The following is a 144,179-nucleotide window of genomic DNA, read 5'->3' as shown; positions in this document are numbered from 1 at the left end:
AGTAGCTTTGGGTAACTTTTAAGTAGTAATCTTGGGTGTCTACCTTCCACCACCAAACTTCTTCCCACATGTAGACTATTGTATACATGAATGTTTTATTTTATTAGGGCTGCAACCATGGATTAATTTAATAATATTTTAAGTATATTTGAAAAGCAGGTTATCATTCCCAGTGTTCAAATTGAACGTGGTGTGATCATCTGTGATTCTATTGTAGCACATCCATGCTACCTCAGCTAAAGGTAAGGTGCGCTGTCACTGTTTTCCTGGTGCTCATGTTCTCGATGTTGCTGCGCAGGTATCCACGATCCTGAATGGTGACAAGAGCATCAGAGCTTTAGTGCTCGGGGGTGAACGACATCAGTCTGTGGCAGACGGAGGTTCTGAAGAGGGTCTTCAAGAGCCTGATCGCAACAGTATGCAGCACATCGCCTGCAACAAGGATCATCGTGTCCGGAAAGCTTCTGACATACTGACGAGAACATGAAAGGTTCAGTAGATTGTTTGCTTTAAATTAATGTTAATGTCTTGGTGTAATGAACAGAAGCTGCTCTTTGTAAATAATTAGAATCTTTTCTGGGAGCGACCTAGGCTCTTCCGTGCTGATGGGCCTTTATGGATGAGGAGAGGCTGATTAATTGTAGACATTTTAGAATAGCATTTTTATGACAGTCTTAGTTACTCAAGGAAGATCATTTAAAATCAAGCTAAAACATCACTCAGTAAGTCACAAAAATATTAAACAAAAATGAATAAAACAAGGTATGTGTTTTTGGTTTTAACGGGATAGTTCACCCAAAAATGAAAATTCTGTCACTCACTTACCTTCAACAACAACAACAACAACAAGGTAAGTAAATGACAGAATTTTCATGTTTGGGTGAACTATGCTCTTCTTCTGCGTCAGCGCTTTGTGAGTTTGAAAGAGCGCACAAACGGAGATCAGGGACACGTTCAAGTTCAAACCGCTGCGCAACATTTTGCTATGGTTTTCATGTTGAACAACATGTTTCTTGGAAACGGTGTGCAACGGGGTTTGATTTTTCCTCTTGATTGGTGGGTGTGTCAAATGTCAGCCCAATCAGCAGCAACATGTAAACCACGCGGTATTAAAGAGACAGCTCGCACAATGGGTCCAAGTAAAGTCTTTACAAATGTGTCCGCTGCAGCTCGGTATTCACAACAATTGAAGATATTAGAAGACATGTTTGTCATAGGATTTTTATAGTAAAAATATAGCATATCAGTCCTTCAAAAGGAACACAAAGAATGAAAGAAAAAAATTAAGATTTTTAGAAAAAGAAAACAAAGAATCCTGAAAGTATCACAGGTTATAAAATATTAAGCAGCTCAACTGTTTCCAACATTGATAATAAATTGGCATATCAGACTGATTTCTTAAGGATCATGTGACACTGAAGACTGGAGTAATGATGCTGAAAATTCAGCTTTGATCACAGGAATAAATTAAGTATATTAAAATAGAGAACCATAATTTTAATTTGTAATATTTCACAATATTTGTTTTTTTTCTGTATTTATTATGAAATGAATGCAGCCTTAATGAGCATAAGAAACTCTACCTAAAAGTTTGGAAACATTACCATTTTTAATTTTGAGTTTGTGTAGGTTAATCCTGAAAAAAAGTTATGAAAATACATTTTAAAATGTACATATATAATTTTTCTTTCTTTTTTTAAATCACTTTCCACAATTTAAGTGGAACACAATGCAGTTGAGTTGGGTTTTGATAGCCCTTTCTTTTGCTTTGTTGCGAGGCCATTCATTTTTTTGTAGGTCATGGTGAAACCATGCATCACTACACAGGAAAAAAAAGTTTACAGTTTCATGGAAGTTACACCTGTAGTTTGTGCAAAGCGCTGTGGGGTGTAGGAAAAATGTAGACAAACCTATGGAAATTATGAAAGATGGTAGCTTAAAAACACATTTAATATAAATATAAATTCAAAGCAAACTGCCATAGCTTCATAACAAAAAGTAATAATGCTGTCATTTTATTCTTTTACTTATCTAACACAGTTAATACAGTGGATCTCTAATGGCACGTTGGTTTGATTTATAGAATACTCACAGACTCCATGGTTTGTTGCTTCTCCACTAAAAGAACTTGATTCTACAGTTTTGTTTTTTGTTTTCCTTTTAGCGTGTGTGTGTGTGTGTGTGTGTGTGTGTGTGTTATATCTATTCCTTTCATACATGAGTGATGTGTCTGGGACTTTTTTATTTTCTTCTCCCCCTTCTAGTCTCTTTGATTCTGCCGCCTTGGGTGCACCAGCTGTGGAAACCTGACCTGGTGAGGACCCTCTTATCACACTTGCACAAGGTAATGAATTAAAGATACTGTTAGTCAGTGCATGGTTTTTGTTGGTGCTGTTGTTTTGTTTTGTTTTGTTAAAAAGATTATGAAAAATAAAGTTGATACATTTAATTTATGGAAGCATTAAGCCATGGGAGGTCATGTACTAGTGACTTAACCATTTGTTTTATTAATGTTTATTTACAGTGCATTTTATTCTGCTTGCCTGACTCATGCAGAATTCTGTCCTGTTGGCAAAATAGGCCATGGTAAAATCTAAATACTCGAAACACATTGAATCTCAGAGCTCGCTTAACATCCCGACGTGACCCGCTGCTGAGAGTGGCGTTTCGATAGAATATGTACTGCACACTTACAAAAAAAAAACAAAGTCATCGAATAGACTGACTTCCTGTTGTTAAATACTTTAGAAATTAAAAACTGCTATACTGTGAACCTTTAAAACATATACACCTAAAGAATCCTGCAGTCACTTTACTGTTTTCCCTGTATTTAGATTGCACAAAATAGTGATTGTGATATAAATGCAAATGATTTTTTATTTTTTTTTTTGTCAGGTTTTATGCATATGGTTGTTCTTTATGACCGTTTTTTTTCTAAAATTAGATTCTCTTTCTAAAGATTCTCTTTCCCCTCTCCCCAGAAATATTGCAATATATCGCCTTTCTTACAGTATCGCAATGTATCACAATATATTGGATCGTGGCGCGTATTGCCAGATTCTTGGCAATACACAGCCCTACTGTCATTCATGCCCTCACAGCTCTGTTCTCCTTCACAGATACGTGCTGCACTCTTTATTGCCTTTCATGGGATTGCTCTCACGCTCCGTCCGGATGAGTTTTGATGAGAGCCCACGTTTGAGCTTTCTTCAGGACAGCCACTTCTATTCACATGAGCAGATGACAGCTCTCTACTGAGACAGAATTTTGAACTATCCGTTTCCCCAACCACTGTGTTCAAATTCCAAAAAAAAAGTAAAAAAATAAATGCTACAAATAAGAATATATCACGCCGTTGGGCCGAAACCTTGTATCTCTATATTTCGTCATTGTAACAGTTATGAGCTAATAAAATTAATGCTATTGGTCATCTGTTAAAGTTTGGAGTCAGAGATCTCTGCTTGTTTGCAGTGCAAGGGTAAAATAAAGAACTGAGGTTTGCGTAAGTGCAGGCTTTTCCTTACTCAAGAAAAACTGTCCATTTATAGCTAGTGTTTTTTTGTATTTGAAGAGCCGAGAATAATCTTTGTCTTTGCCATCTAGTTGAAGCATACGGTTTTAAATATCCTTTGTTGTAGCGCTTGATCATATCATGAGGTTTTGATCATGAGATTTCAACAATGAAACCGAGTGCCCATAAGCTACAATAAACTTTATCATCTATGTTGATGAAAACGTAATGGGATGTCTCAGATGCTGTTCCCGTGACGGATTACATACCTGGCTCATGGTAGCTAACAAAAACAGGGAGGCCACACTCAACTCAAGTTGACTCAAAAATATTTATTTAAAGAAGAAACACATAATAAACTAACAAACAAAAATAACAATTCAATATTAAAATGCTCACCAGCTTCACGCAATTGATCTTTCGTGAGACCTTCCAATTTTTTTCCTCCATCGGCGCCGCTAAAAAACTCGTAACTTATCCATTATAAACTATTTGATTTCAACAAGTAGAGTTAGAAATTAATGAAAACGATCGAATCACCCCATTTTCTTTTTGGTTTTTGGTTCATAGGATAGTGGCAGAGGTTGAAGTGCAAGATGAAACTTTTTTATTATTATTATTATCATTATCATTATTATTAGAAAAAGAGTAGGTTTACATAGATTTGCCTCGTAAAATTAACAAAACAAACTCAAACCCTAACCTCTTTAATGTGCCCACATGCAGCTCAGCTGCCACCACCAGCAGTCTACCCGCGTCCGACAAACACAAACTGGTGCTGGAGAGAGATCAAGTCCAAATGAAGCAGGAACCCAAGCGCAGATCCAACGATCTCTAGAAAGACAGATCCTTTTATCAGTCCACTCATTATAGGCAACCTGTTACACCTGTTACTTGACTCCACCCTGCAAAACAAAGACAAACACAGACACAACAGAATCTAGAACGCCACCTAAAGGCGACCAGGTTCCGTTTCGGGAACAGATGTTACCCTTATCCGTAACAGATAATATACCTTTCATTCACTGGTCAAAACCTTGTAACTCCATTTGAGCTTGATTTTCATAAAATGATAATATTGTGGCACATGCAAGTGTTTGACCATAGCTATATAAAGCCACAACAGTGTTAAATTAAATATGAGGTATCTGTCTGACAGCGACAATATGTAAATTCACTTTTAAGCCGGGCACACATTTAACAACTAGCTATAACATTCTAAGACTGTGCTCAACACACAGCGATTGTTTCCTGCTCCTGAAGCAGATTTATATACTTTCACATGGAATTTGAACACCGACTGTAATCACAGACTGAACGCAACTGGCTCTGACTGGACGCGTTTGAGCGCGATCAGTCATATCAATTTACGTTCATAATCGGCCTTACAATCATTAGGTGTGTCCCCGGCTTTATTAGGGCTGCACGATTTGGAGAAAAAATGTAATTGCAAATTTTTTTTTTTTTTTCCCCCTCTTTTCCCTCTCCTGGTTAAAATTTAGATTTTTATAAAACAAATTGAAAAAAGTTAACATTACCAGGCTTGTTTTGCTTGTTTGTAGGGCTGCACAATTTGGCCTGAAATTTTGTGCTAATATATTAACTTTTTTATTTATTATCATTATTGCTAAATAAAAATATTAAACCTTATAAGAAATATTACTGTTGTAATAACTTTCATTATTAAAGTATTTAGCATTAGTATTTAATTATAAATATAACTATAATAATTAGAAAATATTTAAAATTATTGTATGTTGTGCATGTTGCTGCCTTGTACATGGTGTTCAATGCCCAATATTGTTTGTGAGAAATAAGTATTTTAACCCACAGTAAACTTGTCCATTTCCTTATAAAATGCTCTAACATCTTTTTCTATTTCTTTTCTCCACCAAACAGCTTTGGAGATGGTTCAGCCTAGATGCACAGATCTACCACTGGTCCGGCTTCATTCCCACATCTGGCACCAAAGATTCATTAAGTGCAGTCCATAACCAGTGTCTGCACCTTGTCCATTGCAAATGTTATGGATTGTTCTTTTAGAGCTCATTATAATCTTTATTTGCATAGATGCAAACTCCTCACCTTTCAGTGAGAACTCACCTTTTTGAGATCAAAATAGGTCACCAATGGGATTTGTATAGATCCAATGATCTTACAATGGTACTTGTGAACTTATTAGGGTAAATAAAGAACTGGTTGTTTCAGTAAGTACTGTACAGTGTTTTCTTTACTCTTTACTTTAAAATTACTATGTCTATAATGGGTAATGTTTTATGTATTTGAGGTCTGAGATGTGGCAAACAGCATTGCCATCTAATCAGCCAATATTGTCTTTAAATATCCTGCATAGCACTTTGTCTTTTATAACATGAGATTTGAACCAAATGTTGATTTTGGTAAAATGCTGCAACAATTAAATTTTTTTTTTTCATGAAAAATTATAGTTTTGGACATATAGGGTAATAAAGAATAACTACAAATGAGCATGTAAAGCAAATAAAAAAAACTTTTTTCCCCCCCTTACCTGTTTGCATCCCTGTTATTTGAGACTGGTATTATGTAGAGGCTGTTGTGAGTAAAGTTCACCCCCTTGTGAAACAGTTTCCCTTATTTGTGAGAATATTTTACCTTAATGCTCTCAGGAGTTCCTACATTAAAGTGTCTTTTTATTATTACTATTTTTTTTTATTATTGAAATATTGCTTTAGTGTTCATTCAACTTTGGGACATAATCAACTCTGGGAAGTTAGTATCATTAATTCTGTAAAGTGCTTGGAATCAAATGAATATTTGTATAGCGTGTTTCCTCCAAAGGCTGCTTTCTCATTCCTCAAACATCAAAAAGGGTCACCTTTGGCTTGCTCATTGGAGTTTGTAAGCATCATTATTTGGAACAAAATATGAAAATGGCTCGGTGTTACACTATTTCAGTGCATGGCAGAGAGTCGAAGAACCACCTGACACAAAGCCATGGATCACCCCCTTATACAGAGCATGGTAGGCTATGAGGGGTCAAATTCATGCTTTCTGCATAACGAAATTATGTGAACCACAATAAGCAGGCAGAATTACAGTTAGCTTGAAACGAGCTTTACGCTGGCAATTTTTTTTGCATGTATTTTTTTTATTATTATTATGAGGGATCAAACAAAGGGATAGATGAACAAACTGTTGTACATTATGGGTTAGAGCTTGTATTTTTATTAGTATTTTAATTTATATATTCTGATTTGTAACCAGAAGCACCCTTTGCAAATCATTTAAAGCATTTTAAAAATTAAATCCATGAATGCAGTGTTTATGAGTGCCTTTTTGATAATTCTGAGCCAAAAGCAAAAAAGCTTTTTAAATGTAAACTTGCAAAATGTAAAACTAAATGTATCAGTGAGACTGCATTTATCAATGCAGAATCTTCAGGCTTACTGTACATTGTTTACAAGTTACGTAGGCTGCTCGTTGGGGAAAATGCAACGCAAATATGAATTCGATGCTTGTCAAATTGTATGTAGATATAATTATTTCCGTGACTACACTGGACGCGTGCGGCGCGATGCGATTAAAGAATAGACACCGCTTTGTCACGTCCATGCAGACATCTGCTGATCTGTTGATCCGGCGCTGCATGGCAGCACGTAATTTCAAATATTGAAGATTCATCGTATAGACGTCGTATAGAGGTAAGGACGACGGCTCATTATCCACTAAAAATGGAAGATGGAAGACGGATTTCAAATATTGAAGATTCATCGTATAGACGTCTTATAGAGGTAAGGACGACGGCTCATTATCCACTAAAAACGGAAGATGGAAGACGGATTTCAAATATTGAAGATTCATCGTATAGACGTCTTATAGAGGTAAGGACGACGGCTCATTATCCACTAAAAACGGAAGATGGAAGACGGATTTCAAATATTGAAGATTCATCGTATAGACGTCGTATAGAGGTAAGGACGACGGCTCATTAACCACTAAAAACGGTCGATCGAACGCGATGTTTACGATCTTTCACAGACGTCTCCGCGACGTACCTGTGCTATCTGGGTAGTTTTCCGTAACGAGACAAGGCTTGCGTTAAAACAACATCGCTAATAAATGGCGGGACGTTCGAGAGAGTAACTCTTTTAGACGGTAATGAAAGTGGAAGAACGGGGATAAGAACACCTTCTAAAATAATTCCCCTCTGAACTACTTCGTTTGCTTTTTCTACTGTACTCAAAAAAATTACAATAGCGCTATTCATCTTTGAGGCAGACAAAACATTCTCATGTCCCACAATTTCCCCTACAGCTAAACAGCAACTCTCCACACTCGCTGTCGCTGCCACTTTTACACCGTGACGACGCGTGAGTGAACCCAAACCATGAGCACCTGGAACCGCCATGTTCCCCCCACCCCCAAAAAACACTCACCCCCCTCCAAAAACAAAACAAAAAAAAAAAAACTCAAAAAACGTGCCTAAAACACCAAAAACAACAACAACAAAAAAGATAGAAAAGTAAGAGAAAAAACAACTCAAGCACGAGTCACCGCTCACACTCACTCCCAGCATGCACTCCGAAGAGAGAGAGAGAGGATTTCTTCAACTTACGCATTAACGCTATCAGCAATCTTTCTCCAACAGTCCTCTCTTGCTTTGGCAGCAGAGACAGTGTTGCTTCGCGCTTGAAAAACATTTTTATGTTCTTCATATTTCTGCAGTATTATCTCCTGCTCCTCCGCTGTAAAATACAACGCTCTCGCTCTTTCCATATTGAACGCGATTGGTTGTTCGGTGCCGACGTCACTCTTTTATGTGCACGCGCGCGTGGAGTAATCATAGCTTAAGGATCAAAGCCTGAGTTGACAGAGAAAGTTGATGAGCTGCATCATGGTACCAATAAAGCCTGATTGCATCGGTTTGGTTTTGTCAACTCAAAACTAATCCTATAACCCTGAGTTTGTTCAACTACCATCATGGTACAGGCCCCGGATACAATTAATTTCATCAACATGATCAATCACACCTGTTACAAATCATCATACTCATCACCCAATAATTGTATCAACACTAGTAACAAATTCTATTCATTTGATTGTATGATGCATGCTCATAGTTTCTTTTGCGCTTTATTTAAGCTATATAATAAAGTAATTATGCAGCACGCGCCGGCGCATTTCCGCATGCAATTCTTGAGTGCGCGCCACAAGCACAGTATAACGGCTGATTGGACAGTCATGTTAATTTTTCTGTGTTTTACCAACATAGCCTGACAACATTACATCAGATGTTCAAAAGAAGTTCCCTCGTTGTCGCCTGCACCTTTTCCGCTCGTCTGACTTGCAACTGGCGCTGAGCCCTAATGCGCGTCTGAAAAGTGAAAAGTTCTATATAAACGCAGCATTTTACTTGGTGATGTTTTAACAAAAGATTTTTATTTTTGGTAGTTTCTATGCTCTGTTGGTGGTTTGTGGAGTACCATCACCCTGGGGGGATATTTTTTTATCCCCAGATTCCCCACCGCCGGGGATAAAAATAATTCAGCAGAGGCAGGGATGCATAGACCAGAAGGGGGGAAATCCCCCCCCCCACCCCTACAAATCTCACCCTGTATATATATATATATATATATATATATATATATATATATATATATATATATATATATATACACTAGGGGTGCAACGGTTCTCGGTAAAAAAATCTAACCGTATGGTTCTCCAATTACGGTTCGGTACGCACTTGCACCGCGGTCCATCTCGAATGACGAAGCATCTATTGGTTAATATGGTTTGTTTAAAATAGCAACGTGGAAAACAGACAGACAGAGTTCAGATGTTAACTGCGAGTGCCGCATGCTCTAATGTCCAGTCATTTACGCCGTCATCACCCGGGTGTTGATAGCGCGTCAGCACAGGTGAGACCTGAACAGCACACGTTGCTGTCTGTGTTTAAATTAAACTAATTTAAGCCTTGCTGATTTAAACCTTCAAGAACAAGACACGAAAGAGAACTCGCACGCACTGTGAGAAGATTTGTGTGCGTTCATCCGAAGCGCGCTTACGCTTATTTCAGTCAGCGCTGAAACACTGAGTTCTCTTTCAAGTCTTGCGCTTCAGCGGACAAATTCATACAAAAATTATGTCAACATGCCCGTCTTGGCGAGTATCCTAGCAAACATAGTCGGTTGTCTTAAGTGAACGTATATTAGTCGAGAAAGACAGCGCATGTGTAACAGTATATGTACTGGATCGTGCATGTCTTAAAGGGAAAACAACTATTCCTGCTGCCTGTATTTAATGTTAAATCAAACAACAAATAACAAAGAAATCACTCACTGCTCTTGACTGAATAGTTTTTGTAACTTCAATAATGATTAATCTTTATTTATTTTATACAGTAAAGATAATATGCAGTGTTATTTTATATTTGATTACTTTATCCATTTTCTGTACCTGAAAACTACTGTTTATTTTATGTGAATATTTGCTTTATTGTACGTATTTGTGATGTTGCTTGAAGTTTGATTGTTTGTTCTTATTTTCTTTATTTTTATTTGACAGTAGTCCTATTTTCCCTAAACTTAGCACATACCGAACCGTACCGAAACCGTGACACGAACCAAACGGTGCGCAATTTGAACCGTTGCACCCCTAATATACACACACACACAAACACACACACACACACAGAGCGGGTACGGAAAGTATTCAGACCCCCTTAAATTTTTCACTCTTTGTTCAACTAAAAAATTCTTTTTTTCCTCATTAATGTACACACAGCACCCCATATTGACAGAAAAACACAGAATTGTTGACATTTTTGCAGATTTATTAAAAAAGAAAAACTGAAATATTACATGGTCCTAAGTATTCAGACCCTTTGTTAACTCAGGTGCTGTCCATTTCTTCTGATCATCCTTGAGATGGTTCTACACCTTCATTTGAGTCCACCTGTGTTTGATTATACTGATTGGACTTGATTAGGAAAGCCGAGAAGAGAGAGGTAAAGAAGAACCCAAAGATCACTGTGGCTGAGCTCCAGAGATGCAGTCGGGAGATGGGAGAAAGTTGTAGAAAGTCAACCATCACTGCAGCCCTCCACCAGTCGGGGCTTTATGGCAGAGTGGCCCGACGGAAGCCTCTCCTCAGTGCAAGACACATGAAAGCCCGCATGGAGTTTGCCAAGATGGTGAGAAATAAGATTCTCTGGTCTGATGAGACCAAGATAGAACTTTTTGGCCTTAATTCTAAGCGGTATGTGTGGAGAAAACCAGGCACTGCTCATCACCTGTCCAATACAGTCCCAACAGTGAAGCATGGTGGTGGCAGCATCATGCTGTGGAGGTGTTTTTCAGCTGCAGGGACAGGATGACTGGTTGCAATTAAGGGAAAGATGAATGCGGCCAAGTACAGGGATATCCTGGACGAAAACCTTCTCCAGAGCGCTCAGGACCTCAGACTGGGCCGAAGGTTTACCTTCCAACAAGACAATGACCCTAAGCACACAGCTAAAATAATGGAGTGGCTTCACAACAACTTTGTGACTGTTCTTGAATGGCCCAGCCAGAGCCCTGACTTAAACCCAATTGAGCATCTCTGGAGAGACCTAAAAATGGCTGTCCACCAATGTTTACCATCCAACCTGACAGAACTGGAGAGGATCTGCAAGGAGGAATGGCAGAGGATCCCCAAATCCAGGTGTGAAAAACTTGTTGCATCTTTCCCAAAAAGACACATGGCTGTATTAGATCAAAAGGGTGGTTCTACTAAAAACTGAGCAAAGGGTCTGAAAACTTAGGACCATGTGATATTTCAGTTTTTCTTTTTTAATAAATCTGCAAAAATGTCAACAATTCTGTGTTTTTCTGTCAATATGGGGTGCTGTGTGTACATTAATGAGGGAAAAAAATTAACTTAAATGATTTTAGCAAATGGCTGCAATATAACAAAGAGTGAAAAATTTATGGGGGTCTGAATACTTTCCGTACCCGCTATATTAAACTTTGACACAGAGTAGCTTTTATTGTTATAATTGTGATTTCATAATATTTAGATATAAATCCAACTGAACAATACTTGTGAAAATGTATTTCAGTCAGTCAAATAGCAAATAGTGGAGAATTTACTGGTAAAAGTGATTTTTTTTTTTACATTTAAAACTGCATTTTCCAAAAGATGGGCAAAAATCCTACACTAAACCATGTCAAATTATCTATATATACCATTAATTATCTTATATACCATTACTATTTTTCTGTAATTTTAATTACATTTACTTCTGATGTAATTGAACTAAATACTGTGTTTAAAACAATACAATACAATAGTGGATTTTCCATCAAAATTAGGGCTGTCAATAGATTCAATTTTAATCGCAATTAATCACAGTTAATCTCACACTTATCAGGAAATTAAGCATACATCAGATTCAAGTGTGATTCTCACAAAACTGTATTTTTCAGCTTTTTTCAAGGTAAATTTAGGTCTGCAAGAGGACACTTGCAGACTCCAAAAGGACAACAAATAACTAAATGCTATAGTCCAAATAATTCATACATTTATGTACACTAAAGCATCCACAAAAAAATAAAAATAAAAAAATAACGTTTGAGAATTCACAGTGTATAGCATGCAACGTCAACTGGCGGCCCGTGGGCCAAATCCGGCCCGCTAGAAATTTCCATCCGGCCCCCAGAATAATACTGAATTCAGGAATAGCCTTGTAAGAGCTTCACATATTTTTTGAGCTTCGAAGCTTCGGTATAAATGAACATCTTTTTCTCTCTAATAAAGGCAGAATCTGTGTCTGTATGTCCGTTTGCATTTTTATTATTTCGAGAACCGTTCATCCAATCGACTTCACAAGGGAGTGCAGTGTCGCATTTGGTGTAATATAGATGGACACGCAAGACGTGACCCATTCAGAATTAATAAACTTTTAGTAAACTACAGTCAGAACAGCGCAAGCAGGAAGCGGCGCACCTCACGCGGGCAGGGCTCAAGCCTCGTTTACACTGCACGCGTGTGCGGCGCGTTACGACTGCGACGCGGCTACCGGAGCTGATACGCGGCCACTCTAGTCAATGCTTGTGTTTACACCAGCCGCGCCGCGGTGCGTTAGAGAAGCGTCCCAGAAGCGGCTCGCCGCGCCGCTTCGCTAAAGATATGCGCCTCGCCTATTTCTGACGGACGCCGCGTCCAAGACGCGCAGCTCAAATACAAAATATAAAGTCAAAATAATCACCCTGAGTAAACTCCTGCTCATATTTCACATCATTACGATGCCAGAAACTGACGACAAGAGATTTGAAGTTGAAAAACTTGAAATTTCTTTGTTTTTGTTGTCCATAACTGGAATTTTAAGTGTATTAACTTCATCTGTATGGCTACCAGGGGCGGTTTCTTCATTAGGGCAATAGGGCGACGCACCACCAAAGTGAGAAAGGGGCGGATTTTTCCAATCACATTCAACCACAGAGTTACGCTAGCTGTCACTGCTAGGCTGTTTGTTCTGCCTCTGGATATAGTCCAATCAGCGTCGAGTCACGCTCTGTGGAGTACCGCCTCTTTTTGGGCGATTTCAGTCTGGCCGAGATTTGCCCCGAGTGCTCCCATAGACTTCCATTCAAAGAACTTTTTTTTGAACAGCAGACACTGCCATGCATTCTCTATGGGTTCCGGGAGGGCTCGCACTAATGTGCCTTCGTCATCATACGTAACCTGAACTTTTCATACGATTGGTGGAAACAAACATACTTCTATTAATTTTTTTATGCTGAAGTGACATCCAATAATTTCCTCAGTGCATTATTTACATTTAACAGATATATTCTCCATCTGCAAATGTTAGAAAGTCAAGAAAATATTTCAATTTTGCAGTCAGGCGTGGACGAGCCTTCAGCAAGCACAAACTTCCATGAACGAGCGCCGCCGTGCGCATGCGCGCCAAACACACGGAGTTCAATCTGAGTAAAATACATTTTGCTAAAAATATTTGTTGTTGAAAATTTGTTTTTGTTGGCGAACATAATTATGCCATATGTAGAATTTCGAAAACACAACTAAGTGTATTCGTACGATAGCAGTAACTGTGTAAAGTGACTGTTGTAGGGTAATCAAAATAATAATATTAGTCTGTTCTTTTGTTTTTATTTATTTAAATTTTTAGTTTAGTGTATTTAACTTCTGCTTTAAAAAACATTTTGTTTTTAGATTGTAAAGTTACAATTTTAGAATATAGCCTAGGCCTAATGTAATTTGACCCCTTTTTTGCACATAATATAGCATATACTATACAGTTACATTCATATTTGTTTTTATAGCCTTCAATATCAACATTGTTTCTAAGACAATATTGGGCAGGATGTAATTTTTTTTTAAAAATTAAATAAAGATTTTTTTTTTTTTAGATCTATCTATTTAGATCTACCTATTGCATGCTTTAAATACTGAATTTTCCATGTTTTAGATAAGCAGTAATGATACATTATTATATCACTTGTTAAATGATTATTTAAAGGTCCCCTAGAACATGTTTTTAAAAGATGTAATATAAGTCTAAGGTGTCTCCTGAATGTGTCTGTGAAGTTTCAGCTCAAAATACCCCATAGTTTTTTTTTTTATCTGCCAATTTTGGGGCATCATTAACAATGCACTGATTTACACTCGACCCCGCCCCCTGCCAATCGCGTCTTCCCTGCCACACGAGCTCTGGACTATATTACAGTCCATTTACAAAGTTCACACAGCTAATATAACCCTCAAATGGAACTTTACAAGATGTTCGTCATGCACGCTGTATGCATGCTTCCAATTATGTGAGTAAATGATTTATTTTGGATGTTAACGGTTGTTTCTCTATGAGTTTGAGGCTGTGCTCCATGGCTAACGGCTAATGCTACACTGTTGGAGAGATTTATAAAGAATGAAGTTGTGTTTATGAATTATACAGACTGCAAGTGTTTAATAATGAAAATAGCGACGGCTCTTGTCTCCGTGAATACAGTAAGAAACGATGGTAACTTTAACCACATTTAACAGTACATTAGCAACATGCTAACGAAACATTTAGAAAGACAATTTACAAATATCACTAAAAATATCATGCTATCATGGATCATGTCAGTTATTTTTGCTCCATCTGCCCTTTTTCGCTGTTGTCCTTGCTTGCTTACCTAGTCTGATGATTCAGCTGTGCACATCCAGACGTTACTGGCTGCCCTTGTGTAATGCATTGAACACTGGCAATATGCAAATATTGGGGGCGGAGCCCCCGACTGTTACGTAACAGTCAGTGTTATGTTGAGATCCGCGTGTTTTCTGGAAGTCTTTTAAACAAATGAGATTTATACAAGAAGGCGGAAACAATGGAGTTTGAGACTCACTGTATGTCTTTTCCATGTACTGAACTCTTGTTATTTAACTATGCCGAGGTAAATTCAATTTTTTTAATTTTCAATTTTTAATATTGCATAATTTTGACCCAAAACATGTATTGTTGGCTATTATATAAATATACCTGTGCGACTTACGGTTTTGTGGTCTGGGGTCACAATTAATGGAAACACTGAATTTTAAAGTGATGTTACGGGTGTGGAACGGCATGAGGGTAAGTAATAAATGACAGAATTTAGATTTTTGGGTGAACTAACCCTTTAATTACAAGTAACCAGCCCTAATCCAAACCCTAACTCTTGCTCTACAGTAAGTCCACTTGAATGAAACGAATTCAGACACTGAGTGCGCCAGAAGAGCTGCTGATTTCACAGAGTTTGTGCTGCTGTTTAACAATCATTTGAAACTGGAAATTCATTCAGCATGAGCAAACCTTAATTAAACAATTTCATGATCAATTAAACAGGAATTTATATCTGAATGATATTATGCTGGAGTGAATGGATTCTGTAATATTATCTGTAAAATTATACTTCTGTATATTCTCTATTTCTGTAGAGCTGGACATTTTAATAATGATCAAATTTAGCTGTGAGAATAAAACCAACCTGTTTGTTCCTCAGTATCTTCATGTTTCACTCTGCATGTTTCTTCAATCTTTATTTCTTCAAACTCCTCTTTATTAAACTCAATCTTCATGTCTTCAGTTTCCTCTTTAATAAACTCAATCTTCATGTCTTCAGTCTCCTCTTTAATAAACTCAATCTTCATGTCTTCAGTCTCCTCTTTAATAAACTCAATCTTCATGTCTTCAGTTTCCTCTTTAATAAACTCCATCTGTAAGAAGAGAATAATTAACAGAGTTAAAAGTCTTCAATGACCTGTTGGACTAAAAAAAACACTCAAAACTAACGCTGCAAATTAATAAACTTCATATTTCAGGCATTTATGATCTACATTTGGTATTTAATGAATTATAGATTATATTTAAATGATTACACTTGGATGAAAACATGATTAGTTTGTGTTTGTTGTTCTCGTTCATGTTGACTGTTTGAGCAGCACGAGTCGTGATTCACTGAATCATTTCTCAGTATTTGATTCAATTGACTCGGAGTTGAAAAGTTCAGTTTCTCCATCATGACTCTCCAGAGACTGAACTCGTGTTCATGATAAACTGATTTATGATATATATAGAGAGAAATGAGACGCAAGTTTACTGTGTCTCATCAGTGGATATGAGCTTTACTCACACAAATATCATTCATTACAGTTAGATAAACAATAACAATGTTACATTAAATAGTAAATAAACTCATTTAACATCGCTGAAAAAAACAATTGAAACTACAAAACTGTTTCTGTCGATTAAAACAACTTAAATTCTTAAAACAAACCTTTATTCAGCAGAATCACAGATGCAGGAGCGCTGCGCAGTCTTATGACATCATGTCGTCACTCCAAAATAAAAGTCATGCATCGTCTACAATCAGAAAAAACAGTGACAAATATGGTACAAACGATTTTTAAAAAAATATTTGTGAAAAAACAGAAGAAGGGATGTTTTGAAAAGTTTTTTTTATTATTATTTTGTTAAAAACCAAAGAGGAGCTATATACTATTTTTTGGCAGCTGTTACAGAAACATTTTTACAAAAAAATCTTCTGATTTAACCTTGAGATTTGAAGTATTAGATAGCTTAGATTTTTTGCAACACTATCTACGATGACACTAATAATTCTTAATTTCTGATAGAAATACAAAATCAATCGGTAGTTATTAATAGAATAATGAGACACAAACCTTTATATTCTATTGCGTTTGGCCCCATTTATTTAATAGATACAGATTTTACACATTAACTTTAAAGTGTAAAAAAGGCAACAGTTATTTTTCATTATATGATAAACATACTTTTTTCTAGATCATTTAAAACTTCTTCTGATTCATTCTTTAAAGTGTAAAAAAGGCAACAGTTATTTTTCATTATATGATAAACATACTTTTTTCTAGATCATTTAAAACTTCTTCATGAAAAATTCATTCTGATGTTGTTTTTTTGTTTGTTTGTTTTTTAGAGATCTGTGATTCGTGATGATTCGGATGATCTGTTTGAAAATTCCAGTGTAAACAGTAAAGATGACCATACAGACATTCAAGATGACGTCAGACGGAATCATGCACCATTTGCAATGAGTGAACAACATTCTGCTTGTACCACAGCATCAAAAAGAGCAAAAAACACCAGAGTAAGTGTTAATTACTTTAATAGAATAGAATAGAGAATAGCCCATGATAGAGGATTAAATGAACTGAATGGTCATTGTCTGTCAAGGCTAGAGCGAAGATTGCTGAGTACTCAGATGGTTCGAGTGAAGATGAGTTATCTGTCAGTGAGGAAGAGTACATTCCTGACACATCAGAGAGTTACACATCAGATAGTAGCCTTACTGCTTCACCAAAAGGTAAAGAAAAAGTTACAGACTTTGCCAGTCCTGAGCAGCTCAGCTGTGAACAGAATCAAAAAGTTCAGTACTCAAAGCAGTGGTGACTTAGGGAGCTCCCAGAACCACGACATAGCCAAAGTTCCTGACACATCTTCCATTCTTGACAGCGCAACATCAGTAGTTATCCCAACTATAATTAAAAAGAAAGGTGGATTGAGAATGTACAGCAAAAAACAGCAGTGCTTTTTTTGTGACGGTGCTTTTACAAAAATTTCTAGACATCTGGAACGAAAGCATAGAAATGAGGTAGAGGTAGCGAAAGCATTAAGTCATCCAAAGGGCTCAAAAGAAAGGAGGATGCAACTGGAGTATCTACGCAACAAAGGGAACTTTGCTTACAACAGTACTGTTATTAATACAGGTGCAGGACTGATGATTTCACGGAAACTGCCCAAAAAGAACCTGGATGGGGAAAGTTTTATGCACTGTATTTACTGCAAAGGACTCTTCTTAAAGAAAACTCTGTGGCGACATTTCAAGGTTTGCAAATTCAGGCCTGGTGATGAGAAGCCGAAACCTGGAAAAACCCGTGTCCAGGTTCTTTGTGGCTTTGCAGAACCTCCCCCACCAGGAGTAACTCATGGTGTTTGGAAGCTGTTAAATTCCATGAACCAGGACCAAGTGGCACTTGAAACTAGAAATGACTGGTGCATTTTAGAGTTAGGAAAGCATCTTTACAACAAGTATGGATCAAGAGTTAAAATGCATGAACACATCCGCCAAAAGATGAGGGAGTTTGGAAGACTCCTAATATGTGCAAGAGAGGTATCCCCCTTACATCTATTAAAGAGCTCATTCATCCATCAAACTTCATGCATACCATCAATGCAGTTAAAAGGGCTGCTGGCTACAATGAAGATACCAATGTATTTGAAAAGTCTAGTGTGGCTGTGAAACTTGGACAGAGTCTAGACAAAAAAGCAATGCTCATTGAGAGCCACTCTACTATTAGTGGAGATGAAGAGACAAAAGCTTGGCGAACACTGGAGGAAGCAAAATGGAATTCCCCACAATTACTTCCATTCACCGAAGATGTTAAGCTCCTTCATATATATCTTGATGAGCAAGAGAAGACCCCTCGCAAACTCTTGTTATCGCAGCCGTCGTCTCAGCAATGGGCAAGACTGGCCAAGATTACGTTAACTCAGGTTATGCTTTTCAATCGTAGACGAGAAGGGGAAGTGTCCCAGATGCCGTTGTCTGCATACATCTCCAGCAACCAAACGGACGCTCATCCAGATATTACCATGGCCCTCACATATTTAGAAAACAAACTGTGTCCGTACTTCAGGCGTGTAGAAATCCGAGGCAAAAGAGGCAGAAAGGTTCCCGTGCTTCTCACACCTTCCATGCAAGAATCAATCAGCCTGCTTATTGAAAATCAGAGTAGGTGTGGAATACCAAATGAAAACCCTTTCCTTTTTGCACGTCCATAAGCAATGACGTTTTTCAGAGGCTCTGATTGCATTCGAGAATTTGCTGTTGCATGCGGCGCAAAAAATCCTCAGACTCTTACTTCAACAAAGTTGAGGAAACAGATCGGGACACTTTCTGAAGTTCTTAATCTTAGCAACACCGAACTAAATCAGTTGGCAGACTTTCTAGGCCATGACATTAGAGTTCATTGTCAATTTTACAGGTTACCCGAAGGCACCCTCCAACTGGCTAAAATCAGTAAAATTTTACTGGCTCTTGAAAAAGGACGCTTGGCAGACTTTAAAGGGCAAAATCTCAATGAAATCAACATTGATCCAGAAGGTAGTATACTATACAGTATACACCATACACAACATGGGTTCAGATTTTGCTTAAAATAACATTTACCTTGTGTTTATATATTTCTGTATTTTCTACCTTTTTAGAGGAAGTTACAGTGGACAGTGATTTGGAGGAGTCCACTTCTAGCCTGAAAGGTAATGATTACATATTGTCAGTTTGTTCCATTTATGTTTGCCTAATTAATGGAACATCGGATACCCATGTTTCATGAGTTGGACTGATTCTTTAGGGTCTTCGTGGAATGTCTGCAAAATACCCATCTGCCGACTCTGAAACCCGGAAGCAGTTCAAGCGGATATGTGTACGTGTGTATAAAATATATACAGGTCCTTCTCAAAAAATTAGCATATTGTGATAAAGTTCATTATTTTCCATAATGTAATGATAAAAATTAAACTTTCATATATTTTAGATTCATTGCACACCAACTGAAATATTTCAGGTCTTTTATTGTTTTAATACTGATGATTTTGGCATACAGCTCATGAAAACCCAAAATTCCTATCTCAAAAAATTAGCATATTTCATCCGACCAATAAAAGAAAAGTGTTTTTAATACAAAAAAAGTCAACCTTCAAATAATTATGTTCAGTTATGCACTCAATACTTGGTCGGGAATCCTTTTGCAGAAATGACTGCTTCAATGCGGCGTGGCATGGAGGCAATCAGCCTGTGGCACTGCTGAGGTGTTATGGAGGCCCAGGATGCTTCGATAGCGGCCTTAAGCTCATCCAGAGTGTTGGGTCTTGCGTCTCTCAACTTTCTCTTCACAATATCCCACAGATTCTCTATGGGGTTCAGGTCAGGAGAGTTGGCAGGCCAATTGAGCACAGTAATACCATGGTCAGTAAACCATTTACCAGTGGTTTTGGCACTGTGAGCAGGTGCCAGGTCGTGCTGAAAAAACGAAATCTTCATCTCCATAAAGCTTTTCAGCAGATGGAAGCATGAAGTGCTCCAAAATCTCCTGATAGCTAGCTGCATTGACCCTGCCCTTGATAAAACACAGTGGACCAACACCAGCAGCTGACATGGCAACCCAGACCATCACTGACTGTGGGTACTTGACACTGGACTTCAGGCATTTTGGCATTTCCTTCTCCCCAGTCTTCCTCCAGACTCTGGCACCTTGATTTCCGAATGACATGCAAAATTTGCTTTTATCCGAAAAAAGTACTTTGGACCACTGAGCAACAGTCCAGTGCTGCTTCTCTGTAGCCCAGGTCAGGTGCTTCTGCCGCTGTTTCTGGTTCAAAAGTGGCTTGACCTGGGGAATGCGGCACCTGTCCACCTGTCTGACTCAGTCCACTGCTTCCGCAGGTCCCCCAAGGTCTGGAATCGGTCCTTCTCCACAATCTTCCTCAGGGTCCGGTCACCTCTTCTCGTTGTGCAGCGTTTTTTGCCACACTTTTTCCTTCCCACAGACTTCCCACTGAGGTGCCTTGATACAGCACTCTGGGAACAGCCTATTCGTTCAGAAATTTCTTTCTGTGTCTTACCCTCTCGCTTGAGGGTGTCAATGATGGCCTTCTGGTCGGCAGTCTTACCCATGATTGCGGTTTTGAGTAATGAACCAGGCTGGGAGTTTTTAAAAGCCTCAGGAATCTTTTGCAGGTGTTTAGAGTTAATTAGTTGATTCAGATGATTAGGTTAATAGCTCGTTTAGAGAACCTTTTCATGATATGCTAATTTTTTGAGATAGGAATTTTGGGTTTTCATGAGCTGTATGCCAAAATCATCAGTATTAAAACAATAAAAGACCTGAAATATTTCACAGTTGGTGTGCAATGAATCTAAAATATATGAAAGTTTAATTTTTATCATTACATTATGGAAAATAATGAACTTTATCACAATATGCTAATTTTTTGAGAAGGACCTGTATATAATCAGAGGTCGCGTTAGACTTTCTCATTGTCCACGTCCACTATATGCCAAAATTGTCACAGATTGGCCTGTTTCTTCCTCTTATTATCACAGCACTCTCTTTCACCTGGCTCCTGATCATGAGCCATGAGCACTCCAATCAACTCATTCATCAAGCCCCACATAAAAGCACACACCTCCAGAATCATTCACCATCCGGCCTCGTAAAATCTACGTGGACTCTACCCTTGGTATCTTTACCCTAAGCAAGCCATTACCTACCTGTGATACTTACCACCTTTCTCCTTCCTCAGTGATCCTTACGGTCTCCAGCTCCATTCTCCAGTTGAGGTGTGCCCGTGCAGCTCCCCTGAGCCTCAGCTGGTCCCGTCCAGCTCTGCTCCTCCAGAGGACCCTCACGTGCCAGTGGCAATGGCTGAGTTAAGGGTGGGTGGGCTATGGGCCAAGATTATTGTCCTCGCCATGGCCCCTCGAGGTACCTGATCTGCCCTGGAGGTCGTGGCAGCCCCTCCACTATCAGTTCCACCTGCTGTTCCCCATCTGAGTTCGGATTTGCCAACCGCCGGTGCCTCAAGTCCTGAATCACTGTCCGCGGCTCCGCTGTTCAGCCCACACTCGTGCCACTCAGGCTGCTATATAGCCATGGCTGAGTTAAGGGTGGGTGGGCTATGGGCCAAGATTATCGTCCTCAAGCTGCCTGATCTCCCATGGCCTCCTGGATCTCCTACTCCGCCATGGCTCTTCGAGTTCCTGTTCCTTTCTCTTCTCATCACAGCGCTCACCTGGCTCCTGATCATGCACACCTGGACTCCATGAGTACTTTGCTGAACACAAAAGCACAAACCTCAGAATCGTTCACTGTCCGGTCTCGTAAACTCTATGTGGACTCTACCCTTTGTATCTTTATCCTAAGCAAGCTTTTACCTACCTGTGATACTTATCACCTGTCTCCTTCCTCTGTGATCCCTCCCCTCTCCAGCTCCATTTTCCAGTCGAGGTGTATGTTTCCCGTCAGTCCTGGACTCCACTCTCCATCCGCATGAGTCTCCTGTAAGGCAAGAAAGATCTGATTATTTCCTGGATCATCCTCTAGACGAATCTCAGTGCTGGCATACTCACCTGAACAATCTCCACTCAGCTCCTTTGCTCTCCTGTTGTTTAATAAACGTCACTGTTGTTTACTTAACTCTGCGACCGACCAGTGACTGTTACAGAAATATTTCCATCAAAAACCTAAATTTCCTTTCGACTGAAGACAGAAATACATACACATCTTGGATGACATGGGGATGAGTAAATTGTCATGAAATTTTATCTTTGAAAGTGGTCCTAGAATAAGTTTTACATTTTTCCTTTCTCTTTGGAGTATTACAACCCAGCCAGCAATGACACGTGGGGCCCAGATGGGTTAACTACGGGTTCCATGGGTACTGTGTGGGCATGGGCTTTGGCTGGGTGAAATCAGCGGGTCCCATGTAGGTTTTGTAGTACGAGTCCCACATAGGAAGCCCATATGAGGTGATTACATGGGCCCCATAAGGGACAGCCATGGGCCAAGTGGGCATGGGTTTGATCTGGGAACACATATATGGGTCTTGAATGACATATTTATGGGCCAAGTGGGCATGGGTTTGAACTGGGAACACATATATGGGTCTTGCATGACATATTTATGGGCCAAGTGGGCATGGGTTTGATCTGGGAACACATATATGGGTCTTGAATGGCATATTTATGGGCCAAGTGGACATGGGTTTGAACTGGGAATGCACATATGGGTCCTGCATAGAAATTTTATGGGCCACGTGGGCATGGGTTTGAACTGGGAATACATATATGGGTCTTGCATGACAAATTTATGGCCCAAGTGGGCATGGGTTTGATCTGGGAACACATATATGGGTCTTGAATGGCATATTTATGGGCCAAGTAGACATGGGTTTGAACTGGGAATGCACATATGGGTCCTGCATAGAAATTGTATGGGCCAAGTGGGCATGGGTTTGAACTGGGAATACATATATGGGTCTTGAATGGCATATTTATGGGTCAAGTGGGCATGGGTTTGAACTGGGAATGCACATATGGGTCCTGCATAGAAATTTTATGGGCCAAGTGGGCATGGGTTTGAACTGGGAATACATATATGGGTCTTGAATGGCATATTTATGGGCCAAGTAGACATGGGTTTGAACTGGGAATGCACATATGGGTCCTGCATAGAAATTTTATGGGCCACGTGGGCATGGGTTTGAACTGGGAACACATATATGGGTCTTGCATGACATATTTATGGGCCAAGTGGGCATGGGTTTGATCTGGGAACACATATATGGGTCTTGAATGGCATATTTATGGGTCAAGTGGGCATGGGTTTGAACTGGGAATGCACATATGGGTCCTGCATAGAATTTTTATGGGTCAAGTGGGCATGGGTTTGAACTGGGAAAACATATATGGGTCTTGCATGATATATTTATGGGCCAAGTTGGCATGGGTTTGAACTGGGAACACATATATGGGTCTTGCATGACATATTTATGGGCCAAGTGGGCATGGGTTTGATCTGGGAACACATATATGGGTCTTGAATGGCATATTTATGGGCCAAGTGGCCATGGGTTTGAACTGCGTACATATAAACCGGTCTTGCATGGCATATTTATGGGCCGAATGGGCATGGCTTTGATCTGGGAACACATATATGGGTCCTGCATGGCATATTTATTGGCCAAGTGGCCATGGGTTTGGGTGATTGGTTCAGGTCCAGCAATATTATGTAATGCTCATCTACAAACAAGCATCAAAAATAAAATAAAATAAAATAAGCTTAACTTAGGATATCAAGGGGAGCCTTATCATTCAAGCTCCTCTTGGCAAAGCAAAATCTGCTCGTCACAACATGGCAGACAGAGCATCATTCTGCTTGCTTCGATGCTGGACAGGACAAGAGGAAAAAAGAAAAAAAAGAAAAAAAAAGGACTTGCAGGAGGCCTCATCATCAATCTGTCTGCCACTTCTGTGTTGTTAGATGTCCTTGGACCAAGGAGTAGCATGTGTTTCTATCAAGGTGTAGCTCATACACCAACAATGACTGATGTGTTGGCTGTAAAAGGTACAGTAGATCTGTTTGGTTAGGCTATCTGAAGATCTTCAGGATGCATTGACATATACATGGTTTATGGTTTAAGACGGTAAAGGGAGGGGCTGAGGTAGTTAAAGAAGTAGGCCTGTAAGGACAGAGGCCCTTTCAATTTAAGTAAAAGAATAAAGCTGCAGAAAGCCTTCCGACAGTGCATGGAGCATTCACATAAACACTTTCATTGGTGCAGTGACCCAGATTGGGACAGATTTATGGGGATAAGTGTAAAGGAGACAGCATTGCAACTGCTGGCATTTGAATATTTACAATATTTATATTGTTTGAATATTTTGCTAACTTAACATAAGTTGCTTATAACATATATTTGCCTGTAGAATGTTGGGTAAATCCCTCCCTGATGCCTCATAGGACCCATTTTGCTACCCAATTGACTTTTGGTCAGTTTGCACATCCATCTACCACGCCGGATACCCAGATTCAAGACCCGCTTGGGGAGTGGTTTCTGGTATCAGAGGTGGAAGTCATTAATTACAAATACTCAGATTACTGTAATTAAGTAGTTTTTTGGGGTACTTGTACTTTTACAGGGTACCCCCAGGATCCTCCAAATGAAATTCAAGGCTTTTTAAGACCTTTTTAATACCATTTTAAATGAAATTCAATGCCAACTTCGTACACATTCTGACAGAAGTATGAGGGGAAAATGTCAAATCTGTATAAATTTTGAACCCTAGAAAATAATTAATTCGGCATATATTTTTATACCTACTATAAATATTTTATTTACCATAGGCCTACTAAATGTAAACAGCAGTGTCTCTCTCATTGTTACAGAGTGTAATATAATTATATAGGCTAATGATGTAATTGATGTAATACTACTAATGTAATTGATGTAATACTACTAATATACTAATATAATACTACTAATATAATACTATTAATTGCAATAGTCTGGTGCAACTTCTCACATCCAACAAGGTGCATGGAATAAAAAAAAATAAGTAATTAGGAACAAAACCAGCAACACTCATAGATGCCATGGAGGGGTCAGAAATAAACAAAAAACTGAAGCTATATATATCTACTTTATTTTGCCAAAAAATAAAAATCTCTCATTGTTATTAGTTTTTAACATTTAGTGGAAGTAGGCTGTTTTCCTTTACTTCATGCTAGCTTAAATAAAATTAAAATCTTGCAATAAACAACACTGTACAGAACAAATACAACCCTTGAATACATTTGTACACTCTTCTGTTTCTTGACATGGTAGCATCGGACGCGTTTCGGTGATTTAAAACGACGCTCGTGACTTAAAGTCGAGTGCTTTTACTGTAATTTAGGCAAGCGCGCTCATAATAGAAGCGACGCGGTTGAGAGCGCGGCTCATGGTTGCATAGCAACGACAGACACCACGGGAGCGAAAGCGCATTGAAAAGAAGGACGATGCCGGCGCGGCCGCGTATGTGACGCGTACTAGAGAATAATAATTACAATAATAATAATAATAATTTAGCGGGCCGGATTATGTTTTATTTTTGAGATCAGTTGCGGGCCGTAAATGGCCTGCGGGCCGGCAGTTTGAGACCACTGGACTAGACTATCACAGAACGCTGACACAATCAGCTACCCGATGATGATTTTCATTCAATCCGAGCACAGATATTGACTCGTATTACTCGTATAATACTCGTACTCGGCAGAAGTGCTTTATCCGTACCGGATACTCGTTTCAGCCGAGTATCCGGTTCATCTCTAGTAATTTACCTCACTTGCCTAGTAACCATAGTAACGGGTGCGCGAGCTTTCGCGCTTACTGCTATGACGTGGAGCGCGAGGTGCACTCAACATTACGCTGCATGAATTTTTAATTAGCCTACACTAGTAACAGTTCATTTTGTTACGGTATGAACTTAATCCTAGGAAAAGTTAAAAAATAAAAAAAATAAAAATAAGACCTTTGTAACGAAATCCAAGACTTTGTATACCAAATTCAAGGCTATTAAGGCCTTAATTTTAGATTATCAAATTTAAGACTTTTTCAATGCTTTTAAGACCCCGCGGGTACCCTGTTTTATGAGTAGATTTTCAAGCCTGTACTTTTACTTGTAATATTCATTAATCCATGTAATCTACTAAGTTACTTTTAAAATCATAGTTGAGTACTGAGTACAATTTTAATTCATATCCAAACCTTTTATCTGCATTTTTGTAGCCAGTAAGGTGATTTGATAGCAAACAAGCCGATGAAAACCGGGTCATGAGGACGGAAAACAAAACAAAACAAAAAAAGGACGTTAATGATTGATCTTTCATTGATTCTGAATGAAGATTTTAACCAGTTAAAAATGTATTCATGGATATTTAATCAATAGTCGTGGCTCCTCATGTAATTTAGTTTTTTGTCTGCTGGAGACATTTGCTTAATAAGGAAATACAAACTTAAATGAGAAAAAAATGAGGGAAAAACACTTATTAATTATAAATGATTAATAGATTGTTGGCATGTTAACTTCTGGTAGAGGAAAAATTGGCGACAGGTGGAATAATTCTTTGACATGGTTAAAAATAATGAATGGTTTGTTTTTGTTGGTTTGTTTAGCATATGTTGTCGCCGATTACGTTCCCCTCCAGTGTATTTCGTATAGTAATATGATCCGTTGTGCTCTCTCTTACTGCCTGTATCCACTTTTGTGTCCTTAAACATTCGTTTTTTTGGGGTCGACAGCTTATAAAAACTTATTTCTGGGTTTTTTAGCCTGTTAGCTGTACACCTTGTCACACAGCAGCTTTTAGGCAATGTTCTATTTTTGTAATAAGTCAGAAAAGACAAGGAGGCAGCCTCACGCAATACAAAGTCTATGGAGACGGTTGGATTGTTCCTCCCCCCCCGGTGGGCGTGGTCTTCAGATTATAATAAATGCGCTCTGTCTCTATGCAAAGGCCGTGTTTCACGCTCAAAACGTTAACAGTCCATTCGGAATCGGAAAGCAAGCTGGCTGTGACTTGGAGGTGAAATGCATATTTCTTCCGACCAACGCCGAATTTCCATAAAATTAAGGTAAGTTGAAATATTATGTTGCCATACAAACACTGCAGATTGTACAGTAGTCTGTATTTTTGGTTTGTGCTGTTTAATCTCATGTAGAATCTAACCAAAAGGAAAAACAGCGGGTTTGGTTTAGCTATAGGGCTGGACAATAATTCAGTATCAATATATCACAATATACTTTTATTCAATAACGGTGATATGATATAAAATATATTCATCATTATTTCACTTCAAATTCATCTGAGTCAATATCAGATTCAGAGTTTGGTTCCGTCCCAAACCCTTCCTCATGCTTTAAACATAAAAACATATTGCACATATTGCATAACACATACTTCAACATATTGCACTGTCCCCACCTTTTGCTCTAAGAATAAATTGGAACAAATCAAATCAAACTAAATGTGTAAGCAAACAGTCTCAAATGTTTTGGGCTTGTAAACATCATAATGTCGGTCTCCCCGGTCTCCCTGTGCATCTTGCTGGCTTCTATCGTTAGTTGTAGTGTTGCAGTTACAACTGCACTAGCAGCTAATACAAAATGAAGGATAAATATTGACTAAGGTTGAATTTTGTTTGCTTGCATAACCCAAAGAGCAAATATAGCTGCAGATATCTTATTATAAAAATATAAGAATTATTAAAACTCGTAAAATATTCTGACAAAGGAGCTAAATAAATGATAATTGTATAATAATAATATAATTACCTACATTTTAAGTATATGAAAGTAAAACAAGCACAGCCAATTTGATGGAGCTGAATTAATATCAGCCTTATGACTCCCAGGAACATCTGAGTGGTTTGGCATCATGAGCATCAACCGTGATGTTCCTGGGATAAGGCTGATATTAATTTTAATCACTTAATTATCTCATTACCTCCAACACTGATTAAGTGTTACATTAAACAGCCTGTAGTGTGCACACTAAGCAGTGTTCATTTCATCTGGGCAAATCCATGTGGGGCCTACATGGAAACTGGGTGCAAAACTGGCTGGGTCCCAGTTAGATAGCCCAGGTCAAACCCATTTGGGCTCTGCTGGCTGGGCCATATTCAGCCTAAATATATCGGGATATGACTTTTGGTCCACATCGCAGTAGTATCGCCTAGACGCAGTATATGTAAACAAACTTAAGGTCCTTCATCGCCAGACTGATGACTGTGTCACCGGAAGCGGCAGTGCACAAACATCACTATAAGCAGAAGTACTACGTTTCAGCGTGATAATCCCCTATTGTTGATCAAGTCGAAGACAAATTTGTGATAGACAAAGTTTTGGTTATCTTAAAACAACTACTTTACATACCCCGCAATCACATCCAAAGGTATTGAAGTTAGCTGTTAGACAGAAACATTGAATAAAATAATCAAACTTGCAATATAAACTGTTCAAAATGTCACCCCACGGTGGCTTCAATGTAGTAATTTGGAATGAGCAGCATACGGAGTCATCTCACCTAAAAAGCACCGCATGCATGCGCACATCCTTATCAATTTGTTCGGAGTCTCCAGATGTATATGATCTCCGCTGGTGTTGAACATCTGACAGCGCTTCGCATTTCACTGGCAGCTGTCGTGTCTGTGATTCGACTGGAAGTTATATGATATGACATGATATATTCATGGAAAACTGTTTCTAATGTCGCTCAAATCTGGTGTGCATTTGAGGCTAAATTTCAACATGTAATGGAAAAAGGGTTATAGGTTGGCATAAAACTCCATAGTAAATGTCACCCTAGGGGTAACATTTTAGCTTACCACATGTGGAAATGTGTTACTTGAATGAATGATTTGAAGAGTTGCAAGTTGGAGCAAAAAAGAACCTTGCTAAATTGACTTATGCTCCCTTGTTTTTAGGTGCACTGAAGAGTAATGTTATAACTCAGAATGTGAACCGAAAGGATGTGGAAATGGCACTGGGGAAATGGTTCACAGGCGCACGTGACCGTGGCGGGGAGAGGGCTGCAAGAGCCCTAAGAGAAAAAAGAACATCGACAACACAAACGCCATGACTGTTTTGGATGTATTTTTTGGAGAGATGTTTTGTTTTCTTTTTTTCAGACATTTTTAAAAAATATATTTTTTTTATTTATTTACCGGTATGTTGTAAAATTTAAATTGTTAAAGATTATGTTTGTTGTTCAATGTATTATATAATGAGTGTATTTTGTATTTTTGTATTTTTGGAGGTTTTTATTTCAGAGATTTTTTTTAAAATATATTTTTTAGTTTACCGTATGTTGTGACATTGTTTTTTTAAAGATAATTTTTTGTTGTTCAATTTAATATATTTCTTGCAGTTCAAAGCATCAAGTGTCTTGTATTTATCTTGTACTTACATTCATTCTTCGTTTTTAATTTTTCTTAGATTGTTTCCTTAAATGAATGGTTGGGCTTACCTTGCATGAATTGCCCAGTTAGGACCAACATAAGATCCTTACAGAGCCCACTTTAATCCCATATGGACATTCACGGTTGAATCATGGTACAAGCCCACTTTAAACCCCTTTAGGCAGGTGGGGCCCAAATGAGTCTGACACAAATTGCCCGGTTAAGACCCACATAAGACCCTTACAGATCCCACTTAAAACCCTCCTGGGCATCCACGGCTGGCCCCCATGTGGATCCCGGGTGCAAACCCACTTTAAACCCCTTTGGGCAGGTGGGGCCCAAATGGGTTTGGCATGAATTGCCCAGTTAGGACCCACATAAGACTCTTACAGATCCCATTTAAAGCCCATCTGTGTAGCCATCTTGCAAAGCCCACTTTGGACCCCTTTGGGCAGGTGGGGCCCAAATGGGTCTGACATGAATTGCCCAATTAAGACCCATGCAGTACCCTTACAGGTCCCACTTTTAGCACGTCTGGGCTTCCACGGCTTGCCCCAATGTGGATCCCGGGTGCAAGCCCATAATGGGGCCCACATTTGCCGCCCATGAAGCCCTCATCTGGACCCCACATGTCATTGCTGGCTGGGTCTTGACCAGCGGCTTGTTGTGGTCGCTTCCTTTTCCCTTCTACTCATGTTGTAAGTAGGTCTTGTCTCGGGTTAAACTCAGGTGCACGCAGTGACCATTGCGACCTTCACGCCATATCACTATATTACGTTATCTGGGCCCATAAGCTGTTAACAGAGTACGCTCAAATAAGACGCAAACAACTGTGTACTCTTTCCCATATTTCCAGTCGCTCTGACTGGCACACTTTTATTAAACAACATAAGCACGTGTAATCATTCAATCAATGATTAGGTCACATGACATGTACTCAGCACTGTGATTGGAATGCTTGTTACAGAGAAAAAAAACAAAGCTGGGAAAATAAGTTACAAATATAATACAAATGAGAGCATAATACTTATGAATCTTAACAGATTGATCGTTGTTTAGATCGGCTGATCGAATTGATCACTTGTAACTTAATAAGGTTTTTTTTAAATGATTGCAGTTTTTTATTCCAGTTGATGTAAAGTTCACATGCTTCTGCTTTAAGACTTATTTAAAACTATTTTATGTTTGTATGTGAAACATAGACATTTTGTTTTCTTACTCGTGTCCTCCAGTGAGAAGAATGACATTAACTTAAATCACATATTCCATGTTTTTATTTCAGACATTTAAGAGACCAACTTTCATCCAGATAATCCAGTGATCCAGAATCTTCTAATGGACAGAAACAGTTCTGGGAAAAGCTCATCTGGAAACACTATACTGAGAGATTCCAGGTTTAAAGAGCACGAGTCTGAAGTGTGTGATGGTAAAACACAGATGGGAGAAAAACATGTGCATGTGATTATTTCTCCAGATCTACTGGATCCAGATCTGAATGAAGAGCAGCTGGAGATGAAGAAAGAGCAGCTGGTCTCTGGTTGTTCAGCAGGTCTCAGTTCAGTTCTGCTCACCATTCCTCTAGAGCAGTGGATCTCAATTCCAGTCCTCGGGACCCCTTGCTCTGCACATTTTGTATGTCTCCCTTATCTGACACACTCAGTTCAGTTCATAATGAGCTGATGATCTGGTTCAGGTGTGTTAAATAAGGGAGACATACAAACTTGTTCGAGATGCATCGGCGCTGCGCAGACCGATCGGCGTATGACATCAAGGTACCGCGAGAGCGATTCAAAAGCATAGGAGTTGAATGCTCTCCAATCACTCTCGCGGTACTTTGATGTCATATGCCGATCGGTCTGCGCAGCGCCGATGCATCTCGAACAAGCCTAAAATGTGCAGAGCAAGGGGTCCCGAGGACTGGAATTCAGAAGTGCATCATGATTCTGTTCACACATGGAGATGAACTGGAGGATCTGGAACAGGCATTGATGAACATCTTAAACTGAAAGATTGTGATGTTGACTGAATGTGGAGGATGATTTTACTGTTGCAATATCAAGAGTAAATCAGACATTCAGGTGCAAGAACTACTGCAGAAGATCGAAGGAATGATGGTGGGAGATTTATCATGGATTAAATGAAGATGAGCAACAACAAGTTAATAATCAGTTTTTAGGATATTTAGGTTATTTTTATAAATGCCTCATTCATTCATTCATTCATTCATTTTATTATGTTGTAAATGACAATAATAGAAACATGGCAGTTTGTTCACTAAGTGTAAGTCACTAGTTTGTCACACTGACCTTGAGGGAAAAATCCATACAGTCTGTTTTAACAGTGATTTGATCGTTCTGTTGTAGTTTCAGGAGAAGTTTTAGATTTTCCAAGCAGGAAACTACTTTGTTGTTCAGCACATAAAGATGAACTACTTATCATGATTTCAGACTGTGGTTATGTGGTTTCTCCACTGCATGGATCTTCATGTGTATCTTCAGGTTACTTTTAATAGTGAAACTCTTTCCACACTGATCACACGTGTGCAGCTTCTCTCTGCTGTGGATCCTCTCGTGTGTTTTCAGAGATGATGACTGATTGAATCTCTTGTCACAGTGTGAACACTTGTAAGGTTTTTCTCCAGTGTGGATCCTCTCATGTGTTTTCAGATTTGATGACTTATTGAATCTCTTGTCACAGTGTGAACACTTGTAAGGTTTTTCTCCAGTGTGGATCCTCTCATGTGTTTTCAGTGATGATGACTGACTGAATCTCTTGTCGCAGTATGAACACTTGTAAGGTTTTTCTCCAGTGTGAATTCTTTGGTGTAGTTTTAAATGGTTTGCTGTAGTAAAAGTCTTCTCACACTCAAAGCACATGTACTCTCTCACACCAGTGTGTATTTTCTCATGTTCATGTAAATATGACAGCAGTGAAAAACTCTTTCCACACACAGAACATGAATGTGGCTTCTCCTTTGCATGAACTCTCTGGTGTGACTTCAGGTTTGATGCCCAGAGAAATGTTTTGCCGCATTCATTACATGCGAACAGCTTCTCTCCGGTATGAACTGCACTGTGAATCTCAAGACTTTGTTTTGTTGTGAAACTCTTTCCACACTGATCACAAGTGAACGGCTTCTCTCCTGTATGAATTCTCATGTGTTCTTTAAGGCTTGATGATCGCATGAAACTCTTCCCACATTGATCACATGTGTGTGGCTTCTCTCCTGTATGAACTTTCATGTGTTCTATAAGATGTCCTCTTTGTGAGAAACTCTTTCCACACTGATCACATGTGAACGGCTTCTCTCCTGTATGAACTCTCATGTGAACCTTAAGATGTTGTTTGTTTGAGAAACTCTTTCCACACTGAGTGCAGGTGAAAGATTTCTTGGCTCTTTTCTTTAGAAAAGTCTTTTTAGTCTTTGAGCGACTCAAAGGTTTTTCTCCAGGTTTGTCATGATGTTCCTCCTCCACTTCACTCAGTTCTTCACTCTCCTCCTTCACTTCTATCAGCTCTGAAATCACAACAAAAGTTAATTTTCAGTATATTAAAGTGATTCAAAATGAGGATTATGAAGTGAAAAAACATAAAAGTGAACCTTCATGTACTGAAGTAGACAACTGCTATGAAATATTCTGATCACTTTGATGCCTTTTTATATATTTATTATATGTCCCTGAAGCAATTATTATATTTAAAACATTACAGTCAAATCACCATGTCTCTGTAGTGAGAACTATTACATATTTTAATGAATGACACAATTATTGCCATATTTTGACACCAACTTTTAGATTGATATTTATTTTACTAAAACTTTAATGATTAAGGGTTGGTCACACTTTTTCTTTCTCAGACTTCCACACATGTGAATGTGGGACACTGAAAACAAACTCAAGTGAATTTTGACCCTCAACCCTGTTATGAATTTTCCTCATCTTAAAACTGTGATGCCCAGGAAGTGACATCATCTGGGCTCTTTCTACAGCATGATGGGAGGACAAGAAAATAATCTCAATCCATCGTCTCATTTTTACACAAACTGTACAGTGTTGATCACATTCAACCCTGTTACCAAAGTTACTGTAAGAAGAATAATCTATATAACTATGAATAACTTCCTCATTTTATGAAAAATACAACTTTATCAGTAACTATAAATCAGCTTTTGCTTAAATCAAGCTTACAACACTGTCAGCCATTCTGGAAAGTGAATTTACTTGATACAGTTTGGTGTTTACTGATATTACTATTTTTTTTATTTTGAAACTTGTCTAAAATTTTGGTAACATTGTTGCAAATTTTGAACCAGATATAAAATAAATGTAAAATAATCTGCATTTTGACCTGATATTGACAATCGATATGAACATTTTTCAAATCTCACTTTACTGACCATTTGTTGAACATTAGTTTAACTGCATATCTAAATGTGTAGTTGAATCTTTCTAACATGAATGTTGTTCAGCATCATGAATGAATGAAGAATAAACACCAACCTCTTTGTTCTTCAGTATCTTCAGTGTGTTTCATTCTGCAGGGTTCTGGATCACTCATGTTCTCACTGTCCTCTTTAATAAACTCAGTCTTTACTGGTTTCAGCTCTTCTTGATGCTCCTTTGATGGGAAAATCCCAGCATTTATTGATGCATTCCAGTGGGAGGAGCTTAACTGATGATGAATCCCAGTGTGGGAGGAGCTTCACTGATGATGAATCCCAGTGTGGGAGGAGCTGATCTGCCAAAATAAAAATATATCAGTTACAGGGTTTGTTTTATATATATAAATGATAACTGAATATAATGTAGCAAAATTATTCCAAATATGTATAATGGTAAGGAAAACAGCTCTACGCATGAAGACAAAAATAATTGTACATATCTGTAGTCAACAAATCCCCTCAGTCTGTTGACAGCAATGAAATGAGCTTTAAGTGTCAATTTACAGCAGATCTGAAGACATCAGCATAATAAATGAGGTGAAAACAGGAACTATTGACATGAAATAAAGAGTGTTTTCAGCAGTTTCTCTGTTAATATTGATGATCTTCAGACTATCAACACTCATTCAACAAGACATTCACATCATCTCACTTTATTCTGAGTGTTTGCTGTTAGAAACTGATTATTAGAGTCAGGATATATGAGAAAATCCTATAAACTACTTTAATTAAAGACAATACTGTTATTTCTCAAAAGATGACGTGGATAAAAAACAAATAACACAAAAACAAACACTAATGACACATCTTCATCAACTGCTGCTAAATAACTACAGGTGCTGGTCATACAATTAGAATATCATCAAAAAGTGAAACTTGTATATTATATTCATTCATTACACACAGCCTGATATATTTCAAATGTTTATTTCTTTTAATTTTGATGATTATAACTGACAACTAAGGAAAGTCCCAAATTCAGTATCTCAGAAAATTAGAATATTGTGAAAAGGTTCAATATTGAAGACACCTGGTGCCACACTCTAATCAGCTAATTAACTCAAAACATCTGCAAAGGCCTTTAAATGGTCTCTCAGTCTAGTTCTGTAGGCTACACAATCATGGGGAAGACAGCTGACTTGACCGTTGTCCAAAAGACGATCTTACACCCACACCTTACACAAGGAGGGCGAGACATAAAAGTTCACTGCAAAAGAGGCTGGCTGTTCACAGAGCTCTGTGTCCAAGCACATTAATAGAGAGGCGAAGGGAAGGAAAAGATGTGGTAGAAAAAAGTGTACAAGCAATAGGGATAACTGCACCCTGGAGAGGATTGTGAAACAAAACCCATTCAAAAATGTGGGGGAGATTCACAAAGAGTGGACTGCAGCTGGAGTCAGTGCTTCAAGAACCACTACGCACAGATGTATGCAAGACATGGGTTTCAGCTGTCGCATTCCTTGTGTCAAGCCACTCTTGAACAACAGACAGCACCAGAAGCGGCTAAAGACAAAAGGGACTGGACTGCTGCTGAGTGGTCCAAAGTTATGTTCTCTGATGAAGAGGAAGATGCGATATGCCAGACCCAACAATGCAGAAGATCTGAAGGCCACTATCAGAGCAACCTGGGCTCTCATAACACCTGAGCAGTGCCACAGACTGATGGACTCCATGCCACGCCGCATCGCTGCAGTAATTCAGGCAAAAGGAGCCCCAACTAAGTATTGAGTACTGTACATGCTCATACTTTTCATGTTCATACTTTTCAGTTGGTCAAGATTTCTAAAAATCCTTTCTTTGTATTGGTCTTAAGTAATTTTCTAATTTTCTGAGATACTGAATTTGGGACTTTCCTTAGTTGTCAGTTATAATCAAAATCAAAATTAAAAGAAATAAACATTTGAAATATATCAGTCTGTGTGTAATAATGAATGAATATAATATACAAGTTTCACTTTTTGAATGGAATTAGTGAAATAAATAAACTTTTTGATGATATTCTAATTATATGACCAGCACCTGTATGATTTGACGATAACCATGAAACATGGTTTGATTTTATGATAACATTCATTGTAAGAAAGTAATTTAGATCTTTAACATGTAACAGTTTTATGTGCAGAAACTGAAAACTCTCCCCGTCTCAGACTCACAAATCCTGCTGGAAAGATCTCACTTAGAGAAAAACTCGGAGATTTTAGATTTCTACTTAAACTATATGCAATTTTTGTAAAGCTTTCATTCACGGTATGGACATCATTGTCACTTTCTAGAGCATGTTTTTTTTATTAATATGGTCATTTATCTAAAACTATTATAAATGTTTTGCTTTTAATTAAGTATGATGTTGTTATTAAACAGTGTTTTGTTTCTGAATGAAATCGGGTGAATCAATGATTTAGTGGTGCACTCATAAAGAGAGCCATTTACTTCATTCCTGAATGAATCAGCCGTTTGAACAAATCAAATGAATGAAGGAGTTGTTGGCAATCTCAGAAGCATAGACCAGGAGACTTTGGGATCTCTTGAAGCAGAAGTTACTCTTTATTGAGAAACACGCTGTGCGTCGCTGTGGTCATCCAAAATCTAACTAAGGCAGTGTAAATTGAAGTTTATATACATTCAAGGGGGAGGGATACATAGAGTAGAGGTGGAGAAAAACTAAACAATGCATGCAAATGCAGTGCAGGAAATCAGCCCATTCCCTACATTTCCCAGCCATGATCTAATCAGCATAACTGTGTCATTCAAATGCATAGGTGCTAATCCAAACAGTCTGACAGTATTGTCCATACCTTTACATTATCATAGAGACAAAAGCACAGCTGTAACTTGAGCTTGTCATGGCTTATGGTCAGGAAGTGCATGAAGACAAAAGGTTAGTGTCTCAGACACCTGGGCTGACTGCCTTGATCTCCTTTAGAATGTCATTATCTTTACCTCAAAATGTAAAACACAATGTACATAAAGTTTTCAGTTCATATACTATTACATTGGAACTTAGATATAACATAGTACAAATTTGTAATCCCACAATTGTGACACAACTCACACTATTTGTTTTTCATCTGTCAGCGCATGTACTCGCACCATTACATTTCCTACAGCTCACCTGAAAACATTTCATGACTTTAAATTTGTTATGAAAATGGCTGTAAGGCATGCTGAATCATTTGATAATGTCTAAGTAGTAAGCATAGGTCAGCTTTTTAAGTGCCTTTTGTTAGCAGTAGAGTAAAATTGTCTTCCTTAGGATAATTTCTTTTTAAAATAATAGGACACATTCCTAATGTTAACCAAAGACAAATACCTTGTTCGGAAAGGCACAGGTAATGAATAACATTCTAGCACCTAAAGCAACATAATAGAAGAAGAAAGAAATTTATCCCCTCTCAATTTTTCCATTACCTTGTCCCATTATAGGCTCTGTAGAATGCATTGTTCATTAATATTTTCTGTTCTATGCAATATAAAAAATAGTTTTGGGTGGATAATCTATTTAACGTAATTCCTTTTATTAAGTGTTAACATCTTTATGTAAATTATTATAAATATCTTCTACACAACATTTACAATTATTACTTATTTCATATGTCTGAATATGTACATGTCATGAAATTCTATACAATAAATCATTAAGTGTTAAAATCTTCACGTAAATTTTTATAAATCTCTTCTCCACAACATTTACAATGATTACTTATTTTGTATGTCTGAATATGTACAAACTTTTTTAATTGTCCACTGCAGATAAAATTTTAGACAGTCATTGTGTTGTTGTCAACATTCTTTTAACATATTGAAGCAAAGATGTATAAATATCCAGGGGTGCACATAACTTTTTTGGTCTGGTTCTCAAGGGAGTACCTGGAGATGTTGCTTGGTACTCACACTTTACACGACACATCCTAAAAGCTGTCCTTATCACTTTCCTCCTGACTGCTCTCCTCACTATCTTCTTTTCTCTCGAACATGGTAGATGATAATAATGATTTTTTTATTTTACTAACATTAATGACAGCAAAGGCTGCTGTCACTTTAAGAAGGAAAGCACGGACCGAAAAACTGACACACATCCGGTTTCTTTCTCAACACTTCACTTATGACATAACCGAGAGAGCACTTGCCGAGACAGGTATTTTGACATAATTTTGTGTGTATGTTTCCTTTCAAGCGCAAGTAAACGCGAAAGCGGAATTAATTCGGTGTTCGAGCCGGTTCGAGCGCTGTCTGACTCTCATCATGCGCGCGTTTCGGGGGGCTGTGTGCACAGATTACAGTTCGCGAGTCCCGATTTTCGCCTCTTCTTCCGCTTTTAAAGTCGTTTGAATGTGTTAATTGGCGAGACAAAACACGTCCAAATTACAAACTTTCACTCTATGATGGTTAAATATAGCAGTTAATCCGCGAATCACATGCGTGCCGAACCGTTGGACCTTATCCGTATGGATCACGGATTAACTGCGATCCGTTGCACACCTAATAATTAAAGAACACACATATTATCATGATTGCTATCTTACCAGAGATGGAGAAAAATCCTACTCCAGTAAGTAAACGTATCCCTGTGAACCGGTACTCAAAAGCGCTTCCCTCCATGTTTTCTGGTACGCATAGTTTATTTTTTACCGCGCATGCGTACCTGCGTACCTCTAATGTGCACCCCTGTAAATATCTCTTCCATAAGAGTCAGATGGTGCAAGAGGATCAATTGTTGATTTTACAATTTCCATCGCAGCAGCAGTCAGTGGGCACTGAATTTCTGGTACGTGAACTCCTCCAGCTTCATCTACGCTGTCAAATGTCTCCCAGTCTGTTCCAAACAGCTCCAGATTCTTAAATGTATTATAGAAAACTGTTGCATTATACTTTAAGCAACAGTAACAAATAATTTGACAACACAGCAAAAGTATATAGAATTTAATAAAAATTTAAGCTGCAATTCCTCCTCATCCTGGGTTGAATTCTGCATGTGTCCCAAAACCCACAGCTGGTTAGGGGTGAGTCCACCTTCAGACCGTAATGGGTGATTATCCCAGCCTTCAGAAAAAGTATGGAGGTCGCGCTGCAGGCGTGGGATGAATACATAGTGTGTACAGAACACATGAAGAGAATCAGATAAGTCCAACAAACCATCTTCCTCAGGGCTGTGGAGAACATCATAATACAGCTGTGTTACACCAATCCAGACGTCTCGCCACAGACGTTCAATTCTAAAAGGGGAAAACAATTTTTTTTTAAATCAGTTTAGTTGGTCACACTTTACAATAAGTCACATTTGTTAAAAGGGATAGTTCACCCAAAAATAAAAATTGTCACTATTTACACACACTCAAGTTGTTCCATGTGCTGCATAACCAATGAGGTTAATTCTCATTACATTCTGTCATCAAAATCTTACTTTGTTTTCTGAAGATAAAAGTCGTACATGATTGGAACGACATGAAGGGGAGTAATTAGACAATTTTCATTTTGGAGTGAACTATCCCTTTAATGTATTAAATAACATGAACTAACATTGAGCGATACAGTTAATGTTAGTTTAAAATACAGTCGCTCCTTGTTCATATTAGTCCACCTTACATTGTTAACAAATACAACTTTATATTTTAATGTGTAAGTAAATGTTGAAATGAACAATGATAAATGATTAATAAATGCTAAAGAGATAATTACTTGAATATGAAGAATGAACTAGTATTAACTAATGAAACCCTTAAACCTGTAAGATTTTTTTTTTTTGTACAGTGGAACATCAAAGGGGATGTCAGGCAGAAAGTTAACAAATCACTTTTTTCTGCTAACATTCTGCTTTGGTTTTCCACAAAATAAAGTCGTACAGGTTTAAAATACAAGGGTGAGTAAATGTCAAATGTAGTTTTAGGCTAAATTATTCATAAGTTCTGTAACTTGAATGTTTATTATATAGTTTTCATAAATCCAAATTTACAGCAATGAGATGTTTCATTTCTTACCTTTGATTATGTGCGCTTTTGCCAGTGATAAAGCTCCCTCTTCCTGTGCCTTTCACTCTGAACATGGTTTCTGCAACTCTCACATTTTCCACACCTTCATCACCCCTAACCCTAAATAAATACAACATTTAAAACAAAAAAAACATGAGAAGAAAACATGAACAAACACTGAACATTAACAGACACTCCACATATAAAGACGGGTAACTGGGAGAAAATGTGGAAAAACCTGCAACCTGCCTTTAAGAGACTTTGACACTACTAAAAATAGAAACAAGGATTGGGGAGCAGCAAAACTAGTTTAAACAACTTACCTTGAAGGCCAGCCATGGTTCTGCACAGACTTAAGAACGAATGTAAGGGCATTGCTCGAGCAATTGTTAGATGCTGGTTCCAGGTACATGATCTATATAAAGACAAAGATAAGGCATATACAAATATGTATTACAAAAAAATGAAACGAAGAAAAAAAATGCAGAACTACGAGACTAGACTACCTGTTATTAGTATTTTGTCATTTTAAAATTAACCTACCTTTCGCGAGTACCCATCTATCCTCCCGAATATGACAATGTTGTACCTAAAAAGAAAAAAAGGTTGAATTTTTTTTTTTTGATTGCATAATATTAGTTATTAGATTTCCTTAAACATAAAATAACTCTACAATTACCTTATGAGTTTGTGATTGGTGTCAATATGGACCAAAGACAAAGGTTGTTGTACGAAATATGTCCTCCTGACAATGCACCCCAGCTGTGTCATCCTTTCTAAAATGCCAGGAGCATCAACTCCATTGAACTCTGTGTCCCTCTGCTTGCAGGCAACCTTTTACCATCCCATATCCTGCATTTGGTACTCTTCTTTTGATGGCCACAATGACATTGTCCAATTCCTGGTCAGTAAGGGTACTATAAGTATTTTTTGTAGAAAGTCCTAATTCACGCATTCGGAGGAAGATGGTTGACTGGCTGACTTCTAAATTATTTGCAATGCAAGAAATGGGTAAAGACATGTCAATGAGTCGGGACAGCAGTTCTTCAGAAACAATGTACTTAGGCCGGCCTCGTCCACCAGCAGATTCTGTTATTAGAATTGGGGAGGCCTCTTGTTCAAGCGCTGCATGAACTTTTCTTTGTAGAGTCATAAAGGGTCTCCAAAATGTCATGAGGCACCTCAAAAATTGTGGAGGCAGATATCAAAATAAAGACTTCCTGATTTAGGATGTGGTGAAAATAGTCAAGGTCCAGCTGATGCCCATTTATAACAGTATTTACTGTTGACCTGAGGCGTTCTAATGTTTGTGTAATCAGTGGTTCCTGTGAAAGACGGATAAGAATTCAATATGTTAAAATATTACTGTCCGAGACCCTGGAGACTGCAGAGTACAGTGAAACTGTTTAAAAGCTTTGTTTAAAAGGTGTGCTATAAATAACTAATCCTCATAAACTGCTGTTTAACACTTTAAACAATAGAGCCTTGAACCTGGAAACAGTATTGTTTACGTCACTATTGGATCACTTGAGCTACACTGACCCAATGATAAACAATGAAAACTTAAACAATAAATTACATGCTATAGTTATTGGGCATGAGACGCATTGATTATGTTTAAAGCATCATTTTATTAAGCAAAATTAAGTGCAACTCTGCCAAGTGACGAAATCTGACATTAAAAACAGCAAAAAAATTAAAAACAGATTTGCCTGTTCTTCTGAGGTCTTTTAACCTGTTAGTCAGCACCCCCACTTTTAGAAAATCCCCAAAAATGACATACCCAAACTAAAACAGATATAGTTCATGAACCCTTTGCACTAAAAGCATAAGTAAGGTCTTATTTGAAAGCAGACACTTTACAGTTTATTGTAAATTCATAATTAATTATTGTCACAATGAAGAAAATAGTTAAAAATAGCTTCAAAGTTTTGAAAAGTTATTAGAAATTTATTTTTATGAAATATCTTTATGGAAATAAAAGTGAAGTTGGCCTAGTTTTAGCAATCTAGAAATGCACTGCAGCTAAAGCCACATGTCTGACCATGTTACATTTCAAATCTGAAGATGATACAACTCTGAGTTTTATTACATGTTTTTTAAGACCATGTCATGTGATTTTATTTTGAAAAGACTAAAATGTTAACTGATGTTTATTGTCATCTATTCAAGTGTATGGTCAATATTCTTTTGTGGTGCTAAGTGCCCCATTCAGTTTCAGTCTCCCCTGAACACATTCACACCTCTCCAACCTGCTTATGGCTCTAATTATTCTTTTCTTTTGTCTTTATTATAATTAGACTGACGATGTCCTATTCAAGATTTAATCCCTAATTTCTTTCACCAAACTTCTCAATTCACCTTCTTTGAAACTGTATCTAATGCCCTTCTTGAAAAAAAGAAAACAAAAATCGGTGAGCTGTACAATTCAATATTATTTATTTGCATTAGCTCAGAACAGGTGCATCTTTGGGCTCGTTACCATGTTAGCTTAGCACACCAACAAAACATGATAATTTATAAGATTAAAACCACATTTTTGCTACAAACGTACAAGTCGAGTGTTTTAAATAACCTTCTGTAATGTGATGTGGCTTCGGATCAAAAATCAGACAGAAAATATATCATTTTAGGCTATTCTGCACAATGGGAAAAGCTATCTCGATTAGCATTGCATTATAAATATAATCTACTATTACGAATACCTGACATGGCATGAAGAACACAGATAAACCACATATCGTCACAATCGTGTATTTATTACTTTCAAAAGTGTCGATTTACACATAATATACCAAATAACAACATAGGATAATATAGCATAGCATAACGATGTAGGGAAGCCTGGAAGGTCACATGATTTTTCCTTCTTCGAGCCATAATTCTTGGACTAAGTGTGTACAGAGCGCCCTCCGGCTGCAGGTATGAGTTGAAAATACAGTAGATCAGTGTATACAGCGTTAATATGAGGACAACGGCCCGTTTTGGGTTAAAATTGGATAAATATTACTTATGGCGGCATTATAATGCCAATAATAGAGTGCCTCAGGGATGATGCGTTTTTGTAGGCAAAACCCGGAAGCGAGTTAGCATTTTAGAACTTCCGGTTCCAACGGTGTAAAGTCAATGGGTTTTTTGAATGGGTTTTTGCTAAATCGCCTGAAATAAGGTCTGTGGTTAACAAAGCCTCTAAATACTTTCACGTTTTGATCTATGACATAAAACACACCAGTTATAACCCACTTGTGATTTTTTAAACTTTTACTGTGTCTTAAAATCGGCGGTTGCTAACAAGTTGCTAAAAGGGACTACTTCCTTTGGCGGGGACTTTAGACGTCATCATTAAAAACGGGACATTTGGACAGCATTTCTCATGAAAAAGTGGATAAGTATTCATACACAGCGCAGATCATAATCAGCGAGCATGTTTGTAAATAAAGTTGTTTTTTAAATAAAGTTTGAGGACGCTTGGTGGTGACGACGTTGATCCGCAACCATGGTGTGCTGTAGTCCGTTTATAGCCTACTGTTAGCCTTTTATATCTGACGACTTTATTTAGGCTTCAAAATCTATAAATATTGTGTTAACTTGTAAAGATTATATTGATAGACACAACTTGTAAGTGTCATAACCCTTTGTTAAACACAGAGCTTATTTTCTGCGATTTTCCAAAAGTCTATGGGAAAAATGCATAGGCTTTCAACCGAGGGAACCCGTGCGCCGTTAACTTCCGGGTTGGCCTACAAAAACGCGTCATCCCTGGGGCACTCTAGAGTAACCTAGGTTACACAAGCTTACATACAAACTGTCCTCTCTCTCGCTCATTTGCAATGCTGAAACATTTAATTCATTCTAGTGAAATCAGTCATCCTAGACCCTCCTTTTTTGCTCATATGAAGTGTTGAAATGTTTGATTCAGTCTATTGAATTAGTCATCCCAAAGGACCCTGTTTTTTGAAAAATTTGAAAATTCTGCTTCATTCTAGTGAATCAGTTCAACCTAAACTGTTTTAACCTCAAAAAGTTTTTTTTTTTTTTTGTTCGGGCGCCAGACAGTAAAAACTGTCAAATATTTCCCAGATAGCTCAAAAGCCACCAGTTACAATAAACAAAAACTCAAATTCTCAAGTTCATTCCATTTAATTACAAAAAAGGGAGGGGAAAAAGAAAAAAAAATTACATCAACAGAGTAACAAATTGAAAAAAAAACAACAACAACAACAACACCACCGCTCATGAGTCCAGTAGTAAAGAAACAACTTGAATACAAGGTCAACTTTCGAATAACTGGTGACTGGCTGTCCAGATAAATGGGTCCATTAAGTAGAGGTTTTTTTTCTCTCACTCACAAATCATACGATATGGCAGTACAATGAAAGTTCCAAAAACGTGCCAGATAAATGCGTTTCTTTCCACATCCGCATGCCCAAATCAGGTTTGAGCAGATTTCACATAGACATCATATAAGTAAACGCCCTATTGGCTGCTGGGCGCTGAGATTTGCGGCCGCCATTTTAGACCGGTCGTACTCCTAAGCTGCGTCCAAATTCGCCTACTTATACTACGTCCTAAAAGTATGTACTGTTTTTGTAAAGAAAAAGTACATACTTTTGAGTGTGTAGCAGAAGAGTATGAAAGCTTTGGGACATACTACCTCGTCATAACTGCATCTTTAACGGACGTTCTTTCGCTTATTTACGCAACCTGTAACTGTTTAAACTACCCTGTCAATCATCTTGTCACAGTTAAAATCATCCACATTGAATTACATTTATTTTCCTACCTTTCGGAGAGAAATGTAGTCGCACGTTGATCTGCCAGTCATGGGTCTTTCATGCAGAGAACTCTCCTCATCTTTGCATAATGATGCATTTAAAAGTTAATGACCAAACGCATCGTTATAAAAGTTCACAATGCTGTTGCAGATGAAATATAATGTGGATAACATTTAATAAATATCTTTTTGTCAGGTTATATTGATTATTAATTATTCAAGCCCCTTAATCTTAACCGCTCTGCTTAACCGTCGGACCCAGTGCCTGCCCTAGCCTCTTTGGCGCCCTAGGCAAGATTTTTTTTGCCGCCCCCTTATATTGTGATTTATCCAAAGGGGCGAATCTACAAAATTATTTATAGGGTGGCAAAGGGGTGGCAACACCAAAGCAAGCGCTCATGTATAGTTTTTGGAGATTTAGAGCCTCACATACACAATTGTGTTCACAAACATTGCATTACCAGATAGTATCTATATACTGTATGAAATTAATAAATAACAAAATTTCAATATCCATCATGGCACCAAGTAAACACTATATGAAAAACTTCTAAATGAGTCTGAGCTTGTATCACTAAAGGAGATGAGCAGTTTTATTAATATTACACAGGCTACTTCGATGGTATAAATCACATTTTAGTGCAAGTTAAAGAGCAACAAAACAATTTTTGAGTTTCTGTTATTAGCAGAGGTAGGAATATCTGTGTGTTCACCCAGAACACCCTATCAATCACATACTCTAGCAACACATCAGCAACTGCATAGCAAGAGCCTAGCAACCACCCAGAATCTCCTAGCAACCACCTAACAACACTTTAGCAATCACCCAGAACATCTATATTCTGGCCTAACTGACCAAAGTTTTTACATTTTTTTTAAACAAGACTTGAAGTTGGGTTTATGACAAGCCAACATAAATTTGTCCTTCAAACTTTTCAGTCTCTATTGTTTTTCTTGATTGCTAACGCACAATTCATGAAACAATTCAACATTTTCTCACAACTAAACACAATATCAAAACTATACACCAACTTGCACAAACGTCCAGGTCAAAATAAAATGTTCTAGTCAAAAACTTATTCTTGTCTGACAAAATCAAACTTTGGCATCAGATGACACACAAAACATAACAAATACACAGACTACTGCACTGCCCAGTGAACACTAGTGAGATCAATTCATATAACATGGTTAACAAAAATACCTCTTTTTCATTTTACTATTATAAATTTATCTTGCAGTAGATGAAAAGCATGAGAAAAATAAGTATGAACTTGGTATGAACACAATACAGTATACTGTCAATTGCAGTAAAAGTAAATTCAGCATCCTCTGCACATTTGGCTAAATTTCATTACAGTATATACAGTACTATAGCAGTGTATTGGTCTTCTGACACAAGACTATATACCTAGGCAATCATTTCTCAGCGCTGCAAAAAATACAGTATACATATAACAAATGGCTAAGAAAACTGACAATCACAACATTGAGGGTGTAAAACGTGACATTTCCCTCATCTAAAGTAGCATACTGGTACTGTGAAAGTTTAAAACCCCTGTAAATTATTCATTCAGCTCTCTCAGATTTTGACTGGTGTGTCATCAGTTTTGCTACCTAATGTTGTCATTGTTAAACGTTTTGAGAAATGTGTCTTTGTTTTGATAACTTAACGAATGGTTTGGGAAACTGGGCCAACTGAATCACTTCTAATGTGTTAGCAATCGAGAAAAGCTAAAATACGTTTAGATTCTTACCCTAACTCTACTGCCTACAAACAAGGGACGTCCCCCGAACGTTGTGAACGTCCGTTAAGGTCCGCTTTGTAACGTTCGCTGACGGATGTTCTGAGGACATTCAAGTCCTTGCCAGTTTGCGAAAGTACTGACGTCCCTCATCTGATATTTCCATAACAACACTTGCAAAAACCAGTCGCCCATGCATTGCCTTTTATCAACAGACCTGACACCTTGCAACTCAGACAAAGGACAAATGGTAACACTTTAGAATACTGATCCTTCGTTAATGAATAACTACACAGGAACAAATGAGTAATACCATATTAACAACATAGTAACTACTAATAACTAACAAGAAACTTTGATTAACTAATTAGTAAGTAATAGCGCTCAGATGAAAGTGGTAGTTATCTATTAGCTAATTAATAACTACTGTTTTTTTTATTGCTTCCTAGAGAACTACTGAAAAAGTTTCATAATTCATGCAAAACTAATCAATAACTAATGCAGGACAAATGACTAGCACTACATTAACATTTTAACTACTACTGTAAATGAATACACAAGGTTGCTTACATTGTCAATATGTAATAGCAGACTTATGGTTTGGTAAAACTGTCAATAATAAGTCTATACTGTCTCCTAGAGAACTATTTATCAACTGAATAATTTTAAAGAAATGGATTTTAAAATGCAGTTGTCGGGATCTTACTTGTCATGTGGCCAATTTTGCAGCATACCTCTGGACTGTCATTGAATCACTAGAGAGTTGTGTACTGGAACATGTTAAGTCATCAGCCATCCAAATGCTATGAATAATATCAGTATTCTAAAGTGAAGAATGTTACTTCAGGTGTTACTACATGCTTATAAAGGGGTTAATAATTATTTGGATCAGTATTCTAAAGTGAAGATCATGGTAACTAACTAGTAATGACTCAGGTGTTACTACATACTTATAAAGGGGTTATCTAAAAATATACAAAATTTCACCAAAAATCTCAAACATGATTTTAGTGTTTGGTTGCACAAATCATGACTGGAAATTGCTTTAAACATGAGGCATGAAACAAGTAACTTTTATAAACATTTATACATTTTATAATTATTTATTAAGCGTCTAGTACCATTTTCATTTAATGTGACAGCCTCACATAAACATTAAACCATGTAATGCCTGAACTAGGGAAATTTTTTTTTATTTTTTTTGCCTTCTAGAAATTAATTGCTGAAATGCCTTCTAATGTCTTTCAGAAGATGACCTAGAGGGCCATCTTTGTGCTTGTATCCCAGCCAGTAAGTCCACTCACTAAAAGACAAATGTTCTTTTAGAAGCTTCTCTGTCCTATTTCCCCTCAGGCGCCAAATTTGGCTTTTGTAGGTTAACCAAGCTCTTTCATTATTTTGCGTGTGTCCACCATGGTTTGGATCAACAAACCATCTGCTGTGGTTTACTGAGTAGTGAGTGTAGCCAAGACTTGATAGAGCTCTGTAGGGTCTCCACTCATCGCTTAAAATGGTAGACCCTCGGCGAACATGTCTTCTAATAATAGGAAGCAGGTAATTTCTGGAGCGCCGTTCTATGACCCTTTATGGCAAGCATGCCAAAGACCCACTTCTTTCTCCTCCATGTCTGACCAGCTCTTCCTTGTCCATACTACAATTACAAAAACAACTTTAATAACTTCACATCAACAAAACAAAACAATGGCATTGACATATATTAGGTTATGCTACTGTAAATTGCTTTTAGTTAAAACAGCTCAAACATGCATTTTAGTAGAACTAGGCTTAAACCTTGTCTGTGAAACGGAGGTAAAAGAGCAAAAAAAAAAAAAAAAAAGTAAACGAATACAAGTCGACTTACAGCAGCAGTATTGTTTAATCGACTAGTCGAATAATCTTGCACATCTCTAGTATAAGAATTAGTCTATGTTAACCAATGTAGTTAACTAATGTTAATGCCTTCATTCTGTATTTGTGGTTCTACAGCTCAGAGGTTTGTTTTCGAAAACCATCATTAGCCAACTATGGTTGGACATTTCAACATTACCAACACTGGAACTGTGTTTTTGGGAAACACCAACTTTGAACTAAGACTTTGTGTGGTTGGAATTTAAGCTTCCAACCTGTGGTTAGAATTTATTGTTAATATGATGAGTAGACTCAAATGTATAATGCTCTTGAGCAAAATAAATGAGATAAAGTATAGTACCTTTTGAGTGTCATATTTAGATTTATTAGCACCAATGCACTATTCATGATGGCTGATTCTGATTGCCAATTTAGTACTGGGGTGAGTGGGGCACAATAATGTGGGGCACACACATGGTTCAAAACTTTCCACAAATGCCAGTATGACAAAACTTAGTGTATTTACCAGTTGCCATATCACTATATATGTATAAAAAAAAATTAAAAAAAAACCTTTAAAAATTTTTGGAAGATATTTTTAAAAAATATATTTAACCACAGCAAAAGTAAATTTCTAACTGAAATTATTTTTTCTTCTCAGTTTTTAGTGTTTAAATAAAACGAGACAAATCTGCTTTTATTTAAATCTTTAATCTGTTATTTAGCCATTTATATAGTTATTTAATTCTGATCAAACCAGAAGAAGACAGTCCAGTTGTGCAGAAAGGGCACGTTGTAACACTGCATTACAATGTGCCCCTATTAGAACTATGCTATTCTACATAATTTACGTTAACAACTTTCATTAATTATATTGAGAAGAAGGTAAATAAAGAGTCAATGTTCAGAAATGATGAATTATTGGTATGAACTATACTCTATAGTAAAGTCTCAACTATCTAAAGTCTCTATAGCAGCACTTCTCAAAGTCCGGACTCCGGTCCGGATCCGGACCCGGAGGGGATTCAATCCGGACCCGCCTCCATTTCGTATTTCAACAGCAGTAATTGTGTGTAAGGGATTAAAAGTCTGGATTTCCTACTTTGATAAACGCATGTCAAAATCATTTGTTTAGTGTTTTATGTCTTTTTGGAGATGGTCCGAAATTAAAGCGAAGGCAAGATATTTAAAGTTTTCCTCCGTGTTTCAGTTGCCATGACATCCAGTGAGCATATAGGCTACTTTTGATGTAATTGGGCGCGAGTTGCGCGACGCGACACTTCACGCGCAGTAAGCGTTTGAATGGGTGTGGAGCAGTGGTTCTCAACCTGCGGCCCGTCACAAATGTAAATCCGGCCCGAGATATGCCGACCACAATAATAATAATAATAATAAAAAAAAATTAGCATACAATTTATTTTTGTTTTAAAATTTAAATAAAGTGAATTAACAAAAATATAAATGAGCTATAATGCTTTATTTGTCATATAAAATAATTTTGGTGAGTATTTATTATTTTCAGACATCAGGCAATGTAGGCTAATGATGCAATCACTCAGTTAACGAAACAAACACAAGTGCGCGCTTAGGAAGAATTCAAACAGTAGCCATTAATTTTGTAAATTTAAGCCTCAAAATGGTCAAATTTGTTATTAAAGGAAAAAAAACTAAATGTGGAAGATAAATGAAGGAACACAAGCAAACAAGAAGAGTCGCAGCATCAGCAGTAAAGGTAAGAAGAATGGAAGAATCAGTTTGCTGTTAATGAGCGAGATGGGCAGCCTTCCTGTTTGCTCTGTAGTAAAGTAGCCTACTTGATAAGCAAAACCTACAATTTCAAAAGAATGAACTGTGAATTCGATGTGTTTGATTGATGTATTTTAAATCAGTAAAAATAACCGCATCAGCGCACCCGCGGCTGGATGAGCCCAACTCGGCCGCGCGCTATAGCGGATCCGATGCTGCGCGAGGGATTGCGACATGACAGAAAGCTTGATATCGTCAGATTGTAATTAGCCTACAGTGCACTCATTGTTGTTTGTAAAAAGAGCTGAGTAATATTTGCTTATTAAGGCGTTTATGTGATTGTTTGATGACTATTGCGATGATGTTGAAGAGAGTCATAAAGTCATACAGAATTAAATAGCAACTTAAAGTGATTGTATATACAGTTTGTGTGTTCATTGAGCATTACTGATTATTATTGTGAAGCTAATGTCAGTAAGTTAGTTTTTATTTGTTATTTATTGTGTGCAACATCTAAGTATAATAATAGTATTATCTGCTAATACCATAACATTAAATCTGATTGGTTTGCATTGGTGACGTCATATGTAAATTATATGCGGACCGTGAGACTTGCACTTGGACCATTGTGCGGCCCACTGGGAAAAAAGTTTGAGAACCACTGGTATAGAGGGTCACCATGGTCCAATATTTTTTTTTTTCTTTAATGAAAAACATGGTAAGTTTTGCTGAATCTAAGTTTAAATAAAAACTATTGGATTTGTCAATGAAATATGTCTCTTCATTAGTGATGTTGTTACATTTTATTTATTTTAATGGCCTTGAAAACAAATGCATTCAACTTTGGGAAAATGTGTTAAACTGTATTTAAATAGTAGCACAACTGTATTGTGTGAGATTATGTAATTCAAAGTACAGTAGTCAACATTTGAAGTGGATCAAAAAAGTTAGGACAACATTGATTAAAGGTTTTGATCCGCTTCAAATGTTGACTATTATACAAAGTATAAGTAATAACAAAGTGTATTGTTATTGACTGCAAAGTGTGTAATGTTTAATATTTGGAATAAGCCAAAGGTACTGAGCATACAGTATATACTATTACCTGTAAAATAATATATTCAGTGTATATTGCTTGTGTTTTCTGAGGACACTCGTAATTATTTTGTAATGTACTTAAATCACAAATAAAGTGTACTTATAACACAAAGTGTACTCATAACAGAAATAAAGTATACTTATAACAGAAATAAAGTATATTTATAATGCAACTTATAGCTATTGTAACAAAAAATATATACTTATAACACAAATAAAGTATACTTATAACACAAATTAAGTACACTTTAATATCACTAATCAAGCATGTAATTAGTCCCTACACAGACATATACTTAAAGTGTACTAAATATACTTGAAGTTGTTCCAATTTAGCACACATAAGTATACATAATCACATTATGAAATAAATGTTTTTCTCCAAAACACATTGGCCACAATTATTGGCACCCTTTTATTCAAAACTTTTTGCAACCTCCTTTTGCCAAGATAACAGCTCTGAGTCTTCTTCTATAATGCCTGATGAGTTTGGAGAACACCTGACAAGAGATCAGAGACCATTCCTTCATGCAGAATCTCTCCAGATCCTTCAGATTCCAGCTCCATGTTGGTGCTTCTTCTCTTCAGTTCACTCCACTCATTTTCTTTAGGGTTCAGGTCAGGGGACTGGGACGGCCATGGCAGAAGCTTCATTTTGTGCTCAGTGACACATTTTTGTGTTGGTTTTGATGTTTGTTTTGGATCATTGTCCTGATGGAAGATCCACGGCCCATTATTGGATTTCTAGCAGAAGCGGTCAGGTTTTGATTTTTTATCTGTTGGTATTTGCTAGAATCCATGAAGCCATGTATCTGAACAAGTTGTCCAGGACCTCCAGCAGAAAAATAGGCTCACAACATTAAAGATCCATTAGTATATTTAACCGTGGGCATGGGGTACTTTTTATCCATGTGCCAAAAAGCTCTTGTTTTAGTGTCATCTGACCATAGAAGCCGGTCCCGTTTGAAGTTCCAGTCTTGTCTGACAACTGAATATGCTGGAGATTGTTTCTGGATGAGCGCAGAGGATTTTTCTTGAAACCCTCCTGAACATCTTGTGGGGATGTAGGTGCTGTTTGATCATTTTTTTAGGCTTTCTGAGACTCAAGACTCAACTAATTTCTGCAATTCTCCAGCTGTGATCCTTGGAGAGTCTTTGTCCACCCAAACTTTCCTCCTCACTTCACATTAGGACGATTGAGACACACTGATTGGAACTTCTTAATTATTGCCCTGATGGTGGAAATGGGGATTTTCAATGCTTTAGCTATTTTCTTACAGCCACTTTCTATTTTGTGAAGCTCGACAATCTTTTGCTGCAAATCAGAACTATATTCTTTGTTTTTTCTCATTGTGATGAATGATTAAGGGAATTTGGCCTTTGTGTTTCCTCATGTTTGTACTCCTGTGGAACAGGAAGTCCTGGCTGGACAATTTCATGCTCCTAGTCACCCTGGTGTGCTAAAAATTTTTAAATATGAATGGGAATATACTTCAGAGATATTTTACTCATAAGAATTTCTAGGGGTGCCAATAATTGTGACCAACATGATTTGGAGAAAAAAAAAAATTTCATAATGTGATTTTCCCTCCACTTTTAATGGTTTTACTTCGATGAAAGGTTATAATAGTCAGAATATGGATGACTGCTTTTTATATAGTGACGTGACATACAGCGCGTGCCCACAGTATGTTGACAAGTGAGTGAAGTTAATTTTTCTGAGAGAAGAATTTATTTTTCCGAGGTGACAACGAATAAATGGCTTTTATAAAAATGTATAAAGTTAACTTTGGAAAGACACAAAACCTTTTTTTATTGTTATGTTTTTACGTTAGTGCTGGTGGCCGTTAGAGTTGCCATGGCAACCGGGAAAACATTCAAGCTGCTGGAGAGGACAGCGTCAACGTTTCTCCGTGTTTCTCGTCAGTTTTATAGCAATAAAGTTCAACAACTGCGTCAGATTGGTTAAGTAACATTACCCACAGTCTACTTTAAGTACTTTTGTTAATATTTTTACCTCTGTGATTATATGGTATCTTTCCTTGATCGTCTGAAATATATGTTAGCAAAATGTTATGCTAGCATAGCATATGTTTTTAATAATACTGAGTGCAAAACGTCTCGAATTTTATTTTATGTTTCGCTGTAGGCTATATGTTTTATTTTATTATTTTTATTTAGAGTTTTGATCATGTTCTGTGTGTTTTTCACAATAAATGAATTTAATTCATTTTGAGGTCTGCATTCATCATTCACAGCTGTTGGAATAGCCTTTAAATTAGTTTGGGAAAATGAGGACATAAATTAGGTTAAACTACTGCATGTCCGCCCATAGAAAAACAAATAAATATAAAAGTTACCAACTGATTACCAGCACACAACTATTGATACACAACGTTGCCACGACGTCGCAGTTACTAACTGGCAACGTCACAAAGTTACCTTGTGGCAACGTACCCGGGAATTTCACTTTTCCGGTTGCCACAACATAACTAGTTACGTCGCCACAACGAAAGTCTGGTCACCAAATTACGTTGCAGTTACGTAACAGTCACGTATTTTGGTTAGCTGGGGTATATATTACGTTCCTGTTCAGTCGTTACACATTTTTTTAATTTGTTGTTTTTCTAGTTCATTATTAGTCGGCTTTAAGTTTGTTTGTAGTTTGTCTTCAGTTCGGCGAGTTGTTGGTAAGTATATGTATACAGTATTAATCAGCCTTTTGATATCTTGAAGTTTGATTACATTCGAAATAAGTATTATTATACATGTATACACAGACAATAAATAATCACCAACACAAACGTCGTAATTAAAACAAAATGCCTACAAGTTTTTATAGGCGCGTTTTTTCCGTTCCTCACAAAACAGCTGTGACTGACAACATCCGCGGGGGGCGGGGGAAAGGGGCGGGAAAATCTAAAGTGTTGCTTTGCTCAATACTGATTGGTTAGACCATACGTGTCCAAACTCGGTCCTTGAAGGCCGCTGTCCTGCAGAGTTTAGCTCCAATTTGCCTCAACACAGCTACTTCAAGTGTGTTTAATTGTGGCTGGAGCTCAGCGCAGAGAAAAGTAACGTGTAAAAAATTGAAGTGCTGCTCTACTTAACACTTGTGCCGAATGCAAAAATCGCCATTTTATGCCATCAAACAGAGCACTTTAAGTATTTGGTGTCCGAAACCATAGCGGACGTTATCGAGTGTACTCACATTTTTCACAGACGGATTAAGTTACACAAGCACTAAACATATGATGGTCATTATGCAAGACCCACTATTTATTAACATGCACAGCTAACAGGTCGTGTTAAACATGATTAACGTTACCTTCGTGAGTGACGATGACACCCTGGGACAGACCAAGGCCGTTTCCAGCTTGAATTCAGACGCGCTTCGGTGAATCACAGAAGGAGCCTGTACGTATGGCAAGCCGTATTAACATTTAACAGCTAGACTGGATATGCGTTGCGGATATCTGTATTTCAGTTTTGCCTCGTCGAAAAGAACGTTTCGGATATCCGCAACTACGTTCTTCCTATCCATAATTGTCATTTCAGATATCCACAAAGACATTCTTCCTAGGACAAATGACATCACTTTTGCCATTCATTTGTATGGGGTTTATCATTACAGATATCTACAATTCAGTTGCAGATATCCACTATGTGAATTACGGATATCTGTAACTGGATTGTAGATATCTGTAATTCCAGTTTGAGATATCTGCAATTTGATTCTGACTAGTCACAACTCCAGTTCAAGATATCTTTAATTCAACTCAATTCAAGATATCTACATGTTCCTTTTCAGATATCTCAAATTAAGTTTTGACTAGGCGAAATGACGTTGTAGATATCTGTAACCGGAATTACGACTAGTCAAAATGGCATTGTAGATATCTCAAACTGGAGTTAGGGATAGTCATAATTTAATTGTAGATATCTATTATCAAGTTATGGATATCTTGAAATGAATTTTGATTAGAGATATCTGAAATTTGAGATATCTGTAACTTTCATTCCGCCTAGTCAAAATGTAATTGCAGATATCTCGAATTAGAGTTTTGACTAGGCGAAATGACGTTGCAGATATCTTTATGCAAATTAGGCCGGCACTTTTAGGCGGGAGCTGAGCGTGTTGTTGTTCTAATCATTCAAATCGCACCTGTTAACTCGCAATTAGCACTGATTGGCACCATGCCATAATCACTAGTCATAATGACGTTTGAGATATCTTTAACCTTCATTCTGCCTAGGCAAAACTGAATTACGGATATCTGCAATTGTCATTTAAGATGTGTGACGAGTTGAATGTCGTTTTCAATGACGTCATTGCAGATATCCGTAATTCAGTTTTGCCTAGTCGAAACCGCATTACAGATATCTCTTTCTGTCGTTTCGACTAGTCACAATTACGTTACAGATATCTCGAATGACAATTCCGACTATCCAAAATGTAATTCCGACTAGTCAGAAAGACGTCGGTGATATCTACAACGTTAATTCCGGATAGTCGAACTTAACTTTTAAATGTTAAAAAGGCTTTCCATATGTACGAGAATGGCAGTGCAACACCATAGACTGTAAAAAAATATGGACGTAGCGTCCGTGACGTCACCCATAGAGTTCTGAACAGCAGTTTTTACGCCTAAATGAGGCCGCGGCCATCTTAGCTGCGCGTCACAGCACGTCACTCCCGGATAACTGAAAATGGGCAAAGAGGCGGGGAGGTGGTTTGAGTTGATGTGACGGTTGCTGAAACCACGCCTGCCTAGCTCGACGTGACTATGTTAGCAGCAAAGGAGCTAACGTTATATATCTAAATAAGATACGATCAAAAATATTAATGAAGATAAGTTTTATCATCAGAACGTTCTAAAGGTTTACTGTCAATCTACGGTGTTTTTTAAGATATAGATGCTCCAACACCAGTAGTGTTGGTTGTGCAAATAACAACATGGAAAATCAAATGGGACTTCATACCTTTATAATGAAATAGAGATCGCGAGATGAATCCAATCCGTGGCACTTGGGTAAAATATGAATGTCCATTGCAAAACAAAAAAACATGTCACATTTCTTCTGAATGATCTGCTCTCTGTCGTCGTTCTTCAATAAAGGATGAGCAGCGATCGTATCTAACAAACAAATGAGCCTGTGTCCAAAGTATATTTTTTTCAAAATAGTGCAGCAGTTTTAGTTATAATATCCAAGCAGTGCTGTCGGATTTTGATATCCTCCCGCCATTGTCATTGCAGTATAAATCTCACAACCAAAACTTTCAGCCAATGCCACGATCCAACAACGTGTGTTCTGTGTCTCTTCCGCATGCATGCACATCTACACAGACACACATCAGTCTCGAATATTATGCAGCAAGCCATATTTTATAATTGTATAAAATAATCGAGCACAAATACGGCTGAGATGCCAAATTCAGCGGCAGCTGAGGTAACATGACGGCTCAGACAGCAGCGCAATCTACCTGTCACTCAAGTGACCACGCCCTTAATTATGCAGAACTTTAAGGCTTAATATAATTTAAACGGATAAGTTATAAAAAAATTCACCCCCCTCAGAGTTGTCATGAAGGGCAAAAATAGCAGTATAGACCAAAACCACAATTTGAACCAACTTGTAAACATGTTTTTTTCTGCTATAAACTTGGCCAATTTAACATGGGACTCTATGAGATTCTGCTCTCTTTTGGAGCCTGTCCCTAGCGGCCAGTCGATGAATCGCAGTTTAAGTTACTTCCGTATTGGCTTCACGAGAGAAAGGGGGAGGTTGCCGCTTGTGCAACACACAGTCAAGATCACGAAACCAAAGGCTTGTTCGAGATGCATCGGCGCTGCACAGACCGATCAGTGTATGACATCAAAGTACCGCGAGAGCGATTCAAAAGCATAAGGAGTAGTCTGGTCTCCAATCGCTCTCGCGGTACTTTGATGTCATTCGCCGATCGGTCTGTGCAGCGCCGATGTATCTCGAACAAGCCTCAAGATATGCATACTTTGCTGGTACCATGACGCCGATCAAACTCCGTCCATCCGTCGACTTGGGATTTGAACTGGAGTTCTTGGGCGCGCGCACTTGAAAGTGTGACATCAGCAGCGAACAGCCAATCGCATGCCCTGAAACAGAGAATCCGAATTCACTTCCCGCGAGACACTTTGCTATTCAATACTCTCATTTGAAGAACAGATTGAATATGAAGTACAGAAATGGATCTAGACAGCAAGATAACTTTTATGATACAGCAAGATATTTAGTTTATATTGTTGAGTATAAATATGACCAAGACTCCATTTATTAAATCAAATGCAGTAAAACAGTAAAATGGCTAAATTTTATTACAAATTAAAATAGCTTTTCTTTTTGAACATATTTTAAAATGTAATTTATCCCTGTGATCAAAGCTGAATTTTAAGCATCATTATATGGTCTTCAGTGTCACATGATCCTTCAGAAATCATTCTGATGTTTCTAACATTTCTTATCAAATGATTATCAACACCACTGGAATACATACCATTCTTAAATATTTAAATAAAATTAATTTTTTTACAATTGTTTTTACTGTATTTGATCAGATAAACATAGCCTTTCTAAACATAAGAAACTCATTATCCTCCTTACTAGTCCAAACTTCAAAATTTTGTGTGTGTGTTATGTATGTGTCTGTGTAGACTTCAGATGCAAAAGCCTCCAAGTGCCATCTGAAATTTTCTTATAAAATGTGCATCTTTATCAGGCTCCTATGTTTAGGTTCAGTAATTTCACTTTAATGGCAATTGATAGGTCCTGTTCATTGCCATTTAAAACAGGAGCCTGATAAAAATGCTCACTTTATAAGAACATTTTAGATGACACTTAAAGGATGATGACTTCAGATGCAAAAGCCTCTAAGTTCAACTGATAATGCTTTATAATACATCAATTGTGTTGATGCAAATATCTTGGTAGGCCAGTAAACAAACAACAAAAAAGGGTTTGTTTGTGTTAAGGTCTTAATACTATGGCTTGCAATGAGCCGTCTTATTGGACACTGAGGAGAAAAGCCAAGGAGAAGGTGGATCAACAACTGCAGACAATAAATGCAACAACTTCAGGGACGGAGTTGAGTTGCATTCACAGTGACTCACGTAACATCTGTCCATGTCAAATCGATGATGAAGACACATTTATGGACTGTCTTTCTCAGATTGACGAGACTGAAGCCGTCAATATGGCAAGTGTTCTTGATGACAGTGAATCAGACCCCGAGTCAGAGTCTGAAACCGATCCAACTTCCCTAGAAGAAGATTTGGCAACCTGGGCTACTGAAAACAAAATCTCACACGTGGCATTAAATTCATTACTAAACATACTACGTCAACATAGTTTGAATCTGCCAAAAGACTCAAGAACGTTGCTAGGAACGGTGCGTGGGAACCCTCAAATACAACACAAAGCTGGTGGCCAGTATTACCATTTTGGAGTACTAAATTCAATCACAGAGGTGCTACATCAGAATGTCAAGATTCTGACCAACATTCACACATTGGAGCTTCAGGTCAACATCGATGGTCTGCCCCTCTACAAGAGTTCGTCAACACAGTTCTGGCCCATTCTTGGAACACTGCAAAATATCCAACAAGAAGAACCAGTGACAATAGCTTTATTTTGTGGCACAGGTAAACCTACCTCACTGACCGAGTATCTCGAAGACTTCATCACGGAAGTAAATGAATTGGGTAATGGATTTGAGTTTGAAGGAGTGAGGTTAGCTTTACAACTTTCTTCGATGGTTTGCGACGCACCTGCTCGTGCATTCCTAAAAAACATCAAAGGTCACACAGGCTATCATGGATGTGAAAAATGCACACAGGATGGAGTGTACCTGGAAAACAGGATGACATTTCCAAGAAGCGACATGCCTCTAAGAACCAATGAGAGCTTCAGAAACAAGACCGATTCTGATCACCATCATGGCATGTCACCCCTTGAACAAACTTCCCTGGATATGGTCTCTGGCATCCCCCTCGATTACATGCACCTCGTGTGCCTCGGAATCATGAGAAGACCTCCACTTGTGGTTGAAGATGGGTCCTCTCACTTGTAGGCTGTCGGGATTTCAAATAAACACATTAACAGAAAGGTTAGTGAGTGCTCAGAGAAGCGTGCCCATGGAGTTCGCAAGGAAACCAAGGGCACTGAGGGAAATTGACAGGTGGAAGGCAACAGAGTTCAGGCAGTTTTTACTGTATACCAGACCTGTTATGTTGAAAGATCTCCTTACCACAGAGGTGTACAAAAACTTCTTGCTGCTTTTTGTGGGAATCTTCATCCTGTGCAACAACAGTCTGATGGAAGATTACTGTGATTATGCCAACTAGACATACTGGTTCTCTTCGTCAATCACTTCGGTCAACTGTATGGGCCACAATTCCTGTCCTATAATGCACACTGCCTTGTACATCTTGCAGATGAAGCAAAAAAGCATGGCGTGCTAGACAACTTCAGTGCTTTCAAGTATGAGAATCACCTGAACAAACTCTAAAGGCTTCTGAGGAAACCAACATGCCCTCTGAGTCAAATAATAAAAAGATTCTCAGAGATGCAAAGAAGCTGCAAAAAACCTCACAAAACCAGGCCGCATCTGCTCAAAAAACAGCATGCAACTGGTCCTCTACCTGCATCCTTTCATGAAGCGACACAGTATAAAGAGTTAAGGACAAGCCCTTACGCTCTTAAACTGGACTGGGCAAACAGTCACGTTTACATCGGCGGTAAAGTTGCAAAATATAATTTCATTCAGGGATGAAATTTATGTAGCTTACAGCACCTTCAACCATCAGGAATCTTTTTTTGACTATCCCCTACCATCCTCTACACTCGGCATTTATTTAGTTGACGATCTCTCAACCACCGTCGAGTTCTGCAAATTTGAGGAAATAGAGAACAAAATTTTTCTTGTCCCACATCAACATCATTTTGTTGCAATTCCACTTTTACATACAGATTAATTCTTTATCAGCACTTTTTGTTCCATAGTTTATGCATTTGAATTACATAGTTGAATTTATCCAAGTTAATACACAATATGGGTTTCAGGCTGGCAGTTCTCTTATATATATATATAAAAAAAAAAAATGTACCTAATAGTGGAGTTTGAGGGAGAAGGGACGACTGGACCAGTTGCCAAGTCCTGGTATGCTGACGGATACTCCCGGTGGCCACCATATAAAGACATTGACAGGCTGTTAAAGAGTGTTAAAATCATGGAGACACCACAGCCAGAGAAGGGGTGGACCCGGCATAAAACAAGAATCCTGCACGAGTCAGGTAAGAGTAAATTATACTGTAAATTAAACATGATCTTACCCAGCATACCTGCATTTCATTTTTCAGAATCTTTGTACATTTATCTATACTGTAAAATGTGGTCTCACATAAAGCTTTAATAAACAAAACTGAAACCTTACCTGTATTTCATTTTTCAGCATCTTTTCAAAATGTAGCCAACAACTGGAAGAAGGCCAGCTATACATCCGACATAAATTCAGAACCCGAAATTGCTGGAAAAAGGATTCCAAAGTAAGTCCTCACAAAAGACAAAGAAATGTTTTAACACATGTAAATGCCATATACTTTCATTTCAACCAACTTTACCATAGTTCAACTGAATATTTAAATAATTGAATAGCAGCTTCAGTATGATTGTTACAGGTTTTAAAGTGTTTCTGCCATCAAGTACTCACCCTCAAGTCGTTTCAAACCTGCAAGACTTTCATTCATCTTCTGAACACAAATTATGTTGACGTCTACGCTCAGACATCAACGCAACTACCCCCTCAAGGACCAGAAAGGTAGTAAAGACATTGTTAAAAATATAACATCACAAGTCCATGTGACTATAGTGGTTCAACCACAATTTTATGAAGCGATGAGAACCCTTTTTCTGAGCAAGAAACAACAACAACAACAACAAAAATTGTTGAAAATAATTCAACAATTTCCTCTACCATGTCAGATTCCATCACGCATGCACAAGAGCACCACGATGTACAGGTATGTGCGTGGTGCTGAAGCAGGAGCCGGCGTTTTGACACAGAACCCGCTGCATTTGTGCTGCGTTTACCAAAAAGAGGTGGTAGTGGCATTGCTGTCTACGGGGGGTCAGAAAGTTACTGGATGTCATCAAAAATATTTTCATTTGTGTTCTGAAGATGAACAAAGGTCTTACAGTAAATTATGAAAATGATTATTTTTGGGTGAACTATCCCTTTAAGGAGAAATAAAGCATAAAATGTTTTTAGTCCATTTATATGAGTATTTGCTACATCACACAAGGGGCAATTACTGTGTGCAGTTGTACTTTTTTCTTTGTGTTCCTAGAAAGAAACTGTGCTCCAACCACATCTACTCATCGGATGATGAGGCACCAGAACAACCACCTCTTAAAAAAAGAAAAACTGCAGACAAAGAAAGTGTTCCACCAGCACCAAAACCTCCATCAATTCCAAAACGCACAAAGAAAAAAGGTAATGGAAAATAAATGTAAAAACATGTAAAACATGGTAATAAAATGAATGCTATGAATAACAATACACATTACATTTAAACTCCAATTTTAATTTTTTTTCCCCCCTGGTGAAAGAAATGCATAAATGAAGAAAGCCAAACTATTAAATGTCATGGATGTATATTTGAGTAATCCATGATTTTTTGTGTGTGTGTGCGTCAAAATTAATTTTTTTTTTCAAAACGTTATTTTTACAGAGATCGGTAGTATATTAGTAAAATCTTATGTGTTGATGACAATTAAAAAAAAATTCATGATCCTGTTACAATGGTGTACGTGCTGAAGAGAAGATACTTAAATGGATTTCCACACACAGGGTATTTACTGAAGAACGCAGGAGAATACACACTTTACACACATTAACCATCTAACATAACATTAAGAACGGACAAGGAGTGAAGGGAGTGAGTCCAATATAAAGGCAGTGCAGATGAGAGAGTACAGGTGACGATGATCTGTGATGATGGGGAGATGACGAGGGAAGTGAGTGCAGGTGTGGAGAACAGGAGGATCATGGGATTTGGAGTTCTGGGGACAAGGGATCCGTGACAGATCCATGACATTCAATATTTTTGCTTTCATCACCATTTGTTTTTCTTTCTTCAACATTTTTTTTCAACATCAAAAAATTGATCTATGTAATTCTCAAATTTGGTTGATTTACACAGAACGGCCCAGTATGAAATAAGTAAGATTAAAAGTGCATAACAGCCAGAATACAAAAACAAAATTTCCCTTTTATCAGGTCCTGTTGTGCAACCTCAGGTTTTGCAGAGCAGAGCTGTAAACTCTTTAAGCAACTGTAAGTCTGAAGATCTCTTATCTTAAATCATTTTAATTGTTCTATCCAAATCTACAATTATTATTTAAAGCTACAACTATGTCAGCGGTTCTTAATCCTGTTCGTCACATTTTGTATATCTCTTATCACTTCAGACATTTGTGCTATTCGACCGTGGATTTCACAGGATCCACCATGATTCCAGTTCGAAGGGAGCATATATTTTCCATTCAAAGGACATTAAAGTGCATAAGACATCCCTTTAAATTGTATTTATTCATAGAGTTATATTACGTCACACTTCTCTAGTTTCATCAGGCAGTGGCGTTGCGCAAATCCGTGAATGAATGTTCCTAATTGAACTAAACCTTAACAGATTTCCTGTGCAGGAAAAGAATTAAGAACCGCTGAATTAAATAACTGTTGAAACATACAGCTGCAGAACCGTAGCTATCAAAATGAACATCACTAATGACCCCCCGACTGTCAACAGCATTTGTTAATCAGCAACAAAGTGATATGGAAGACCAACAGCAGACCTGGTGTGAGAGTCTCCCCAGCTTTCAAGGTAAATTATTAGTTGTATCTGGCTGGTGGGAATGCTCAAATGAAGTCAAACATGTGATCCAATTAATGGGTTATTTTAACTTTTGTGAATTGTGTCATTCCTAACCCATAAACTATTTTTTATTTTTCTGTGAGAGCGTGCACACACTTATTTCAGACAACGCGCAAATACAGAGTTCTCTATCAAGTCTTGCGTAGCAGTAATATTGGAGTGGAGGCTATCAATACATAGAGAAACTTCATATGCATTACTTTTACAATTATGTTTATCATCTTTAAAGTGTGTAAGTTATGGGGAAATGCCCTATTGATGGAGGAACAGTAACCTCACAATTACATGTGCAACTTACACAATCCACCTTTTGCAGCTCCAGTGCGTGTTTCTCAGCCAGACCATCACGGAGCCGGTTGGAGTATTGATCCACCTAACACACAAGGTACAAGAGCACAATCAGGGATGAGGAAATCAGAAACACATTCACAGCATTTAAACAATCTAAAACTAAATAACATATTTTGCGTTCAAACCATAGAGCACACCTTTTCTGTCTTGAGACCCTCAGGGGACCACCTTGGAAGAACGCAGAGTAAGATAAATGCACATAAATTCACTTAAGTAAATTTTACACCCAAATAGAATCAAGTTAATGAAAAAAAAAAAGAAAAAAAAAACACAGTTCAAATTGCAATTGCAATGTACTGTTAATTTGCAAATGTAATAAATGCAACTTACCCACTCCAATTTTCTCAGCGACTGTGGGCATCTCTCAGGCAGACCATCACGGAGCCGGCTGGAGTGTTCATCCACCTAACACACAAGGTACAAGAGCATTAATTACAATAAGGAGGAGGAAACAAGAGAAGCTATTTAGAGCACTTTACAGAATTTTAAACAGCATAATATTAGATCTTTTCAATCCATAGAGCACACCTTTTCTGTCCTGAGACCCTCAGGGGACCACCGAGGAAGAACACAGAGTAAGTTACATTTGATCACTATTACAGAGTTGTAATAAAGCAATAAGCCCCAAGAAGCTGTGGTTTTCAGTGAATTTATAACAGCTAAGGAGATGCACACCAGTAATGTTTTTTTTCTAGTGTACATTTATAAAAGCTACTTAAATATCCTAATTGAACTAGGATATAAGTTATGAGATATATAACTAAGGCCTAATCCTGGCTTAGCCTAAGCCCTGTCTGTGAAACCGGGCCTATATCACGGATCATATCGAATCATATCACCGATACATATCATCGCGTTTTATATCGCGATATAACGATGTATCGTTACACCCCTATTTTTAACTGTTAATGCGTTTGTTGTGTTAATTTTAATTTTCTTCACACACACAGCAAGATTTGCCGTCTAAACACTTTTTTCCAGCCCGTTTTGATTGAGAACATATAAACTGTCCTGAATATCAGCAGTTTCTAAACAATCAGCTGATAACAGAAATAATTGCTTGTATTGGCTGATACATCGGTGTATCTCTAGTTGTAATTCATGTAATTCTTTGGTTTTATTCTTTCCTAAAATTTCAATTAGCAACACATTTTTCTGTGCGTTTACTTGTGTTGATAAGCAAATCTTACCTTCTCCACCTTTCTCAGCGACTGTGGGCATCCCTCAGCCAGACCATCACGGAGCCGGCTATGGTGTTGATCCACCTAACACACAAGGTACAAGAGCATTAATTACAATAGAATAGGGAGGAAGAAACCAAAAACATTTCAACTTCAACAAAATCTAAAACTGTTTATTACATTATCTTTTCAAATCCACAGAGCACACCTTTTCTGTCCTGAGACCCTCAGGTGATTGTGACCACCAAGGAAGAACACAGAGTAAGAAAAAAAATAATGAAAATAAATAAAACAAAAGAAGAAACAACAGCACACTCAAGTTCACTTGTGCATTCACATCATTTTGTGCAGATATATAATACAACCAGAAAGTATTCTCAGTTACAGCCTTATTCCAAAAAGGATTAAATACATTTTTTCCCCTCAAAAATTCTACAAACAAGTGACAACATGAAAGAAGTTTGTTTGAAATCTTTGCAAATTTATTTAAAAAACAAACAAACAAAAAAACATGTGCTTAAGTATAGAGGGTATGCACCAACGTCACTTTCCCGCCGGAACGCGCTCCCTCAGCTGGACTGAGTGGCAAAAGGACCTTCTGCGTGACTGGATTTAACAGAGGAAACTCCGAAAACACAAGTAAAACTAACGATTACACTAAAGGTTGGGCTTGAAAGTGTTCCTTACAACTTGTCAAATAAACCTAATCCATGGATATTGACATGCAGCCAGAAGTCGTGTTTCAGGACATTTATATGTGCCTGATTTATTTTTAATACCGTATATATTCAAAACTGTAATGCAGAATATTTAAGACAATATTGGCTGAATAGACGGCAATACTGAGCTAAACTGCAAACTGTTTGCTCTCTCTCTCTTCACCGTTCCCACATCTCAGACCTCAAATACATAAAATATTCCCCTTTAAAAGACATTAGTTTTTAAAGTAAGCGTAAAGGAAACAATGTACAGTACTTATTGAAACCACCAAGTACCCTTGTAAGACCCCACCCCCTCACCTCCATAAAAACACTTTCTCATTGGATCTATGCAAATCCCATAATTGACCTATTTTAATCTCAAAAAGGTGAGTTGTCACTGAAAGGTGAGGAGTTTGCATCCATGTTTGATGGGTGAACTTGCGCTTCAATTAGTCTCGTCACGTCAAAAGTGATAATACTTTTCAGTTTTATGGACGTCGCCATCTTTAATGTTATGTTGGTCACTGTTGTTATGGTTACTAGTAAGAGAATATGGGCTTGACTCTCGTTGGACGTTCATACAGACGCTACTGTGTTCCAGACGCTACTGTAAGTTGCTGTGTGAACGAGACTTTAAGACTGACACCTGTAAGTAAATGCGATTGTCAATCCCAAAAACTGACAGTGAGAACGTGGCCTTAGTCAGGGAGGTGACCAAGAACCCAGTGGTCACTCTGACAGAGCTCCAGCATTTCTCTGGTGGAGCTTGAGAGGTCCTGCAAAGATGAATGAAACTGCCCAAAAATAGGTGTGCCAAGCTTACCACATCATACTCAAAAAGACTTGAGGCTGTAATTGGTGCCAAAGGTGCTATAACAAAGTAGTGAGCAAAGGCTGTGTATACTTATGTACATGAGATTTGTTTTAATTTTTTTATTTTTAATATATTTGAAAAGATTTCAAACAAACTTCTTTCACATTGTCATGGTGGGGTATTGTGTTAATCACTTTTGGAATAAGGCTGTAACACAAAATGTGGAAAAAGTTAAGCGCTGTGAATACTTTCTGGATGTACTGTAAGTCGTAATTAGGGATGTCAATTTACACAAATACCCAAGACTGATCATTTACATGAACTGATCGATTAATCATTAGCCTTAATACTGTGATATGCGTTTACTGCAGTGGCATATAGCCAACAGCATGACAGGGAGTGCACATGCCGCTTTTTAATCTAAATAAAGGGCTAATAAGATTGTAAAATGAGTTGATGTGATTGATCATTTATTAAATCACTTATTTTAATAATCAAATATAACTACTAATACAACGCGTCACGAACGCTGCCTCAGATGCTTGATTGTCAGAATGTGAGCTGAAAACAGTAACAAAACTCAATGAATTCACAATGATTTATTAAAGGGTTAGTTCACCCAAAAATGAAGTTTCTGTCATCAAGTACTCACCCTCATGTCAGCCGAAACCCATAAGACCTTCGTTCATCTTCAGAACACAAATTAAGATATTGTTGATGAAATCCATTGGTTCCTGAACCACACATAGGCAGCAACATCATTGCACCTTTTGATGTCTGTAGTCAAGGTAGTCAAGACATAGTTAAAATAGTCAACCTGACTACAGTGGTTCAACCTTAATGTTATGAAGCGATACGAATACTTTTTGAGCGCAAAACGAAAATAAAAACAGTACTGGCTGAAGCTGTACACGTGAGCACAACGATGGATGCGTGTGATGCTGACACAGGATTCAGCCAATACTGAGCTGGTGTTCGGACATAAACATGGAAGACTGCACTACATCAACTCCATATGACAACAGTTCAAATTGTTAAATAAAGTCACTATTTTTGTTTTGGTTTTGCGCACAAAAAGTATTCTTGTCCCTTCATAACATTAAAGGGTTAGTTCACCAAAAATGAAAATTTTGTCATGAATTACTCCCACTTATGTCGTTCCACACCCGTAAGACCTTCATTAATCTTCAGAACAGAAATTAAGATATTTTAGTTGAAATCCGATGGCTCCGTGAGGCCTCCATAGGGAGTAATGTCACTTCCTCTGTCAAGATCCATAAAGGCACTAAAACACATCTAAATCAGTTCATGTGCATACAGTGGTTTAATATTAATATTATAAAACGACGAGAATATTTTTGGTGCGCCAAAAAATAAATAAATAACTTATATAGTGATGGTCGATTTCAAAACACTGCTTCATGAATCATCGGAGCGTTATGAATCTGTGTGTCGAATCTGCAGTTCGGAGCGCCAAAGTCACGTGATTTCAGCAGTTTGGCGGGTTTGAACCGCGATCCGAATCATGATTCGATACAAAAGATTCATAACGCTCCAAAGCTTCCTGAAGCAGTGTTTTGAAATCGGCCATCACTAAATAAGTCTTTTTTTTTTTTTTTTTGCCGCACCAAAAATATTCTCGTCATTTTATAATATTAATATTGAACCACTGTACTCACATGAACTGATTTAAATATGTTTTTAGTACCTTTATGGATCTTGAGAGAGGAAGTGACATTACTCCCTATGGAGGCCTCACGGAGACATCGGATTTCAACTAAAATATCTTAATTTGTGTTCTGAAGATGAATGAAGGTCTTACGGGTGTGGAACGACATGAGGGTGAGTAATTAATGACAGAATTTCCACTTTTGGGTGAACTAATCCTTTAAGGTTGAAGCACTGTAGTCGTATTGACTACAGAATAGGGATGTCTCACGATTTTCGAATAATCGATTTGTTCATTTAATTATAGAATATTGAACAGGTTGTGCGATTTTCATCTTTAAAAAATCCTCAATGGTGATACGTTCATGTAAACAGAGGGTGGCGCGTGCTGCCAATAACGCACCTACAAGCTGTCAATCACGTTGTCTTACACACAAACTGTAGACTAGCGTGGCACGTAACAGAGACGTTAAAATCAATGTTCACACAAGTGCTGTGATTCAGGCTGTTCACAACGCCTGTTCTGTTATAACACGTTTAGTCATTAGTTAATCATTCTATGGCTTAGGTTAAGACAGCCTATTCCCCAATGAATTGTCTCTTTCCCTCCCTCTGTGTGTAGTGTATTATAGTAGGCCTACATGCATGTGTGTATGCAGGGGAGGGGTGCGATTTTCGAATAATATTTGAATAATTCCCAGTGATCTTCAAATATTATTTTTGTTTGAAATGCCCATCCCTACTACAGAAACCCCCAGATTTCATCAAAAAAATTTTAATTTGTGTTGCGAAGATGAACAAAGGACTTACAGGTGTAAATTTTATTTTTGGGTGAAGTAACCCTTTAAAGAGGAAAAGATGATCACGTTCTCTCTCACACTTTGCGCCTGTACAGAGATCTGTCATGCCATATCAAGGAGCGTAAAAATGGACGTTTTTGTTTGAATTTTGAGAATGGACAGGGGTACGTTCAGTACACCATGAGTATCACAGTACGTACCGTACCCTAGACCAGACCAAAGCTGCAGGGGGGGCCAGGAATAAATCACACTCAAATATGGACTACAACACATCCCCAGTGTGAAAACTACATTAGAGTCCTTAATGTACTCATAAAAACCCTGATTTACTGACTGGAGATTGTTGGTAATGCCAGTGTAATAATGAATAAATGAACCATACTGTTATAATAAGAAGTGAACCAAAATCTGTGTTATGCTTTTCTGTTAAAATATTAGTGTTTGTTAACTTGTGTTGGTAACAAGCAAATCTTACCTGCTCCACCTTTCTCAGCGACACTGGGCATCTCTCAGGCAGGCCATCACGGAGCCGGCTATGGTGTTGATCCACCCAACACACAAGGTACAAGAGCATTAATTAGGCCTGAGGAAATCAAACACATTCACAACATTTAAACAATCTAATGCTTATAATTACATCTGTTCAATCCATAGAGCACACCTTTTCTGTCCTGAGACCCTCAGGTGACCACCAAGGAAGAGAACAGAGTATGTTACCTACAAAGTATTTTTGTACATATATTGTTTTATGCTATCATGAAAACTTAAAGTAAGCTGAGGCTGATAGTTTTTACTTTCCAACTCCACCATTTTCAGCTCCAGTGTGTCTCTTAAAGGGTTCGTTCACCCCAAAATGAGATTTGTCATTTATTACTCACCCTCATGTTGTTCCACACCAGTAAGACCTTCGTTCAGAACACAAATTAAGATATTTTTGATAAAATTTGAGAGATGTCAGTTCCTCCATTGATGGTCTTTGCATCTGACACTTTAACTCTTCAAAACGATCATAAAGGGCCCATTTACATCTGGTCACTTCATGCGTTTTTACAGATTGGACGATTTAATTTACTCTTGGCCACATAAATGTGTCACCGCAAAACGGATATAAATCCGATCTTCAATTCCCATGCTATATGCATATTTAATGTATTATACGTCAATGAAAGAAAAATATATGAGCTGCATTTTATTGATCATCAGCAAGCTAATTTCAGAATCAAAGGCCGCAATAGGAGAGAGAGCGGCATCAGCACTGGTAAGATCAATGATCAATGTTTACATGTGAGTAAAAACCTAAATTGAATCTGTTCATCAAATAAAGCAATCAAGTCTTCAGACTGATAACTAATCCATATGAATTTTTCTGATCTCTTTATAAACTTTCTGAAGAGTCAAAGTGTTCATAGCAAAGGCAGTATGAAGGAACTGACAGCCCTCAGATTTCATCAAAAATATCTTAATTTGTGTTCTGAAGATGAACAAAGGTCTTACGGGTTTGGACGTCATGAGGGTGAGTAATTGAGGACATGATTTTCATTTTTGGGTGAACTAAACCTTTCACCAATCCAGGTAAAAGAGTGAAACAAACAAACAAACAAAAAATGTATTAAGAGTGGGGGTCATTTCATGAAAATGTCACATTATTTAGAGTGAAATGTAACCCAGATATGTTCTTGGTAACATCCACCAAGTCAGAGGCACACGTGACAATGAAAACATTGTCACAAAACATTGAAAACCTCACAGTAAATTTTTACTTATAGGTACTTCTGGTGTGAGACAGGAAAATCCAGTCTTGCGTCTGGTTCCAAATCAATGTACATGTAAGTTATTTGTTATTTATCAACTTAAAAAAAAAAATAAAAAAATGGTAAAATGCATTATTTTATTAATTAAAACTACATGCCAAATTAAATGTTCTTCTGTACTGCAGCTGTAGAAAGGGCCATTCTAGAAACACTAGAGAAAATGGACATGAAGATCAACCACCTGACTTCACTGGTCCAGTCTCTAGTGGGAAACAGGCGCTTTTTACCCCCAGTGGCAGTGCAAAATGATGAGGAAGATGGCATCTTTCCTCTTGCATCCACTGAGGATCTAGACCGGCTGGAGCAAAGTCTGTCAGACAGAGGTTTTATGCAGAGAATGGTAAGAAATGGAATTGTCAACCTACAACTACTAAAGAAATGTAGTGTGTGTGTTTATATGCTACTTGCCAAAAGTTTGAAATCAAGATTGAAAACATTAAAGGGTTAGTTCACTCAAAAATTAAAATTCTGTCATTTACTCACCCTCATGCCGTTCCACACCTGTAAGACCTTCATTAATCTTCAGAACACAAATTAAGATATTTTTGTTGAAATCCGATAGCTCCGTGAGGCCTTCATAGCAATGACATTTCCTCTCTCAAGATCCATTAATGTACTAAAAACACATTTAAATCAGTTCATGTGAGTACAGTGGTTCAATATTAATATTATAAAGCGACAAGAATATTTTTGGAGCGCCAAAAAAAAAAAAAAAAAAAGACTTATATAGTGATGGCCGATTTCAAACACTGCTTCAGGAAGCATCGGAGCGTTATGAATCTGTGTGACGAATCATGATTCGGATCGTGCGTCAAACTACCAAACTGCTAAAATCATGTGATTTTGGCGCTCCGAACTGCTGATTTAATACTCTGATTCATTTGTGCTCTGAATCTTCCTGAAGCAGTGTTTTGAAATCGTCCATCACTAAATAAGTCGTTATTTTGTTTTTTTTGGCGCACCAAAAATATTCTCGTGGCTTTATAATATTAATATTGAAGCACTGTACTCACATGAACTGATTTAAATATGTTTTTAGTACATTAATGGATCTTGAGAGAGGAAATGTCATTGCTGGCTATACAGGCCTCACAGAGTCATCGGATTTCAACAAAAATATCTTAATTTGTGTTCTGAAGATTAATGAAGGACTTACAGGTGTGGAACGGCATGACGGAGAGTAATACATGACAGGATTTTCATTTCTGGGTAAACTAACCCTTTAACAGTTAAAGGAACACTCCACTTTTTTTTGAAAATAGGCTCATTTCCAACTCTCCTAGAGTTAAACAGTTGAGTTTTACCGTTTTCGAATCCATTTCATGATATTACGCAGCGCCTGTGACCTGTGGATTTGAAAACGGTAAGTTTAGGGGAGTTGGAAAATGAGCCTTTTTTCAAAAAAAGTGTTCCTTTAAATATTATTACTATTTTAAATAATTTTTCTATTTGAATATTTTGTAAATTTCATTTATTCTGATCAAAGCTTGATTTTCAACATCATTACTCCAGTCTTCAGTGTCACATGACATTCTCATAAGCCGTTTTTATGCTTGGATATTAGCAGTTACTATTGGTGATCAATTATTGATTATGGTTCTTATTATCTACATTAAATAGTTTTTTCCACTTCATGTTTGAGGAAACAGCGATTCTTTTTTATGATTCTTTGATGAACAAAGTTCAAATGAACAGCATTTATTTGAAATGTAAATCTTCTGAAATGTTATAAATGTGTTTGTCATTTTTGATTTTGCTTATTAAAATTGTTACTCACCATAAACCAGGGGTCTCCAAACTCAGTCCTGGAGGGCCACTGTCCTGCAAAGTTTAGCTCTAGCTTGCCTCAACACACCTGCCTCAAAGTTTCCTTCCAGCCTAATTAGAGCTTGATGGGCTGGTTCTGGTGTTTAATTGGGGTTTGAGATAAACTCTGCAGGACAGTGGCCCTCCAGGACCAAGTTTGCCCATTCCTGCCCTAAACTTTTGAAAGGTAGTTTATCACAGTTTCCACAAAACTATGAAGCAGCACAACTTTCAACATTAATAATAATCAGAAATGTTTCTTGAGCAGAAAATCAGCATATTAGACTGATTTCTGAAGTATCATGTGCTGCTGAAAATTCAGCTTTGCAAAGCAAGAATTGCTTTTCAAAATAGTAAACAGTTCATATGAATATTACAAAAATGTTTGCTGTTGGATTAAATTTTGTATCAAATCAATGCAATCGGTGAACATGAACAGACTTTCAAAAACATTACATAAGATTAATTAATTCCAAACATTTGACGGGTACTAGTGTTTAGTACAGTACAGAAGAGGTCCATTTCTTTGCTAAAACGTATTTAAATGTACCTGTTGAAGGTGAACAGATTATCCATCAGCGGCGGGCCAAATATGAAGAAGACCATCTGGAGAATCTGCTCCAAGGTCTTCAGCACCAACGTCGCCCGCCAACTGAACTGGTGTGGGAGAGGTGACAAGCGGGGGATAAGGAGGACAAACGTCGGGTCACTGTTAACCGGTACGTTACGTTGTATGCATTAGATCCAATAGGCGGGAAGTTACAGCGTTAAGTTAAATAAGTACTTGGCAAACATGTTCATGAGTCAAACATAATCAAACATGTGGTAATACCAACAGTAAAGTGCCATTTTAAAAAATAGTTAACAAATATAATGGCTTTGTTTAACGAACCTTGGGTTAACCGATCAGTTTAAGTGTCGTTGCCCAACCACAAAAACGGGCACAACTCGCTCGTTAGGTGATTATCATGATCAACTCAATCAACATATCGTCATTTCAAGGTTATTATATAACCGATCACAGACACCACACGATTAGTATTAAAATATATTTGTTTTATACTTACCTTAAGCACATTTTCCCTCACAACTCGTCAGGACACGTGTCTTCTCCACGCAGCATCACATAGACTCGCGCACATAGCTCGCGCAGGAAGAGAACTCGCTGATAGGCTCTCTCTTTGGCAGATTTATTCGTTTTAAAAAATAAAGTGTTTTTGTTTGTTTGTTTTTTACATGCAGCTTCAGCCATGAGGAATCCCGTCCTGCCGTCACCAACAGAAGCAGAGGCGGAAAAATATATAAAAGATTTCCTCCGCTTGGCTCCAAGGAGGGAGTAATTGTTTATTTAATTTTATTCTTAATTTATTTAATTGTTTATTGTTTTGTTTGAATATGCCGTTATGTTAATATAGTTTTTAGAATTAATTAAAAGTTGTAATCAATATAATACTTTTTTTTGCCTAATAAATATTTTTAAAACCATCAACAAATGCGTGTTTTATTGTGGTTATTTAATCATGTGAGGATGTGGCTGGATTTTATGGGGGTTAATTTTATTAATGGGAGGAATCATATCTTAAAACGATGTCTGGGCTACATAAATCAGATGTCTTGCAGACGTATAAACATCTGATAAACGTCTGTAAAAGAGCGGATTGCCGACGTTCTAAATTATTAACGTCATATAGACATCGCCTAGACGTCGTTCTAACAGCTGGCAGGGACGTCTCGGCGACGTATTGCAGATGAGCAAACGCTCTAAAATATACGTCTTCCAGACGAAAATGACGACGTCGCACAGATGTCTGCACGACGTACGTGTGCTATCTGGGGAAAGGTTGAAGCTGTAATGACAGCAACTTTTTGCCTCATAACTGAAAAACTTTGTTAATGTCGTAATTTTACTCGTGATATTGTAATAATGTCGATTAAAAAATACATTGAACGTTTTTGTGTGGGGAGGAGAAGGTCATTTGTATGCCGCACAGAGGAGAACCGTTTATGAATTAGCTTGTTAATTACTTTGTATGCATTAGAAAATCATTTTTACTTAAAAAAAAAAAAAAAAGTAGCATAAAAAACAAAAGGATTATAAAGTAATATCTTACTTGCATCGCATCTGCATTCAGTTTTCAGAGTGCGTCACACACTGACTGAAATTCCCCTTAGAAAGTCCTGCGTCACTGACTGAGCACATGGTGAGAACCATAATGTCTATGGTGAGAACGCTGTCTGTACACGATCCGTTCCACCTGCACGATCCGGTGTTATGAAATATTCGGTGTCTGAGATTTTCGGTGACACTGGGCGGAGCATACATGAATATTCACGAGTTTCCTGTTTTGAGTTAAAGCGCCACTGAAAATGTTACTGCACGCTCTTCGGCTTACATTAAAGGTAATTAGCCTATGTTTCAACGTTAAACGAAGTCAAGCTTATATTCTAACTGTTATTGATGCACAATATTTTATATATAAGCTATATTGTGTTATGTTGTGTCATGTGCTAGCTATGTTTGATATGAACACTGATTCGCCAGAGGTGTCGTTTAGGTGTCGTTAGGATTCGCTAAACGAGCCAATAGCGTTTTAAGTAGCATATTTTTGTTGTTTCTGTATAACCTTGAGTCTTTTAAGCATATAGCTAGTTTTGAAAGGTTGCCAAAATGTATGGTAGCATAATAATAATAATTGTGAACTGTGGTGAAGGCAGCAGTAAACTTTCCTAGTTTGCAGAAGCACTAATCTGGGTAGACTTGAATTTCTAGTGTTATATGCAGAGTATGTTTCAAAAATTGCACACATGCATGAAAACATGTTAATGTACTTTAAATATAGTTTATTACCCAAATCCATGATGAATTATGCATGTGATAACTAATATAATATCTATAGATAATATCCTTGATTCATTCCCAAATATAACTTTTGCCAATAAATATCCCTGTACACCAGACAAAGCAGACACTTTTATTTTTCACTTTGTTTTGAATATGACAGTGTATTAAAAATTTTAATAATACAGGTTTGTAGTAATGTCATTTTATTATATATTTCAGATTGAATGTGTCAGTAGCAAAGGCTGGTATCACTGAGATTGCATGAGCAGACCAAACTTTCATTTGTCTGAGATCACAAGACCCTGTGTAAAGTGTGTTAATGTGTGTTTAAATACGTGTTTTTGCTAATTAAATATGTCGTATTATATGTCGTGACTTCTCCTCATTTGTGAATAAAATTTCAACAAAGAATCATTTGCTCTTTTTTTTTTAATTCAAAATGAAACTACTCTCATTATTTACTTTCATCTTTGATATTACAGATATGCAAATTACATGTTCTATTATTTTAGCAGCTAATTTAACATAAATAAAATTTTAATTGTTATGGAAAGCTTGTAGAATATAACTAATACATTTCATTGTGAATATACTGCAGGTTTGATCATTTAGTTCCATATAGTTTCATATCAACACTGTGTTAAACTGAATACTGATTCACAGTGCTACATGTTTTTTCCACATTTAAAATGTTTTGTCAATGAAAGCATCATTTTGTGGGAAAAAGTTTGAGAATGTTTCCTAATAATATGAAAAAAAATAACACTTCATTTTAGGATTTAACAAAGTCTCTTAAAACTTACTTACCAACTGAGCAAGCAATTAAGAAATGACAGAACAATCACAGTGGTGAGTGTATGTCTGATTATCCACATAACAATTGCTAATATTCTTCATACTTTTGCCAATTGTCTTCTCCATATAAATATTTGTAAATAAAACCCACATTAGTAACTTTTAGTTTTGTAGCTGATCAATTTAACCACTTGTAATTCAATTTTAACATTTTAATTGTTGTGGAAAGCTTGTAGAATTAAACTAAAACCTTATGAATGTGCTGCAGGGAAGCTAATATCACTGTCTCATCATGTTTCTATTCATATAGAGAGCATTGTGTGTTTTGCAGAAAAAGATAAAGAAGGTTTACATTAATTCATACATGTCAAAAACATAAACAAAACAAACCTAACCCTCATTGTGTTTTAAAAATAATGTCTGGTTAAAGTTATGCAGCCTATCAACTGAGAAAGCAACAGGGAATGACTAAATAATTACAACTGAAACTTTTATTATGCAACCACAGATACATACAAGTTATCTTCTCAAACGAACTAAATTAAAATCAAAACAGTTACAAACAAACTCGATGGCTGTTGGCTCATTTCCTAACGATACGCCAACGAGTGGCTGTAATCACTACTAAATTATATCTCACGTCACGACACAATGTAACCTACAAACTATTGAGCATACATAAAGAGTTATTAATAAAAAGAATCTTAACTTCATTCGATGCGGAAACACAATCACGTTACCGAAAACAGTTCTGTGATCCAAGGACAAGTAAAAATTTTCAGTGGCACTAAAATTTTCAAGGACAATTAAACATTTTCAGTGACACTAAAATTTTCAGTGGCGCTTTAACTCAAAACAGGAATCTCGTGAATATTCATGTAAGCTCCGCCCAGTGTCACCGGAAATCTCAGACACCGAATATTTCATAACACCGTTCCACCTGCACGATTCGTTCTATGCATGCGTAGTAGACTCTTTAGAAAACGCACATGCGCAAATGATAATTCCACGCATGCGCACTTCAGTTAGTGTGATTAAAGTGTTTACATGGCCGCATACTGCGATTAAAAACGGCGTACGCCACCTGTTTTAATACGATTATAGTTGATGCGATTATGAGCTTAATCACATTATTAAGTATTGTGTTTACATGAGGTAAAGTATTATCGAAATATTGCTAAAATCCCATTATAATCGCATTATGAGGGTGCATGTAAACGTGGTCAATGTTTCACCCTTTGTTACATTGCAGATGTCTGCAATGTCTCCTAAAGACATTTGTTAATTTTTATTCTTCTTAATCTACACTCAGTACCCCATAGTGACAGCAAAATACCAGAATTGTAGAAGTTTTTGCAAATTAATAAAAAATAAACTGAAATATCCAGAATTTCAGAAATTGGAACCTGCTCACACCTGTTTATTGGTTGTATGTGATATTCTAAGTTTGTGAGATACTGAATTTTGGAGTTTCTTTAGATATAAGCCATAGTAATCAAAATTAACACACATAATAGAAATATTTCTATATTTCTAGAAATATTAATATATATCTAATGAATCTATATAATGTATGAGTTTCACGTTTTACATTTGAATTATTGAAATTGACAAACTTCCACAATATATAATTTTGTGAGACCTAGCTGTATTTACTTTGTGCATGTTATGGTTTATATGAGTTAGCAGATGCTTTTGTCCAAGGTGGCTTACAAATAAAAACAATACAAGGGTTCGCAATTAATAGCCTAATGAAAATACAATAATATACAAACCATAACTCATAATAATTATTTAATTTATGCTGAAAAGATGTCTTTAGGCCCCTTTTGAAAGACCCAAAACATCTTATGTTATAGGGTAGTCTTAATTTATGGTATTTTACTTTATCATAGGAGGAACAGGTAGAAGTGGAGGAGCTGCCCCTCACATTGAAACATATGTACCGGGCAGAATACATCGTGAGGAACAGTGTTGGGCTTTTCACTGGCCAGGTGCAAGAACCAACATACATGTTGATGGATCATGATGACCAAAGGAAAGCGTGGAGGGTGCTGATGGAGTCGATGAAGTGCGATGCCACGGAGCCTTTCACGTTCATTTTTGAAAACATCCTGGACATGGAAACCTTCATGATTATTTGCAAAGACACCCTCAACCTGAGAGTAAATGCTGGAGTTGGCGTGCACAGTCACCCATATATATTTTGTTAGTGTGAGTGTATCTGGGTGACTGTGCACCCCACAATCTGCGTGAGAGAGAGAGAGAGTGCATGTGTGTGTGTGTATGTGTGTGTGAGGGAGAGAGAGAGAGAGTGTGTGTGTGTGTGTGTGAGGGAAAGAGAGAGAGAGAGTGTGTGTGTTTGTTTTTATTACATAGTGGGGTCCTCAACACGTTAGCACACTCACATAGTGGGGACCAAAAACATAGTGGGGACCAAATCCCCGATCCCCACAATGTTTTGCTTGTAATCGGCTCAAGTGGTGGTGCTGATATGCCTAGTGCAGTTTTTTGTCTTGATCCTCTCCATGAACAAAAAACAGATTTCTATGTGTGTGGCTGCGCTGCTCTACAGCGCCCCTGTAGCCTGGTCACGGAACTGCACCTCTACACACATATGACGTAATAAATGAAGGTACACATTTTTTCAACTGCTCATGCGCGAATCGCTTAATTAAATGACAAAAACAACTTTAAACAGTGTCTGTCAACGGGGAAAGTACATTCTTACAGGTAATTAACCTACTTGTAAATATTATATTACATAATTCAATAAATAAACATCACAAATTTGAATTATTTTCAAGAATGTTCATGTGATGGAGTTTTCTAATGAGATTAATTAACGTTAAAGTTTTTAATAAAGTTTTTATATAGTCATAATTTTTGAATGTGTTGAATGAACTATTGATCAATTAAAATTTCACGTCGTTATACAATTTAAAGTGTTTACTTGTGCGTGTTAATGCGTATTGTAAAGTGTTAAAAACTGCGGAGTGGCAGGAGATTGTGAGACCGCGTGACATCTCTGAATCACTGGAACCGGAGGAGCGACGGGAGACGGGACCTGTTGAAATGAGACCGAGAAGAAGAAGAAAACCATTAAAAGATGCGGAAGATCATCGGCAAGACCGACGCACTGGAGGCCAAACACATAAACGATTATAAAGGTAGGTTTGTAAAGAAGTTGGTTGTTGTTGTGACTGGATTGTGAAAGTTCCCATCCACTCGCATTATTTGACTGACAGACGGCAACGGTTGGAGTTAAAAATCATCATTTGTGTTCTACTGAAGAAACAAAGTCATCTACATCTTGGATGTGCTGGGGGTAAGCAGATAAACATCAAATTTTCATTTTTGGGTGAACTATCCCTTTAAAGGATGTCACTAAAGAACTCAAGAAGAAGCTGATGATATCCAGTGAATGTGCTTCTTTGCTTGAGTCAATTGATGATGTGCCAAAGCACATCTTGTTGAATATACAGCAGGGGAAAAAAACAGCTAAGTACTCAGAGGAACTGATGCAGTTTGCCACCACGCTACATTTTTACTCCCCAAAGGCATATGACTATGTGCGTGACAATTTTCGGAAAGCTCTGCCACACAGTCACACCATTCGCAGCTGGTACAGCAGTGTCTCAGCCGATCCAGGATTTACTGTGGCATGGAAGATTAAGTGGAAGTACATTGAAGCCCTCAATGAACTTCAAGAGAAAGAAGGCCTGCGACTGGGAAACATGCTAAGAATAGCTCATTTACAGTGGAGAAAACAAAAAATGAAAGTTCACCTGGCAGCACAGATCTTCAGCAGCAGTGTGGCAGATGCCATGGAGTTCTGCGAGCAAGGCTTGAAGATGGAGGAGTTCAAAGGTTGTGCTGCAACTGTGCAGTTTTTGCGCACTGTAGATGCAGCTTTTGATGCGCTGAACAGCAGAAATCCTCTTGGAAAAGGTTTCAAAGCCCCAATCAAGCCAACAACTAAAGATCGGGTTGAGACCATTTTGAAGCAGGCAGAAACCATGCTCCGTGGCTTGAAGGTCCAGCAGTACAACAAAATGGTGCCACTTCACACCACCAAAAAAAAGACTGCCATATATGGCTTCATTGCGAATGGCAGAAGTGTTCTTAACATCTACCATGACCTTGTGGAGAGGGCCAATGCACCATGCAGATATCTTCTCACCTACAAATTAAGTCAGGACCACTTGGAGATCTTCTTTGCTGCCATAAGAGCAAGAGGTGGTCACAATGACAACCCCAATGCCAGGCAGTTCAGAGGAGCATATAAACGCCTACTTGTGAGGCACCAAGTGAAAACAGGCACAGGGAACAGTTTGCTTCGAGACAACACCCACATCCTCAACTCGACACCTGCATCTGTGAATGTTGCCCAAAGATTGGAAGTGCAGTTGGTGGAAGTGAGCGTGCCTGAGTATGACACAGTTCCTGTCCTCCCTGATGTATGCAGCCTTTCTGAATACAAAGAGGCAGCAATCAGCTACATCACAGGATTTGTGGTGAAGAAGATGAAAGAGAAAATCACCTGCTTGCCGTGTTCACAGGCATTAACATCTGATGGTGCCGCACATGATTTCATTCATCTAAAAGACAGAGGTGGCCTGCAGAAACCATCACCAGGCATGGTGTCCGTTTGTCTGACCACAGAGAAATACATTCAGAGAAGCATCACAAGTGGAGGTCACCTTCCCTGTGGATGAGGAATCACATTAGCCATTTCCAGTGAGGTTCTAGCAGATTGTGCCGAGAGAGATCTTTTCCCATAACTACACAGCCATATGTTTGCTACATGTGTTGAAATGAATCACTCATTTATTGGTAAAGATGGCCTCCTTGTGGTACTGCAAAGTAAGATTTAATCACTTTGCAAGAAGGCAAACTGAAATGGTTCGCAGACAGCTGACTAAATTGATCCATTTTTATGGGGAATAATTTGTGGATATTTGTTGCTGTCGCATTTTCCATCTACCATCTATTGTTTTCTTTGCTGATGATTCATGCCTCCACTGATCCTCCTGAAGTTCTGCTGCTGCTGTTGCTGCTACTGCTGCTGCTGGTGATGATTTACAGTCCGCATAAACAGGACTGAATCATTCACAGAAGACACCTCGACTCCACTGATCCCCCTTAAGTTCTGTTGCTGCTGCTGGTGATGATTTACAGTCCGCATAAACAGGACTGAATCATTCACTAGACACCTTCATCATATCTTAATTTTCTTTAATATGTGGTTGTTGTTTTTTTAATAAGCTGTTCAGTCACAAGAAGCCATTGTTAATAAATTGTTGAAATTGAATTTAACATTGTTCCTTCTAAGTATAAAAAGTATGACTGTTTGTTTTAAATACAGTTTACACTCTAGAGTTTCCAGTTACCATTACATGACGTTGTCATTTTTTGTTCATGAATAAAACATAAAAATACAATACCAAAAAATGCATTCCTTTCATTTCAGTTTGAGAAATGAATGTTCATGATATTTATGTTACATGTTTCTATAAATGTTATGTTTTTGTTGTTTTGTTAATATTTTTGTATATAGTTAAGAATTTACATGTAATGTGCATTTCTGTTGTTCACAATTTTCAATGTCACAAAATCTGTTTTGTCTCATCTGAGTCAGTCTTGTTTGTCAAGTATGTCTTGTCCTGTGTCCCACTCATGGCCTGCACCTTGTCGTGGTGAGTGGGCTTTCAACTAAGATGGGCCACTTTGTTGAAATTTATGGTTGGATCTGGTGTATAAAATATTTTTTTATCTGTCCTGTCTTAGGACATTGAGGATTGAGAATGATGAAGAGAGAAGATACACACATAAAGGTTAGTCAATTACTGAGGAATCTCATATTTGAGTGAACTCTCTTAACACTGGTTCATGTTTCTCAGATTTCTGCTACCGGTCCATCAGACAGCATGCTATTATGTTGCTCTCAATACAGCTGCTTATTCATGATGTGATCTTATGACATTGCCAAAGAGTGAAGACATGAAGACATGACATGAAGGTGAGTAATTGATGACAGAATTTTCATTTTTGGGTGAACTAACTAACTTTTAAGTTTTGAGGCATGAGCTTTGCACTTTGCTTTGCAATAAATGTTTTTCATGAATCCTTTTCTTTATGTATATATTTACAGAACCTGCATTAGATTCAGACCCAGTGCCACGCAGTGACAACATGGAGGACTCACCACATGTGTAGTATTCCACTCTTTATGTAATTCTTTGAGTATTGTCTGTAAATGAACCACTGAAAAAAGGTTTAAATTCTAAAATGCCAAACTATGTATTGTCAGTGAAATCTGCAATAGTATTATGAAAGTAATGTTACAAGAGACATGTTAGACAAATCAGTATTTATGTAATTTAATGCCTTATATATTCATATTACTCACACGCTGCTCTTCACACTTGTTGGCTTATACAGTTACTCGGTTTTTCATTTAAAAAACTGTTGATTGGAGTTTAAAATATACAATTATTTACAAAATCTTGACTACATTCACCATGGGGAAAATGGCTGAGGTAAAGCAAAGGGTTTGGAGAAAAGGAAAAGGAAAGAAGGAGAGGAAGAGCTGTGACAGAACAAGTGTGATGACTTCCTTTGTGTAAACATTGTTCATGAAACGTATACATAAAGTGTAAAAATCCTAGACATTTTTTATGCCACAACTTTGGGTAGAAAGTTCAAATTCAGCAGTTCAAACCCTACTGGATTTGGTCTTTCAAACACCGGGCAATGTTTTTTAAAAATATATAATTTCCCAATGGGGCCAAATGAACTTGATCATGCAAAAAATGGCCAGGATCTGTGCGCTTTATCTGACGATGATGCACAATGCCTCCACCAATAGACAAAACAAAGGAAGTCATCACACTGTTAATAAAGCGCCGGGCTTTGTCCATTTTTTGGGGGTGTGCAGACCTCCACTGGCATCTCTGTGTGATGGCAGAAAAGATGATTTTCATCTGCGGGAACTTCCTGTGGAGGTCTTGCAAGTCCTGCTTGATTCCTGCAACAAGCTTGACACTCTTGATGGTTCCGAGGTCGTTCCCGCCACAGTGCATCAAGAGGACATCTGGCACAGCTCTTCCTCCAAGCTTTTCATATTTTACAAAGCTATGGTATGCTGTATGTCAGGAATACTCAAAAGTTTAATTTCGTTTCCAGCAAAGGATTTAGAAGTGTTTTTTTTTTTTTTCTCTAAGTTTTGGAATAGTCAATGTAGTTTTCTTTGCTGCCAAATTGAGGAGAGGCACTCAGTTTTGGTGATTTTTTTTTTTTATGGAGAATAAATGCATATTTTTCCATCCACTCATTTTTAAGCACACCGTTTTCGTTATCAACTTTATTTCATTTTAAAATGATGACTTGAAACAGCTCACATCAAACACTAAAACATCCCAGGATTCAAAGGTCTTGTTAAGGTAAGCCGGCATGCTTAGCATAAAACACTTTACAGAACCATTTTTAATCAATATTGGTGATGTAGATGCGCTTTTCTTAAATCACAGGTTAAAATATAATTAATTAAACCTTCGTAATAATAGAGCTAACGTTATGCAGCTATTGTTGATTTCCGGACGGATTGAATATAGCTGGGACAAATAACTAATAAAACTTGAGTTAGCTTATATCATTCTTAAATTAGAAGCTTAACGCTGAAATCAAAATAGAACATTTATTTCTATATATTTTTGTTATTTATACTTACGTTTGAACTCTGTGGTGGCTGTGAAATGTGAGGTCATTTATTAGAGATGAGCCGGATACTCGGCTGAAACGAGTATCCGGTACGGATAAAGCACTTCTGCCGAGTATGAGTATTAAGCCGCCTTTCCACTGCACACGACATTCGCATCCGATTGTCGCATTTCGCCCCCTAGCGGCAGTCGCACGGAACTTAGAAATTGGTAGTGAAGCAACCGTTACCCTCGGCTTATTCCAACCCAAGCAACCACCATGGTAAACTGAACGATTTTAATGAATGTAACGTTAATGCATGTATGAATATATCCATACAAAGCAAATGACCCTCAATACATTTGAAATAAAAACATACTAGTAGATTTTATAGAGCTTCAACGTAAAAATTTATTTAATAATCATAAAATATCTTTTTTTGTTTTACATAATTATTGATAACCACCATTTTAAAGAAATAGTGTTTATATAATAACGTTAAAGTGTTAAAATATTGGTAATTCTAACTTCGTGCTCATCGTTTTGACTAGAGTACATCATATCCGGTCGGCCGGTCGCATACGGTCTAGCCCGTCTAGCCGCAGAAGTTCAAATATTTCAACGCATCTGAAGCTCAAATCGGATCCGAAATTTCCGCATTCGCATATGATCGGAACTCCACGCAGCCCCCGTACTACTCTCCATTGGAAACGAATGACTTCCGGTCCAACGGCTGTCGTTTGTCGTGTGCAGTGGAAAGGCGGCTTTATACGAGTAATACGACTCAATATCTGTGCTCGGATTGAATGAAAATCATCATTGGGTAGCTGATTGTGTCAGCGTTCTGTGATAGGCTAGTCACAGCGCCACTCCCCTACACACATACAGATGTATTTTGTTGCTGTGTATCGCTCTGCTCACTCACAGTGAAGCCTCGTTTACACTGCACACATGTGCGGCGCGTTACGGCTGCGACGCGGCTACCGGAGCTGATACACGGCCACTCTAGTCAATGCTTGTGTTTACACCAGCCGCGCCGCGGCGCGTTTGAGAAGCGTCCCAGAAGCGGCTCGACGCAGCGCTTCGCTAAAGATAGGCACCTCGCCTATTTTCGACGGACGTCGCGTCCAAGACACGCAGCTCAAATACAAAATAAAGTCAAAATAATCACCCTGTGTAAACTCCCGCTCATATTTCACATCACTAGGAGGCCCGCTCTCTCTCTCTCTCTCTCGCTCTCCCTCTTACTCACTCTCTCACACACACACACTTGGGGCCTGTACCATGAAGCTGGATTAGCTGGCTAGCCCGGTAAATTTCAGATTAGTTTGCACCAATCCTGGGTTTTAGGTACCATGAAAGTGACTTGGCTTTTAGCAGTGTTCATTGCCATGGTAACTTACGCTCCACGGCTAACCTGCTCCGGGGCAGGTTATGTTCAGGGTTAGAGATCTCAAACTGAAATTGGACCAATCAGGTATAAGCTAAGTGACACTGACACACCCAACGCAATAAAGTCACTCCCCCAGTTTCTCTTCCTCCAAATTAAAGGTCATTATATAGTAAAAACAAATATTTAATGATGAAATTGTCTGGTTTTAATGATAATATAATTTATATATGATCTATATTTTTATTAATCCATTACACACATGCAAGTTTAGTTTAACAGTTGTTATTAAGCACTTAGTTTCAATGAATATTGATCATATGTATGCTAATATAAATAAGGTGTAAATATACTATTTAAATATGACTACATGTGAGCTTGTATGTTTGAGTCTCTATCGCTATATATTATTAACCATATAAACTAACTTCACTTGGACTGATAGAGAAAGATCATTTCTTTTATTTGTCCTCTTTCAAAGATTAGTATTTTCCATTAGTGTAAATGCGTTTAAATTCTTAATTTTCAGTGAATTGAATCTCGCTGGCTCTCTCGTGAGAAGTGAATCACAGTTTATTTCTGTTGCAAGGCATGTGATTGGCTGTTCACCACTGATGTCACGGATTCATGTGCACGCGCTCCACAAACTCAGGATCAAAGCCTGAGTTGACAGAGAAAGTTGATGATCAGCCTCATGGTACCAACAAAGCTGGATTGGAGTGGTTTGGTTTTGTCAACTCGAAACTAATCCTATAACCCTGAGTTTGTTCATCTACCATCATGGTACAGGCCCCTGGTGTGGAACCAAAAAAAAAAAAAAAAATCACACTGATCATTAAAAAATTAAAAGAAATTTATGTTGTTCATTACATTTTACTTCATAATTGCACTGCATTGTTTTGTTTTCATCGTTGCAAAACTTGTTCTGTAATATAGTTTGTTTGCTATCATGATCAAAACCATTGATCTGAGGCTCAATCCTGATGCTGTCCTGTAAATATTTTTTCTAATCAGCAATAAATCTAACAATTTCTGATCAACCCATATCAATTGCATGCTCAAAATAACATACTGGTTAAAGCCCCGCCCATTTCAAGACCAGTCCCGCCCACTTCCGGGTTAGGCCCCACCCACTCCGAGTACAGATACAGATACAGATAATTCATATAGTTAACAGATACAGATACAGATAATGCTGTACTCGCTCATTTGTTCAACGTTAATCCTAAAATGAAGATAACAAAAATGAAACAACAATCCATTCAAAATATATTTATTTTATATGAGAAAAAAAATGCATGTGGTCGTTATCAGTTCATTACAATGGAAGGAAGTGGCGTCGTGTCGTCCATCTTTTTTACAGTCTATGGTTCCACACCCGTAAGACCTTCATTAATCTTCGGAACACAAATTAAGAAATTTTAGTTGAAATCCGATGGCTCCGTAAGGCCTTCATAGGGAGTAATGTCACTTCATCTGTCAAGATCCATAAAGGTACTAAAAACACATCTATATCAGTTCATGTGAGTACAATGGTTCAATATTAATATTATAAAGCCACGAGAATATTTTTGGTGCGGCAAAAAACAAAATAACGACTTATTTAGTGATGGCCGATTTCAAAACACTGCTTCAGGAAGCATCGGATCCTAAATGAATCAGTGTATCGAATCATGAATCGGATCGCGGTTCAAACCCGCCAAACGGCTGAAATCACGTGACTTTGGCGCTCCGAACTGCAGAGTCGACACACAGATTCACATAGTGTTCCGAAGCTTCCTGAAGCAGTGTTTTGAAATCGGCTATCACTCAATAAGTCGTTATTTTGTTTTTTGCCGCACCAAAAATATTCTCGTTGCTTTATAATATTAATATTGAACCACTGTACTCACATGAACTGATTTAAATGTGTTTTTAGTACCTTTATGGATCTTGACAGATGAAGTGACATTGCTCCCTATGAAGGCCTCACGGAGCTATCGGATTTCAACTAAAATATCTTAATTTGTGTTCCGAAGATTAATGAAGGTCTTACGGGTGTGGAACGGCATGAGGGTAAGTAATAAATGACAGAATTTTAATTTTTGGGTGAACTAACCCTTTAAAAACTTACATTTTGTCTGTCATCCCTCCTCGTCCTCCTGTCATCTGCAAAGCTTTTCGGTAAAATCTGAAATAGTGTAGAAGTGCCTTTTGATTGTGCTACAAACCAGTCAATCAATCTACCTATCTATCTACCTTTTAGTAGTTGACATTTAGGGGTAGACAAAGTTGACATTTATGTGATCAAAGTCGAGTCAACATAATTAATCGCTGATGACATCATTAATGAACAAATAAGCCTTTACCTCGAGCCGAGACTCAAACGTGGGTTGCCTTGTGCACAACTATGGTATAAGGCACTCCAACATAAAAGCTTATTTTTATCAGTTCTTTTGTCTTTGGGTTGTTATATTTCTCACAGGTTTCTTTTCATACAAAAACAGATATAGATAGTAAAGATTACATTTATATGAATGAATTAGTGAGAGAGCGATTGTATGTAAATTGCACCTGGTAGCGTCTAATAATGAAGCTGTGTGTTTTAGTTAAGAAATATATGCTAGAGCTTTTCAGTTTCTAAGCTATTTTATTGATAAATAACAGAACAGTGCTGACAATACATTTCTGTGCCACTGAATGATTATCTATGTGGGCGATCTTCATGTGATATGTGCGCTACTGTCTGTGGGTACGTAATGCAGCAGCAGTTTAGAATGGCGTTTAACTTACCTGTACATTAAGCTGTGTAAAACGTGCATTTACGTGATCAATTTTGAGCATACAGATGGTATAATCAAACATATCTTGTCGATCGTTCTCTGTGTATGCATTTATTTGTCATTTTAACTGAAACAGAGCATAAAAGTGTACTTCAAAGATTTATTATCCTGTTGCGCCCTCTATAGGCCATGAATGATCAGCGACTAGTCGATGTCAAGCTTAAAGCATCATGGCAGAGCATTAAAGTTGACTAGTCGAGTAGTCTGTTCAACCCTAATGTCAGCCTCAGACGTCACGCCCACGAACGATTTGTTAAACATCTGATGCATATGCATATGTTTCCTGTATACACACAATGTCTGTGTTCTCAAATAGTTATTGTTTTTAGTACATGTAACCTTAAATATTCTAAATATTGTTAGACAAATAAACAGTAAGTAATAAAATAGGAACAAATAATCAAATTATGAGTAATAGCACAAAAAAATACAACAGAACAAACATATAAATGCAATAAACGGTGCTTTTCAAGTTTTTCTTGTGGTGCTCAGTCCGATCTAGTTTCAACAGCTTTTTTTCAGAAATCGCTTACTGCACCTTTTAAACATAACCTTATCATGTTCAAATTATGTTAAATTTTCCTTTAAAATACTGTATGCACTTACGCCTTGGCATATATATTGTGTCATTCCCATTTTGAATCAAACCCATTCTTATTCTTGTCAGGCGCACTGTCTGTGGTCGTTGTGTCGCAGGTGTGCCCTGACCCCTTTGGAACATCCTCAGTCTTAATCAAAACATAATTTAGAAATGTCACATCATTGCCATCATAAAGACAGACACATCATTAAAGGGAGTCAAATGAGTGTTACATTATTGTTTTACAGACAACTCTGATAACAGCAATGCTTTTCTTTGTATTGTGTTACACACCACACTGAAATGTTGTTGGCGTGGATGAGGGGCACACATTGGATCACTTTGGCACAAATCTGTGCACTGAATGTAGGAACAGCAGCATCCTGATTTGCGTACTCTCCTGCCACAGTTCTTCCCGTCAACTACTGATATAACCATGGGCGACATTAGGGAGAGGGACAATATTTTCCCGGGTATACTTAATTTCCCGCATTCCGCTCCGTCTCGTACACAGTTGAGCACTCAAGCCTTTCAAAGTTAACATACTCCTACTAAAATAGTCTAGTGTTTGAAAACAGCGTGGATCACTAACGTTACCAAACCAACAAACAGCAATGCCAAGTACAGACTAGGCCTATTAAATTTAATTGATTACCTATCCATAGGCCATTCTGATCAACAGCGCTACTTATAGGCTATAACAAAGTATAAGAAGAAGAATCCCCCGTTCTAACTTGGCCTATCAGGTGAACCTATGTTATTTATAAGCATACCTGTCGATTAGACCTGGACCTAGCTGCAGAATGTCCTTCTTCTTCTACAAGTCTGTTTTGAATCAAAGAACTGTAATTCTTCTCAACGGGGCTACAATATCACAGCGGTAATGATCTTGCTCATGAGTTGAAACTGCAGGTAGTGAGTAAAACTGCATTAAATGTCTGTTTTGTTGACAATAGGCGCCTGAGTGCATATAATGTAAACAACACGAACGTAGTGAATTCATAAATTCATTATTCATACGCTATATTCATTATAGTGATTCAAAAGTTATCCATGGATAATGCGATGGTGTATTGTGTGTGTTTAAATACAGTTCAATCAGGACCACTTAAGTCAAAAATTACAAGAGACAAAATTTAGTCAATTTTTTATTGGCATATTTTGCTAAAGTTACAATTTGGCGGTATGGCTCTGTTCTAAATTCCAAGTTCCCAAAACCGGGAACAGCAGCAGCTTCTGGGGACAACCTCCCATTTTTTAACTGGGAGAGCAGCAGAAAATCCCCCTTTTGAGAACAGAGCCTGCATCAATGACAACAGAATGACACAGATTAAGTTCAACACAAGTTTAAGGAGAAGCTGGGGAGGAGGTGGGTTGCAAGCAGCGTGCAGTGGAAGCAGCCAAGCAAGCAGAGAGATGGAAGCTGTGTTTAAGTAATGCGCCTTATTTTAGAGTTGCCAATGGAGTCCATAGAAACCGGATCAGCTGATATGGGTGTGGCTGGAATTTGTGAATCAGCTGATAGCGGAGCTTGACTACGAGGCCTGCCTGAAATAACGCTGATTATTATTAATTTTTCGTTATTATATAATTATTATTCGTTATTTTACTTTTTTACTTTATTTATTTTATTTCCCAACTAATGACTAGTCCAGCTTATCCAATAAATTGCATGTATGGGGGAAAACTAAAAAAATTGTTCACTTCTAAGCACTTTTTATTATAATATATTTCTTTACATAAATACTATTTTCTACTTTTCTATATTTTTTTTTCTTCTTAAAAACTATAATTTCATCATCCGGGCTTTCCATTATGTTGCACGTGAGGGGTAAAAAAGTAGCGTCCTTCCACTTAAAGAGTTGACAATGGCGTTGGAATTGGTTGCTAAAAAGGGTACTACTTCGTCTATATGGCAATTTTTTGGGTTTAGATCTGATGAGAGTGGGCAGCCAAGGGACCCGACTGAAGTGTGCAAGATCTGCTCATGTGTGATCCGCGCAAAAGATGGGCAGATGACCAATCTTCATCTTCACTTGCGTGTTTGCCATCCAGCAGAATATGCCACCTTGCCTGCACGTGCTGGGCCTAGCAAAAAAGCTAGCCAGGGTCAGCAGACGATAACCGGAGCTTTTGCAAAAGGCACTAAATATAAAACTGACAGTAACAGATGGAGGCAGTTGACAGATGTGGTAACTCGCTTCCTGGCCAAAGAAATGGTTTCGTTCAATACAGTGGAGAAGCCGTCGTTCAAAGCCATGCTGCATACCTTTGATAAACAGTACGAGCTGCCAGAAAAATTTCTCAAAGACGGTTACCTTTTCAACGAGGTTAGAAGTAACATCACGAAAGAGCTTGGTGATGTAGAATATTTGGCCCTGACAACGGACATGTGGTCCAGCTGCAATATTATGCCCTACATGTCAGTGACAGTGCATTATGTAAATAAAGAGTGGACACTGCAGTCCAAATGCAGTCCAAAAGCCATACAGCAGATAATTTGGAAGAAGCACTGCGCAAGGCAATTAATGACTGGAAACTACAGGAGAAACAAACTGCCTGTATAACTACCGACAATGGGGCGAATATTGTTGCAGCCATCCGGCAGTTGAAATGGCCATGGTTAAGTTGCTTTGAGCACAACTTGAACCTGGCCATAAACAACTCACTTGCGCAACAGAGGGCCAGCACAGACCGAGCTTTCGGGGTTTGCCGGGCAGTCAACTGCATTTCCGCACAGCTGGCTAAGGTGAAGTGAGCCGCAGAAAGCACAAGTGGAAATGAAACTTCCTGAGCACTCACTGATCACAGTAATTTTAAAACAGTTTTTAAAACGTGTGTTTGCCCAAGACAAAAGCTGCCGCCCACTCCCCCAGCTGACATGGCAAGACATGGTGATGACACCATCTAGAGGATGATGCGTAAAGCAACACTGCTTGACCCAAGATACTGAGGGGACCATATGAAACCTCCCGAACTACATTCTACAAAATCTGAAATGATGGAAGAGATTGTGAGAGAGATTGCTCTGTTGCTGCCATGGCCAACACCAGGTCCCTCACATGCTGGAGAAGATGGAGCGCAACCAAATGCCGGCGTCGCCACCATGTCTAAGAAAAAAAAGTGGTCTTTGTGCAGACTTCTTGCAAAGAGATCAGCCACAGCAGCTGCAGCCACGCTCAATGATGAGCAAAAGGTTGAGTCAGAAATGACCATGTACCTGCAGGAAATGGCCATCAATGGGGAAGAGGACCCACTGACTTGGTGGAAAATGAACGAAAAAAGGTTTCCGTTCATGGCAAGATTAGCACAGAAATATCTGTGCATATGTGCTACCAGTACTCCATCAGAGCAGGTCTTCAGCACAGCAGGGAGTGTAGTCACACCAATCCGCTGATTATTAAAGCCAGACAAAGTTAACATGTTGGTATTTCTGGCCAGAAACATCGAAATTTAAACATGTATGTAAATCCCGTGTTTCATTCTGAGTGTTGTTCCTGTTTTCTTGTTCTTTGTTGTTCTTCTGTGTTTTAATAAATCTGTGTTATCAGAATCACCTTCATTCTTTCATTTGATTTGACATTATGGCCAAGGAAAATTGTATTTAAAGGTATTTATTAAGCAGACAAAAGTTAATTGATGTTCGCTGAATTCTGGGTTTATCTTAAACTGCCGCTTCAGTGCAGTATAGCCACAGAGCTATGTAACAATGAGCACGATCTCCCGAGACACTACAATAGGCTACTAATAATTCATTAATAAGGGCTGTTTTCTTGTACAAAATTAAATATTTTAAGTTAAATGTACAGTGTTAGACATGTAAAAAAGACAAGATTCTAACAATGTCAAGATCAAATGCCACGGTATTTTCAAATAGCCAATGCATTAGTTATATTTTCAATTTAATTTACAGAGCAATTCCTGCAAAGATTTTAGGTTAACTAGTCTATTGAAGAGACTAGATTAGTGTGTGTATTTTTTTTAGTGTCTATGGTGTCAACTCAGACTCACAACGGAGCGGGGCATCACGATGGTGTCTCTGCATCGTGATGTCCGTCAACCATTACGATGGACAAAGATATCGTCCATCGGCACAACTCTAATTGTGAGGATTAATCTGTGTTTAATTTAAATGATGAAACATTTGAAGTATTTAATTTCTGTAGTACTGCTGTACCTAAATACTGACTTGAAAACCTTTTTATTTATTTATTTGTGCTTCTGCTTGTAATTTGTTTATTTGTTGTTTAAATCAAGCTTCCTTTTCTTGTGTGTCACCAAGCATAAGAATTGTAACCCCATTGTAAAAACACAAATACATTCCCAGATAGCAGACCAACCTTGAATCAACATTGAATCAATGTTAATGCATTAACCAAATTTTTACTGAATCAATGTTGAAATTCAATGTTGATTTTTCATCAGGTTTGCGCCCTGAAATAATGTTATTTCAATGATGAAAAATAGATCAACCTTAATTAAATCACGTATTTAATATTGAATTAACGTGGAAACAATATCAAATCATTCTTGCTTTATGTACTATCTCTATTTCTACTAATTTCAATCAGAGACAATGTAAGGGCAGCAGTTAATATTGTTTTAATGAACAATTCACAACTTCCTTCAGTTTACATACAAATGTATTCATTTATAACCACACACTGTTTGAACAGGAATTAACATCACATTCAGGAAAAACAAGTGGCTGTAAAAATGGCATTTCTTGGTGACTAAAACAAATAGACCTGGTTTCACAGACAGAGCTTAGGCCAAGCTAGGATCAGACCTTAGTTCAATTATTGAAGTAGCTTTTATAGACATGCCTTAGAAAATTGTTTATCTTGAGACAAAACAATGGCAGTGACATATTTTAAGATCTGTTTTCAGTTAAAACTGCTCAGACAATAGCACAGACAAATTGTAAGATGTCAGTGCAAGTTACTTTCAGTTAAAACAGCTCAAACATGCATTTTAGTCATTGGAAAAAGAGCCTGGAAAACTGTGACAACATAAATGCAATCTGCATCTGTAAAGTTTAAGTAAATACAAAAGGAAACTCACCAACAAAGACAGAAACACAGTAATACAGACTGAAACACTACCACAGTTCACTGTTCAGGACTTGAAGCTTTAAGGATTGAAGCTCTTATGATGCAAAAAGTATATCCTTATTCATTAAATTGATACTCTGACGAACTCAGGGATTTCCACCACGAGCAATGCCCGAAAGCTGATCAGGAGCATAACAGAGCCAGATTTGCAGAAACAGCAAATACAAACTTTAAGGCCTCCTTTTTTCAGCCCTCACTTGATGTAAGGCATCTAAAGAAAACAAAAACCAACAGGAAGTTAGAACTACACAGTGTTCTTAAACATGTGATCGGTAGTAGTGTATGACTGACAGAAAGTGGGTCATAAATATTCGGAAATGTGACTGTTACAATGTACAACAAAATTAAGTGAAACTTGAAATATGATTTTAAAAAAGTTTTAAGTTAAAACACGCATAACCTGATATTGCTGAGTTCAACATGTTCCTGGGTCAACATTTTTGTTGATCCTGGAACAACATTCAAATCAACCAATCAGATTTGAGGGACAAGTTTACAGATTATATCAAGTTTAGGCTTAAAATCATGAATTTGTGCTTCTACATCAGTGTTATTCATCTATCATTTCCCTCTGATTTTTGGGATAACTTATGGGTAGGGTTAGGTTTAGGGGTAGGAATAGGGTTAAGACTAAATTTTCAGACTAGAATGTTGGATTATTTTCTGGTTTATTTTTCCTTTTTGTTGTTTCTTTGGTACTTTGGGTTTTTTTGTAGACACTGTATATATTCTTCACTGTGGACTAAATTACACTTTGCATGAAAAGTGTTTTTGCGAGTAAGCCATCATTTTTACATCCCCTCACGGACTTACACTTCCTCCCTGAAGGCGAGCTGGTGGGCTCGTCTTCATCACATTTGGTGGCAGTGGTGGGATGGTGACTCGCAAGACAGCGCCGAAAGGTAAAAAACCCAGGGCGGGTTATGGTCCCAAGTGAAGGCAGTGTCAGAGGAGGAGACCTGGAATTCTGTTGAGACTACAGAGGATGAGGAGGGAGCCACGAGTCTCCCCAAAGTCTCACCAAGGAGCAATATCTGCGGGAGCTCCGAGGTCTTCGTGATTCCATTGTGCAGTCGACCCATCCTGCTGAGACCTCCCAGCGTACGAATGGAGCTACCAACGCCAGCACCGAAGGTATCCACAAGACACAGACCGGCCTACGTCCAAGACTCCCCGAATATCGCCGCACCAAGAGAGCCGATGCTGTGGGCTGATCCGAAGATGCCGAGCTTCCAGCAGAGGGAAGACATCAAGAATTATCTTCGGCGGTTCGAGCGTCTGGCCAGGACCTGGAGGTGGCTGGAGGAGTGGAGCTATCGTCTGGTTCCGTTGCTGACAGGGCAAGCATTGGAGGCTTACCTGGCAATGGACGAGGAGCAGGCTGAGGTCTACACTGACCTGAAGGAAGCATTGCTGGAGAAGTTCAACATATCTCCAGAGACCTACTGTCAGCGCTTCTGATCATCTACAGTCCCAGCTGGAGAGTCACCAACGGAGACTTACCACCAGCTAAAAAATCTGTACAGGCGGTGGGTGTGACCAGAGGAGCACTCTAAAGAGGAGATTGGTGAATTCATCATCCTGGAGCAGCTTCTTCGGGTGCTACCCTACAATGCACACACCTGGGTGAGAGAGCACGAGCCGAAGTCAGGACTGGCGGCAGCAAAGTTGGCTCAGCAGTACCTGAATGCTCATCGCAGAGGTCTTCGTACTCAACCACCCAGAGGTACTGTACGTGGGGTTTCACATAACTCTGGGTCCGATACGGGTCGTGTTGAACTATCTGACAATGCACAAGGCCCAAGACAATGACTTTGAAGAGTTCGAAACCGACCACCGGGCCCTAACCTGGATCCAGTCCATGAAGGACCACAATGCCAGAGTCACACGGTGGTACCTCACTTTGCAGCCTTACCGCTTTAAGATACGGCACCGACCTGGCAGACTCAATGTGGTAGCCGACTACCTGTCCAGATTTCCGGCCAGTATGCAGCTTGGAGAGGGGGAAAGTGATGTGATAAGGTCACATCAGCTGCCACCGCTGAGAAAGCAGCACTGGCACACATACACACACACACACTCCTGTCTACTTACCTTATTCATTCTCTGTATCGTTCCTCCCAGCCATTGCCGCTATTGTAGTAGCGGGTACACACACAATCACAATAGCACATGGACATTCTCCCATTTCTCCACTCTCCTCCCGCCATCCATTCCATATCCATTTCCTGGTCATTTTATACACCTATACTGCACTTGTCATCTTGTTTTGTCTCTGTGCTGTTTGTTGATGTGGGCATAGTCAGTCTTCCGGTGGGAAATGCTGCGCTGGCCAAACCGAACGATTGAGCGGTGGCTGCTTATGACGTCACGGCCTGGTCGCACCAGCGCAGCGTAACCGGAAGCTGACGAAACCATTGTCCAATGTGAATAGGTGTTTGAGTGTGTATTGAAATGTCCAGTTTGCTAAATGTATTATGTGTGATTGGATTATGTGTTTATTATTTATATATATATATATATATATATTTAGGAATTATTGTTGTTTTATCATACTGAATATCAAATAGATTAAGTATTTTGAATGAGTATTATGTTTATATGTACCCAAAGATGGGGTGGCCCAAAAAAGGGCGGGGTTTGGCCTATAAAAGCCAGGCCAAACATAAAGACAGTACTTGTTTACCAAGTCGACGCAAGAGTGCTACTGTGGTGCCTTGAGCAAACTCAAAACCCCTTTCTTTTTGTATATTGTGGATACCTGTGTATATATATCTTTGTTGAATTATTTTCTGGTTTATTTTTCCTTTTTGTTGTTTTTTGGTACTTTGGGGGTTTTTTTTGTGGACACTGTATATATTCTTCACTGTGCACTAACTTTTGGCACTGTAAATAAATTATACTTTGCACGAAAAGTGCTTTTGCGAGTAAGCCATCATTTTTACATCCCCTCACGGACTTTCACTTCCTCCCCGAAGGCGAGCTGGTGGGCTCGTCTTCATCACACCGGCGTTCTAGAGCAACACTGAAAATGCTGTCTTTGGATAATTAAACACGATTGTTCCATTCTCACTCCCTGTTTTTGTCTGTAACTGTTTTTTTATCCTTGTGGAAATATCCAACCTGGTGGGGTTATTTTGCCTTGGACTTCACAGGACAGTGCTGTTCAACGTGCTCCCGAACTCAAAACGACTTAAAAGGACAATCTTGCACACACACATACAGTGGTGTGAAAAAGTGCTTGCCCCCTCCCTGATTTTTTTATTTTTTTTACTTTAATGTTTTAGATCATCAAACAAATTTAAGTATTAATCAAAGATAACACAAATAAACACAACATGCAGTATTTTAATGAAGGTTTTTATTATAAAGGGAAAACTAAATCCAAACCCAAATGGCCCTGTGTGAAAAAGTGCTTGCCCCCTAAACCTAATAACTGGTTGGACCACCCTTAGCAGCAACAACTGCAATCAAGCGTTTGTGATTACTTGCAATGCGTCTGTTACAGCTTAGTGGAGGAATTTTGGCCCACTCGTCTTTGTAGAAATGTTGTAATTCAGCCACATTGGAGGGTTTGAGCATGAACCGCATTTTTAAGGTCAAGCCACAGCATCTCAATAGGATTGAGGTCAGGACTTTGACTAGGCCACTCCAAAGTCTTCATTTTGTTTTGCTTCAGCCTTTCAGAGGTGGATTTGCTGGTCTGTTTTGGATCATTGTCCTGCTGCAGTACCCAAGTTCAGTTCAGCTTGAGGTCACGAACAGATGGCCGGACATTGTCCGTCAGGATTTTTTGGTAGACAGCAGAATTCATGGTTCCATTTATCACAGCAAGTCATCCAGGTCCTGAAGCAGCAAAACAGCCCCAGGCCATCACACTACCACCACCATATTTTACTGTTGGTATGATGTTCAAGCGAGGCCTGCAGTTCTTTGGATGTTGTTGTGGGGTGTTTTGTGAGTCGTTGCTGTGCTCTTGGGGTAATTTTGGTCGGCTGGCTACTCCTGGGAAGGTTCATCACTGTTCCATGTTTTCACCATTTGTCGATTATGGCTCTCACTGTGGTTCGCTGGAGTCCCAAAGCTTTAGAAATGGCTTTATAACCTTTTCCAGACTGATAGATCTCAATTACTTTCTTTCTCATTTGTTCCTGAATTTCTTTGGATCTCAACATGATGTGTAGCTTTTGAGGATCTTTTGGTCTACTTCACTTTGTCAGGCAGGTCCTCTTTAAGTGATTTCTTGATTGCGAACAGGTGTGGCAGTAATAAGGCCTGGATGTGCCTAGAGAAACTGAACTCGTGTGATAAACCACAGTTAAAGGCATAGTTCACCCAAAAATGAAAATTTGATGTTTATCTGCTTACCCTTACAAGCAGGCATCCAAGATGTAAGTGACTTTGTTTCTTCAGTAGAAGACAAATGATGATTTTTAACTCCAACCGTTGCCGTCTGTCAGTCAAATAATGGGAGTGAATGGGAACTTGGATCAATAAGAGTCAAAAAACCTTGCATAGACAAATCCAAATTAAACCCAGCAGCTCATGACGACACATTGATGTCCTAAGACATGTAACAATCGGTTTGTGCGAGAAACTGAACAGTATTTATATAATTTTTTACCTCTAAAACACCACCATGTCAAACTGCGTTCAGCACTCGCTTAGTGAGGTCTGACAACGGCAGTGATGTCTTGTGCAACTTCAATAAGTGCTAGACATCACTTCCGCTGACAGAGCACAATCAGACCTCACTAAGCGAGTGCTGGTTGGACATGGTGGTGTTTTAGAGGTAAAAAATGATATACTGTTCGATTTTTCACACAAACCGATCGTTTCGTGTCTTAGGACATCAATGTGTTGTCACAAGCCGAAGGGTTTAATTTGGATTTGTCTATGCACGGTCTTTCGCCCATTCACTCCCAATCACTCCCATTATTTGACTGACAGATGGCAGAGGTTGGAGTTAAAAATCATCATTTGTGTTTTACTGAAGAAACAAAGTAACCTACATCTTGGATGTGCTGAGGGTAAGCAGATAAACATCAAATTTTCATTTTTGTGTGAACTATCCCTTTAAGTTATGTTTCAACAGTGGGGCCATGCACTTTTTCACACAGGGCCATGTGGGTTTGGATTTAGTTTTTCCTTCATAATATCCATAATATCCTTCCAACATTTATTCTTTGTTTTGTGGTTATTTGTTGTATCTGCACTCACTCAAACAGTTTTAGGAGGGAAAATAACAAACATTATTTGTGTAGCCTGCCTTTAGGCAGAGTGTTACAATCTTCACTGCATGTATAGTTATTACCAAACGAACTATAAAACACAGCTCTTCCACTTTTCATTTCCATTTTAAAAATATTAACCATATGTGGCAATATGTGCATATAGTCTGCAAATATAAAACACACCCCTCACTCTTTTTGTTAAATGTCAGTTTTAATGGCCAACAATAGCCAAATACCCATTATAAAAGTACAAGCAATAGGTATAAGAAGCTACAATAAAAAAATAAAGCAAACAATTCAGTCAAACATACAAAATCAGCGCTCCAGTAGGCTACAACAGTAAACTAGAATGCCTAACTATATGAAGTTATGAGATTAAACTTTTAGTTCAACAAATTATAGATTTATGAGACCAAAGATCACCCATTAGATTTACAAAAGATGAATTATATTATCTTTAACCACTACAGAGTCACGAGAGCCAGCGTCAACCAAACCAACCAGCGTCAGAGCCAAACGTCAGAAGGATTAGCCGAGGTTAGGCTGTTCTCGGTGGGGTACATGAGCGCTGAGCGCCCGGTGATTGCCTGGATCTCACAACTCCAAATAGGTGCTTCTTTTTATCAATAAACCACAAATTTGAGCTTTTTAAACCAGTACATTCCTACATGCCTGAACACTCTTAATTTTACATATCATGGCATAATAACAGTAATATGTTTAAATTACACAGGTTTTGTGCTTTACTAATGACGCTTGCTGGTTAGTGCGTGATGCATTCTGGGATACCTGGCTGTCTCAAGTCCGCACTAGTCACCTCTCGATGCATCCTCTCATGTGTTTTCAGTGTTCCTGACTGACTGAATCTCTTGTCACAGTGTGAACACTTGTAAGGTTTTTCTCCAGTGTGGATCCTCTCATGTGCTTTCAGAGTTGATAACTGACTAAATCTCTTGTCACAGTGTGAACAATTGTAAGGTTTTTCTCCAGTGTGAATTCTCTGGTGCACTTTTAAATGGTTTGCTGTAGTAAAAGTCTTCTCACACTCAAAGCACATGTACTCTCTCACACCTGTATGTGTTTTCTCATGTTCTTGTAAATTATACAGCTGTGAAAAACTCTTTCCACACACAGAACATGAATGTGTCTTCTCCTTTGTATGAACTGTCAGGTGTCTCTTCAGGTTTGATGACTTTAGAAATGTTTTGTCACACTGATCACATGTGAACGGTCTCGCTCTGGTGTGGATCCTCATGTGTGCTTTAAGACTTGATGATCGTGTGAAACTCTTCCCACACTGACTGCATGTGTGTGGCTTCTCTCCGGTGTGGATCGTCATGTGTTCTTTAAGGTTTGATGATAGCGTGTAGCTCTTCCCACACTGATCACATGTGAACGGTCTCTCTCCGGTGTGGATCCTCATGTGTGCTTTAAGGCTTGAAGATTGACTGTAGCTCTTCCCACATTGATCACATGTGAACGGCTTCTCTCCTGTATGAACTCTCATGTGAACCTCAAGATGTTGTGTCTTTGAGAAACTCTTTCCACACTGAGTGCAGGTGAAAGATTTCTTGGCTCTTTTCTTTAGAAATGTCTTTAGTTCTTCACTCTCATTGCTTTCTTCCATCAGGTCTGAAATAAGAGGAAAAAAATTCATTTAAATTTTCAGTAAATCAAAATAAGTTAAAGAGAGAAATATGAAGTGAAAGGTCATAAAATTGAGTCTTGCTGTGATAGACAACTGCTATAAAATATTCAGATCATTTTGATGCACAGTCCAGAATTAATCAAGTATTGACATTTTATACAAATTGATTTTATTTTTCATTTTATTTTAAAGTAAAAAAGTATCATGCCAATTACACAATTAGACATTTAGAAGACAATAAATACCAGAGTATATCAGAGCTTGAGTTGAAGCTGCTTCATCGAGCCCCTCCTCAGTGGACAGCAAGCCAAATTAGCTAACTTAATATAATATAAAGCTTATATGGGCAAACAAACTTGTTAAATGTATAACTGACTGTGGGACATACTGCAATGGCTGATCTGCTGTCTTCATTTAATTACCCAGGCCAGAATTGATTTTTGGGGTCTTTTTAACATTTTAACACTTTTGGTAACATATGATTAGATTTTATCATACATTAAAATTGTAGATTTTTAATTATAGACTATTTATGTTGGTGAGACTATACAAACTATACAAAGATGCAAAAATGTGCTTGAAGACAAATATTACAATGCTATAAGGAGAATACAAAGTATAAAAACGAAATGAGGGGGAAAGGAAGGAATGAGGGGTGGGTCAAGTTTGGTCAAGGCGTGTCCTGTGCTCTTTCTCTGAGATCTTCTCTCCAGGGGTGTTTTATTGCAGGGTGTTTTATCTTAGCCTTTGCTTTAGCAGGAAAATCAAGCCTTACACATTTTTTTAATTTAAAACATTAGAGCATATTCCTGTAGTATTTAATTTATTTTCCTAAAACTGTGTAAATATTAAGGGCCGTTCACACTAGACTTTTCCTTCCACTGACTTCCTTTTATGCACATGTGAATGTGAGACACCAGTACCACAAGATCAAGTGAATTTTGCGGAGTGGAGAAGATGTAGAAGATTGCATATTTTCAAATTTTGGAGTGATTATTATTTGTTATTTATGTTTTTATAAATATATCACATCATATCTTGCCGTTGCCGCGTCTGTAGAAAGTTCACATGCTCAAAGTCTAGACTGACTGCATCTTTAAATGTGTTATTATCAGTGTCCTACATGATTCAATCAACCCTGTTACTTCTGACATGATTTTCCTCCTTTTAAAACCAGAAGATTTCTTAAAACTGTGACACCAGGAAGTGACATCATCTGGACTCATCATGGGAGGACAAGAGAATAATCTCAATCCATTGTCTCAGTTTTTACACAAATGAATGACTGCATTCATCAACCCTGTTACCAAATTTACTGTAAGAAGAGATTTTGCTCAAGTTACACTCACAACCCTGTCAGCCATTCTGGAAAGATCATTTACTACATACATTTTGGTGTTTACAGTTTATTCCTAAAAAATAACAGTGTTGAAAACGGTATTGAAAAAAGCTTAAATTCTAGTAACACTCCTGGAAATTGTGAACCAGATATAAAACAAATGTAAAATATTTAGTTTGATCTGATGAATGTTGTTCATCATGAACAGGTGAAGAATAAACACCAACCTCTTTGTTCTTCAGTCTCTTCTGTGTGTTTCATTCTGCAGGGTTCTGGATCACTCATGTTATTTCCAGTTTTCAGCTCTTCCTGAAGCTTCAGTGCTCCTCTGATGGGAATATTCCAACATTTAAGGATGAACTGGGAGGAGCTTCACTGATGATGTGACTGCTATGGGAGGAGCTTCATTAATTCATTGCAGTGGGCGGGGCTTTGTTGACTGAACAGCAGATTGGCTGGAGGAGCTGATCTGCCCAAATCAAAAATAAATCAATTACTGTGTTTGTTTTTATAGGGTTAAAGTCCAGAGATCAAACTGTAGTGTCTGCATCAAATTAAATGGACAAAAGTGATTTTAAATAGAAAACCCACTAAATGAAGTGTGTCTGTTTAATGTCTTAAATTACTTTTGTGAAAACCAAATGTTTTAATGTACATCATTTAGTCTAACAGATATATTTAATGCTAAAAGGAATCAGTTATTTTGACCTGTACTTAATAAAACATATTAAAAAGAATAAGATATCTCATGTTAAATTTCATTATTTTTTAAATTATTAAAAAACTTCTTGCTGACAAATGGGTGAAATCTAGTGGGTTGAAGGAAAGTGGCAAAGTCTACATATTTAAAATGACAAAGAGTATTTTAATTGTCAGCTGATTCTCATTCTAAATATGCCTAAAATATGCTTTTTTCCCTTTTATGCTATATTAACCTTTTTTGTATTTCACCCATAAACTAAATGCATTCAGAATTTATATTGGTCTATCGTAAAGCATCTTATGCTAATTCAGAACTTTATTCTGTTTCTTCTTTAAAATATTGACAGATATCTAGAAAAGTAGTAAAGAACTGTAAGAAAAACAGTTAAAAGCACAAAGACAAAAATAATTGACACTTAAAGCTCATTTCATTGCTGTCAACAGACTGAGGGGATTTGTGGACCTCAAATATGAACAATTTACAGCAGATCTGAAGACATCAGCATAATAAATGAGGTGAAAACAGGAACTATTAACATGAAATAAAGAGTGTTTTCAGCAGTTTCTCTGTTCATATTGATGATCCTCAGACTATCAACACTCATTCAACAAGACATTCAGATCATCTCACTTTATTCTGAGTGTTTGCTGTTAGAAACTGATTATTTGAGTCACAATGTGTGAGAAAATCCTATAAACTGCTTTAATTAAAGACAATACTGTTATTTCTCACAATGTGACACCAATAATACAAAAACAAACACTAATGGCATGTATATGTTTTATTCACTCATCTTCATCAACCACTGCTGCTAAACATTTTACCAAATTAAAACAAAACATTTAGTTTTAGATAAATTAATTTATTTAATTAATTGCACAATGTAGTGACTACGTAATCACAATTTAATTGCATGTCAAATTTGGCTGAGAAATTATCCCCAAAACATCATCTAAGAGACATTACAAAAAGTAGCTTTAAATATTTTATTTGATTCAACACGAGGATGAGTAAATTATAATTATTAATTATTATCATAGAAATATGATTTATTTATTGAAGTTATACTCTAAAAAATAATTTAAAACTGCCAGTAGGTGGCAGTTAATGTCTTATTGAGTAAGTTACTGAGTCCTTTCCATTCATTCGATTCATTCAAATGGCTGATTCATTCAGGAATTAAATAAATGGCTCTCTTTATGAGTGCACATCTGAATAATTGATTCGCTCAAAACGCAGATTCATTCAGAAACAAAACGAAACACTGTTTAATAACAAAATCATACTAAATTAAAAGCAAAACATTTATAATAGTTTTAGATAAATTACCATATTAATAAAAAATAAAAACATGTTCCAGAAAGTGACAAAGTAGTTATTATGCAATGATGTCCATACAGTGAATAAAAGCTTTACAAAAGTTTCAAATAGTTAAAGTAGAAATCTAAAATCTCAGAGATTTTTCCCTAAGTGAGATCTTTCCAGCAGGATTTAGACGGGGAGAGTTTTCAGTTTCTGCACATAAAACTGTTACATGTTAAAGATCTAATTACTTTATTACAATGAATCTTATCATAAAATCAAACCATGTTTCATAGTTATAGTTAATTCATTGTTATTTATCAGCAGTGGTTGATGAGGATGAGTGTCATTAGTGTGTTTTATCCACGTCATGTTGTGAGAAATAACAGTATTGTCTTTAAATAGAGCACTTTATAGGATTTTCTCATATATCCTGACTCCAATAATCAGTTTCTAACAGCAAACGCTCCGAATAAAGTGAGATGATCTGAATGTCTTGTTGAATGAGTGTTGATAGTCTGAGGATCATCTATATTACCAGAGAAACTGCTGAAAACACTCTTTATTTCATGTCAATAGTTCCTGTTTTCACCTCATTTATTATGCTGATGTCTTCAGATCTGCTGTAAATTGACACTTAAAGCTCATTTCATTGCTGTCAACAGACTGAGGGGATTTGTTTACTTCAAATATGAACAGTTATTTTTGTCTGTTTTTAACTGTTTTTCTTACCATTTTCTATATTTGGAATAATTTTATTTTATTTTTATTTATATATATATAAAACAAACCCTGTAATTGATTTTTTTTATTTTTTTTTTATTTTGGCAGATCAGCTTCCCCCCACACTGGAATTCATCATCAGTGAAGCTCCTCAAGAAGTCTTTTTTTTTATTGCAAAAAGGTACAAATCACAGGTGATTAGCCATAATATACATAACATACAAAAAACATAGAGATAAACAGAGAAAAAAAATAATAAAATAGCCAGGGGAAGCTTACAGGTCATTACAAAGTGAAGGAGGACCATATGCTGATAGTTTTAACAGCCTTTTTGTTGTTTGAGCCAGAAATCAGATTAATATAACGTTCAACTTCATGGATAAAAAGTACAAAACAAGGTTTTTTAGAGCTGAATTTACATTTATGAATGTGAAATTTTGCCAAAAGTATTAATAAATTTATAAGGAAGTACGTTTTTTCTTTACTTTGACTTTTATAAAAACAAAAAATAACATCCTTCCACAATAAGGCAGCTCCTCAAGAAGTCCTCGCTGCAGCCTGTAGCCATAGACTGTAAAACAATATGGACGTAGTGTCCGTGACGTCACCCATAGAGTTCTGAACAGCAGTTTTGACGCCTAAATGAGGCCGCGGCCATCTTAGCTGCGCGTCACCGCACGTCACTCCCGGATAACTGAAAATGGGCAAAGAGGCGGGGAGGTGGTTTGAGCTGATGTGACTGGTTGCTGAAACCACGCCCGCCTAGCTCGACGCGACCATGTTAGCAGCAAAGGAGCTATCTATCTATCTTAGATATGATCTAAAATATTAATAAAGATAAGTTTTATCATCAGAACGTTCTAAAGGTTTACTGTCAATCTACGGTGTTTTTTAAGATATAGATGCTCCAACACCAGTAGTGTTGGTTTTGCAAATAACAACATGGAAAATCAAATGGGACTTCATACCTTTATAATAGAGATCGCGAGATGAATTCAATCTGTGGCACTTGGGTAAAATATGAGTGTCCATTGCAAAACAAAAAAACATTTCACATTTCTTCAGATTGATCTGCTCTCTGTCATCGTTCTTCAAGAAAGGATGCAATCTAAGCAGCCTTTATGTTGTAAAACTGTATACGATCGTATCTAACAAACAAATGAGACCGCGTGTCCAAAGTATATATTTTTTCAAAATAGTGCAGCAGTTTTAGTTATAATATCCAAGCAGTGCTGTCAGATTTTGATATCCTCCTGCCATTGTCGTAAATCTCACAATCAAAACTTTCAGCCAATGGCACGATCCGACAACGTGTGTTCTGTGTCTCTTCCCCATGCATGCACACAGACACACATCAGTCTCGAATATTATGCAGCAAGCCATATTTTATAATTGTATAAAATAATCGAGAAAAAAAAGCAAAAACGAAATTCAAAAACAAATTCAGCGGCAGCTGAGGTAACATGACGGCTCAGACAGCAGCGCAATATACCTGTCACTCAAGTGACCACGCCCTTAATTATGCAGAACTTTTAAGGCTTAATATAATTTAAACAGATAAGTTATAAAAAAATTCACCCCCCTCAGAGTTGTCATGAAGGGCAAAAATAGCAGTATAGACCAAAACCACAATTTGAACCAACTTGTAAACATGTTTTTTTCTGCTATAAACTTGGCCAATTTAACATGGGACTCTATGAGATTCTGCTCTCTTTTGGAGCCTGTCCCTAGCGGCCAGTCGATGAATCGCAGTTTAAGTTACTTCCGTATTGGCTTCACGAGAGAAAGGGGGAGGTTGCCGCTTGCCTGTAGCGCGATGACGTTGCTGGATCAGATCCAATACGTACTAGACGTTGTCACGCGCATGCGCGGTGGTGTTTTGCTGACGTCATAGACGCATGCGCAGTGCCGATCAGTGTTGCCAGATTGGGCGGGTTCCCGGGCGGGTTCCCGCCCAATTGGGCTCCTTTTGGTCACGTCCACCCGGAAAAAAATGCATTGGGCGGGTCTTTAAAATTTGGGCTGGTTTTTGATGCAACAGGCAGGTTTTTATTTTTGATTATAAACAGTATTCTTTATTATTTTTTAATGAAAACTAACTATAAAATAAATTATATAATGTAGGATGATGTTTAAATTAGGTATGGTTCAGGTTAGCCAATAAGGTTCAGGGGAATCCTGTCCAATCAGACTTCAAGCTTGATTGGCGGGTTGTTGTAGGCTAATTCGTTATATCGTCAAAACTGCATTATCATCATCAGTGATCATCATTCATCATGCCAAAGTGGGGTAAATATAAAAAGTCCTACAGAACGAAATGGGAGAGCGACCCGTCTTTAAAAACATGGATTACACCTGTGGTAGGCGATGATACAAAGGCATTTTGTAAATACTGTCAATCAGAAATCAGAGCACAGTTAAATGATTTGAAAGAGCATGCTAATACAAAAAAAACACAAATCGCGCTGTGCACCAAGTATAAAAACTTTTACTATGTCAGCGGGAGCAGCAGGGCAGTGTCTGATCAAAGATGACCAAAAGCGCTGTGAAATTAGAATCGCTGCCTACATTGCTTGTCACAGTTCAATAAATGCAGTGGACGATTTGTCAGACATTTTGAAAGAAGAGATGGGAACATTCCAAATGCACCGGACAAAGTGTACAGCCATTATTAAATCTGTCCTCGTGCCACACTTCAGAGAAGAACTTGTGGAGGATATTGGGGAGTCTCCATATTCCCTGTATCTCGATGAAAGCCCTGACATATCCGTGAACAAACTTCTTTGCATTTGTGTGAAATACCACTCAAAAAAACACAGCAAGTTTGTAAGTACATATCTTGGACTTGTGGAGCTGACAGATGCTGATGCTAAAGCCATATCAGACACTGTTGTCGCTTTTCTATCAAAGAACGGTCTCCAGATTAAAAACATGATGGGCATTGCCACAGATGGTGCCAGTGTTATGGTTGGAAAAAAACACTCGGTTTTCACCCTACTTAAACAAATACAGCCAAACCTGCAGCTTATTCGCTGTGTTTGCCATTGACTTGACATTGTTGCAAATAAAGCAATGCAGCTTCTTCCAAGCAACATAGAATACATATAAAGAAACCTACAACTGGTTCGCACATTCAGCAAAATGGCAGTATGAGTACAAGAACATATACGAGACTATCAATAACGGGGGCTGCCCCTTGAAATTAATAAGTCCAAGCTGTACCCGTTGGCTTGTGATGGCTGACTGCATTAACCACATTGTGGATCAAAAAGATGCCCTCACACTGCATTTTAACATGGCTTCAAGTACAGAACACTGCTATACTGCTCGGCTTTTAAAGGAAATGTACAATGACAAAACTAATCTCCTTTACATGTACTTTCTTCAGCCTGTTCTGATGGAAATCAAAGCTGTAAATAAATGCTTTCAATTAGAAACAGGAAACTCTCTCGGTGTGTTTAGAGACTTGGAAAGGCTGTACATGAAAACTGTGAGATGCATTCTCAAACCGAGCGTCTTGTGTAATCACAAGCAGCTCCGTGAACTTGACCTCACACAGTCTGGCATATTCCTATCCCCTCTGGATGCGGACCTGGGTACCACATTTATGGACAAACTGGAGGAAAGTAGGCTAGCCCCAGACATGAAGGAGATTATTTCTTCGCGTTGTATGGATTTTCTAAAAGAACTTGTAAAGTAGTACCAATTGCGTTTACCTGCTTCAATGGAAATCCTGAGCAAACTGGAGCTCTTCTGCCCGAAATCTGTTATGTCCACTATAAATAGGCCTGGAGTAAAGGACTTGCCAGCTGATCTTTTCTCGTGCCCCATTGGTACATTAGAAACGCAGTGGAGGAATGTGGCAACCACAAACTTCTCTGATGATCAGGACATTGACAAGTTTTGGCTCGAAGTCGAAGCGTTTAAAGATGCAGGGGGGCACAAGTGTTTCAAGGAATTGGCACAAGGTGCAATAAGACTTCTTGTTCATTGTTTCCAATGCCCATGTTGAGCGGGCATTTTCCCTCGTCTCGCTTTTAAAAGATGACACTAGGAATCGCATGGGACTACCTTTACTCTCCAGCATCATGGATGTGCGCACTGGCCTGGTCAGAAATGGGTTTACCTCGGCAACATTCAAACCTCCCAGGCAGTTGCTGGAGAGATTTGACTCAACGATCTATTAATCAAACTGGTTGTGACTGTACAAAGTTGGTCCTATTATTAAATAGTTCTAGAATTGTTCTATAATAAAGACGTTTTAATCAGTTCTGCGGGGATTATCTACGTTAACTTCATATTAAAAGGTAAGCGTGTTTATGCTATTAGCCTGCAGTTTTATTTTGATGTACAATTCTGCTGTTTGATCATTTCTGAAACGTAATAGCCGATATAGTGTCTAGTGACGATTCAGTGTATTATTCAGTCATTATTTTATTTAAAATTAAAAGAAGGAAAAAAACGAGAATTCAAGTTGATTCGCCCAGTGGTCTATAAGTTAAATAATAATAATAATAATTTTAATAATGATAATATAAAAAAAATAATTAGTTGGTAATTAAGCACAAATTTGTAAGTAGCCTACTAATACAAAAAGAAAAGTATAATGAAATGATTTGAGAATTGGCCTATTAGAAAAGAACTGTAGTTCTGACAATAGTAGCACAAGAACAATAAAAAATGTTGTCCCCTTCTGAGGTTTCTGATGTAGACCTTGTGTTTTATTAAAATTATCATTTATATTTAAAAAAAAAAAAAAAAAGATGCAATGGATATACTCTCCAATGTGCGATTTGTTAGTCTGGTTGTTTAATAAGAAAAAAAAAATTGTGTGTTTTATTCTATAACAGTTTAATAACTTTGGGCTGGTATTTTTTTTAAATGAGCGGGTTTTAAGCTGTAGTTGGGCTGGAAATCTTTAGTCCAATCTGGCAACACTGCTCTCAAAACTCAGTGTTCCACCGGCCATCTGATAGTTGGAAATGTGAGCCAGGCACATGAGACTGCTATTCTGCTGGGCCAAGCTCAAGATAATGATCAATTAAGTCTTTCATCTCACAGCATTTCTTCTTAATTTCTCTTTTGTTTTTTTCTGCAGGTTATTACTTTGGAAGGATGGGTGGACATCATGTATTACAATATGGATGCCCACTCCTTTTACAATTTTATATTGCTTATTATTGTAAGTATACTCAAATTGAAAGTATTTAATATTTTCAGCCTGTTTCACACCGTATACATGAGTAGAGCGCAAGCAGAGCAGCAGCATTACTGTAACAGCAGGTATTTCAGGAAATGAAATGTTCCTCAACCCTGGTCCATACATTTGATGATAAAGTAGTATATACAAATTTCTACTGGTGACATTGCAAATAGATACATCCGTTTCCTATAAAAACTTCCTATGTGTCACCTTATTTAGAATTCAAAGTCCTAAGTTTAAATTCAAATTCAGGAATTTGAATTGAGAATGACTTTAAAATTACAGTTCAGTTCCTGAGTGTGAATTGAGCAGAATCCTGGATAAAATGGATGCCAAGATATACACATCCATACCAACATTGATAATTAGAAATGTTTCTTGAGAATCAAATCAGCATATTAGAATGATTTCTGAAGGATCATGTGACACTGAAGACTGGAGTAATGATGCTGAAAATTCAGCTTTGTCATCACAGGAATAGTTACATTTTAAAATATATTAAAAAATATGATTAATTGATTAATTAAATAATTAATAAATTAATTCATTAAAAAAAAAAATTCAATTTCACGTAATAATATTTCACAGGATTAATGTATTTTTGATCAAATAAATGCAGAGACTTTTCCCAAAAAATCCTGGTAACCCCAAAATTTTGAACTGTGGTGTACTGTTTGTACGCCATCTACATGTGAGGTGTAAAACAGGCATTAAACAGGCATTGAAGAGACTTCTCATGTTCATGATGGTAAACTAAAGTGACTTTTGTTTCTCTCAGGTGGGTTCCTTCTTCATGATCAACCTGTGCCTGGTTGTAATAGCAACCCAGTTCTCAAAAGCAAAACAGCATGAGAACCAGCTGATGCAGGAGCTATGCTCACTATGTTCACTATGTTACCTCTCCAACGACAGCACCCTTGCCAGCTACTTTGAGCCGGGGAGCTGCTACGAGGAGATGCTCACTTACATCAGCCACCTGTACCACAAGGTGAAGCGTCGTGCTTCTCGCATCTACAGTGGCAGGCAGAGCAAGCGCAGAAAGAAGGTGAACCCCAACAGCGTTCTGAGTGGGGGAGGAGGCGGCAGCGGTGGCGGGGCCAACGGTCACAGCATGCACAGGGGTGGCGGACACTTGATCAGTTCCATCCACAACCTCATCCAACAGCACCAACAACAGCACTGTCACCTCAGCAATGGCAGCCCCAGTCCTGTGGCCTCTACGGGATCCGGCAAGGCTCTTGAAATGAGGACTATCACAACGGGGCCGCAACTGACCGTGTGCTCTCAGCCAACTGGCATGCACAATCTTTTATCAAGGTGACTTTCACAAGGCCCCGCAAGGGCGAACACCAGAGTTCACCCAAATATAAAAATTCTCTCAACATCTATTTTTTTTCCAAACCAAAATAATTTACATATTCAGTTATGTCTGTAAAGCCCGGAACACACCAAGCTGACGGTCAGCCTTCGGGCAGTTTTTGTTTGTCGTGTTTGGTGTGTTCCGAGAATAAGACATCAGTGATTAGAAATGTCACTAAAACTATTTAAGTTCACATTTTTAATTTGCACTCAAGAAAACTTGAATGTAAATGCATAACGTCAAAATAGTTTATGCACTATAAGCAGAGGTGATGGAGTTTAATGTAAGTCAAAGTTTACATTGAAGGTTGGGTTTTGACTGTCTGAAACAAGTAAGAGGCGAGATGCTGGGAGTGGAACTACAGTATTACTCCAAGAAAGAATATCAGAAGTTACACTCCTTCAGGCAAATGTTTAGAAAATGAAAGATTTGGATAGAAATGCAGTAACTGATTCTTCTCTGTTTTGTAAACAATTGTGATGTGACAAATTTTAAAATGCAGAGATTCAGATTTTCATTCAATAATGACTTTGAGGGATCACCAAAAATGGACCTTCTGCCATCATTATGTCACCCTCATGTCATTTAGAATTTTCATTTTAGAGTGAAATATCCCTTTAAATTATGCCCTGTTCTTTCAGAAGACATGGAATTTTGGTCAATTGTTCCTTTAAATGTATAACACTTAAACAAGTTTCTGTGACAAATTCACTGCAGGAGCAGTACATTTGTCCCAGTACTATGTATGTTTGGAATGAGTAGAATTTCGTACACTTGGTTTTGCATTATGTTGTTTTTTCAGCCCCAGATAACCATGGCATCTCTTTCATGGCCAAGCCAGTTTTCATTTCTATATCAGTCTGTTGCAGAATTACTATTTGTGGATTAGGCCACCGTGAATGATTACGTCCTCAGGAAACACATAAGGGTACAGCCGCATACTCTGATTAGACAGATTCATTTTAATTTATTTTATTTAGTTCACAAGACCAAGAGAGGGCAAAGCATTTAAACAATACATAGAGCACTGCCTTGATTGCGGCTTGAATAGTAAACTAATAGGCTAATTAGTTGAAGTAACTGTTTTTTTTTTGTTGTTTTTTTTGACTGGTAAAGTGGAGCAAACTAGATCCAGATATGTGTAATAAATGTTAGGTTGATTGTGAGATTTATTGATTTTTGAGATATACACTAGATACTTAAAGGTCATGTTCCTCCTGAAAAATGTCCTCAATCCAACAGGAAGTAATGCACAACAGCAACAGACAAATCAGTCATCAGTGTTCGGGAATGTCACATGTCGCAGTAACTGTTGACCGACTGTGTTTTTCCCCCATGTAGGTCACAGTCATGTGCTGTTGCAGATAGCTGGTGTGGTGCCCAGTCAGTTGCTTCTTGAGCTCCTGAGTTTCCCGTATTGCACAAGGGCCCTGGAGAACTTGGATCTGGAGCTCGATGATTCAGACTACTCCAGTTTAGAAGGAGACGTGGTGTATGAGTTCTCCCATGGAGCAGAGTTCAAACCCAGCCATGCACCCCATCATGAAATACTGGAGGAGCGTAACCGCCTTGCTCAGTACTGGGAGGACTTCCGGAAGCGATTGTCACTCTTAGTGGAAAGCAAATACTTTAATCGAGGAATTATGATTGCCATCCTTATCAACACCTTGAGTATGGGGATTGAATATCATGAGCAGGTGAGTGCAAGTGTGGGTTCCTTCATGAATATTCTGAACACTTACTGTGCTTTAACAGAGTGTTGCAGGGATGGTGTATTTTTGTTGACCAAATCCAGAAAACGACTTAACATTTTATAGCACTATTGCCATTAAGACTTTTTTTTAATGGAATTCTGGATGCTTGAATGCTTGCTCAAATGCTTGAAATAAGGTCTTTGGTTAACACCAGCTAAAGACATTTCACATTTTATTCTATGGCAAAATACATCAGTTATACCCCTCTTGTAATTTTATTAAAGCTTTTATTTGTCTTAAAAAAATCAGCTGCTATCTAGTGGCTAAATTGGAGCTACAGAGGATGTCAGAGACATTAAACATCATCACAGCCCTGTTGTGTTTACTATTGCGCTCTTGCAAACCATTCTAACTCCAAGTTTTCAAATCATGCTCGAAAGAGTTTTCAGAAGCTTAATGGTGGTGATGGTGATGTTGAAGTCACATGACTGTGGTGTAGTTCATTTAAAGCCTACGTTTAGCTTTTTATTCCTGCCGATTGTATCTAGGCTTCAATATTCATAAAAGTTGTGTTATTTTGTGAAGATTATCATGATGAACAGAATGTGTACGTATCATAATTTTTTGTTGTTTCACAGAACTTATTTTCTGCAATAATCCAAAAAAATCCTTCTGGCTTTTTGTCGAGGGTGATGCCAACTTCTTGTTTGGCCTACAAAAATGTGCCATCACTGTAGCTCTCCATATTGATTGTTGTTAAGGAAAAACATAAGGATGGTTGATATGATGATTGTTAATGACTGTTAGTAAGGAAACTGACTATATCATAAAGTATTCCCCAGCAAAATGTCATTATGACTTGTGCAGAGGTTAGCTATCAATTTATTTTTATTCATAAACAGTGATGAGGATTCATAGCCTTATTGGGCAAACAGATCTCCTGGTTACATAACTGTGTTGTGCTGCAATGCCTCGGTCTCTCCTCACCATGTTGTTGGGATGTTACCACTCGTGGTTTCGCACCCAATACTGTGGTTTGACATTTAACCAGTCTGATAGAGGTCTCACAGTAAGGAATGTGTGTGGATGCAGTACTGACATTTTCTGCAGCTGGTACTGAGGATAATATTGAAGAACTGAGTCTTGTGTATAAAACTGAATCATTTTATGATTGGGGAATTAAACATTTACTGACATTGTTGTAATAGTAATAAAAGAAATAGTTAATCTTCTTTAACAATAAGGATGGCCCGATGGCCAACTGCCAGGTTTTTCGGTTACTTGACTCTAGTGCCAAGATACTGTTGATACTGCCTTGCAAACTATATGATGTACTAAATGTTGTAAATTCGGTTCATTTAAATATGTCAAGTTTTTTAGCTTTCTAACACAAATTAAGTTTTGTCAAAATGGGAGCTATGCGCTACAAACTTCTGTATTCTGTAAAACAGGTTGCATCACTTACGGTTCAGGTCTTTTGTATGTGCTGTTTTAAATATAGAGCCGTTTTACTCTAGATACCTTTAGGGCCCGTTCACATATCATGTTTTTTCCATGCGCAAGACAGTTATTTCAGATGTAGCCGTGCGGCAGGTGCGCTCATAATCGACATGCATTTTCCAGGTGCAAAAATTCTCAACTTTTCAGAATGCCGTAAGCGCACCGCAGGTCATGTGACAAGAACCAACCGATCAGCTTCTGCCTTTCCGTAACAAAACTGAAAGCTCAGCCGAACAGTTGATCATAGCTGAACAGGTAGTTTTTTTTATTTCTCATCTCCATCAATATATCTAGTAGAGCTAATGCAAGTGCTAGAAATCATTGTGGAGAGTGCAGTTCAGTGTTGCGTAGCAATGACAGATGCCACGGGAGCGCAATCGCTTGTGGAAAGGAGAAGAAAGGCACGCGTTTTTAGATGCAATATGTAAACGGCCCCTTAAAGGAGCAAGAAAAGATGACCATAACGTCTATCTTATATACAGATTGATATATAAAAGTTTTTTTTTTATATAATTTTTTTATTATTCTCACTAATATTCAGATATTTAAATCGAATAAAATGCCAACAATATAAAGAACTAGATGGGTTTGCTGATTACCTTAAAAGTCCATAGATATTGTCGTCAGCCGTTAAAGGATTAGTTCACTTTAAAATTAGCCCAAGCTTTACTCACGCTCAAGCCATCCTAGGTGTAGATGACTTTCTTCTTTGTTATGAACACAATCAGAGTTATATGAATAAATATATATTTATATTAATAAATATCCTGACGTCGCATCAGTTAAGTTTTTTTCGTAATTTGAATAGGGAAGGCGTAGGACGTAGCGTAAGCATTTTTAACTGCGAGAGTTTTACACTTTCTTCATAAATTGAATATGGAAGGCGGTCTTGCATAAGCTAGATATTTTACTTTATAACTTGTTAAATATGGATATTTTTCTTAAACGCTTCGCTTTGCTTCAGAAGGCCTTTATTAACCCTCCGGAGCCGTGTGGAGTACACATTTATGATGGATGGATGCACTTTCTTGAGCTTCATACTCATTGGTCCCATTCACTGCCATTATAAAGCTTTGATGCTTCAGAATATTTATTAATAAAACTGATTGTGTTCATCAGAAAAAAGAAAGTCATATACCACTAGGATGGTTTGAGGGTGAGTAAATCTTAGGGTAATTTTCATTTAATGTGAACTAATCCTTTAACACTTTCACCGACAAACAGGTACAATGAGACCTGTTTTACTGCTTGTTCATGTGAAGTTCATTTCATAAAGTCTGTTGCATAAAGGGCTTGTGATAAAAATTTGTACTTTGTTAAAAGGCAGTTTTGGCACATTTTGATAATGTGGGATATTCATTGATTGTGAACTGCTCTGAAGAGGTCGCTGCCTGTAGAATACGCAACGGCACCACCTTTTGACAATGAAACACAGCGCTCATCCTAAATACTGGCACCAAATCACAGCACCCTCACTCTTCTTCGAGATGGCGGATGACAGAGGAACTCCTGTCTGGATTGTTGGAAGTTCAATTATTCAAAGGCTGTATGCTCACATCTGTGAGCAGGGGCTCGCCAGGAGCCTTGGCCTTCGCTGCAGTATAACCTGGGAGGGCAAAGTTGGCAGACTCTGGGAGCAGTTGCTTCCAGTGCTGCGGTCTCTCAGAGCCACAGCTCCAGCTCCCGACATCTTGATTATTCACCTCGGTGGAAACAGCGTATGTTGGGAGGGCCGCAACCGCCTGGATTTCCTTCGGGAAATGCAGACGGACCTGGCTGAAGTCTTCAGGATGCTACCCAGAACCAGGCTTCTCTTTTCGTCCATTCTGCCCCGACAGAACTAGCGAGGCCAGACTGATAGGTCTGCATACGGCATTGAACGGAGCCGGCGTTGGCTCAACAGTGTGATTGCAGGCTTCCTGGCAGAAAGACGGATGCGCTGCGTTCGTCACTCGAAGTGGTCAGTGCTTTTTCCTTCTCATGGAAAAAGAAAGGAGACAGGGTTCCCACTCTTTTTCAGCGATCATTTTCCAAGACATTTTCAATTTTACAACAATGGGAATAAAAGACAGGGATTACGACCAAAAGTAATATATTGCTCTCTAAGTTTTTATAAGGTTTATTGCCATGACTGAACTATAAAATCAGTTTTTAATATGAGCTCTTAATCATACATTATGACTATGTTTCCGTAAAAAAAAATTTAAAAAGTAATCGCGACTTTTACTTTTCGTCTAGCTATTCTGACTTTTTTTCCTTGCAATTGCAAATTTACATAATTGTGACTTGATATTCGCAATTGCAAGATATAAAGTCAGAATTGCATGATAAAAACTTACAATTCTGACTTTTTCTTGCAATTGCAAGTTTATATCTCACAATTCTAAGAAAATGAGAATCGCAAGACTTAAACCGTCAAACTCCAGAAAAGATAACTGCAAGAAAAAAGGTCAGAATAGCGTGATATAAACTCGTAATTCTGACTTTTTTTTCCTCGCAATTGAGAGCTTATATCCCAATTATGTAAACTCGTAATTGTAAGAAAAATATTTAGACTTGTGAGATAAAAAGTTGTAATTAGGCTAACTTTTTTTTTTATTATTATTCAGTGGCGGAAACAAGATTCCACAGTTTATTGTCATTACTTAAATACTGATGCACACTTCTATTTTTTGGCAGGAAGTTTTGTAAGATCATTATCTTTGCAAGGTGGACTTTTCAGGATAAGAGACGGACTAAAAATAAACTCCAACACCTTACAGCTAGATTCCGGAAGATAAATTCTTCAAACAGTGGTACAAGAGGTTGTGGTGCTGGTCCTTCAAGAGTTACTCTCAATCTGTCTGTCTATAAAGCCTATAAAAAAATCTGTCTTCTTGTATTTTCCTACAATTCTGTATGTGATTCTTAAACGGGGGGCATTTTTTAGGAATCGTTACCAAATCTAAGTAGTGCTTCAATGACGTGTCGACATCATCGATTACGTCGACTTCGAAAATATGTTGACGTGCGTGAAATGCGTCAACGCGTCACATTGTTTACATTCATCTCGCGTAATGGCAGCTTCTGCTCCTGGGAATGGAGAAAGTTCTATTCTATCACAAAAACATAGACGCGATTATCAAAAGTATGGGAATACTTTAAACAGAGGCCAAATAACTTGGTCCTTTGTTCCCTTTGAAAAACCGAGATGGCGTACCATGGCAGCACAACCGCGATGCACAAGCACTAGGGGTGTGACGCGAGATTAAAATGTGACGAGATTTCTCATCGAGGTAAAAAGTCTCGTGTGGTTGCCATGACAGAGTGTTAGGATGATTAGGAAAGAATATGCCACCGCTACGTTTACATTATGCCTCCACTGTTGTTTTTCTTTTAAATAAAAAACATTTAATTCAGTTGGATAACGGTCGCTGCGTTCAAACGCGATTTCTAACAATGAATGACTATTTTTATTAACTAACATTAACAAAGATTAATAAATACTGTAGCAAATATATTGCTCATTGTTAGTTGATGTTGGTTAATACATTAATGTTAATAAATGAGACCTTATTGTAAAGTGTTACCATTTTTATTTATACTGTTTTTATTTCTATGATCAGTTTGTGGAAAGCAGTTCAGTTAGGAGGTCAAAAGTTGTAGAAGCTCATAAATCGTACAGTAAGGTCTGAAGAGACTGAAATCATACAGAAGAGAAGTCAGTCAGTTGAGTTAGTTTCAAAATCTTTTACATTACTTGAGTATTGTTGTCTTTTACTGCATATGATAATTCATACTCATAAAGTAGAACTGAAATGACATTCATTACAAGATGATTAGTTAAAATATTTCAAATACTTCTGCAGAATGTGTTTGTTTTTTCTCAGGAAGAATCAAAGCTGTGTACAAGATTTCTTTCATAAAAAGGATGTCACTGTTTGCACACCTCAGAAGGCCGTTACACTTACCGATAGCATACTCAACATGATGTATACTGTAAAAACTTCAACCACATTGAAGTATTTTTTGGAAAAAATGTAATAAAAGTTGATTATATTAGAAGTTGTACTTATAATTTTTTGTAAAGTTATCCAAAGGATTCATTAGCTAATCAAAAAAAGAACACTAAATAAAAAAAAAAAAATTATAAAAATAATCATTAGATTAGTCGACTAATCGAAAAAAAAATAATCGTTAGTTGCAGCTCTAAATCTAAGCCTCTGAGATCCTGACACTTTGCACTCCTGGAGACTCCAGGTAGGTTGAAGTTCTGGAAAATGGTGGCGCTGAAGACTAAAGGGTTTCTGATGGTTTTACACTTAATTCTTCACCTTAATTCTTAATTCTTTATTCTTTTGCAGTTAACGTGTCTTTTCTTCTCCACCTGTTTTTGTATGACTTAAAGGGCACCTATTATGCAAAATTCACTTTTACATGGTGTTTGACCATAAATGTGTGTTGGCAGTGTGTGAGCAAAACCACCCTAGAATGAGAAAAATCCACCCAGTGTTTTTTCTACAATCTCAATAATTCATAAGCACTGTCTCAGAACGCCCTGTTCTAAGATTGCTCTCACTGTGACGTAGAATTGCGCTAAGCCCCACCCACGTGGTTTGATTGACAATCTGGTTTTGGCATAGACCCCGCCGTCGGTGATCTGTCAACCATCCTCCATTGTTTCAACGACAGCCGGTAATGTCTCCAAAGAAACATAAGTGTTCTGTTGTGGGATGTAATAATGAACATAGTAGTTTTCACTTACTTCCGACATCAGAGCCACTGAAAACGCAGTGGATGGATTTTATTTACGAAGGAAAGGCGCCACTCAAAATTCCAAAATACGTTTATGTTTGCGCAAATAATTTTTTGACTGATTGTTTTGAGAACGAGGGTCAATTCAAAGCAGGTCTTGCTTCAAAGTTAATCCTCAAGTGTGGATCGTTGCCTACTGTTCGCGATCCAACGTCATCTCCAGAAGAATAGTGTATTTCATGTTTTTTTGAGCAAATAGTCATTTCAGTCGATGTCAGCCAATTCAATAACAAATGCGTCTAAAGTTGTTGTCGTCGTCGTAGAATGTCTGTGTATATCATTTAAACCTTGTTTGTATAGTGTGTATCTAACGTACTTAGCAAACGTTATCACAGTATTTGTGTTTGTAGTTTCAAAAAATTGCGCGAACGTTATCACAGTGTGTGTGTGTGTGTTGCACATCCATAATTACAAAGGGGATGCGATCAAAACTCTATAAGTACATAAATGTATCAAATAACCATTCAGAGACGTCCTGCTCCATTCTCAATTGTGTTTCTTCTGCCGGAGTCTCTTCATCATCTGGGTCTGATTCCGGTTCAAACATGTACGGCTGAATGCCATACAAAACAGCGGGTCTCTCACTCTCAGCCATTCTGCTTCTGTTTATTGCCATAGGTTTGCAAGTTACGCCCTCATCCAAAGGCAGGGCGGGGATATGCAGCTCATTTACATTTAAGGTGGTACACACCAAAACAGCTCTTTTTAAAACAGGCCCCAAAAACGACATTTTCAAATGGTTATAATAAATTAACTGTGGGGTATTTTGTGCTGAAACTTCACAAATACATTCTGGGGACACTCAAGACCAATATTACATCTTGTAAAAAGGGGCATAATAGGTGCCCTTTAAAATATTGCATTGAAAATGATAGATTGAAACCCCAAAATGTGCATCAAAATGTATATGCTTGCTTGAGGTGGATACGTTATGTATTCATAGACACGTTTTTTTTTTTCCCCTTGATATCCTGATTTTTTTTACAAATTAAATTTGCTTTGATGGAAATAAAAGGTGGAAATATGACAGTTTATATCTGTCATGTAGTTGCTGATAGCACCTTTAAAGTGATTACGAAATAGTAGTAGGGACAGAGTGTAATGTTTAATTTAACAGCATTAACATTTCAAATGATCATTTTCAGCACAACAAATGCTCTAAAATGCATCAATACACATTTCTCAAAACTTATTTCTCTCTTTTATCACATTTCTTAACATAAATATAACTATATTAATGAAGAATAACATCTTATGAGTGATGTATGTGCACTTAAGCTGATAGCTCAAAGGATATGGCACACTGTTACACTCATAAAGTCAGAAAATGGATATAAAACACTTTTAAACAGCAAATAAACAGCTGATTTAGGTAATAAATTCACATATGAACTAATTTCTCAACATTTTCACAAAAAAACATACATCACAGTATCATTTAAGAACACTTGACTCACAAAAGACTGGAAAAATACAGGAATCATAGCCAAATATGGTGATTTATGAGCTCACTTACCAAGGATAAATCAACAAAGATCAGTAACAGTATAGCTGTAACAAGGAAATCTGCTCTATGCAGTTTTCGTCGACGAATCAGCTCAAATTCTCACTTAATCCTTAAGAGTCAAAACACACGCAATTGGAACTATTTAAATAACATTTTCCTGTTAACGATTTTTCAAAATGCATTTCAATAATTAATCTAGCATTTCTCACTTACTTTATGGATTTTATAACCGCGATTAACATGCATCACAGCTCAAGCGGCCATTTCACTTCACTCCGTCACGAGAGACTGTTCACCTCTGCTAAGCGCGAGAGATGACGCAACCCAAGGGGCGGAGCTATTATTAATTGTTTAATTTAATTATTTTTGACATTTTTTATATTTCTCCAACAATATTTAATTTTTTAAACATTAAAATAAATCAATAAAATTGTTAAATGTGCATTTAAATTTCTTTCTCCTTTTTTTACAGGTTTGACATAGTAATCTAGGTTACACAAGCTTACATACAAATTGTCCTCTCTCTCGCTCATTTGCAATGCTGAAACTTTTAATTCATTCTAGTGAAATCAGTCATCCTAAACCCTCCTTTTTTGCTCATATAAAGTGTTGAAATGATTGATTCAGTCTATTGAATTAGTCATCCCAAAGGACCCTGTTTTACTCATATGTAATTTTGAAAATTCTGCTTCATTCTAGTGAATCAGTTCATCCTAAACTGTTTTAACCTCAAAAAGTTTTTGTTTTTTTCGGGCGCCAGACAGTAAAGACTGTCAAATATTTCCCAGATAGCTCAAAAGCCACCAGTTACAATAAACAAAAACTCAAATTCTCAAGTTCATTCCATTTAATTACAAAAAAGGGAGGGAAAGAAGAAAAATAAATTACATCAACAAATTGAAAAAATAAATAAATAAATAAATAAAAAACACCGCTCATGAGTCCAGTAGTAAAGAAACAACTTGAATACAAGGTCAACTCAGTTTCGAATAACTGACAGGCTGTCCAAATAAATGGGTCCATTAAGTAGAGTTTTTTTTCTCTCACTCACAAATCATACGATATGGCAGTACAATGAAAGTCCCAAAAACATGTCACCAGATAAGTGCGTTTCTCTCCATATCCGCATGCCCAAATCAGGTTTGAGCAGTAGTGATGTCCGGTTCGCGAACGAATCGTTCTTTTTAACCGGTTCTTTTCAGTGAACCGGTTGAACCAGTTCACCAAATCGGTCTGAATCGTTCCAAACAGTTCGCATCTCCAGTAAGCAAACATGAATCCACAAATTACTAAAGTTACTCACTTTTTGACGTGCCTGACACTACCTCTCGAAATAAACCAACATCCCGGAGTTATTCAGTTACTCCAACAGTACAGTGACTTAACCTGCTGTGAAGAGAGAACTGATGATGATGAGCACGAGCAGCAGAGCAGCTGATATGAGTGCGCATGCGCGGCGTACAGGAACGAACATACACGGCCTGTCACCGTTCTCGTTCTCGAGTCAAGAACCGGTTGCAACGGTTTTCGGATCATCAGTACACAACCGAGAACCGCTTCTTTCGGACATGTCCGATTTGAGAACCGGTGAGCTGATGATACTGCGCACGCGTTTAACTTTTCAAGTGAACGAAAAGCACGTTAGTCAAGTTGTTGAACATCGGACAGTGTGATAATATAAAACATACTGAAAATATAACGTTTATTGTGCTTTTCCAAATACACCATAGCAGATTAATAGCATAAAATACTGTACATAATACTGTACATAATAAACTACATGCCCACATGAACATAATATTTTGTACACAGATCAAACTAATGTTCAGAAATAGTTCTACAAATTCATTTTTCTATATTAATATTATTTAAAAAGCAATATAGTTAAAGTTGTGCAGTTGTGCTTTCAAGTTATTTTTTTTAAAGAGTGAAAACAATTAGATTTATCAAAACATTTATTTGTTTCATAAATAATCCATGGACAGCTTTAATTTCTAAACAAGGTGATATAAAGATAAAAAATGACGTAATCAAACTACAGCGAGAGCAAACAAGCGACTCCTTTTGAATCGCTCTCGCGGTTCTCGAATCTCAATCTCGTTCTTGAGTAGAATCCCATACGGTAAAAAAATATATTTTATCTGGCCAAAATATATTTTAAATATATGGTAAATATATGTAACAAACAGTGAAGTTCAATGAAATATATTTTTGAAACTGAAAATATATTTTGTTTCAACCTTCATATACTTAAAATATATTTAAACATGTATTTCAGGGGCAGGAAAAATATATTTATATATAAAAATATATTTCAGGGCGCAAGAAAATACATTTCCAATCTTACAGTCGACAATGCAAATGTGCGTGGAAGAAAGCCTTGCGAACAAAACTATCCATTATGTTTGAAGAATTATAAACACTTACAGAAAAACATGAATTTCCACATATTTTCCACATTGACACTTTGTTCACATATCTTCCCAAAAAATACAGATAGTGATCATGGCACCTCACAAATGTGTGTTTTAGTCTATTACTTATTAATTAATTCATTTATTTATGAATTTAATTGTAATTTATTGTCAGTGTAATATAGCGTTTAGATCTACATCAAATACAAATAAATAGATTAATAAAATCGCTAGATGTACGATGTCATCTGTGACGTAATTTGAATGGGAAACCACTAGCAGCGCTCACCCAGCTAACACACGACGTAACAGTTACGTAATGTATTCGTACTTTTTGGTAATGTCATGACTTACTAACTGACAACGTAACTACGACGTCGCAAGCCAGTAATTTCATTACCTTCAGATTACCATCTCACAACGTCGTCAGTACGTTCTCCTAACGTTATAAGATTACCCAGAACGTTCCAGATACGTCCTCTATTCGTAATATATTGGTAATTCCATGACTTACTAGTAACGTAACTACAACGTTGTATGCCCGTAATAATATTACCATCAAATTACCATATCACAACGTCGTCAGTACGTTCTCCAAACGTTACAAGATTACCAAGGACGTTCCAGATACGTCCTCTATTCGTAATATAATGGTCATTCCATGACTTACTGGCAACGTAGCAGCAACGTCATGTGCTCGTAATTTCATTACCATCATTTACACATTCTTTATATGTTATTATTACCAGAATTTGCAATATAAAACGTGTAATTAAATGTCAGACACAAGACTGAAATGTCCCCTTAAGAAAAAAAAAGGTTTCTTTTCACCAAATCAGAGTATGGATGACTGTTTTTTATATATAGTGACGTGACATACAGCGCGCGCCTCCACAAATGTAGTGCGCGCGTGCCCACAGTATGTTGATAAGAGTGTAAAGTTAATTTTTCTGAGAGAAGAATTAATTTTTCCGAGGTGACAACGAATAAATGGCTTTTATAAAAATGTATAAAGTTAACTTTGGAAAGACGCAAAACCTTTTTTTTTTTGTTATGTTTACGTTAGTGCAGGTGGCCGTTAGAGTTGCCATGGCAACCGGGAAAACATTCAAGCTGCTGGAGAGGACAGCGTCGGCGTTTCTCCGTGTTTCTCGTCAGTTTTATAGCAATAAAGTTCAACAACTGCGTCAGATTGGTTAAGTAACATTACCCACAGTCTACTTTAAGTACTTTTGTTAATATTTTTACCTTTGTGATTTCCTTGATCGTCTGAAATATATGTTATGCAAAATGTTACGTTAGCATAGCATATGTTTTTAATGATACTGAGAGCAAAACGTCTTGAATGCTTTTATTTTATGTTTCGCTGTAGGTTATATGTTTTTATTTATAGTTTGAGTGTATTTCATTATTTTTATTTGGAGTTTTATTCATGTTCTGTGTGTTTTTCAAAATAAATTAATTGAATTCATTTCGAGTCTGCATTCATCGTTCACAGCTGTTGGAATAGCCTTTACATTAGTTTGGGCAAATGAGGACTTAAATTAGGTTAAACTACTGCATGTCCGCCCATAGAAAAATAAATAAAAATAAGAATTACCAACTGATGACCAACACACAACTATTGATACACAACGTTGCCACGACGTCGCAGTTACTAACTGGCAACGTCACAAAGTTACGTTGTGGCGACGTATAGGCACCTTTCACTTTTCCGGTTGCCACGACGTAACTAGTTACGTCGCCACGACGAAAGTTTGGTCACCAAATTACGTTGCAGTTACGTAACAGTCACGTATTTTGGTTAGCTGGGCACGGACTTCTGGAGTACTGCGCATGCGCGTCATTTTGAACTGTAACGGTCGTCAGTCAACCGGGAGTTCTCGGAGTAAAAGGTAAGAGCTAACGTTATAACTTTATTTTTAGTCGTCATTTTTCACATATGTAATGTTTATTGCTACTTTGAATGTATAATGTTTTATTGTCAAGGTTTTTTTTTTAACTTTATTTGTCAAATTAATGCCCCGTTTGTTTATTTGCTCACATGAGACGCATTTGATATTTTCAGATTTCCGTTTTAAAGTTAGTTGTTTTTAATTTGGACACTAGTGAAAACTAACGTTACACACAAAAAATGTTTAATATTTTTTTTAAATTTCAGCTGTAGAGTGTTTGGGAGACCGTGCTGCCTGCTGTTGTCGATCTATGATGCTGATAGTGGAGCCTGTAATGTAATTTTTTTTTTTTTTTTTTTCTTTTGCTAAATTTAATGTTTTACTAAACTTGTTAATTAGGCACACGTTATTTGCTCGTTATTAAAGTTCAGGCATATGCTGGTTTGGCATTAATGGCATTTCATACGCTCAATTTTTCTACTATTATTATTATTATTAATATAGCCTTACTATAATATAATTTTTATTCACTTTCTGCTGAATGACAAGCTGTTTTCGATTATCCAGTTGAGCCAGTGATTCAGTAAGTTGCTTGTAACAGAAGATGCTTATTTGTCACGACTTACAGGTTTACATGTGTCATTCATTACTGTAAAAAAAAATCTACTTTTTATTTTCAGTAGCAGAAGCAGAGACGGTTTGTGCAACAGCAACAAGGTGAGAATGATGAGACACTTTTTAATTAAGCACTGTTAAGCAAATTATATTATTTTATTTGTGTAATTTATGAATTGATATGTTCTCTGCACTTGTGTTAATATCTGTTTCTGTCTGGAACAGGTGCGGGTCAAAACCCATCTGTCAAGACGCTTGTCCACTTGCTGTCCGCCCCACCAGCCCAACGATTGTGCTGGAGAACCACAAGTCACAGGTACAGGATAATGTTCATAGTCAAGTCATCTTCATTTCTGTGGCACTTTATACAAAACAGCTTCACAGTAATAAACATGAAATAGTCAACATGACCCTAGTTGAAGTGAAACACTAGGTGTGTGTTAGAAAAATACTAATATTTTAAAGTCTGTACATCCAAATGATTCCTCAAGCTTTAAAACACATCACAAATTACAACATGTTGACTTTGAGCCCATATTGGACAGTTGGCAAATCTGTAATGTAACAAATTTAACATAACAGTATTTTTCCAAAAACACACCTATTGTTTCACTTCAGAAGAAGTTGATTAATCAACTGAGGTCATGTGGATTACCGTCATGTTCACTTTGGTTTTTGACCTTCTTGCGTGAACACACAGAGATGGATTATTTTTCTAAATATCTCTGTTTGTATTCCACAGAAAAAGAGAATGTCATAATCAACTGGAACAGCATGAGGGTAAGTATCCCTTTAAGTTAGCTTAACTGAGTGACTTTGTGATATTCCACTATCCCTTCATTTGTAAAAGTGAAAATGCAATGCAGAAGTGTAAAGAAAGGCTAATTCGACCTCTCCTCAATCATCAGTTTCTTTACTGTACTGTCTAAAACTATGCCCATTAAATATCTTTAAAATCCAGTATACCTGTAATTGTTTTAGTTCCAATGTAAACAAAAATATCAGGAAATCCAAAACTAGTTAGAAGACAAAGTGCATGCCCTCTGTACCTGTACTGATGTTCAGTTATTGTGTTTTGTCTTTTGTATGAGTACAGTGGTAGAGACAGAGAAGAAGTGCCCTTGATGAGGAAACCATGGCAGCCATATATATGGTAAGTCAATACTTAGTGAAAGGAAAATTTACTAGAAACATAAAGTTAAAAAAATAACTGATTTTTGTCTCACAGTCAAGAAGAGATTTCCAAATGTGTCCAAAGAGGCTTTGAGGATTTGACGTGGGGAAACTGAGACTTCTTGAAAGCAAAAAAGTTATATTTGTTTGTATATTGTAATTTTTTGAACATTGTAAAGTATGTTCCTTGCTGATTATTATTCAAATGTTCATGTGTTATAGACAACAAATAAAAGTTTTTCAAATGTGACATGTGAATGTATTTTCTTGGGTTGAAATATATGTAGGGCAAAATATATTTTTAAATGCTTTTGTAAAATATATTTTGAAAATATATTTTTAAAAAATATACAAAAAATGGCCAAAAAATACATTTTAGGAAAATATATTTATATAAATATATTTGAAAATATATTTTTTAAAAATACACAAAAAATGGCCAAAAAATATATTTTTAGAAAATATATTTATATGTGAAAATATATTTATAGCGAATATATTTTTTGGCCAATTTTTGTATATTTTGAAATATATTTAAAAATATATTTGAAAATATATTTTTTTACCGTATGGGATTGGTTGCAACGGTTTTCGGATCATCAGTACACCGAAGAACCGCTTCTTTCGGACGTGTCCGATTTGAGAACCGGTGAGCTGATGATACTGCGCATGCGTGATTCAGCTTGTGATCTGAAGCTACCGAACAGTAGGCTATAACATCACAGCACCGGTTAACTAGGACAACTGATGCTATGAGAGGACTCGAATGAGGGGCCAATCTGGCGAAACGTAAGTTTATTTAATCATAATGTAAGAGGATCATGATGAAGACTAATTTATTCACTTTATAACTGTAAAACTTTGTTTGATTAGATTTAACTTTGATTGATTGGTTAGAGCGTGGAACTAGCAATGCCAAGGTCATGGGTCCAATCCCAGGGATTGCACATACTCAGATACAAATGTATAGTATAATGCAATGTAAGTTGCTTTGGATAAAAGCTTCTGCCAAATACGTAAATGTAAATGTCTTCCTGCCTGAACATGAGTGTGACATCTTTATATTGCTTTATATAAGGGTTTCTTGTTTTTCCTGTTGTTTCACTTATGTTCCTGTTCCATTCTAGTTCACCCATTACAGCATTTGTCCACCCTGTCATGCCAAGGTCTACTCTGTCACCCTGTTATTAAAATAACAAGTTATTTTAACAAGTTAATAAAACATTGTGTGTGATTTATTAATAAACAAATGGTTTTAAAGTTTGACTTAATATTTTTGTTGTTAGATTTTATTTGGAAAAGAATGTGCAAATGGCATATTTTATTGGGGAATAAATATTTTAGCAGTAATTTCGTGATCATCAAAAGACTTTTACCATTAACTAAATTGTTTTGTTGAGAAAGGGACACACTATCTTTCTGCAAATCTACATTTCATAATCACTATGCAATGAAAATGTATTTAAACTTGAATTTGTATTTTGTGGTTTGCTCGTATATTGCCTGCTTGCAGTTAATTTATAAAAAAAATGCTGGAGCTTGACCAATATTCATTTCTAACAGCCTAAGGTCTCCTTAATACAAAACATATGAAGTTAAATGGAAAATCTCTTTTATTTTGGAAATTGTGCAGTCTTAAAGGCACTTTATAGTGATATTGACCCATGAATGAACTCATACAACCTTTTTAACATGTTTGTTTGTATCATATTTGTCACTGTTTTAATTTTGATACAAAGATTATCTGGTAAAATACTTGGATTTCAATGCACTTCTGTGATTGTAGACAATGCAGCGTGTGAACAGGACTTTTATTTTGGAGTGACGACATGACGTCATAGGGCTGCGCCGCAATCCTGCATCTGCTGTGATTCTGCTGAAGAAAGGTTTGTTTTAAGAGTTTAATCTGTTTAAATCTATAAAAACAGTTCAATGAATTATAGTTGTGTGTTTTGTTTTAAACAAGCGATGTGAAATGAATTTATTCACTATTTATTGTAACATTGTAATTCTTTATTTAACTGTAGTAAAGGATATTTGTGTGAGTAAAGCTCATCTACTGATGAGAAACAGTAAACCTGCGTCTCATTTCTCTCTCTATATAAATCATAAATCAGTTTATCATGAACACGAGTTCAGTCTCTGGAGAGTCATGATGGAGAAACTGAACTTTTCAACTCCGAGTCAATTGAATCAAACACTTTGAGAAATGATTCAGTGAATCACGACTCGTGCTGCTCAAAAAGTGAACATGAACGAGAACAACAAACACTTACTAACTAACTAACTAATCATGTTTTCATCAGTTATAAATGCCTAAATATTAAGTTTATTCATTTGCATTGTTAGTTTTTAGAGATTTTTGTCTAACCGGGTCATTAGACCAATAACTATAGTTAATAGGCTATAATTAATTATTCTCTTATTAAAGATGGCGTTCATTAAAGAGGAGACTGAAGACATGAAGATGGTGATTATTAAAGAGGAGACTGAAGACAAGAAGAAGGTGATTATTAAAGATGAGACTGAAGACATGAAGATTGAGTTTAATAAAGAGGAGTCTGAAGACATGAAAATTGATGAAACATTCAGAGTGAAACATGAAGAAACTGAGGAACAAACAGGTTGGTTTTATTCTCACAGCTGAACTCAGTCATTTGATCCTTATTAAAATGTCCAGCTCTACAGAAATAGAGAATATACTGAAGTATACACATGTAGCAGAGCTTCATCAAAAAATAATTTCCTCCTTTCTTATTTCCTTCTTTAATTATTGCATGTCAAATAAAAGATATTTAAAGTTATAAGAAAATGATATTTGATTTGAATTTTATCAGCAGGTTCTCAGCATGAGAATGTCCCATTGTTATATATATAAATTAAGTAAAAAGTGTTATATCAAACGATACCTTTTGACTCTCCTTGCTATAGTTTTGTAGTTATGAGTCTTTACTTTTGTGTTTGTCACTCAGAAAAAACAACTCTAGAAATACCTTCAGGTATATATTTAGATTTGCACCCCCCAGGTTTTCAAATGATTGTGTCATATCCTAACAAACCATACATCACTAGAAAGCACATTTATTCAACTTTAAGATGATGTATAAATCTCAATTTCAAAAAAGTGACCCTTATGACTGGTCTTGTGGTCCAGGGTCTCAAATCATAGAACAATTGATTGCATTTATGAACTTTTAACAGTGTTGGTAAGTTACTCTAAAAAAGTAATGAATTACTAATTACATCTTCAAAAGTGTAATTAGATTACTGTACAAATGATTACAAAAAGTATTTAATTACTTTCTAAGTCTTATATCAACCTCGATGAGTTAGGATAGACACGAAACGCCTTTTTTAATTCTATCAAATAAATAATATAAAAATACTTAAATTATTCTGGCACACTTAAGTTTAGGGTCCAATTCTTACTATTAACGAGGACTTTTGCCTCTAAACTCCTGATTACTGCTTATTAATATTTAAAGTAGTTGTTAAGTTTAAGTATTGGGTAGTATTAAGGATGTAGAATAAGGTCCTGCAGAATAAGAACAATAATATGAGCTTTTTAAGTACTAATAAATATTCTCCAATATACTAGTAATGTTCATGCTAATAACAAGTATTATTCTTATTAACTCGACAAAGTATTTAAAGTGAAAAGGACACATAAAAACATGCATTTTAACATTAGACTTTACATTTTGATTAGGGCTGTCAACGTTAATGCATGCGTTATTAAAGGTAAACGATTGGCCCTCTGGCTTGTCAATCACTGCCGTGACGTTCCTTGTGAGAGACGTGCGCGGCTGCCCACTCTAGTAACTTTCCACACTCCACAGGCGCCGCATGCGATGTTTTTGTCAGGAGACAGGAGTAACAACTGCAGATTATGAGTTACCTGCGGTGAGTCCGACATAATGAATCCACTAACACAACACAGCAAATGCCGGTGGTAAACACTCGTGTTCCAATACGAGTGTTTACGAGTTTTGGGAGGCGTTCCTTCGAAGGAGGGGGGTTGTTCTTACGCATGCGCTCATTTAAAAAACTCACCAACAGTCTTTGGTTTCTCAGTCGACGAAAAGATCCTCTTTAGCACCTTTAATTCAAAATCTTTAATGCATTAAAATAATGCATTTAACACAAATAAATTACTGAAGCATGTGAAATTGCGTCATTATCGTAATTTTACATCATGCTGATCTTAAACAAGATGATCTTAAAGTCCATGCTGATTATATCAGAGATGGCAGAGAGAATTTGACACGTTTCCTTCCACTGCCGCTTCCTTCCACGCCCCACCAGAGGTCTCCGTTTCGACATTTTTCATTGCACTTTTTCATTGCACACACTCAGTCACTTCACCCTGGACTACATTTGCCACAATCCCACTGCTAGGCACTGATCACACTCACACCTGTTTCCCATCAGTGACACTTTATGAGCTGCACTCACACACATTGTTTTGAGTATCCATCTTTTACAAGGAACGCTAAATTACCTATTATGCTTTGCGCATGTGCGCAGAGAGGATGCTTCAGGTTTGCAACTTTATGCGTTTAGTCAGTTAGCCATTAAAGTTACTTGAACATCTCTGAAAATAAGGTTGTTGTAATCTGTTTTACTTCATTTTAATCTCCATAATGTCAACAAGCGATGGCAACATTAGTTCGCGGTGGCAGCACGGCCAAGACTATTTAAAAAAGACCATAAACAGCGTAACTTTGTCTGTTCCTCATCCTACAAAGTTGACCAGCGCCACCTCCTGGATTGATGATATGAAACAATGGCCAGCAGTCACATATGTTGACATTTTAAATGATCTTGTTTTGTCTGTTGGTGTAGATGGCGAGGAGCAAAGAAATTATAAAAGCACGGAAGCATACAATTACATACGGAGTAATACAATTTGAAGAATTCTTTGTCACAATCATCAGCAGTTCACGTTCCTAAAAGCGGAGGTAGAGCCGAGTCAGGCTTTAAATAAACCCAATCACATCATGTGGGTAATGTTACAAAATGACGGAGTAGTGGAAACTGCTGGATGCTCCTGCGTAGCTGGCCCTGGTAGGTCTTGTAGCCATGCTGCTGCTGTGTTGTGGAAGGTGGGTATTTATAAGGAGAGCAACACTGCTTAGTGTGGCGAAACGTATAGCAAATAGATTTAAATATTCTGTATACTGTGTGATAATTTTTTTACAGCACTTTTTAACCAGTCATTTTTTTTGGTTAATAATAAATAAACCAAAAACATTAAAATGTTTCATGTGCTAATGGTGATGTACTGTGCAATAAGTAACAAAATAAATAAAGTAGACAATATGTTCTGATTTTTGAAAGGTGCAGAATGCAGTGTTCAGTGGTATGACAGGGCTTTCTTGCACTGATTAGCAGCGTAGATGGAATGCAGGGACCAGAAGAAATCTTGAACAGAAAAGAATCAGTCAGATAACATTTAAACATCACAGAGATGAAGATGTATATGCGGTGTCATCTGCAAGGGAGGGAGAAAGTTTACCATCTACACCAAGCTATGACACACATCAGGACTTCAGGGAGAGAGTCAGTTCTTCAGACACAAAACCAATTTTTGAACTAAAAAATAGTCTTTTGTAAAAAAGAAAAAGAAAAAGTGCTACAATGCCAATGTATCAGAGCAGACAGATAACACTGAGAGCTTAGAACCCCATCAGCCACATGGAAAGACTTTGACTTGCAGTAAATGTGAAGCATTTTACAACAAATACATAGAAATGAACAGGGACCAGGCAGCTGAATTGGATATTCAAACACAAAATGAGAGTTTGTCAGAGGTCTGGCATAGTGCAAGACAGATAAGGATCACTGCTAGTTCAGCTAAAGATGTACCAGTATGAGTTACAACAAATCCTGATAAATTCATGACAGAAGATCTCTTCCCTACCTTTCGGGGTAATGCGGCTACGAAGTATGGGAGTGAGAGGCAATAGCTCAAAACCCTCTTGTAGAAGAAGGTCTACAGGTGTCCCTCTCAGGTACCAGAGTCAGCCTGACAGAGCCATGGCTGTCTGTCTGATGGCATAATAAATGGTATGAAACATCTGGAAGTAAAATGCCCTGTCCCTAAGAACGACACCACCTCATTAGCAGACCATTTCACTAAGAGTAATGGTAACATCAAAGTGGTAGATGGGAAGCCTGAATTACAGAGGAACAGAGTCAGGGGCTACTTGTACTGGGCTAAGAATGGAAAAACTGCTTGTCTGGTCTCCAAAGGAACACATTCTGATAGATGTACCATATGATGCAGAGTATTTAACAGAGCAGGTTACTCATCTCAGAGGCTTTTACTTCTCTGTAATATAGAGGATAGGGCTGTCACAATATTAGATTTTTCACACCACGGTTATTGTGGCCAAAAAATATCACGGTATCGATATATTGCGATATTTATAGAATCCTTGGGGGGGGAAACTTTATCAGTCTAAATCAGCGGTTCCCAAACTTTTTTTCCTGCGCACCCCCTTCTATGTCCCAACCGGGTTGGCGCACCCCCAATCCCCACTTAAAAAAAAAAAAAAAAAAAAACGCAACAAAGCTTTGTTTTATCGGCATATAAAGACTCATGTTTAATCATGCGCAAATAACCAGAACACGCATGACAATAACAACATCAACAAAGTTTCAATATAATGCAACAACGCTACGCACAAGCTTCCACTTTTAAGAGAACGAGTGACAGACACAGGCTTAGTAACAGAAAGCACGGTTATTTTCAGCCGCGTAAAAGAAACATTGCAGCAATAGGCTAGGCCTATTAAATGACCGTGGAACTAGCATTATCATCATCATAACACAACGGTTATGGAAATTAGAACGACAGTACATTGAATTAAATTGCAATGAAGTTACAAACGATCCACAACATTAAAGAGAATAAGCTCCGAAATAAATAAAATAAATAAAAACGAGGATCAATCTGAAACTTTTTAAGTGCGACAATAAAATTAGCCTACACACGATCCACAACATAATTAAGTAACAAAGAGCATAGCCTGCAGTGCATAAAAGAAGAGCAGTGTGTAGAAGAAGACAGCAGCTTCTACGTTTCTATCAAAAACTAATAAATTATAGCATGGGCGTCGGAAGCAAAAAAAAAAAAAAATTCCCCCCCAAATTTTGATGTACAAATGTGCATTTTAAGACGTTTTAAGGACAACAAATTGGATAACAATAGCTTTAAAACCATGTCAACAAATACATACATTCATGCACAGTTTTGAGGCAGCTTTAATCGCATGTTTGGTAATTTCATTACTTAATTTACAACGGAATAACGACGGTGCATTCCCGTAATTTCTTTTGCACTTTTAAGCTATAACAATCTATGCAGCGCGCACCGGCGCATTTGTGTGAACAATTCTTGAGTTCGCGCCTCGAGCACAGTAGGCTATAGCCTAACGGCGGTTTGGAGTTTTACTGACATAGCCTGACAACATTTCATCTGACCGCAGTTCACTGTTGTTCAACTGAAGGTCCCCCGTCCTCACCACGCTCGTTTGACTTGCGCCTGTGTCTGAGGTGAAGCTGGAATGCGCGTCTGAAAAGTGTCTCTTTTGCTATAGTCGTAAAGAGACATTTCTTTTTAAACGCAGCGTTTTATTTGTCAATGTTTTAAAAAATATTTTTATTTTTGGTATTTTTTTATGCTCTGTTGGTGGTGTGTGGAGTAGTATCACCGGGGGAGATTTTTTTATTAAATAATTCAGCAGAGACAGGGATAGATAGATAGATAGATAGATAAGCCAGGTGCGTGGCTCGTGCGCAAAACTTGCAGCAGACACAAGAAGCAAGTCCGTTTTGTACAAAGTATGGTGATCCCGTCTTTAAAAGTGCATTAAAATAGAAACAAGGAAAATAGTCATTGAACAAGGAAAGCACTAGAAATTTTGGAAACAAGTCAGTTTAATAAAATTATTTCATCATCGGGCTCTGTGCTTTGAGAGGGCATTGAAAAATGAACAGACAAGTGCTTAATTAAAAACAGTAAAAGTGAGTGGGTCCAATATCATTTGTCTTAAAAAGTGGGTGGGTCTTGTCCCACCCACATACAATGGTTCCGACGCCCATGAATTATAGTTTTTTAATTAAAATAAAAGCGATTACAAAGGAAATGTTTACTGTTCATGTTTTTTTTTTTATTGTATGGAAAAATCCCACTTAAAAAAACAGACCGCCATTACATTTTTCCTCTCGCGCACCCCCTGGTGGCAGCGCACCACACTTTGGGAATCCCTGCCATATGTGATTAAAATGCTATATAATTTTTAAAACGTTTTAAACACACGACGATATTATGTATCTCACGACTTTATATCCCCCATTAAAGTATATATTGGGTGTTAATTTTTTTTAATGAATAAATTATATAAATAATGTTTGTCGTACGTAATACGATCAGGAAAATTGCTGAATGAGTAGCTGCGTAGCCTTTACTTTATGACAGCTCGTAATCAAGTAAATTCAAGCAACGGTCTGAGTGGCCGTATAAGCTACAAACAAGTACAAAATAATTTCTTTGTAGATTATACAAAAGCTATTTTGAAAACAGACAAAACAGAAAAGGTAAGAAGCGATATTTGAGAAAAGAGCATATCAATCTAATAGCTGTAGATGCATAGCGGAATTAACTTTACCCCGTGTCACGTGATTTCTGATTCTTGTGAAAAAGGTCTATTACTAGACCACAAGGTGCAATAGCCACTAAATATTTAATAGTGTTGCAAGCATAGTAGTAGCTATACGATTCAGACCTTGGGTCCAGGTTCCTTGGCTTTTGGATTTCACTTTCACTGCTGTCTAAGATACAAGTAACATTGGGATAATACTGCTTAAATGCCTCTGGTGTTGTGGCCCTTATTGTTTCTTTGGGGAGCCATGGTATCAGATCCTTCAAGACTACAGCGATGGTGTCAATCCAAAAAGAAACTTGACTGCTCACTTGACTCACTGATATACAAAATCGAATGGCTAGGTCTTCTATCAAAAGGTTTAATTTCAGCTTCATTAGTGTGAGCAAGATTTGCTGTTCAACTTCAGTCTGGTATGACACATTTGCATGGGGATGCAGAACAGCTACAAGGGTATGCAGAACAGCTACAAGGGTATGAAATGTGTGGAGTGGGAGCCCGGTGTAGATTTGAATCGTTCATCAGAGTAGGAGGCTTGAATGTATCACACTGTGTTGACCGGTTTACATAAGTTGCATGGTGTTCTCTTTTAGTATAACAATGCTCCCCAAAGATGTGGTCTTCCCATTGTGTTCCAACAGAGGCAAAGTTCTTAGATGTCCACCTGTGGTCATCAACATTTGATTGCATGGGACAGGGGGGAGATGTAAGACTCTCTTCTCCAGGCCTATCTTCATCCATTTCAATGTGCTCTTGGCAATCACCAGCTCCTGTAAAAACAGAAAAGGCATTATATATTGCAACTTACATAAGCTGGGTCATTATATGGAACAGGATGATTTGTATTTCAAAAAGAGTAAACTTTATACTAGATTTTTACAATTGTTTTTAAGTTGATCAATAAATACAATTTATAATATAGTCATGCCGAATTTTAGTTTAGCACTTATACACTTTTAAATAGCATGTATAATAGACTAAATCCTGACTTTTCCCCCCACATTTTGTAAACCGAAGTGAGATTATAAACAAACACTTATATTTTGTTAAATATAGCTATTTGAGCTGCGATATAGTGAGCATTTAAGTTCTCATACTGCTGCAGCCGGTAAAATGAAAACCACACTCTGCTGCCAAAATATTAGTCAATATTTAAGGGTCTGCACACTTGGGTAAACTCTTTACAAGAACAAACTCAGACCTCTTTGACAAAAGGGCACAGAATAAAAACAATTTCTTTATATCCATTAAAAAAAGTGTCTGGTTGACACTCAAAGTGGAGCTTAAATTTGAGTTCAAGTCAGACTCATTTAAATGATTGATCATACTGAATCAAACTACATACGAGTTTGTGAGTGAGAATGGTTCATTTAAAGAGCCGATGCTAAAAAAATCATATGTTAAATGAATCAAACTCCTATTGTTGTCCAATCTGAATCAGGCAGTGAAAACAATGCAACATGTACACTTATGCTACAAGTTAACATTCAAGTGCTGAAGGAAAGGCTGGTTTCTTAAAAATGTTTAAGCACACATAAAAACACAGTATCTATATCATAAGCCGCATTTCGATTAATTCTGCTGACCTAGTAGCACTTTAGCCTTGTAAATAATGTTAGTGAATAGACTCACCTTGGTCCGGACAAGTTCGTCGTCTTCTCTTCTTTCTTAACGGACAATCATAACCAAGCCAAAGTTCAGGATAAGGATTTTCCATTGTTGGTTGTCTGTCAACAAAATGGAATGAACAAACATGGATGTTATGTGGCAGGAATTTCAAATTAAGTGCAGTGAGCCATTGTCTTATGCCCTCGTCATCGGATGGCATCTTGTGCAATTTAAATGGTTTTGGACATTTACATTCTGCTTTTGTTATTGGCTTGTGGTCATAACACTCATTTTTCGACCTTGTCTCCATGTTCCTTGTTCCTTGCCTTGCCTGTGTTTTTGACCCTGGACTGTTTCCTTGTTTATGATTGTTTGCTTCCTGCCTAGACCTTTGCCTGTGTTCGGATTACTCTTTTGCCTTGCTTTTTTGTATCTTTTTGCTGGTGTTTGACCCTCTGGCTGTACGACTACGCTCGTCTTATTAATAAAGTCTGCACATGGATCTCCAACTCCATTGTCCCATCCCATACGTTACAGAATGCTCAGCCAAATGAAGATCCAGCAGCTTTTATTAGTGTTTCCAGTCCAAACATGGATCCAGTCGACCAGCTACTATGTCTTCGGCAAAGAGACTTATCCATTGAGGAAAATGTTCAACAATTCTGCGAGTTACGTTTTCAAGTTCCATTTAACAATGTGGCTTTGAAGGACATTTTCCGATTTGGCCTAAATGAGCCCATAAAATCCTGGTTTCCTGAAGGGAAGTTCAGTTGCAGTCTAAGAGACTTTATGGACTATGCCTTAATTTTGTGTGGTCCTTAGTTTAATGTGGGAGTCGCGGAGGAACACAACATTACTTCTGTGCCTTTAATGGTGGCTGCGCTAGAAACTACTCACAAAATGTTGGCCATCACAACACCAAATCAAGCCACAATTGATCTTGCTGAGCCAAGTCAAGCCACAGTTGATCTTCTTGAGCCCAGTCAAGCCACAGTTGATCTTCGTGAACCTCATCACATCTCCGCTGATCTTCCAGAGTCTCTTCTCCTCTGTTCGTCCAGAGTCACATCACGTCTCTGCTGATCGTCTCAAGCTATGAACTTTCGCCATGTCCTGTCACGGCTAAGGAGGCCATCTATGAACATTTGCCATGTCCTGTGTAACGATTGAGACAAATAAGACACAGTTATTTGTTATAGTTAAGCAATAATTTTTTAAAGCTCACTCTGGGATCTGTCCACCATCCCCCGAGAAGTTCTCAGTTACAAGTTTTATTGCGCTAAAGAATGTTGGTTGCCACGTGGAAGAGCAGAGAAGAGAACAGAACAGAACACAGAACTTTCCCACAGAACACACTTTCCTGCATTAATTTATAGACAGACTTTTCTATAAAATAACATGCACATCCCCTGGAAATTGTATCCATTATTACTGTTGTTCTATTGCACTCAGTGTATTTACATGTTTTATGATACATTTTAAGGTAACCTCAATTATGCCATGTTTAGTGTCTATGCTTTTGTATCGAGAATATGTAAATGCTTGTGTATACGATATGTTTGTAACACATCAGTAATAAAAAAAATCTTTAATAGTTCCTTTTCAACACAGTACAATATATAACATATACAATACAGGAAAGGCTCTACAAGTTAGCAATTTCACCAATCTTTCAGATAAATCAGCTGACCACTTTACATTAATTCTAAATGAATGAAAGCCCCTGTTAGGAGTGTTCTCATACTGCCAAGGTAAAATACCTTGACTGGTGCCCTGAACTAGGGAAAGGGGGTTAAGTGGTCATCTGATGTACTCATAACCACATGCTAAGAGATGTGTGATCCTAAAATCACAACATCAGCAGTGACGTGAGTACCAATCCCTGTTTTACTTTGCGTCCTTGGATGGACACAGTAAAAATCACTACAACATACAAAGATAATAAAGAAAAAAGAGAGATGTCTTTTGTAAAGATCAAAAACACTCATCGAAAGTTATTTAATCAATTTATGGGTGGAATATGAATATATTAATTCATAAAGCTTTATGAATAATTATTATGCACATACCGACCCACGGGGGAATTAACCATATATGGTGAATTAATTACAACGAATTATAATCAATTATATATATATGATTAGTTCTGGTTTAATACTTATTTAGAGAAACTGTTCGTTTGTCCAGCAAACTATAAGCTCCTCATAGAATATTATCAAAGGAAGGTTTTTCTCTGGCCACGAGAAAGACCTCCTATTCTAGCATCCAAACGTAAAGCAAGGATATAGGATCTAAACGTTAAAGTGACTTGGTTTTTGTTGAATGAGCAAAAGAACAAAAAGGCATGGATATAATGTATTTAATATATGAAAACTACTACTACCGAGGTTATACGCCTAAATACAGAATACACATATATACAAGAGTGGAAGTCAAGAAAAGGAAAGAGAGAAAGCAAGTAGCAAAACCTAACAGTCCTTGAAAGCCAGCACAGAAATCAGTTTCATTATCTAAGATTCAGAAACGGTACTTGCGTCAGTTTGCTTGCTGGGTTTCAGTTCAGTGCTGCTGCAGTTCATTGGCTTCTTCCGTTTCCACGGGAGGGTTTGAACGGAGGACGTGAAAGTTCCGAAGGTCCCGAAGAGACTGGTAGCGTGGTAGCGATGGTAGCGTGGTCGCCGTGATGTCCGGGAGAGACGTGTGTGAGTGGGCGATGGATGATTTAGGGCGATCGGGAGAACACACAGAAGAATCCTGGTGCTCCTCTTTTATGACAGATAAGCCGACACACCTCCTTGAGGTGGAATAGCCAGTGACATTGGTGCAAAGTTGGCGGGCAAGCTCTTTCTTTGTCTTGTCTCCCAGCTGAATTTATGACTACCAGATCGGATTTCGAGATGGAGTACTTTCTTCACAGTATCATTAAACACATAGAAAAATGCATTTGTCAGCTATGTGACATCTCAGTGAATGAGCAGTAGCCAGAGCTTTAAAATGAGATCAAACTCGACGGATCAGAAAGGCATATAAAAGTAGTTATGGTTTACAGACAAATTCCATCATTAAAACTAACACTAGCACAAATACAGTCATTAAAACTAACTCTAAACACTAGGAAGCATACATGGACTTGATATACATTGGGTGCATTTTGGCATAGTTGTATTTTACATATACAGTCAATAATGTATGTTTGTGTGTTTTGTGTGTCTGTGTGTGTGTGTGTGTGTGTGTGGTGTGTGTGTGTGGAATTTGTCTGGTCAGTCTCTGGGCCCACACCAGGGGGGTGCTCCTTTTGAAGTCTCCAAGTTAGGAAGTTGGAGTTTTCTGTTTAACCTCACGGGTCCACAAACCTGCCGAAAGTCGCAGTTGGCCGGAACCGATTTAGTGATTTAGAAACACAGTTCATCAGGTTAAAAGCGTTCTGAAAATTCCAAAGTTTATTGACTCTGAACGGATCTATCCAGACGTTACAGTTCACATATTACCGTCCATATATGCTTTGGCATCTTTCGGATCTCTGAAATTCATTTGGAAGCAGATGCCTTTCTTAATGAGTTCTGCGCCGATCGGGTTGAAGGCTTTCCTCGCAGCGCGAACTGTAGGAGAATTGTCAGGAGTGATGTGGAGAAGTTGATCCTCGTATTGAAGCTGGCCTTTGCGTCTAGCTGGGTCAGAATTGTAGCGACATCTCTGGAGCGATGAATCTTGATAATAACAGGGAGAGGGCGACCATCTGTAGGCGTACCAAGCCCTCGGTATGCGCGGTCAATTGCGATAGACGGGACTGGTAACTCAAGCAGTTTTGGGATGAAGGATTCAAAAAAATATATGGGATCACTTCCCTCTACGGACTCTTTTAGGTTTAGAATTCTGATATTGTCCTGTCTGGAATGACCCTCCAGATCTGTAACCTTCTCCATAAGTGCTGTGTTATGTTTCTTGAGTGTAGCCAGTTTCACTTTTAGCGGAGCAATGTCATCTTCCAAGGCGGAGATACGAGTTTATGTTTCAGCCTGATGAGTCGCAAGGGAGTCGGTAATCGCAGCGACTTCATCGATGTGTTTGATTATACCATCAACTTTCACATCCAGCCCAGACTTCAGCTTGGTGAAATAGTCATTCAACATCTTTTGTGTGCACCGACCTTCTTCTGAAACGACTTCAGCAATGTGTTAAGCAAAAATCCATGTGAGAAATCAGGTAACGAGCTCTCATGGCTAACTGCATGATCGCTGCTAGCACTAGCCTCGCTGGAATCAGTACTATCTTCTGTAAAACCTTGAGAATGGTCCGCCGTGTTCTGCTTTGAAGGCTTTGGCATGATAAACCAACAATTAAGCGACAAAATAATGAATTTGAGAAAGATGGGTGAAGGAAAATAATGAAAACAGGAACGTGGACTGGGAGAGGTGAAAAACACGGCTGATCACGCCGCTGCCATTACCGGAAGCCCCAATTTTATAACATTTACTGGTAAGAGTATAACCATAAAAACGTTTTGTGCTGAGGAAAACACACCTCATAAGCATTCATTCTTTCCGTCTAATGTCACTGTTAGGTTTGGGCGTGGTATGGATGAAGTGAGATCACAACCAAGTACAGAATGGCTACAACTATTGTGTGTGCTATGTCTGACATCATTACAACAACAAATATCTTCTATTACTTATTGAATAGTAAAGCAGTAGTAAAGTTCATCACCTTAGTGATGAACAGGAATTGTAGGTTGCAAATTCCTCCATCAATGTCAGCAATCTTCTAACAAGCTGATGATCTTAACCAGATGTGAAAAATAAAGGATACATACAAAATGTGCAGTGGTGGATCCCTTTGGACCAGGTTTGAAAACCACTGGTGTATTGAGTATAAGGTCTATAGATAGGATGGGCAACTCTGGTCCTGGAGGGACTATTCTGCAGAGTTTAGCTCCATCCCTGATCAAACACACCTGCAAAATTTAACCCAACCCCATTATTTAATCGTAAAGGCTGATTTATACTTCTGTGTCGGACCTACGCTGGAGCCTCTGCACCGTAGGCTATGCGTCTGTGTTCATTTATACTTCTGCATTGTTGTCCGTGTTGACATGCATGCAGACCACTGCTAGGCAGTGTCCACGGTCATGTTGAGTATCAAGGTCAAAGCCAAAGAAGAAGCAGCTTGTAATGTACATTGTCAGAGTTACATTTTTGAAGAGGTGTCAGGCTACATCATAGTCTATGTACCCATAGTGTACAGACAACGCAGAAGTATAAATCAGCCTTAAGTCTTCAGGAATACTTGAAAATTAAGGGCAGGTGTATTTGATTAGGGATGAAACTTAACTCTGCAAAAGAGTGGTCCTTCAGTACCAAAGCTGCCTATCCCTGATCCATAAGACAGGATAGGGTATAGATCATACATGTTGTTGGTTTTGATGCTTTAAATGTCTAATAAATGTTTAAATTGTTTTATGTCTATTTTTGCCCTAGACCTAATGGCACTGAAAGAGGCGAGTCATGAAGAAAAAGGAGCTCAAAAGACAGAAACTAAAAGTTATTTCACCAGCCAACAGTGTGGAAAGAATTTTAATCAACATAGAAACCTTCAAGTCCACTTGAGAGTTCACACTAGAGAGAGTCCCTTTACACTTGTCACTTGCCAACAGTGTGGAAAGAGTTTCACACAAAAAGGAAGCCTTAAAGTCCACATGAGAATTCACACTGGAGAAAAGCCTTACACCTGCCAACAATGTGGACAGAGTTTTAGTCATAAAGGTAACCTTATAGCCCACATCAGAATTCACGTTGGAGGGAACCCATTCACTTGCAAACAGTGTGGAAAGAGTTTCAGAAGAAAAGGAAGCCTTAAAGCCCACATTAGAATTCACACTGGAGAAAAGCCTTACACCTGCAAACAGTGTGGAAAGAGTTTCAGAAGAAAAGGAAACCTTACAGCCCACATGAGAATTCACACTGGAGAAAAGCCTCATACCTGTCAAGAGTGTGGAAAGAGTTTCAGTCGAAAAGAAAACCTTACAGTCCACATGAGAATTCACAGTGGAGAGAACCCATTCACCTGCCAACAGTGTGGAAAAAGTTTCAGTAAAAAAGGAAAACTTAAAATCCACATGAGAATTCACACTGGAGAAAAGCCTTACACCTGCCAACAGTGTGGAAAGAGTTTTAATGAGACAGGAAACCTTCAAGCCCACATGAGAATTCATACTGGAGAAAAGCCTCATAGCTGTCAAGAGTGTGGAAAGAGTTTCATTCGAAAAGAAGGCCTTGTAGCCCACATGAGCACTCACACTGGAGAAAAGCCTTACACCTGCACTCTGTGCGGGAATGGTTTCACACGGGAACAAAGGCTCAGGCAACACATGAGAACTCACACTGGAGAGAAGCCTTTTACATGTGATCGGTGTGGAAAGAGTTTCACACATAAATTGACCCTTTATCATCACATGAATATTCACACTGGAGAGAAGCCATACACATGTGGTCAGTGTGGAAAGAGTTTCACACATAAATTGACCCTTAATCACCACATGAATATTCACACTGGAGAGAAGCCATTCATATGTGATAAGTGTGGTAAGAGTTTCAGATTTATAGGTTACCTTAAGGGCCACATGAAAATTCACTCAAAAGAAAGCTGTTTTAGAAGTTGTCACTGTGGAAAGAGCAGAGGTGTAAAGAGTACCTGAAAACCATACTTGAATAAAAGTACAGATACCTTACAACAAAAATTACTCCATTACAAGTTACAAGTCACCAATTCTAATACAACTTGAGTAAAAGTCTTGAAGTATTTGAGATTTTAACTTTTTGACTTGGTTAAATATTCGCATTCTTCATGGTATTGTTTGCAGGGAAGAGAAGATATTTTATCCCATTGAATGATAATTTGGTGTTTTCACTTCAGTTTTGTAGAATTCAGTTTACAATGTTGATCTGGTTACCATGAGAACAGTGTCACGCGCTGCTACTTCAGCCATCATATGGTAGAAAATGTCCAAACAAATAAATGAGTTCAACAAGCTGACAGAAGTCGATCCATTTCTTTGTTGGTAGGGTGTAAATATTTACTTTCCCATATGGCCATGGAGGAGAATCAGATGACAGACAGATGCAGCGGACAGACACCGACACACTGTATTTTTTTTTTTTATTTATTTCAACAATTGACAACCAAAATCAAACCCATAGAAGCTTGTGAACAGTTTTGAAGTGGTTGTGTGCAAGTTATACTTATTCACAAGCCAAGTGAGAGTCCTACTCGCAAATGTAATGTTAAT

General features: G+C 37.6%; 2 protein-coding genes and 3 long non-coding RNA genes across 5 annotated transcripts in view; 4 read left to right on the top strand and 1 right to left on the bottom strand.

Annotated features, from left to right (window-relative positions):
- The window catches only part of LOC137007748 (uncharacterized), a 14,991-nt gene extending 9,003 nt beyond the window's left edge, over window positions 1-5,988 (top strand). The window contains exons 8-10 of the long non-coding RNA XR_010892653.1: window positions 299-490; window positions 2,265-2,344; window positions 5,411-5,988. This is a non-coding gene — a long non-coding RNA (uncharacterized lncRNA). The remainder of the gene's footprint in view (window positions 1-298; window positions 491-2,264; window positions 2,345-5,410) is intronic.
- A 26,116-nt stretch (window positions 5,989-32,104) lies between these two features.
- On the bottom strand, window positions 32,105-102,022 carry LOC137006699 (zinc finger protein 271-like; the record flags this gene model as incomplete). The annotated part of the gene is made up of 4 exons (XM_067367680.1): window positions 101,965-102,022; window positions 99,676-100,382; window positions 32,685-32,884; window positions 32,105-32,537 (listed from the first exon to the last, which is right to left on the bottom strand). Coding segments are annotated over exons 1-4 (1,398 nt in total), but the record flags the coding sequence as incomplete, so codon positions are not given.
- On the top strand, window positions 69,192-70,683 carry LOC137007931 (uncharacterized). The gene is made up of 3 exons (XR_010892725.1): window positions 69,192-69,363; window positions 70,422-70,481; window positions 70,592-70,683. It is a non-coding gene; the product is annotated as an uncharacterized lncRNA (long non-coding RNA).
- A 23,307-nt stretch (window positions 102,023-125,329) lies between the features above and the next one.
- LOC137007857 (uncharacterized) lies at window positions 125,330-126,581 on the top strand. The gene is made up of 4 exons (XR_010892681.1): window positions 125,330-125,549; window positions 125,673-125,763; window positions 126,190-126,227; window positions 126,544-126,581. It is a non-coding gene; the product is annotated as an uncharacterized lncRNA (long non-coding RNA).
- A 2,466-nt stretch (window positions 126,582-129,047) lies between these two features.
- Window positions 129,048-143,746, top strand: LOC137006839 (gastrula zinc finger protein XlCGF57.1-like). The gene is made up of 2 exons (XM_067367940.1): window positions 129,048-129,126; window positions 142,372-143,746. Exon 2 carries the CDS (start codon window positions 142,377-142,379, stop codon window positions 143,586-143,588), a length of 1,212 nt encoding a protein of 403 aa, XP_067224041.1. The 5' UTR covers window positions 129,048-129,126; window positions 142,372-142,376; the 3' UTR covers window positions 143,589-143,746.
- The last annotated feature ends 433 nt before the right edge of the window (window positions 143,747-144,179 follow it).

The sequence above is a fragment of the Chanodichthys erythropterus genome, chromosome 3, assembly GCF_024489055.1.
Source record: "Chanodichthys erythropterus isolate Z2021 chromosome 3, ASM2448905v1, whole genome shotgun sequence".
Taxonomy (NCBI): Eukaryota; Metazoa; Chordata; class Actinopteri; order Cypriniformes; family Xenocyprididae; genus Chanodichthys; species Chanodichthys erythropterus.
This window is presented reverse-complemented; position numbering and strand designations above follow the sequence as displayed.

Coding starts and splice junctions, on each gene's coding strand:
- LOC137006839 (XM_067367940.1), top strand. CDS start 142,377: ATGGCACTGAAAGAGGCGAGTCATGAAGAAAAAGGAGCTCAAAAGACA.